Source organism: Ascidiella aspersa, chromosome 4 (assembly GCF_963924565.1).
Source record: "Ascidiella aspersa chromosome 4, kaAscAspe10.2, whole genome shotgun sequence".
Classification (NCBI taxonomy): Eukaryota; Metazoa; Chordata; class Ascidiacea; order Phlebobranchia; family Ascidiidae; genus Ascidiella; species Ascidiella aspersa.
This window is the reverse complement of record NC_139450.1, coordinates 32,353,758-32,497,936: the sequence shown is the minus strand read 5'-3', so window position 1 is coordinate 32,497,936 and position 144,179 is coordinate 32,353,758. Positions and strand designations below refer to the sequence as shown.

The window sequence follows — 144,179 nt, the reverse complement described above, 5'->3', positions numbered from 1 at the left end:
TTTCGCAATGACCTCAGTGTTCAGCAGGTCGACTTGCTGCCATATCTGTTCTTCATCGAAACCTTCTGTGAGAAGAGTTGACAGCGGGTCATTGTCTGTTTTTCGGTTGAGGAGTTTCGAAAGTTTGTAAATGTCGGCAACAATGTCGATAAATTGCGCAGAAACCGAGCTGTCCCCAGTTAAAAATGTAGAAGGATTTTCACACAACTTCGCAAATTTCGCAGGATTGTTTAACAATTCAGCCATATCTCTCTTTAGTTGGTGATTAAATAATACTAAGCATCTTTAATATAAAAATGGGTTCCTAATTGGTGTATCGCTAGAAAACAAGACAAAATTATATTTATAGGTAGTATATGGAATTTGGCAGTGGTCCCACCAGAATTTCATTCAGGGGTTTATATTGCTAATATTATTTGGGTTAGGGGTTATCGTTTGGGTTTTGTTAGGTAAAGTATTATTATTATTATATTTATTCTCTCATAATTATTTCTGCGCTTATTCACTTATGTACATGAAAATTAATAAAAAAAAAAACTTTCTTTAAATGCCGCTTACCACAACGCATATTGTTGGAGTTAGGGTGCGGGTTAGCGTTTGGTTGAGGGTGAGTCAAGGTATTATTAATAATAAACATAATATTACTTGACCCACCCTCACCCAAACGCTAACCAACCCGCACCCTAACCCAAACAATATGCGTTGTGGTATTATTTTGTTTTTTGCATAACTTTTCACGTACATAAGTAAAAGAGCGCCTAAATTAGCTACATACACACTTAAATTCTCGAAAAAGGTTTAGTGTTAGATTCCTACGACCCAACCACAACACATTATTTTGGTAAGGGTGGGGTATGCAATATTAATAAATAATAAACATAATAATATACCACCCTCACCCAAACGCTAACTCGCACCCTAACCAAAATAGGTGGCAGGGTTTTAGATATTGTGCATTGATTTAATAACCGTGGTAGGATTCTAGACGAGCGCCGGTTTATTGTATTATTGTATGTTTACAACTTAATGCACATTGCACTAACGATGCCAAGTCATATAATTTGGTTGGACAAATACCTTTATTGTTGAATAAAAGTTTACGTAAATTTCTTCAAACAAGTATATTTTTCATTAAAATAGTATTTTTCTACAAAATACCGTTAACATATTATTTGTAAAATGGTGATCGCCAGAATACTTTATTATTATATTACCGTCAAACGTTTATGATTTAAATTTATTCACGCATGTTATTTAATAGAATACTAACGTGATCCATAGAATACTATAAATTGTTTGGTGGACGGATTTTTTATTACTTTAGTAAACCCGCGATTTACTAATACAAACAGCTAGTCAAATGAAATAGTATGTTGGCACTTTTGGACTACACATTGACCCAAAAGTGATGGTTCAAATATAAAGAAATACTTTTTGAAATACAACGAGAGGATCTTTTTACGAAAAAAATGGTCCGGGTTTATATCTGCATTTTATCTTTAAAATATTAGAACATTAGATAAATTTATACTAAATGGAGAAAAAAAGTATGTGGGCGTCTGTTAGACAACTAGGTAGGATTATAAGCGCAAAATGAAAATGCTATTTAACCTGTGTTAAGATTTAAGAATGACTATAGCTTCTTAAATCTCACAACAATGTAGTTTTATATCTATGGTGATGAGTTTCGTATTCGCAATCAGACCAGAGAGCTATGCTTGGCATTAACCATACAGATAAAAGTCTCTCTTTATACGGTCAATATTTTTCCCCAATCTAACTTCCAAAAGTGATGTTATCGATTTTTGAGAATATGCTTCTGAACAAAAAGTCGACAAGCGATTTACGTCATTGGCGCTAATATGCACAAAAAAGACCAACATGAAAGACCTCACACGACGGGAAATCGTTGTGAAAAGATGTGCCATCAATTCAAGGGCGTTTTACTCTGAGGGCAAATGACAACGCTTTGTTACCTATCTTGTCTGCGATCAGAGATTGGCTGGAAAAGGAAAATTTCTAGGCGAGTCACATGGCAAAGTGATTAAATTATGTATTGAGGTTTTGCGGGTAAAAAGCATAATGTGGTGTACATTATATGCTCAACTAATAATTTCTATCTATAATTGTATGGTAGTTTAAGTGCATGGATAGGCCTACGTGACCAAACGGCAAAATCACTATATGTTTTAGAATATTTGCTTTGCCAATTTTATCCATGTAATTTTTGTTTTTTTTATATTTATGTTTACCACTCCTAGTGGTTAAAGTAGGTTGGAACGGATTTTGGGTACAATATCTTCTGCATGTACGTTGTATCAGTAAGAAATGTCCTTTTATAACCACAATATATTCGGGCACGTCTTAAAACGACAACCTCGATAACTCAATAAACAATATATTTTTTTGTTCGGATATTTTATATCATCCTTCTTTTAGGCCAGTCACGCCGCTGGTAACTTAAACAAAATTAAAAATTCGGTCTTCACAAAAACTAATAAACAAAATATCTATACCAACTCTTTTCGCGGTTTGCATGTATTATTTGCAGTCATTGGAAATGTTCGGTATTACATCATGTATTCAGGGGAAAAGTTAATTTTCTTACACGATAGCATGTAAATTTTTAGATATGACGTCACAGAGTTACGTCATAGCACAGCGTCTAAAATAAATAACCTTAGGAGTCCGGAGGTTATCTTTTGACGGTGTGCACAAATATAAGCCGAAATCGTACATTCAAGGAGTTGCCGGGATAGTTTGGTGAGAATAGAAATTTTTTTGAATATCTGTACACTGTTTTCCTGGTAAGCCTTTCCGAAAAATTTTCGTCTTATTTTAAGAAAAAGGCTGGATTAACCATTAAGCAAAATAAGCACATGTTTAGGGCACCATGGGAAGGGGAAACCACAAAAATTTTCAAAGCCGGATTTTTGATGGTATTTAATAAAATATTTCGAGTGGATACTATGTATTAGCCTATCATGGAGTATACAAGGCGAAGTGCATGTTATGTGAGATAACAACTGCATGTATTACCCTGACCGCCCTATATCCAAATAAAAGCTTTACAAAAGGGTTGCACGAATAAATTTTTAAAAAGGGTTGCACGAAATAAAGACCTATTTATCTCGCGAAACTCCAAAGCCTTGAAAATAAATCAGTAAAAACCGGGATTCCGTAGTGAACATCCATAAAGCCTACGACCCGTTAAAGGTTTGCCAACATACAAGAAGGCAGGATATGCATATACCTACACACACGCGTTGAGCACAACAACAGGGGCGTAGGCGGAAAATAAGGGGTGCAACAAGCTAGCTGCGCAAACATGTTGGTAGCAGGGCACAAAGCCAATCTACCGTCATTCATTCCGGCGAACTTGACAGCTGAAACTTGTCTATTTGCCCGCAGAAGCTGGGCACTTCAGGTCTATTTGCAGTTGCTAGCCATACAAAGATGGCAATCTTTTGGTCGCTGCGGCTGACAAAAGCCACTGTCGGCCACAAGACGATTTGTAATCGAGAAAAATTAGCGAAGCAAATAACACGAAGCGGATATATAGCGGCGTTTTGGTGAGGCGCAACCACCGATTTAATTTCCAACGCTTTCGGTTTTAACGCAAAGTTTAGTGGTATTTCGCACGGTAAGATTGACATGGCGTTTCATCACTTTGCAATGAAGTCTTTGCTTGCTGGTAAGCTAGATTATTATTTATTACAAAAACTAAGAGACAAAAATAGTATATTTGTTATTGCAACATATATAAGCGAAGACAAAATCAACAATATTAAAACAGACAAGAAATTAGCAAAAAACAAGGTTGGCCATCAATAGAAAATCAAATTTAAATTTTCACAAAATCAATCTACTTTTTTTGCAAGGTTATATAGTTGAATTGTAATTCGCAAAATCTTGGTCAGCTGAGATAGGATAGAAATTGCAAGAAAAAATTGTCATTATTTTTTGTAAAAGATTTAGTTCGGAAATATTGGGTCGGACCATTTCGAATTCGAAGGTCGCAACTTTTAGCTTCGAAATCAAAAAATCCCAGTATGCGCAGTATTGAGGTTTTAAGCGCACGCAAAAGAATTGCCCCTAGAAACCATTTGTTCGAACTCATGTTCTCAGGAATTTTTTGACTCGCATGCAAAAGAAAGTACATGTTATAAATAATTGTTTACCTTTTGGTTTAATTAATTGTCTTTTTACTTCAAATAAGGTTACTTTATTTGGTGTTTCAAATATTTTGTACAGTTTATAGAAGACGATAAGCAAATTTAAATTTATTTTGTGTATCGTGGTCGACCAATTGAAACTATGTTTAATTTTTTCAATAGAAAATGATTATTTTAAATGAATGTAGAATTATTCGAAACGTCCAAATCATGCAAAGTAGGTTACCTATTTCTGTATGGGGTTTGAGTAACAATTACAGCCATTATATAATAGATACTCGGGATCACAAAATGCTTATTACTTTTGTATGGGCTTTAATATTCATTCTACGTCTAACTACAATTTCCAACAGTCCAACCATTAAATCCCAAGTCTTTTTGTTTTCAGTTTTTGTCGTTACGGAAATCCTGGTTGGGGCTCAGGAAGTGACCACAGCTTCAACAAATGGTTAGCATTAATTTATAAAGCATACTCAAATATTCAGGCATAACGTTTCCATTAAGCTAAGTATGAGTAACTTGACAGCAAATTAAACACTCATATAAACAGAAAGCACATATAAACGAAAATTGAAACAAAAACGTCTCGTCTTTGCATGACTCGTACACTTAAAAAGAAAAACATTTAAATTAACCCGAACAATGTTTAAGAAGAAAACAATGTTGTTTAGTAACTTGTTTTACATTAAGTCTAATGGCTATAAAGACAATGTAACACGTTTTCTGTTTGTGTGCTGCTAATACTTACCCACCCCTTTTGCAGTCACGTACTCCACACAATGTTACTTCTGCCAGCATACACCGGAGAACGCCTCTGCGGCTTGCGTGGACCGCACTGATGCTCTAGTGACGGTTTGCGAATCTCAACATTGTCTCAGCGTAAACTCCTACACACAAGGTAGAGTATTCGGGGCCTTTGCAGGCATTTTTATTCCGACGACTAGGACCACTTCAGGAATTATGCTGTACACATTCTTGCAGTGTTGTAAACAGGTCATTTTGAAATGACTTAAGTCCCATTCAAGTCTTTTGTATAAAAAACAAGTCAAGTAATAATAATCAGAGCAAGTCAAACTTCGTTTGCATTTTTTAAAATTTAGTTGTACGTTTTGCGCATACCCCTAAATTTAAGTTTTTGCTTCGCGTGGACCCACGTTGGGCAAAAAAAGTTTCATGACGTCATAAATTTGATTTTACAATACAAATATACTTCAGAAATCTGCTGATTTCAGGCCGAAAATGTGAAGGTGAAATGACGTCTAAATACATTCAGTGCAGAACCGTTTACATTTTTAAATAAACCATTTTCTTAAAAAATGTACTAGCCTAATTAAATATAGACTAATATTTCAATTAGACCTTCCGCGACCCCTTAAAACTAGTTCACGGACCCCTAAGGGGTCCATGGACCCCAGTTTAAGAACTCCTGTTCTAACGTAATAACATGTTCCTTAGGCTAACTTAATTTATAACGTCAGAACATGATTGTATTTGAGATCTTCTTTTTTAAACGGTCTGCCAGAAGTTTTTATCTTTCTCATGCGGCCAATTGCTGATTAATTGCCCCCTGGTTTTGAGATTTCCATCGGAACGATAAATAAATTTATCCCAAACGAACTCAACTGTTCGATATATAGCTTGTTATGAATTCGTAAAAACAACCACACATTGCATATACATTGTTTGGATTTTCGATTAGTTCAAGCAGTATATTTGGGTTCAAAACATAAATGGCCCATTATATTAAAATACCATTTATAAAATTGTTCTTCCGGCGAATATTGTTTATTAATAAATGTACTGACGTTTGGATAACCTACACAGAAAATCTTCATCAGGGAAGTTACTAAAAGAACAATTTTGTAAGTAATACAAAAATAAAGTAGGCAATCCTCATAATTGAAATAACATTTGCCGCATCAGCATGTTAATGTTATAATCGCAGAGTTTAGATAAATACCTGTAAAAATTACTTCATGTTATTTATTGTAAAAGGCTGTTTGATTGTATATGGTTTACTTCCTACATAGACGGAAGTTTGCTGCAATCTCTCTTGGAATGTGGATTTCCCTTTCTCTGCAATGGAACGAAAGATGGCGAAATGATGACGCAAGAAGTTGAAGGGGGATTATTAGTATTGGTAAGCACTTCTTCAGTTGTGTAGTGACTTGAGTCATTGACTTGATTTAAGTGTATTTGCCATTGACTTGACTTGTCTTTTGGACAAATGACTTGACTTGGACTTAAGTCATTTTGTCAAATAACATGGGAGTAAATTAAGTGTTTTTCATTAAAATTTATTTTAAGTTTTGCACATTAAACACTTTTAGTGCTGTGCATTGCGTTTGTGTTATTTTAATAGTTTAATAGTTTACATTTAAGTCAATGACATGATATAAAAAAATTGATGCCGCCCAGCCACGGGTCGTATGTTGTTCATGCTGAATGTAGTCAGTCGTCTTAATATACATAATTCCTTCAGAACTACAGCTGCTGTTCGACCGACTACTGTAACTGCCCAGACTGTCCACGACCAACACCTCCGCCTACATTTCAACCTATACTGGGCAACGACACTTACACAGGTAGCACAGGCATTATAATAATGTAAAGATATCCTATACTTAAATGAGCAGAATGGTTAAAATTGGTATGAAGGTAGTGGTAATGTTCTTCAGGGCATTATGCCGAAATTTGCTATTTTGTTAGGAAGCCTAGTTAGCTTATAATTTAAATGTAATAATTTCCAGAAGTTCACATTTTAAAGTAGAAAACTCGTTGGATTGCAAATAATGAATGAAATAAATTTATTTGGCATCAGATCGGCACCAATACGACCCTAGTATAGGACGATTACCGATACTACCACTTGGTATCGGCACGAAACCGATATATTTGGACATCCCTATAGTATTATGATGAACACGATAAAGCAGGCTGAAACCTATGCAAAAAGCTAACCATGTTTCCTTTTTTGCCTGAAAAACACCAAAAAACATTTTCTCCTAAACCACGTTTTATGCGTTTTAAGACTAAGTAACAATTTAGATTCGGCATACAGAATACAAGAATATCCGAAAATATCAGATTGGAGCCGTGAGCCAAATTAATTTGTGCATCATTGTCAAGTTTTGCGATATAACGTCGATTTTTCTCGTCTGTTCAAAATAAATTTCTAAAAAACATTACGGGTACATTAAAAATGTAAGATAAATAGGGTTCGTGACGCAAAAGCAAAGTTCAACTTAATACTTGGAAAATCATAACCACTGGACTTAACAATATGTTCAATCTTGCTTATCTGTCCATACTAATGACGTGATTTGATATCGGATACAATCACGATAATTTTTGCCCATAATATCGGGCTGGGATAAAAGACCGTACGGACATTGCTAATACAAACTATTAATGTGTATTGTTTTAAGATACATCTGCTGCATCGACAACCACTGAAACAAGTACAACTAAAGTCGATTCTACAACAGCAGCTACAACTACAGTCAGTTCTACAGCAGCAACTACAGCTACAATCAATTCTACAGTAGCAACTACAAATGCAGCTAGTTCAACTTTAACAACTGCAAATATAGCCAGTTCTACAGCACCTATTACAACTACACTCAGTTCAACAACATTAAGGCCAAATCCGACTAGCTCTACAACATCAAGTTCAAATACAGCCCGTTCTACATCACCAAGTGCAACTACAACAAGTTCAAATACAGCCAGTTCAACATCATTAAGTGTAACTACAGCAAGTACAACTACAGCAATTTCTACTACATCAAATTCCAATACAGCCAGTTTAACAACAACCACACAGTCAACTACGAACGGCGTTCAGCGCATCCCTTGTCTTTCTCTGCTGCATTATATCATTATTTGTTTGCCGCCAATTTTGAAATCTATTTTGTAAATCCATTTTAAAAAAGTCGCATAGAAACTCAAAAAGGTAAAATGAACGTATACGATTGCAAACATATATACACAATTATTATTAATGTTTTTACCAGCTTCAGAAATGGCAAAAAAGTGTTTTGTTTTGTACAAACTTTCTGATTACTAGTTTTTACCATAAAATCACTCTATATATTATGCCCACTTGGCTGCACCCTGAATATGTTAGTTTCGTAATTTGCAATTTGATTAAATTGGCAATATATATGTTTTTTTTCCCCAGTGAAAAAAACTATTGCCGCAAATTATTGCTTTGTGCAAAACTGACGACTATTGTATTTCGTCACAAAGCCTTTTTGTGGCGTCACAATACGAACTTGCTTATAGTTATCTACCTTATGTTAAACTGTTTCTTTGCAACTTGTAATAAAATCTATTTTTGAAAGATGCTTCGCCTGATTTTTACAGTCTTGTTCTTATTATTTTTGTCAGGTAAGGATACTTGTGGAGTACTTCCAGCTAAAAAGACTTACAAGTGTGTTCTGGTGGTCAATTTAATTTCATTTAGTGCTGTTAAAAAATTTTCCTAAAATAAAACTGTAAATAATCTTTAAATTTGTACGTGACGCCAACGCAATAAAGCTGACAGATTTCATGACAATAAACTTAAGAACTAGAATGTTTTACCTATATTATATTAACAATAGTGTTTCATACCAATATAGTTCTTGGTTTTACAGCAAAAGGAATCATTATAACAGATAAATTAAACGCAACAACCCAAAGCTGCGTTGAAGGCTTGAAAATCCGCGACGGGTCTACAGAAGAAAACAAAGTACCCTTAAATTTTGCAACATTTCTTATTTTATGCGTTGAAGTACAGTACCCATGCGCTACTAACCAAAGACTAAACTACCAATGGGATGTATTTCAAAGTCAAAATGCTACATCTTTGGACAGAAAAGTGAATTTAGAATCACCAACGAGTCAAAATGTCCTGTTACTAAAAAGGCACGAATTGGTCGGTGGATCTTACGTAGCAAAACTCGTGGTAAAGGACACGGTTCAAGGTCATTCCGTTGGCCAATGGGAAAGCTCAGTTTCTTTAACTGTGGAAAGAAGGAAATTAGAAGTATCAATTCAAGGCGGTAGCTCAATTGAACTAGGCAAGTAAATCCTATATGTTAACTGTGAAAATACTATATGTTAACTCTGAAAATATATGTTAACTCTGAAATAACTATATTATTTTTATAGTTTTATTTATAACTATTTTTCAAACAAACATGTTTAGGGGCACATAGTATAAAATCCATAAACCCACTGCATTACAGTCCAATTCCGCTAAAATCTTAGGCAAAAATCAATGGAAATTGGAAGTGCTTAAAAATTTCTATATTAAAAAGATAACTGTTATTAAAAAAATTGCTCGTAAAACGAGATTAAATTGCTACAAGTTGTTTTTGTTATTTTTTAGCTGAAATATTGCCTAATTGGACCAATTTATCAAATTAATGTTTTTTTTTTTATATCAGTGATTTGACTTGGAGACTTGCTTTAATAATGACTTGACTTGACTTGGGCAACTGATGACTTGGACTGGGACTTGCCTTGTTATTTGTTTGAAATGACTTGACTTGGAATTAAATGATTTCACAAATGACCGAGACTTAATTCATTTTAAAATGACTTATTTTAGAACACTGGAATGCAGAAGCGGTCCATAAATAAAATTATAAACCAGGATAATGAAAAAATCTGCGTCAATTAAGCCATTTACTCAAAGGACTGCGTCATATTAGTTTCCACTTGTATGGAAGTAATAATTCTGTGTAATCATATGCTACATTTCAAATCAAATATAATAAGCGGGGAAACGAATGACTGTCTCAAGTCCTTTTTCCATAAAACGTGTTTAAATATGTTCAGGCGGAAAGAGTTTGAACAGGATTACTTTGGAGGTGATTTCGAACATTGATTTAACCGACAATATCCCCACTTTCCATTGGTTTTGCTCCACATCAAGGGAACAACTTCCAAATAGCAGTGACGAACGATATTTGCGGGAAAATGGTAAAAAGAGACCACTGTCTTTCTCAGCATTTCGACCGCATTGACGTCAATCTGGTTAAATGTAAATAAATATCTTTAAGATTCTTTCCGAAAATTTAATCTGCAAAATCTCGATTGACAATGAACATCTATTCGGTGTAACATCATTAAAATTCTTCCGTTAAATTTGCAAACCGTAAACCATAAGCCAAGGTATATCGTTATAAGTTTTACCATCCAGTTATTTCCAATCGAATCACTTTAAAGACAGATTTCATACAGCTAACGTTCAAAATATCTGTAGCCTAGTGTTAACCTTTTAAATGACATTTCACGTCTCTAACTTATGTAGCAAAACGCCTAGACTCTTTCCAAAATGTAACTTCTGCCAAATATATTTTTTTAGGATTATAATTTTTTTATTGAAAATAACATCTCTACAACTTAAGGTTTGACAAAATCCACTGTATGTCTTTTGAAGGTATGTTCTTTATTACAATACGTTTTGACGTAACTTGTGACGTTATATTTGACGGTTACTTCGTGACGTAATTTTAAAACTTTTTCTTGTCCCCCCCTAAAACGAAAACCCTGGATCCGCCTGAAGGAGCCAAGTCCGAAATAACAACCAAGTAAAAAAAATCCAAAAGCGTTATCATGTTTGCTGCTTAGGTTGAAATTAATTGCTGTTTGTTTTTGTCAGATGATTGCATCATCGGTAAAACGCAATTCATTGAAGGAAAATCTCGAGCGTTTTTTGATTTGGCGAAAGCAGTCGATTCGAGTCCATATTTTTTCCGTGTTTTCGTTACATCAGATGAATGGGATTCTGGCTTTGCGGATCAACAGGTTAACGTTTTGCCGAACAACGCATCTAAGATAAGCATAAGGTAAGACCATTGGACAAGTTAGGGATTTTAGAAGTGTAAATGATTTACAATAAAACATGCGCACACATATGTGTTCAACAACAGTGATCTTGCCCTTCTGAAGCTGCTTTTTGACCAACGATTACGGCTTACGTATATGTGATTCACATTATTCTGAAAATGAGGTGGTAATAAAAGTGTACTTTTACCTGGTTTATTTTTTTTAATTGCTATTAAAATCTCAACTAAGCGTTTATAAAATATTGTAAAAAACACAAAATGTTTGTATTTTGACGGAAAGCATGCCTTACGATAGTAAAATACCTTGCTGTACAGGGATGTAAAGGTATCTTAAATATTGTTCGTATTTGTAAATTTTATTTCATTTTATAAATGTAAAGATATGACGATACTAGAAAATGATTTATTGCTGTTTCGCTTAATCCCTAACCAGTTAAGGTGTATATTAAGAACAGAACAGGTGAAGTAACGCGCGGTTTTGTCGTTGTCAGATGTTGGCAAAACTGTGGGTCCAGAAAACCCCACGGGCGCCCCCTAGTGTTACAAGTTGAGTGCGAAGCTTGTGAGAATGTCGAGTGGTTTTGGAGCTTCAGAGGGGAGACACAAGTTCCTTTGATTTTCTGCCAGAACAAGGTTTATTGCAAGCTGGAAGGCACTCAGTTTGAGTATTTGTTCGAATTCAGAGAAGTCACCATTGAGGCAAAAGGTTGGAAACCAAAATTACACAAACTTGAATATGTGCCTTCAGTTAAAAGTGTTGAAAATGAATAAAGATTTATTCTAAACGTTCTTGTGTATGGGCTTTAATATTCTTACTATGCCTTCATTTTACGTAACTATTTTTGTATCTTTGCTGCCAGTTTAGAGATGAAAAATGGTCTTTAAAACATAAAGTCCGATTTTTTTTTTAAGTTGTGAAAACATATCTTTTTTAAAGGTCTTATTCAGTTAAAAGTGATAATTGACAGGTGGCAAAAAAATGGAATACGTCCCTCGATTTATATTTTATCGTGCCTTGGACTATTGTTGCAAAGACTGGCAATGGAATCGATTTATTTCAAAATGATTGTTTACCTAATTTTTTTGAAATTCCCTTTTATTTTCAGGTTACATCTCAGTAACTTAGGCGGTAAAATTATTCCAAATATTGAAAAGTTACTTTTGTTGATAATTTTATTGAAATCAAAATTCCTGAAAAAAAATTATAAAATACATTACAGTGGCTGTGGTAAACTTTTCATAATGTTATTTGCCCACATCAATAATTTGTTTTACAACACTGCATTTTTAGCGATTAGTAAAGGCGAAAGTATCGTCGCTTTTTATGACGTTGCATTCCACGAACCGCCGACCGGAAGTTGCGCAATCTCGCCTTCCACCGGAAGTGCTTATGTCACAGAGTTTGACGTCACGTGTATTGGAATCTCGCCAAGGGGACTGTCGCTAACTTACAAGTTCTACATGAAAGATACCACAGGTATAAAGCACCGCTTAAAAGTAACAAAATTAAATAAATTTTCAAATGGGAATACTAAAATCTAATATAGTTTTGTCCCTTAAATGAATCGCGTTGGGAATTCTTAATTTTAATTTAAGCATTTTTTTGGCATTTTTATTTTTCACATGAAAATGTATTGTAACAGGCCAATATAGCCAATAACGGTGACTTTAATGCTAAATGCAAAAGGCATATTTTGTGCAACTTGCTAAAAAAACTTACTTTTTAAAAAATTTAAAAACTATATTTTAGTTGAAATATACCTATATTTATGAACAAATTTTGTTTACCGGTGTCAGGCACCAACGATCACCACAACCCTGAATATCTGCTGCAATTTGGTTTTGAGAGAGCTCTTGCAAACTTGACGCTCCCTATTGGTGACGTAACAATACGTGTGGAGATCTGTGATGACGTGGCATCTTGCGTCATCCGTAAGCTCTCGATTCAAGTCAAGCGTGACGACGATATAGAAAAATGGTTTGTGATCCCTGCGTTCCGGACGTTTTGGGAAGCTGGTGACCTGAGTAAAATAATGCAAATGGCGATTTTAGTTTTGGAGAAGCCTAATCAGGATTGGGAAGTGGTAAGTAAAGGATATTTTCGGTAACTAAGTAAACATTTGAAATTGCGGAAAGACGATCATTCAATAAATAAGGTAGAAATCATTGAGTTAGTCTGGTTTTACATTAAAATTGAAAACTTTCGAGTTGGTGTTTAATAAGGGGGCGCTGGTCTAGAATCCTACCACAGCGCACATTATTTGGGTTAGGGTAGGTTAAGTAATACTACTAAATAATGAATACACTAATGCTTGACCAACCCACACACAAACGCTAACTCGCACCCTAACCCAAATAAGTGCGCTGATTTAATAATTGTGGTAGGATTGGTAGGACCAGCGTCAATAAAGGAAATGAAGTTTTATGTGCAGATGACTTATTCCAAGTTATCGGTACTGGTTCGATAGTAAAATGGCATTGGCGCCGCAGATTAATGTTATATTTACATTCTAAGGTAATATAGTTACCAAACGAAATATAGCAAGATGTATCGCAAAGCCCGAGTTTATATTGGGCAAACTAAACCCACATGAAACATATACAATAAACCAATCACCACGAGGAATTCAGGGCGTAAAAGCGCTCTGCACACCCAAGTTAGGCGCACCTGGCTAAACATTAGCAGGATAGTGTACCAGAATAAAAAGAACCACAGGGGTTTAGATGTTACATCAATGTAGTTTAGCGCGAATTATGAAAATATAGGATTCATAGCAAATGCGCTATTTGCAGGAAGAAATCATAACAAGTCTTGACCAACTACAGCCAACCACCTTGGAAACTTCTCTTCAGTTTCTTAACATTTACCAAAGCGTGACGAAACATGGAGGAAATTGGACTGACGTCATGTTGGTATGACGTAGCACTAAAAGTAGATTCGCGGTTAATGGTAAAAATTATTATTACTTAAATAAAAATCTATTATATATCTATATAACATTTTGCGTTTATAGCTTTGTATTTTGGTTTTTATTTAAAGTTGGATTTCATAGTGTGACACAGACCACTAGTGGTACGCCAGTATCTGTTTGGTTGAGTTTATCAAAAAATAAAGTAAATATAATTTTATATGTCGTGAGTTTTTGTCACTAAAATTTACGGCTGGCGACCAGAAAAGGGAACCACGTCTAAAATAAACCATTAAAATGTGAATATTCATATTAATTTATATGCTTGTAACCTCTATAAGTTTGTAAGTCGTAGAAGACTATTTACCGACAAATTTAGCAACACATATATTAGCTTAAAATACTGCTACATTTTTGCATTTTCTCTGTTTAACGAAGTAGTATCGAGAAACAGAATAAAGTCCTCGACAAGATACAATACATGGAGGGTCACATTGTATCAGGTAAGATGGTCAAGCTTCGAAACATCTCTTCTCTTGTTTTGGAATCTACGTTTCTAATGACGCAAGTTTTGAAAACAAGCGACGCTCAAACATCAGTAAGTTGTCTGTTTTTGTGCCAGTAAAGCAAATATAAATATTACCACATCCTTGTAATATAAAAACAAAAATGAAATTAAAGTCGCACCGTTAAAACAGTCTATTTAAAGCTGTCAAGCTTCGAAATTTGTCAACATAGTCACCGGACTTTAAAATAGGGCAAAAACGACAACCAAAAGTTTTTAAATAGGGCAAAAACGACAACCAAACCAAGACTAAATAACAACGTTTTAACTATTAATAGGAACATGATAGGTATAGTCTATCGATCTATTGTATGACATGCTTTTGTAAAATAAGCAACTTCGACTATTTACAAGACATTTTCTAAAAGATAAATTAAATTAACCTAATCGTGGAACATCCAATTTATTTTGGGTCAAATATATTTATGAGTTTTTTCTCACTTTTAACGCACAATATCAAAGAAAAAGCGAATATTTGTGCACTTCATAAAGTCATTTATTTATCACCCCTGAACATGCAATTCCCTTTAATCAGATCAGAGGCTCGCTCTTGATAGCTGCTCTCGTGCGACATCTAACGACCGAAGTACTGCCAGGAGAAGCACGAATTTTACTTCGTAATAAAGCGATCCAATCATTTGCGGCCAGAACAACACAAATAGGTGAGGCTCGCACCAGTAAAATTTGTTCTAGTCAAATGCTATACAAATAAGCGCATTTATTAACACAGGGTTTCGCATTATGATTTTTTGTTTGTAGGCAAAGAATTTTCGGTAAACGATGTCGTCGTCTCCAACATAAACCAACTATTTCCAGCGGACTGCTTAAATATGGAGGTTGGTAGTGCTATTCTTTAACTAGTAATATACACAAAGTGGTATATTTTCTAAATACAATATGTTGGTATTTTTAAAGCATAAAGAGTGGTATATTTTACATAATATGTTTGGTCCTACACTTGCGGCTTTGATGGTAAAAATCGGAGTGAATCGAAGTCTTAGCTTTGTAAAAAGTTTTTTTTTTTTTTAATAGGAATTTATATATATGACCTTATATACATATATTTGTTTTATATAAGATCTCTCTTCATTAAAATAAATCGGTTTCCGAAATTGCTAATTACCAAGACCTGATTTTAGTGATGTTTCACCAGCATTAATACACAACACAAAATAACAAATTAAGTTGAAAGCAATTAATAAGTATGTTTTAACATGTCTAAATAAGAACAAAACTGTTAGCTATTAAGCACAGAAATTTATTTTAAATCAATTAGATCATTACCATGGGCGGGACCCTTATGAACTTCAACACTTCAACCAGCAAAGTTGACGAAGTCCAGGTGATTTCACTGACCACAGGTTGCCGAAACCAACAGCGCATTCCACCAGAAACATCCAGCATTCTACCAGTTCGCTTTCCCATCACAAACAAATTCAACCAGCAAGTTTCAGTGCTCCGCCTTCACATCACCAGCAACTGTGACGTCACAAAGTGTCGCAGTGACGCAACAGGGAGTCTGATTGTGACGCGTGGTGTTGGGGCACAAAGTGCAAACGATTCGGTGCTAGCTTTTGACTTCCAGAACCCGAACAGTTTTGTGAGGAACCTGGAGTTCAACTTGACAGACTTGGACGACGATAATAGGGCAATTATACGGAAGCGATTTTTCCCGTTCGGTAATCACGACTTAACTAGAAAAAATATGATTACTGGAGGCTTACTCAGAGTTTTTCTGCAAAAGCTTACAAGGGTTTATTTTCATGTAACGTTTCTGAGCAATTTAATGCGAGCAAAGTAAGGTTAGAAAAGCGTAATAGCCTGCGGTGGGATTCGAATCGAACTCCCAAAAACTAAATTAATTTCGCAAGTCTTCAATAACTGACCCTAACCCAAAATGATGCTATAACGCCCCGAAGCAAAAAAACAGTTTATGCTCACCCGGGTTTGGGCTAATTTCCCAGCGCAGCGTTCAAGAAATATTAGGTCAACGCACATCATTTTGGTTTTGGTGCATGTTAGGTTTGGGTTTGGGTGGGTCAAGTATTATTATACTTAATCTCGTAGTTTGCAATTTCAATTTTAACGACTGGTTTCGTTACTGTATCTAATATAAGTGGCAGAATTATAGATCAGCGCCAAAATAAAATCATTTCTGTAAATTTTAAGAAATGATTTGATCTTTTATCTGTTTTTATAAACAGTCTTAAGATCTTTGGATACGAAAACAAGAATCTCTTTTACATTGTCTGCGGGAGGTTCCTTACTTTCTAAAGTGTTTTAGCTTATATATATCAACATTTCAGGTTCAAAGAAGTCATTGACGATCCCGCTTGATCTGCTCAGAGCTTCCAGAACTTTCCGTGTTTCTGCTAGAGTTGACTTGGGCTCTGTTTACTTTCGACGTCGCAGCGCCATAGAAATCAAACTCAGGGTTTACGAGCCGCGGTGTTACGCATGGAATGACGTCACAAACGATTGGGACACTTCCGGTTGCAAGGTGACGTCATATTGTAGCGCGAAATATTTAAAGAATGAAATATAAATTGGTATGTTTTTTTTTAGATTTTTTACTACTCTATTGCAATTAGTTTATAAACGTAATTTTAAAGAATCTTCATCATAAATGACTGCATTTTGTTTATACTTCTATGGTTATAGATTAAATTAGTATTTCTCAATATTTTCGTGACCAAACACTAAGCGTATATACAATAGCAAAGCTTTTATCTTCACTGAACTATTTGTAGGCTTAAACTGAACAACACACAAATTTAACAATAGCATAAAAAAATTCAAACTTGTATAATTTGAGCTATGTCTTCGTAATATTTCTGAATTGTCTTAAACTTAGGAGCAATCTTTCCAAGAAACAATCTCAAAACATCTTTGCAAAAAAAATATACTGCGGTCGGCCACCCAAACCTAATTAAAGGGCGACCAAATGTTAAGCCGCGACCCATGGGTTGAAAAACAATATAGATTAGGTAGTGTGGTTATCAATAATAAATCGGTGGCCAAAAGTTAAAATTAGTTTAAAGTAACTAAACTTGACTTACTTTGCTTTTGATGTTTTACTTTCAGATGAGCGAAGATCATACTTGTCAATGCCGAACCTTTCGGCCTTTACAACATTCGTCCAACGTTGGAAATGTGAACGGGATAGTTGCTTCAAAAGTAGATCACTACAAAATGGTTGCCGAAGAAAATCAGGTAGAAGAAACAAACAAAACGCAGTCACATTAAAAGGGCATTTGTCCAGTGGCCAATATGGGAATAAGGAACCATTTTTCAAGATTGATTCAGAAATCGTGAAGGCATTTATTTCTATTGATACGTTTTATTTAAGTGGAGACGTTTCTTTCTATTTGAGAATGTCTCGAAAAAATGTTGTCGTGATTTCATTTTAGATGTAACTTGCTAGGGGCAAGTTATCGGTGTCCAAATCATTTGAAAACAATGACTTAAAAGCACTTAGGCGAGTGATTGTCCTCGGTCATTACAACACTACTGTAGTCTTTAAGCTTCGAAAGATTCAGAGGCTATTTAGGAATATTCTATTGATCGGTAAGATAAAATAAGTGTTTCTTAAGATTTTTTAAAAACAAGTAGACAACTAATTGGATACACTATGCACGGATCTGTAATGTAGCTTGATAATAAATTTCAGAGCCAAAAAGGTCGAGTAGCTCGACATCATCTTGATAATTAAGACATTTCGATACGAGCTTGAATCATCTTCAGTTAACCGATCTGCTCGACCTTTTTGGCTTAAAAAAAAAATTTATTTCAAGCTATACAACTATTGTATTCGTACAGTTTCTAGAAAGCTGGTTGAACGAAGTGCTCGGCAACCCAATGTACGTTTGCGTGGTGGCCAGTGCATTGGTGGTTTATCTGATGCTCTTTGTTTGGCTGAGAAGTCGAAGTCAAACGGACATGAACGTTAGTACTTAATAAAAGGACAAGGTCGAGCTGAAACTAATGCCTTAAGCCAGGCCTGTGTCGGTAATTTTACTGGTCCATGTTCACCGCTACTGCTCTAATGGAAATATAATTTAATTAAATTTTGTCGGATGTTATTCAAAACTAAATTTGGTAAAATATTGAACTTAACCAAAAAAGTGCTCAATACAGTTTTTGTTAATCGTGTAAACAATTTTTTTTGCTTTGTGTAAACGATATTGACTTTAAACAATTTTGACCAAAGGTGTAAATTTTGATAAAATGTTGACCTTTTTTTTCAAGTCAAAACATAACCGCCCAAATCATAAAATACGCAATTAAGTTATTTAAACACACATTTATATTACCGATCGACCTTGTGAAGTATTTTTGCTTAATATTATCCAGATGTTCTTTGTCGAACCTGGTGACAATTCACCTTTCGACGATCACACTTATTACGTCACAATCTATACCGGGAGTCGAAGATACGCGGGAACGACCGCGTCGGTGGCGATGACCTTGATCGGAACCAAGGGCAAAAGTAGGATTCATCTGATACAGGTAAGTAAGTGTTTCTCAAGTATTGGAGTGTTTAACTCAGCCACTTGGCTCCAATAGGGGGGAATTTTTAAGTTTGGGGAGGTAATTTCTTCCGGGGAGGAATTGGGGAGGAAAAATAGATAAGAAAGAAGTTATTTAATCAGTTAAATATGATAAAAAGCTTATTTAACTGTAATGACTGGTATTATAAAGAGTCTATTAAGTCCATAATCTAAGTCTATTGTTTCTTCACAGGTACAGCCATTTAAGAAATATACACCAATGCACACATTTTTACATGGTTATGAAATAAATACCTACGTCATACGTTTAACAAAACTCAAGTTTCAGAGGATAAAGTCTAAGCTTTTAGCGCAGATGTGTATGTTGCAATTTTACATATTTTTGTTTAATTTGGTCGGCTCCTTTCCTGTAGGTTTGCTTTTCATTTTTTTGTGTCAGCATCGAAGTAATAAATGAAAAAAGGTAGAATAATTTGTGTTTTTTTCTGAGGAGGACCTAACAAGTGTTTGGGCTTGTAAGGAAGGAATATTTTTCAAAATACCTAATTATGCCTCAAACTTATTATTTTACAGAAAGGCACGGGTGAGAAGTATCTCGCTCGCGGAAGCGTCATTACTGTGCTGATTAAAACGCCAGGATCGCTGGGTGATCTCGTGGCCATTCGAGCGTGGCACGATTGCAATGGAGAGAGCCCAGAATGGTAAAAACAAAGAAAGTAGAATAAACTGACTCCTTTAACAGGCAAAACAAGCCATGCAAAATTGGGAATACTTTAAACAACCACATTTAAGTAGCACGTATTTACTATTAGGTATACTGTTAATTTTACTAAATTCTCTGGCAGCAAATCTACATACCGAATCCGTCAATTTAAAACGTAATTTAAAGTTAATTTTACAACCGTCATTGTATAATTTTTACATTTCTACTAAGTTATCGCTAATATAAAGAAACATCGGTTAAAATGGCGATATGTTTATTGAAATGTACAGAAGTGTCAGTGCAAGGTAAATATTTTTCGTGCTTGAGGACTTGAGGTAATTCTGAATTAAAAATCGGATTTTTAAGCGTTGAAAACACTAATATCTAAAAAGATTAGTAGAAAAGCGTTTTGTTGCGAGCAAAGAAATATTTCTGAGCAAAGTTTGTTTAAAAATTAAAGGTTTTGATTTGCCATAAATTAGTGGTTCCCAACCTTTCTTGGCTTGCAACACCCCACAGAAATTATAAATAGTTCGCAGCATCCTTGCTCGCATTTTCGCTGACTGGTTAACTGTAACGTTACGATAAACGACATTGCAACAGCACATTAACTGTGCAACAAGGTTGAAAAGCCTCCCTAATTTTTGGAACTTTTATCGTACACAAAAAATTGTATCAAGAAGCTCACCAGAGCAAACGTTGGAATCCTAAAGAATTAAAAATATATCTCTCGGCACCCTTGAGCGTTAAAAATGGAACCCTAGAGTGCCGCGGCACCCCGGTTAAGAACCACTGCCACAAATGAAAGTTAAAAAAAACTTAAAAACCTTGCAGGTATTTGCAGCGTATCGTTGTGCAAGAGGCAAGTACCGGAAAGTGCTTCTTCTTTTTCTGTTATTCCTGGTTGGATCGAGTTTGCGATCGAATCTTTGCAGTTGCGAGTGAAAAGCTTGTTCAATCCTACAGGTCGAGGTTCAGAGTAAAGTGCGAGAATTACCTCAGAGACAGGTTCGTTGTTACGTCACAAGTGCCATAGATTTGAAAGAAAACATAATGCGGTATTTGGATTGGTTTAATGATTTAAGTTCCAGGACTCCTATAGAGTAAAATAACAAATGCGAGATAAATCTCGCTAATAACCGAATCCGCGTAATGCTCCCAGAACATATATTTGGATTTTTAGAAGGCACACAATATAGAGCAAGTTGTTTCTAGAATATACACACACAATCTACAAACAAAAATTATCCACCGTTAATTTTATGCATGGCGTTGTATTTGCTTAACGAAGCAAAAGTGTTACATAATCAACAACAAATTTACTCACCTTTGCTTTTCCAGGCATCTGCTGTACTCTTTGTTCGGTATGCGACCCTGGGACGTTTTATACCTGACAAGACTTGAGAGGATATCGTGTTGTTGTGCTCACGTGTTCGCAATCATGCTGGCAAGTCTGCTCTTCCACGTGGAAAACACCAACAGAACGGGACTCACAGCACAACTTGCATACTACTCCTTCAAATGGAGCGATGTGGCCGTTGGTAAGAGATACTGCGGTTTTCACTGTATGTGATTAAAATTGTAATGATTTAATTGTGTTTTTGCAAATTTTCTCGGTCTTAGAGCGCCGTTAAACCACGCTTCTCTTTGTAAAGCTTTTTTCAAAATCTTGGTCATTAAGTTTGAGGTAACGGCACAACTTGCATGCTACTCCTTCAAATGGAGCGATGTGGCCGTTGGTAAGAGATACTGCGGTTTTCACTCTATGTGATTAATAATGTAATGATTTAATTGTGTTTTTGCAAATTTTCTCGGCTTTAGAGCGCCGTTAGATCACGCTTCTCTTTGTAAAGCCTTTTTCAAAATCTTGGTCATTAAGTTTGAGGTAAAGGCACAACTCGCATATTACCCCTTCAAATGGAGCGACGTGGCTATAGGTAATGCCAGGGGTTCCTAAACTGAAAAACACTGGATGCGGATCTGTTATTTAGATTGATTTGTGAGCAACAATTTAAAGCCAAATAGGTCACGAAAATCGACACTATCTTTAGGAAGAAATAGATATGGCGACTTCAATATCGGTTAAAAGATCTATACGGTAATAAAATCTTGGCCATTACATTTAAGGTAAATCATCGAAGCAATAATGTTGGATGAATCATTCCGATGAAACTTCTAACATTTAAATGCTGCTGTTTTTTTTAAGCCATAAATAATATTCGAGATGTTGCAGTTATCTGACCATAGTAAAAAACAAACAGTTTAATTTAAAGTTAGGAAATTGAATTGATGTGTAGAATAAATCTTTAAACTCTGCATTTTATTATTTCTGATGAAGCACAGTTGTGCGAAAAAAATGACCATTACAATACGACCTGCTTGTGATGGTTATACTTCCATGGTTGTGTTTTAGGATCAAATATATCACTGTATGTTATGTTTTAGGACTTCAAAGTGCCGCAATCTGTCTCCCGATCGTAATTTTCGTGGAAGCAATATTCCGCTTGTCACATTTCCATGGGGGCAAAGTGGACATCAGGGATTTTGACACATCATCGTATGAAGACGATGTAAGCGACTTTTGGTACGAATCCAGCGATGAAACGTCATCCAATGTGACAGAAAATGGCGGCCAAATCTCGAGTGATGATGACCATTCGTCGCAAGGCTCTGACACTGACACCACGGCTAGCGAATCTGAAGAGTTTAAAGCAACTGGGTCGGAGACGAAGTGTGAAACGGACACTAACAGTGTCGTGTTGGAATTCACGGCTGCTGAGACTGTGAACGATGTAAAAGTCTCTGAATCGACGAGTCAGTTGAATGACGAGAAAAAAGACGCTGCCTTTTTTCCATCGGCAAGGTAGTTGTGCTCGTTCTACGAGAAATAAATATGCATGTGATACCACGGCTGGAAAGCCACAGTAAGACAGCATTTTCTCCGGCTGCCATTAAACAGTTTCGGAGCCATTTAACACTTAGCCAATGGTTCCGTAGTGGTATTTTTTTAAGTGGCCTTAGATCAGGCTAAATTAAGTTACAATTGCCAAACTAAACTGTTTGGTAGTTTTCATCTTAAGCTCTTGACTTCAAAGCGCCGCAATCTGTCTCCCGATCGTAATTTTCGTGGAAGCAATATTCCGCTTGTCACATTCCCACGGGGGCAAAGTGGACATCAGGGATTTTGACACGTCATCGTATGACGACTATCTAAGCGACTTCTGGTACGATTCCAGCGATGAAACGTCATCCAATGTGACAGAGTTACAATTGCCAAACTGTACTGTTTGGTAGTTTTCATCTTAATCTCTTGAAATTCACCACAACGCCCCGCAAATACATTAAAAATGACTCTAGCCCGGCCTTCACATATCAATATCTCCGGGCCCCAGCTCCGGCTCCCCAGAACTAAGCGATAATAGTTCGATAGTATCACGTGTAAACACAGTATTTTTTGGTATTCCTTTAAAGTTTTCAATTTTTTGGATGATCGATATTTGAACATTGATATAATGGTTATGACATGGTTGGAGTTTACAAACACAATACTTTAACTTTTTTTACAAACATTGTAATTTATTTATATTATATGGATGTTTTTAATGTAAGCAGTCGATGTGTATTGTGGGCGCACATAAAACACAAACCTCCCAGCAGCAGTGACTGAAGTAGTTTGAGTTTGCATATTTATAACTCACAATTTTTAAAAGAAACGCAACAACTTCCATACCTTCTTTATTCCATACAGATCCTCTTCGTCAATGTATATTCTGCAGAAGAATAGCGGTGGTGCTATGAAGAAAGGCAATACACTTTTCCACATACTTCTTAGTCTGCTTGGATGGTGTCTTACCTCAGCACTTATCGTCACTTCTATCGTTTTTTGTATATTGCTTGGAATAAGAGAAGGGCCAGAAATGGGAACAGAATGGTTGGTTTGCTGAAATGATGTGCAATTGTACATCTCAACTCATTATAGGCAAATAAGCTTTTTTCTCAAACTCATTATACGCAAAGAATTGTCTCAACTCATAATACGCAAAAAATCATTTTTTTTAAGTTATTGATAAATTTTAGTTTATTGTATGTTGTTTAACGTAGGTGATAAATTTATAACGTCGGTTATGCTACATTATATTGGGATTTTTTAAGTGAAAAATATTAGAATGTTCAATATGGTACTGTCTCACTTTAAAAACGGAATAAGTCTTTTGTTTTTGAAAAGTTTGGTTTTAGTTTACGCTTACGTCGTTTAAGGTATAGTAGTAATTTTATAACGTCCATAACCTTTGGATTTTAGATGAAATGTGATAAACATGTTTAATATTGTTATAACGTGAACGAACCGTAGGTGATAATGAACAACTTAGCAGTGTTATTGTATATTTCATAAAACAGTTGGGTTTGTGGGGTTCTTAAGGGCATATACAAATAAATGTTTGGTAACGACGCTTCCAAAGAACTTTTTTCATTATTTCAGGTTTGTCTCTGTGATATCTGGCATCTTGGAGCAGTTATTTTTTCTGGAAACAGCGAAAGCTGTCATCCTTGCATTTGCAGCGGCTCTTTACGACGGGAAGTCACAGTTGTCAGATTGGTTGGCGCCCTGTGGATTTTATTCAGGTTACGAACATCAATCAGTGTTTTCGTCAGGTCGACTTAATTGTAGATTAGTTTTTCAGCAAAAAAAAAACAAACTAAAATTGACACCGTTTTTAAAGTAAATAGAAACAGATAAGAGTAAGACCAAGTGCATTCACAGCTTTGCAGAATGAGATGAAATTGTTTACTTGTTTGTAACATTTATACCCGAGCGCATTAGTTTCTTCACAAGATAACATCAGCTTTTTTCACAAACTAAAATCAGCTATTTTTCACAAACTAACATCAGCTATTTATTTCCACAAACTAACATCAGCTATATACATACTTCGAGTATAGATTCAATAGCAGAGTCCACTCCTGTGTATAATCACCCCATTAAGGAACAAATGAGGCAAAATAGAATGCGTAAGACAGACCAGTCTTATCTCCCACCTACTGAAGAGCTCATACATAAGGGAGAACTTGTAAGACAAAAGGAAAGAAAGGTTAAAAGAAGAATTAAGGTAGTTTTAGGACTGAAATAAGTTTATATAAATAAACAGATATTGAGAACTATGTATGGTGCGCGGAGGTGAAAAAACGGCTTAAAGTGCTATATTTCTAAAACAAACTTATCTAAGTAATTTTTGGCCGTTGTAAATTTTTACTAGCAAGTTTGTTATTTTACATTGTGTTTTTTAAAAGTGTGTTTGTTTGGTTTAAATTGGCAGAGTTAAAATGTCCAAAAATTCTGGAACCGGCCCACTGGCCGTAGGTTGCCAACCCCTAAATAAAAAGTTAAGCGTTTACAGAAATATATAGGCTAGGCCTGTCTTTGCAATAAAAGGACGACAATAATTCCGAATGAGAAGCTGTTTTGGGTGAAATATTTAGTTAGGACAACACGGAAGTGCGTGAACAACACGAGAACAAAATTCATTTTTTTGTGATTTCAGAAACTGTCAGTTCACATAATCTACCTTATCCTACTGCTTGTGGCATCTTTTGGTCAACGGGGCACAAGATTGTATCACTTTGGTCACACTCTGGACATTATGTTTAGAGATGGCTTGAATCAGGTAAGCATAAGGACTTTCGGCGGCAGGCATTGGCATCTTTGGCAACTTTTTCCATTAAGGTTGCACTGTTAAAATAATAATTATGTATGAACATAGACTTGGTATATTTTTTAACAACAGAATCTTGTCCTTGAACATAACACATAATACTAACAAAAAGATAAAAGTTTGAAAATTGTATAAACTTATTGTCGTACGAACATACAAAAAAACTTTCGCACATCGGTGTTTACAAACTTTTGCACATCGGTGGTTCATTAGGTCAATGTAGGAATAAAATACGAACGTATAGAAAGCACGAGAGCAAAGTAGTAGTAATACACAAAAGTAGAAATCAATTTGAACGTTTCGAATAACTCTTCACTCATTTTTCAACAACAATAAGCCACCTATACAGAACAACTTTTCACAGAGATAGTAAGATTCGTTCATAGCATGGACTGGACTTTTGTCTTTATGTTGTGATTCAAGGTAGCAATACAGCGCCCCTTAATGGTTGGAGACTGTAGTGAGAGAATAAAGTCCATACAAAAGTAGCTAGCATTTAGGAAGTTTCAAATAAATCTTAAGATAGTGGCTGGAGGTTGTAGTAAGACGTAGAATGAATATCAAAGCCCATACAAAAGTAGGTATCATTGGAAACGTTTCAACAACTCTTTATTCATTTTTCAACATACAATATAAGCCACTGACTAATCTTTCTTAACACGCCACCTTTATCACCCAGAATGTTAGATTTGTACTTAGGAGCGTGGACTTTTGTCGTTATGTTTTTTTGTGTACCTCTCACTAACATGTATTTGTTCGGTCAGATTTCGTCACGCGATGACGTGTACACTTGGACGATGACGACATTAGCTGAAACAATGACGCGCGAACACAAGGAGTTCTTCACCGACGAACAAATCGTGTTTATTGGATGGCCTCGGCTGAGACAGAAAAGAGTGGTTGGAGGTAAATTAGAAAGAGCCACAATAGACCTCAAATTGGCGTATTGTTATTACTTTCAGGGCTGAATTGTCAGCAAACATCTTTCGACTTACATACTGTGTATTAACACTTTTAAAAACAGATTTGTATTTCACCTTAAAGGGAAATTTCAGAAAGGATTTACGATGCAATAACTTTTTTGACCTATTGATGTTGAAAAGTAATATGTTAGCAAAACAAAGAAAGGGATTTTTTTTTTCTAAATTTACTCCAGCCATTTAAATAATGTGCTTTAGTCTAAAATAACAAACTCAAAACTTAGAATAAAATACTCGTTCAGCAAAGCGTAACAAAAAATAGTTTATCTTGCCTAACATTTATTCTATCTATGTAAATGAAGAATAGGTAGACAAATTGAAGTAGCAAACGTTTCAATTAAAGCCCTTGTCATTTTCAGCATGACCAAATTCCTATCAACATAAACTTAAAATGATTAATGTTCAGCAAAGCGTACAAATAAATAATAAGGCCCCAAACGCTATACCAACTTCTGCGTAGGATTTGTATTGACTCTAACCTCTAAAGAGTCTCCAGTCTAGCCATTTTACCACAACGGTTTTGCGGTTGGAATTTAGGTCTCCCCTGTCCACACGCGTCCACCCTCAAGCAAGTGAACATGGACTTTTGGAGAGAATGCACGATTGCGTACACAAACAACGCACAGGATATAGGCGAATACCAACCTGGCTGGTCGACCGTGGGACTGCAAAGCTCGTTTGACGACGTCGCTACAAGGTATTTTCAATGTTTTCTCGGGCGTTTCGTACATGTGAAACACACAAAAACCTTGATCTATTTTTTATTGGTGGACAAACATTTGTAAACTGCGGCATTAAAACTCTTAACCGCTTTGATTACACATAAGCATTGCTCCTAAAATGATAAGATTATTATGAGTTTCAAGCTCGAACCTCACCGCCAAGCCTGGCCTTGACTACACTACAATCCTTAGTTGGTCGACTGATTTCGATAATAACCATTCCCATAATTACAAGGCCAAAAACCAATGTCTTTTCAATCAAAATAATAACAACCTTTATGTGTAATATGGCTTACATCCTCATTGTGCAATCATCAAATTTTTGTTAACGAAAGACCAGTTGCACCAAACCTATCGTACTTATTTGTTTTATGTCGAAGTGCTTGGAACTATACAAGTGTTGCAACTGCCTGGTTCAACGAATTTATCGGTGAATACGCGACTTACAACGCAGGTGGTTACTACTTCACGCTACCCAAACAAAAAGCGGACATAACCAAGCAAACAGAAGCACTGAAGCACAACAACTGGGTGGACAAGTACACCAGGTAAGTCATGTTGCTCGTGTTATTCGTTAAACACCGGCTAACCAAAGTTCTTTCGAAGAACTGATTGCAGAAAGATCGCAGTCGTGGCCTATTTATAAATTAAGAGTAAAATGATCTTTTGGACTGAAGTCATCTTTAAATGCAATTTCTAAGTTAACTTGAGGCACAGTTCTTCTAATTTAATTAACACTACCGTTTTAGTCAATTATACAACTTATATCAAGTCCCGTTATTCGCGCCTTGTTTTCCTTTTTCGCCTCGTTCTGCCATCTTGGTTTTTCGTCTTTTGACTGACTGTATATATATTTATACCTTTCTGTAAAGTTACAAGTTTATTGCACTGAAAAAGATTACCCGTATACTCGTATAGGTAATCGAAACGTCGGCACTGAATACATATTTGTCAGAAGAACCCCTTATATAATTTATATCAGGTCAATGTTTTAATAGACTCCATGATATCAATAATGCAATTTGTTCCTAAATAGAGAAAATACCGGCGTACGAAAATTGTCCGGTAATATTGGATCGAAATGAATTTCCCGAAAAATGTTTGTGAAAACGACAAAGCTATGTCCCATTTAAATTATTTGGTTTTGATTCATTTATTTTATTTATATAATGTATTTTGTCAATTTTAGTACACTATGCACGAACCTGTATTGTAGCTCGATAATAAATTTGAAAAACAAAAAGGTCGAGTAGATCGACACCAACTTGCTTAACCCTTTAACTGCTGAATTCTTTTTCGCTAAATCTCAAGTTTTGATCGGGTGCTGCTTTATGACTTTTCCTGCAAAATTCTTAGAAGATAGCCAATAAGTTTCTCTGGCTTGTTCCTCTTGAGTTTTTCTGCAAGTTACGTGAAAAAATTTTTTTGATGACGCCATCACAAAAACGATGACGTCACTTTGAAATGTATTTTTATGAAAAAAAAACAACTTTTGAACATAAATTTTCAAAATTCTTAAGACGTTACAAAACGAGCTTGTATCATCATCAGTTAATATGAGACGTAAATTAATTATCATAGCACATTTAAAATATTGGATTTTGTTTTTTTATTTTACTTACATAGTGTATTTTGATGACATTTTTATAATGTATGTGTAGGCTTGTAATGATGGAGGCTGTTGTGTACAACGCAGTGTATCGAAACTACGCAGTGGTGAACATCGCTATTGAGGTAAACAACATTGGGAGGGTTTACAAGAGGATAAACCTATCATTGATGAGAAGTCATCACATACAGTAAGCGTAAGGAGTAAACAAAACTGTAGCAAGGCTAATAAACTACCAACAGGCTTATACAACTTGTGTTATCTCCGTTCATTGGCTTAAAACAGGGGTCGGCAACCTACGGCCCGCGGGCCGGATCCCGCCGCTTCTTTGACAAATTAGACACGAGTCTATTTCACATACTTTTTGACTATTTTAACTACGTAATTGCAAAAAATTATGTTTCTTCTACGTTTGGTTTGCGCCGTAGAAGGCTGCCAAGTGCGTCGCGCAAAAACGGAAAACAAATTAAAAAACATTGGACATATATTTTTTTACATTTTTTTTTATTTTCGGCAATGTAATAAAACTTGCGAAAAATTAAAATAAATACTGGTATAGCCCCCCCAAAAAATCGCGCTCGCTTTCCTCGCCTGGTGCGCCTTGACTTCAAACGGTTAACAAACACTAAGCTAGGATTAACTTTAAATGTTATCGCGTTTCCTAAAATTATTTCTAATACACTTTTACTGGTAGTATGGATGACGAAAATGTGAACTCGAATTTTAAACCAAACAAACCTTTTTTTCGCGCTTTGCGTCAACACTTTACTGCCTCTGTAAAAGTAATTAACACGTTTTAAGTGCAAAAAATATCCAACCCCGCCTGATTTACAGTTGTTCTAACATTTTAATAACACAATTCTTAGTTAACATTTTGTGCGGCCCACAAAGACCTTCTAAGTTTGGTTGTGGCCCGCGACTAGAAAAAGGTTGCCGACCACTGGCTTAAAAGTTAAAACTTTGTTCTTTATAAAATTATAGAATATTTTTGTGAGGAGTACTTTAGCAATAAACGGTCATCTCTCTATTTTATGCCTAAATGTGAGAAATAAACTAGTCACAAAAAACTTTTTTATCACCTCATGGGCTTGATTTTTAATAAGGCTCAAAATTTTCCTTTTTCTTGTTTAAAATTTTTGTTTGGAGCACTATAGCAAAGAAAGGCCATTCTTTCTAGTTTACCCTATTGAAATTAAACATTGATTGAAGGAATAAGACGGAACTCCGCGAGCAATAATGAAAATAATTTACATAAATTGTACGAAAGTTCTTTTAAGATAGCTTAAGTTTGAATTTTGATGTAAAAAAGCCTTGGTTAAGACGTTTCGATACGAGCTTGTACCATCTTCAGTTAAATACATTAACCTTAAAAAAATAAATCTTAGAAAAGATGATGCCGATCTACCCGACCTTTTTGACTTTTTTAAGATATTTGCCAGATGTCATGAGGATTTGAAACACTCCTGTCGGACTTATCGACCGTGAGCAAAGTATTTTTTTCGCATTTAGATCCACAGCCGACGTTATTGTGAACATATCGCTCTATCTAATCCTCGCGATGGTTTTCTACAACCTGACCGAGATATCGAACAAAATCGTTGAGGAACGACACGAGTTCTTTCACAGCGTGTGGAACATCATACACGTCACCACGTTGATGACGTCAGTAGCGGCTGTGGCGATGTATCTTACCAGGTAGCTTACAACATAGCGTTATATATTTCCACATAATCAAGTGTAGTATATGTTAATCAAAAAAAAACAGCTCCTCTGAGAATTGTAATTCTTTACGAACGTTTTGTCAACCTATGTAAGCCGCCTTCGTCAGGGTGAATGGCACTTAACGCTGCTCGTGCAATATATATTAGCGATAACGTTTAGCTTCTTCAGCAAGTGCTTGTAGCATGGCGAGATTTTCACATCTGTTTTAAGTTCACGTTGTAACCCTTCTTGTGAAAGTGTAGCTCATGGATACGCAGATTTTCAACCGGGATAGGTAAATGCTTGGATTTAAACTTAATAAGAGCCCTAAAGTGAACCATCAATAGCATATTGATTTGGCTTTCCATATTATTCATGTCTTCGTCTCCGTGTTTGTGGGCCATGCCCCCCAAAAAATATAAATGCAAATTTTCTTAGCCCATTTTAATAAAAGTGTCATAGCCCCAAGGCGCCTTTCGTTTCATCGTATCCTCGAAAATAAAGTTTGCAACTTAAACGATATGAAGGCGTTTTGCTATATGCTCGAACCTAAAACATCGTTGTAGATTTTGTATTGAAGATCAAACTAAACAAACGATGTATTGTTTATAAGGTTCCTTTTTATGACGTCACGTATAGATAGAACTTTATGACGTCACATTTTGACGAAACTTTGTGACGTCACATTTGACGAAACTTTGTGACGTAATATCTCAAACAAAATTTCTAGATCCGCGATTGTAAGGGCGCTACAATCTATTTATTATTTCCGAGGGGTGCCACAAGCCATAAAAGGTTGGAAAACCTGGTGTAACTGTAAACATACAATCAAAACTGTAAGAAAAGGTAGCTTGAATTCACCTACTCACTTTGTAACGCAGAGCATCATACACAGACCACGCCTTGCAAGCCTACTTCCAATCTCACCCACACCGAACATTTGAACTCTTCCACGCGGCTGCGAAGTTCGATTACATCACAAGATGTCTCCTCTCCGGCTGCGTGTTCTTCACAATGCTCTACACAGTTAAGGTCAATTTATTTCAAGTTGCTTATACAGGGATTGTTAACAAAATAAACAAACAAAAATTGTCGTAACGTGCTCTACAACGTAAAGGTGAATTTAAATTTGTAGCTTTTACAAACATAGTTGTTTTCACTAGGCTCCACACCAAGTAATATCGGTTTTTACACAATTTAAAATTTCGCTTACAATTTAAAATGGTTTACCTCACTTACTAACAAAAATTAACCGACTCTTCAGGGCCAATTATTGGCAAAATGAACTTAGCTCTTACATAAGATTCTAAACTCTAGGTCACACGCAACTTTCAACTTCAATTCTATTTTTTAGATCCTCGAAGGCCACACGCAGTTCGTGCTGATGCACCACACCTTGCGACGAACTGCACTGGAAGTGTTCGGCCACTCGGCATACATGCTCTTTCTCTACTGCGCCTTTTGCCACGTCGGTAAGCTTTAACATTACTGCTTATAGTCTGATACTTTGTATTTAACTCCAATACCTTTAAGTCAGTGTTTCTCAACCTTTTTTCTCGGCGACCCAAATATTAAGCGTAAGTATAACAGTGAATCTTTGGCGACCCAATTATTTTAACTGAACTTTTCTAACCAGCGAAATCATAAGAAAAATAGCAAATATTAGGTTAAAAAAAAATAATAAAAAGCGTCTTTCGTTTCATCGCATCCTCGAAAATAAATTTTGTAACTAAAACTATATGACGTCACGTTTAGATAGAACTTTATGACGTCACATTTTTTTAAAATAATCAGCGAAATGTCTTCGTATCGCTTCCGCAATTTCTTCACGTCTTAGAGAAATCTACTGATCTTATTAAATCTTATTGAATCTAACATCATAAAACTACTCTTATTTAATTTAAACCGTATAAAACTACAGCAGTTGGTGATCCAACCAAACTAAACGGCGACCATGTTTTTGGTCGCGTTCGGTGGTTTAACAAACGCTGCTATAAACGATATTTAAGGGAACACGCAGGGTTACCTATCCGATGCCCAATAACGCAATTATTATCGCCAATGAGCAAAATCGATAGAAATTGTACTGCATATATAATTACTCTATACATCTAAGTGTTTTTAAGTGGAGTAAAAAAATAATTTGTCAGTTTTGAGGAGTCAAAATAGCATTGTGAACTAACACTTAAATACCTAGTATGTTAATCTGCGTGTTGCCTGGAATACCTATTTTTATCAAACAGGAATATTTAATTGTTGTTCACTATTTCAGGAGTCATTCTGTTCTCAGACACTGTGGATTTCAGCACGAACGTTCGGACGATGCAGTCTGTAAGTAACACAATTACGAACCAATCGCATTCCACCCAACAGTAAGAGCCCTAAGGCAACCATTAACAGCATACTAAAATATCGAATTGACTGCATGTTGTGTATGTCTTTATTTTCCCCAACTTTAAAATCACCAAAGTTGGGCTAATTGACCTAACGCGGTGCTGCATTAATTTGAGCCATTAAAAAAATCCTATTGTATTGTCATCGTATGGATTTATCTTCATGTTGCTACATTTTAAAGCACCAACATTGATCTAGTGTCCAACCTGTGTAGTTTTGATCTATCGTTTCCATTTGGCCGAATAGGCTACGGCCTTTTAGTTGACCCTTGGGAGAATTTGGCAATTCATGAGAAACACTAACCAAATTAACTCAATTGAGTCGCAAGTTTTACAGTTCCCATGTGATTCTACCTAAGGTAGAGTATCAATAGAATAATAGTACTATATAGTACCGTCAATGTGTAAAAATTCCCTGAGTGCGATTTTAGCAAACTCTAATTTAGGTTAATACATTTTAAATGGTGGTTCAAAATTGTATATCTTAATTTTGTTCTAATCAAAGGCATATTAAATCAAGTTTTGTTTACTTTCTAAATCAGTGTTTCTCAACCTTTAATGGCTTACGGCACTCCTCAGAAATAATAATAAGATTGCGGCAACCCTACTGGTATTTTTGCAAGGTGGTTTACCGTTTAATGTCACTATCAATGTAAATAGAAAAGCGCAATGAACTCCAAGCATAGGAAATTAATCAAATGACTTATTGCACTCTAATCGTACACAAAGTTGTTTCAAGTGGCTTACCGATAGAGCAACAGTAAGATTTTCAAAGATTTTTAAATAAGTCTAGGCACCACTGACTATTCAAAAAGGGTTCCGCGGTATCCCGGTCGGACAACTGATCTAAATTTTAAAAATCTAAAGCATCATATTTTACAGCATTGTTTTTATTGTACAGTAAGATATAGGCCTACACGTAAGTCTTAGACAAACTCCCCGATTTAATCGATCAATAAGGATTTCTCATGCAAAAGCCAGGCTTGAAAAACAACTAGCCTTGCTTGCATGAATATCCCTAATTAATCGACTGATTCGGTTAGTCTGTTGAAGACTTACGGTGACTATGATAATGTAAGCCGTAATTGTTGGTCAAACAACAACTTCAGAAGGGCTGGATAACAGCTGTTGTACACCTATGTGTGTGCATCTTTTATTGACGGTAGGATATATTAATTTAAATTTAACCAAAAAATGTCTTCGGCATCTATTACATCAAAATATTCCCATCAACACTTTTTTCCAGGTTTTAGGATTCTCAATGGAGGCATTTACATCTTCTGATTTACTGAATCAATATCCGAGTCAGGGTGGATTCTATTTGCTCGCTTTTTTCACGATTTTCACGAAGGTTTTTGTGAATTTCTACGCCACGATACTGGAAAACTGTTATCGTGAAAGCAAGCTCATGCTGAAAGACAGAATCACGACTGAAAACGTAATTTCGTTCGGTAGAAAACAAATTAGGTGAGAAATTTGTTAATCCCATTTTTTTTAAGAATAAAAAATACTTAAGATGTAGAATGAATTAGTATCCATACAGTAGCAGGTAGCATATTTTGAACGTTTGGAAATTTTTCATTATTTGTCAACATCTGCCTTTGATATTCATTCTACGTCAAACTATTTATGTCGTAGGCTACAGCCAGGGCTAAAAACGTTTGGTAGAAACCTATACTGTCAGAGACACATGAAAATTAAGCGGAACATTGGCATTTGTAATTTGAAACTTATGCGTATGAAAAGCATATTGTCAAACTCTACAAGCAATACGTTTACTTTTTTTTTTAAATAAACCTACACAGCCGAACTCTAGCATATACCTATTTAAGCATAGTGCTAAGGCAACTTTATATCAAAAAGTCAGAGCGGTATCATTTCTGTCAATTAGCAATAGGTTTTCAATCTCACAGTCGGGTGATTTTTAAACGTCATTCATCGATTCCAATTTGCCAACAAATAAGTGATTTCCATAAAATCGATACCTTTAGCCCAAATGGAACGGTAAAAAATGAAATAATTGCCACTTGCGCATTTACCCAACAGTGTACTATTATCTGGGAGTTGGGCGCGAGAAACACAAACCGAACATTAAAAAAAACTTAAATGTTCCTAAAGATGTTACAAAGCCGCTTTATAGTTTAGAGTATATATGTGATACCATCAAGTGGTTTGGCAACTTAAAACTTGAATTGATGTTTTCAAAGTAAAACAAAGACTCCGAAATTCATCAATAAATAAATGTATAAAACGATAAAAAGGTGACACAAAATCATTAAAAAGAACGAATAGTTTATACGCCGCTATATAACGATGTTTCAAGTTGCTTTTAATTTTTTTAACTGATAAGGAGCCACAAAGAGAACATATTTAGGGGTTCACTAATATTAAAACAGTTTTTAAACTTTCGGTTATATTTTTCAGGTCGCTGTTCACCATCAAAGACCAACGTCTCGAAAAAATGAAGACAGAGCAGCCGGAAAAATACGCCAAACTGCTAAAAACCGGGCCCTACATACGCAAATAGACAGCGTCGCTAAAACTCAGCATATTTGTGTATTTTAGGGACAATATAACCCCTTTTCGAAACGAAAGGGGTTTTAGGACGACAAAAGCGAATTAAAATCGATTCCACGTCTTTTGGTCGACATATGGCTTGTTTAATGTTACTGTATGTCCTTGCGGTAAACCTAAAGCTGTTTGAAGATTGTAAATAAGCTTTTAAGCATTATTTCAAGCCTCTGAAAACGGTGCGCTTAAAATGTTTGGTATGACACCTTAGATTTCAGTTTAGCATTTATTTTGCTGCAGTAATAATAAAACAGGACAATTTTCATCCTTTGTAGCTTGTTTGGCTGCGGTAAAAATGAGGTCATTTTTAGCTATCAATGCGTTTTGACAACTAGCAGTAGGCCCTACTTGTGAAAATCACCCATATGTAAGTTATAAAGGCTCCTGTAAAAGTACCCTAAAAAAGCGTTTAGTTAAAAAAGTGCGTTAAAAGAAAATGGTGTTTTACTCTTCTAACATCCACGACACTTAACGAATTAAACATACGAGAGGCCTGGGTCTAATTATCCAAAAATCGATGCCGAAGATATCTAGTCAATTGTAGTTAGGTTAGGCTATAAACTTGGCACTACAGCCAAGATGTGCGCCTGTTTACCAAGCACAAGATGAGCTCTACTGCAGACTTGCCTACTCCCAATGGACTGATATCTCAATGTTGAAGTGGTTTGTAAGGCGATAGCAGTGCTTTAATTTCTTTAGTTAGTTAGGTGCTAGATATTTTTTGGAGCGTCGTACAAATATTACTTTTAAAAGTAACGTGTAGGGTCAGATGTGTGTTTTTTTGAAGAAACATATATTACGCCTAAGCAGCATTATGAGTTCCTGTAACAGTGAAATGCATATTCAATAAGTAATTCATTGCGTATCAGGGTAGAAAGTAGAATTTCCTTTCCGGCCGCATAAAAATTTCCAGATGACGTCACAAAATCTAACCCGGACGTCTACAACAAGTAACCTAAGTAAACCCGAGGTTATCGTTCGATGCACCCTTTTATAGAATTACACACCGTTTTGTTTTTACAATTTGATGTAGAATGTGATTTAATCATATATAAAAGTAGGTAACATAGTAACGGTTGAACGTGCATTATAGACGTTATTATATAATGATAAATACGTTAGCATTAGCTTATAGTCAGCAGTATAGTTAATACTGTTTAAACATTATACGAACGCTTTGGAGGCAAAAATCATATTGGGTAATTTGAGGTAGGCTCTTACGGAGGGTTTTATATGCTTTATTTATAGCATTTGAAGAAAAAACATTCAGACCGGAGTTAGTCTGGTGACGGTTTTGATACGAAATCAAAGTCGTTAATCTTGTGAGATATTATAAGAAAACTAATTCCAAATAAAATAATTTTGTCGTTTAATAATGTAAAGTTTGCAAAGCTACTTGTGAAGACAAATTAAGTTTTTAAAGAAAAAATTAAAACTTTTTTAACCTATTTTGGTGCAACCTGAAAAGTGAAAAAATGGTATTACAATATGGTGCAAAAAGCAACTAGGCTGCTGCTTTTAAAAGGGCTATACAAACTGTCGTAAAACAGACTTTTATGCGAAGGAGTGCTCTATAGCTTAATTTCGCGATACAATAAGAGCCTGAATAATGCATTGTGTAGAAAAACTGACACCATTGCATAAATATTTTAGCACCGCGGCTGCAACAAAATTGACCTCAGACATCAGATATAAAAAACGGAACTGAAGGCAGCCAGATCTAATGGACCATCGCTTCTACAGAACATTAAGCCAAATAACAGCAGTTGTGAAACGCTATTTTGTTCTGTGCAGTCTTAGGTTGCTGTTTAGTTCAACAGAGGTTTAATTGGAATATGCATTTTCACCTTAGCGCAAAGAGTCCAGCTTATGTAAAATATATTGCTTAGTGTTGTTTTTGGCGTCAACAGCTTAAAATACTGTTGGTTAGTTCATCAAAGGTTTAATTTAAATGTATGCATTTTAAGCTGAGGGCTAAGGATTCAGCATGTTACAGATATATATGTATTGCTCAGTACAGCTAATTATACTGTAGCCTCATTTTACGTTTCGTATTGTAGCAATTGGTCTTAAAACAAAGCCTTGAATTCTCTAGTCCATTCTGGGTTGGCAAAATAATTTAACGTCACATAAGTAATCAGCATTTGGTGATAGGTTGCTTGCTTACTGAAATATATACAAGGTGATGTTCATATCAAGAACTGAACACTTCAACCAGCATTCGCGATTGTTATTAAACGCTAAGATAGACTTGTGGGGATATAATAGCATTGGAGGGAATCGATCTTAAAATAACAGTAAAAGTCAACAAATCACATCTAAATACATAGATTTGGCCACTAAGGCATTGTCCAGTCACACTGTATACTGATCGATAAGATAGCCCAGCGTATATGAATAACAGAAGACAGTAGCTAGAGCTAGAATGTGCGTTAGTTGCCTTACTGCAAAGCCGCGCTTATGTGGCGGCGGAAGCGGCATAGTAAGCTCAATTGCCACAAGAGGATACACAGTACACCTACGTAATAAAGCGACGCGGCTCGCCTATACGCTACTCATGACAGCTAAGGCGTAACGAGAACCAAAACAAGAGATTAAGATTCAGGGAAATCTCGTTGAAGCCTGGCGTTCATTTTGCAAAAAATTGACATTAGCACACTTGACAGAAATTTCCAATGGTGCCGGAGTGTTTATTGAAGTAATTCGAGGAAGTCAGACTACTCAGAGTAAGACCTCAATAGTGGCCCGGTTGAAATAAGTTTTTTCTTTTTTTTTTCTCAGGTGTTACTTTAAACCTCTCTATAAATGTTTGTAGGTTTGACAACTATTTACAAAACAAAAAGCATGTCAATTAATCATACTTTGACTCCTAATTAGTAAGAATACTAAAACTTAATTATTCAATTTTATAAAACATGTAACACATTTGACACATATGGGAGCCAAAGTAGTAAGTGCTTAGGGCTTCTAAAAGCCATGATCGGGCCCTGAGTTTGTACAATGTACAGTAGCTTAGAGAATCGGCTAAAAGCAAAACCTCCCAAGTTAGCAATTACTGCGTGTTCCACGTCTGCAAACATAGTATTTCAAACGATAACACGTGCGTTAGATCAAGTTTCAAAATACAGGCGTCGTAGCAGAAAACTTCACCATCCTATACCGACATTACATTGTGCTCATAATTTAATCCTTTGTTGCGATTGATTGACAAACACAATAGGCCGATTCTAGAATAATGCCATTGTTTTGTTCCGCCATGTGAGTTGCTGCGAATATAGTGTAGGCTAAGTACTATATGTCACCTAAAGTTTAGATTTAGTTATTTTAACGCTTTTGTTAATATTAGGCAGTCGATTTGCCGACAGATACTGTTGTTGTTTTATTCCAGTAATTCTAGTTTTTTCAAGTTAGCGTTTGTGTGTATTTTAGATTGTACAGAAATTGCTAGTTAGTTTAGGTAGAACATATGCCAGGCTGGGAGTATGGCTGCATTCCAAATGCGAAGCCAAAGCAAAGCATTTTTAACGAGAATTTACCTTTATTTAGTAAAACTTTTTACATTTTAAAAAATTATTTAGGTTAGGTTAGAAGTCAGTAAATTTTTACATTTAAAGGATATGGAAGGTTAGCTAAAGACAGGTTAATGTTTAAGGTTAGTAATAAAAAGATAATGATCACTTGACACCGAGATAACCTGGTCTAACGCAAATTTAAGCATCTTGGACTATATTTGGTTCAAAAAAGCTATACAAGTAAGTAGTAATGCACTTTGAATAGTGATGTTGACAATAAAGCTGTAGCTGGACAAAACTTTATCCTGATTTTCAGCGTTTTTATTAGCAAATCAACGCACATTATTTAGGTTAGGGTGCAAGTTATCGTTTGGGTTGGGGTGGGTCAAATAAACTATTTAACAATATAAGTTGTGACGTCATGCTTAATCAACTTAAAGGTTTGGTAGAATTAGAGATAGCTCAACTATGTAACCGGACTTCTAGAAGGTAATCTTTGCTGTCTTCGTTCGTTATAGCAGCTTGTGCATTTGAATATCACATTTTTACTTTGCGAAAGCCTTAATCTCATGAATAGTTTTTGTTTTGTAAGGGCTTGAGTTAACACACGTTTTCTGCAAGAAACTGCACGTTTTAATGTGATAGCTGAGGGATTAAAACGGAGCCAATGTCCGCCAGCGAAATGGATTCGGAGACTTTGTTGCGTGGTATACAAAAGACACAAGCCTACATTGACGACCAGACCTTCATGGACCGCAGCAGGTTAGTTATACACATATAATATTTTAATGAAAAAATAAACTTAAACACGGAGTGTCGGAGTGAGAACTTTTGAGTGTCGGAGTGAGAACTTTAACAATGTTATATGGCATAATTACAGAATCTTTGTAGGCTTGTAAACTCCTTTACAAGTTTTGACTTGTAAGGTCTAACTGAGTCATTACTAGGGCGAATATTTTTTGACCAACAAAATAGGAAATTTTGACCTGTTAGAAATACATTGATTTAAATAACCTAGGCGTCGTTAATTACGTGTTTTTTATACCGTAAATTGCTCTAATAAAGATACAATACGGTTAAAATGACTTAAACTCATATCAAAACTATTTTTTTTTTATAAAATGAAAGATAAATTTCAAAATAACCGAACGAACAATTTCAAAAAGCTGACTTTAGTTTTTTTTTTAATTTTGTAAGCGATTTATGTGCAATTTTATTCGATTTTAACTTACAAAAATATTGACAACTTTTGACCTAACGTGTAAATTTTGACAAAAAATATTCGCTCTAGTCGTTACCGTTACCGATATAGAGAAAGTGTATTTTTATAGTTTTTTTTATAGACTCAGTGAGAATCCAATGTATCCCTTAATACAGCAGGATGGCTAGCAACCTAGCATGAATTAATACACAATTTTAGGCAAATAATAACGCCACACATAGCTATATCACTTCATTTATTGTGACCCGTTCAAGCAAGTCATGCAATTATTGAAAGAATGGAGTTGGTCCAAGGGTTAACAAAATTATAGTTTGTTTTGTAACAAAAAGTGAAAACGACCAAATATTCATCAGTTCCATCTACTAAACATGCATTTTTTCCGGAAGAAAACCTGTATTTTAATGTCGTTTTAACTAATTCGACAATGTTGGACCATTTAATTTATAAACCTAATTATATTTAGTCTTAATAGGTTAAGCCTACAGCTACAAGGCAAATTAAAATCTGTTTATCAGTTATTAGCCCGTCAGTTAAACTATTAGATAACATATTGCTTGTTTTAACTACGGCTCCAGCCTAAAACTTTAACAAAATAAACAAACTATAGAGTGCCCTTACGATTACTTCTCCATGACGTTACTTTGTGACGTCGATTTGACGGAACTTGGTGACGTCATGAAAAAATGTTATGCCCCCAAAACAAACAAAAAACAGTATCCGTGTCTTGTGCCTGGTCTATACTGTAATATAGATTCTTGCAAATTTTACACTTAATATTATTTTGCTAGGCGGTGATCAAATAATTATATTTAATAAAATAAATTGATATTTTTGCAATCAATACTTCTGCAAAGTTCACACCTGATTTACATATATTTTGGCGCTGTGATCAATAAACGCCGCAGTTTAGTCAAAGCTTGCCGCACGGACAACCGCATTTCACGGGTCTCAAGCATAATGCAAGCCAGCCACGGAAAAATCGATTCGCGCATTTTAAAGAAAACGCCACAAAATTGTTAAAAAAGGCGCTCGGACCCGCTAGAGCAGGGATGGGAATATACTTAGTGCTGTAGGTCGCATTGGTTTTCGCGTGTTAAGTCACACATGTAGCAATGTTGAATGAATGGCAGATTTTTAAGGGTTTGTTTGACGTTAATATAACTGTAAAAAGTTTTGAGATGTGCGATACTGGACATTTTATTCCTATACCGATACCATTTTATCGGACTATATGTATCGTGAACCGATCCGAACCAAATGACGTCATTACTTTGCTCAAACAAGCAAAGCAGGTCAAATTGAAATCGTTCAATGAAATCATTTAGGCTATTTGGCGAAAATCTTTCACGGGTCTCTCACAAATTGTTGCAAACCAGTCAGGAAAAATCAATTCGCGCATTTTATGCGAAACGCCACGATATTGTCAAAAAGGCGTACTGGGACCCGACTTGGATGGGGGTGGGAACATGCTAAGTGCTTCGCGTCACATTAATTTCCAGGTGTCAGGTCACAATGTAGCAATATTGAATGTATGGCAAGTTTTTAAGAAGGTTTAACGTTATTATTACGGTAAAAAAATAGCAATGTCCGAAACGGGACACTTGGTTTCGATACTGATGCAGATATTTTAGACCTGATCCGAACCAAATGACGTCTTAGTTACCCAAAAAAATTTTTGTTACCCAAAAAAGTTAGTTACCCAAAAAAATTTTCACGGGTCTCTCACGTAAATGTATAAGCCAACCAGGGGGAAATCAATTCGCGCATTTCAGCGAAAACGCCACGTAATAGTTGAGAACACGCTAGAACAGGGTGGGATATGCTTAGTGTTTCGGGTGGCACCGATGTGACGCTTGTCAGGTCATATATGTAGCAATTGTTGGATGCCTGACAATTCTATAATTAGCTCAACGTTATTGTAATGATGAATAACGCAGCTTTACTTGTAAACACGTCATTTTGAAAATGACGCAATTCCGATAGAAGTCATTTTGAATTGGCGTATGTCTTTTACACAAAGTATAGCAAGTTAATTTCCAAACCGAATTACTGGCGTAGCAAGTTAGTCTGAGTTAAGTCGTTACCTCAAGTCATTAGAATAGGGTAAATAATAAGTAATAACATTTTGTTTCTAATAAAAGAATCTGTCTGAATTTGAACAGTGAAAACCAAACTAGTCTGGTTGCACTTTAAGTAATTAAAATCGAACTCCTAAAAAATCCAAGTACAAAACTTACAAGGGAAAATCAGTGTTAGATGTTAATAGATGTTAAGATATTTTGTGTTTGTATTTTCTGTTCGCGTGCTTCTTGCTTATATTTTGTTATGTTTTAAATACGGATGATGCTTTTACAGGTGTGGGATATATAATGTTAGGCCCTATACGATAAATATTTCTACATTGATTAAATCAGTAATATTGCATACAAACAACCGATAAATCTGAAGTCATCTCAATAGGAAATATTTTTACGTGGATTTATATTACTTCTGATGCTGTGTTGTGTACTTGCACAAAATTTTAATGCTGGCCACATTAAACAGGCAAGGGGGTCGTAAGTTGCCCACCCCTGTTTTAGCGCTTGCCTTGCAATCGTATAATTCCATTAAGTCAGTGCTTCAACCTATGGGTCGCGACCAAAAATTGGGTCGCTGTTTGATTTGGTTTGGTCGCCGACCGCAGTAGCTCACATGTTTCTACTAATTAAGATTGGTGCTGAGAAAGAAATTTGGAAAATTAAGGAAGGAATACAAATAATGTCTTATAATAATTTTGAAAATTCGAAATTCTTCATGCTAATGCCTATTATTTGTTGCTTACAAGAAAAAACAATTGGGCCGCCAAAGCTTAGTTGTCATACTTACCCTTACTATTTGGGTCGCCGCGAAAAAAGGTTGAGAAGCACTGCATTAAGTCATCAAAGACAGTGCAAATCGACGCCAGGGCAAGTTGCACGATAGGCGAAAGTGTATTTCGTGATCAACTACATCAGTTATAACTTCTATGGCAAACACTTCAGTCTTAATTTCATTGCAAATCTAACCATTCCTTTTCGTTAGGTAAAAGGAAAAGCAGTTCTTCGTCGACATTAGGTATCGAAGATTCAATTTTAACGCCTGTCACGTTAAATAGGCAAGGGGTGGTAGGTTGCCCACCCCCGCTTTAGCATTTGCCTAGCAATCCTATAGTTCCATTTAGTCATTAAAGATTTATGAACAGATGAATTCTTAGGGCGCGGAAAGAGGCCGTTTGTCGTCTACCTTCAACCCCCCTCCCCCACACGAATCTGATTGCCGGAATCTTTCGAGATTGCATACAGACGGGGACAGTGGCTATAGGGTGGTGTATTGCGAACCCTGTGTCTCTTATAAGAATGGTAATGTTAAATGTTTGTTGGCTAATTTTGTGATATGTTATATCAAAGCCTATGCTATTCAGATTCTAAAAATCACCTATCAGTCGATCCAATCAAAAAGCATTAATTTCAATGCTTTGTTTAGACTGAGAGACCAAATCTGCCGTTAGCTAAAGTAGCGTTTTTGTTAAAATCCGAATTATATTAAAACTAGAACAGAACTTGGGCATACTTTAAGCAATTCACAAATAAGATTAGAATTAGCCGCATTTTTAATTCATTGAATAAGAAAAGTAGAAGTATCTATAGTTGTCAAAGTCTGGCTATTGGGTTGTGTATTGCGAACCTTGTGTATATTCGAGCAAGGATTTCTTTATTTGTGGAGACAGTTTATTGCAGAGGCTTAAGTTGTGTGTCGTTTGAGTTTTCAAGGGCAACGCACATTAAACCCGTTTCGTAATGCCATAGATAGATGTAGCAATGAATATGTGATAATTTGAACCGTTGCAAGATAAGTGTCGGCCTTAATTCCAAATCAGTAACCGCAGAATACTCTTGCAAAAGTAGAAAATCAGGTCAGACACTATATTTGAAGATCTTATTCCTGAATTGCAAGCTTTGCTATAATATTCTGCTGTTACGACAAATGGAATACGATTTTCATCAAAGATCAAATAAATAAATTAACTTTCGTAAACGAATTTGTTAAAGGTTCCTATTGCAAGGTACGGCGCAAGTCCAACAAACTTTACCAATTAGGCGTCCTAAGAAAATAATAATTGGGAATCACAGATTCACAGGTTTAAACAAAATCGAACACGTAAATTAGTGATTTTTATTTTGTTATTTTGGAGCATAATGGTTTGAGGTTGTAGTAAGAGGTAGTAAGCGAATGAAATATCTAAAATAATTTATGTTGAAAATGGATTCAGAGATATTCGAAAAACGATTTGTTAGTTGTAAACTTTTTCACAGCGGAAATATTCTTAAGGGCATCCTGTCGCCATATCAAAGCCAGTAATTTTATACGATCTTATATTTCGCCTACAATGGCACCATTAGTCTCTTATACAAATAGGACTTGTGGAAAATATTTCCTTATATCTATAAAATGACAGTGTCTGATATTATCCCAGAAAATTGTGAAGAATACTTGCTTTCATATGAGGTCATAGGTGTCAGTTGCTGTGTGGGTGTGGCGATATCGGTTTAAAAACATTTGGTTTGACTCTCAAAAAGGCTGTGGCTGGGCTTGGTTTGGGGAAACCCGCTGATAGCCACTTTAGTCAGGTTTAGACTAGTAACAGGTTGATTTCTGGTATTTTAGTTTTGGAACTAGTGAAATGAAGACGTGTTTTGTTCATGCAGTTTGAATTGATCGAAACCTAGCATAGTAATCGTACTATTTCGATCATACTGGTAAATAGCGTTCCATGAGGTACTTAATATACAAAAATTGTTCACCGGAATTCTCGAAATGTTAGGGTGTTTTGTATAATGTTTAATTTGTCAGAAAATTCACGCAAACAAGTTGTATTTTGCCATTTACTAAAAAGCGCCGCAAATTAAACAAATCAAGCTATTGGGGCTTTGATCATAACGTGATCAACTGGCCGTGAATCAATGCTTTGGCGAGAAATGAAGCGAATTCGAAGTTTACCTTTTTAATGGAAATATCCTGAGTGCTTCAAAATGTACGGACTTTTGTAGTGCATTAAATCAGCCATGTTAAATTTCTCCAAAAAGCCTTTATTATTTCGACAACCCTTGAAGTAAAATATATTTTATTTAAATAAAAAAGCGTCCGACCTGCCTTTTGAATTTCTAAAACGTTTATATGCGAGATTTAGTAGTTCACAAACCGGATAGTCCATCTCATTAGAGAATTTTAATTAATTTTTACCAAAAATATTACCAATAGTTAGAGCAAATAAAATTTTGTGGCAGAATATTTGTTATCGTCTTTGTCAAACGTTTACACAAATACACAATTATACATACACGAGAAGTTTGAAACCTTAAAAGCTGTTATTTTTATAAATTAAAATTATCTTATGAAAATATCGCTTTTTTGAATCTCTATAAATCTCTTATACTTTAGATTTCCCGAGTATATATTCAACGATGAACGATTAACTGCCAAGTTCTTAAGAACAGGCGATCAAGATCTAAGGGTCGCGAGTTCAAATCTTGATCAAGCAAATGACATGTCGTTGATCAAACAATGAATTATTGATTTTTCCCGGGCCACAGTTTAACACAAGGGACGTTTATTGTCTTTCAGTCAGAGTCAAACGAGCTGCGCGAGTTCTGTATTATTAGCATTATAAATCACAAAGGTTTAGATTTTAATGCGTTTCATGCGATTCGTCCGAATTAGTTTTTATTGCGCATTTCGTTTTCCTGCAACTGGTTTGCCGCGGTCAGATAATAACTCGCGTTTTCTTTTATTAAATTGTAATGGTTGTACTAAAAAGAATAGAAACAAATTATAGAATGAATTTTTTTTCTTTGCGAAAATAACTTTAGACAAAATATACATTATGAAGCATTATTTTTATATTATTTTTTTAGTTTAGTTACCTCTTTACCAGCTATGTACGATTTTATCAAATCGTAACCGATAGCCGCTGTTGGAGGTAACTAAACTAAAAAAACATTATACGCCTGAATTATACCATTTTTTTGTTATTTGTTTATTTCTAATGACGTCATTTCGTATAGACCGGATAGCGTGACTTATGTTAACATTAAGTATTTGATATCCCTAGTTAAATAATTTGACTAACCCATAATAAACGCAAGTTGGAAAAAATTAGTAAATTGAGAATGTGAAGTCGTATTCTAGTAAAACGTGATTTGAGAACTTTGGCCATGCTTGCCAATTATTATTTTGTTTGTTACCTTAAATAATCCCTTATTCTCGTTATTGTAAAAACTTTAAATTTTTACCAAATCTCACAAAGGTTTGCAAGAGTTCCTACAAAAAAAGGAACTAGAAAAATAAAATACTATTTTAAACCTTTAAATTTTCACCAAATCTGGAAAGGTTTCCCAAGTTCGTACAAAATCAAGGCACTAAAAAAGAAAATACCGCCCACGCGTTTGCTATGGTCTTTTGGGAGAATACTTGGGAGTTATCACAGTACGCTAGTCAGAAACTGGGAGGCAGAAAATTGAGTGACCTTTCGAATTTTAAGCTATTTAAGCGAGCGTCCTTTTAGAAGGCTGCTTTAATACTTTGTAGTTTGTGAAGAGGTTTTGTTAATGCTGACAAATAGAATGATTTGTTTTTATGGCAATTTTAGAAGTCTGTTTCTGTTAGTCGCTAGGGGAAAAAGGCATTTTTTGGTAGCAGCTATGTCACAATTTTTTGGACCGTTAGACATTAGCTATTTTCCAAAGTCGCGTTTTTGTAGCATAGATAACACGTTGTCTTTTTAAAGCAGAAAGTACTCTTTCTTGATTACTTGTTTTTTTATTAAGGAGAAAAAATGTAAGGAGTGGTTTGCACATTAATTGACATTTTTGGTGTAAAAATTGTAACGTAATTTCTTCTGGAAAAAGTGACAATAAAGCTGAAGAAAATACATCGAAAGCAGTTCGTTCTCAAAATCTTGAAAATAAATAAATAAATATTCGAAATTGTTCAAAATGATTCTTACGTTTTACTACAAACTCCAACCACCATGCTCGAAACCACGTCTCTTTTACAGTTTTATTTTTGAAGGAGATTGTATTCAAAAACCGCACATTGCGTTGACTTTATGCGCCGAGCCATTTATACACGTGCTTTTAAATTCACGATTCCAATAACAACTGATAGAGTTTGTTGTCGCCGTACGGCTAAAATTGGTGTACGTGACTTGCAAAGCTGCGTTTAACAGTCGATGACAGTAGAAAGATTTACAGCTTGAAGCATGGGCGTGCAAATCTATGCCACCTTAAACAAGCTTAGGAGGTATACAAGGCTCAATGTTGTTGGGAGTTAAGCACGCCCAAACGACCATGCTTCATTGGTGGCGATTTACTGACTTTTGTTGGTTTTCTTTATTTGAACCAGTTTCGATGAAACTACCTAAAAAAATGTTGATTTAGCCTGAAACGCGAGAAGAGCGATTTAGATTATGAGGCGAACGTGATCTTGTTGCTCGAACTTGGATATCTTTGTGTTGAGAGACCCAAGAATATCATAACGTGCAGTTTTGTTTGTTTTTTTGTGTCGAAGCAGCTAATCAGTTAATGGAAATCAGGAGGCACTGTTTTAGGACAAATTATATTAAAACCTTGACAAGCTTTCGCACAACCGTGCCTCATCAGGTCGAAGTATTATTATTTTAATTAACACAAGTTGTCGTTAAAGAGTGCCAACTGCTTTTAGATTTAGAATTAGACAAATATGTACACCTACCTACAAGGGTGTTAAGTTTATGTATTGGCTTTATTTTTTTTCATTCACTCACATGCTTTTTAAATTAGGCATATTTTGCTTAGAGTTAATTAGGGCTGAACAATTTAAAGATATATATTTGTGTAATATGGTCAGTTTGCGTTACTTTAAATCAGAGCTGCGGAGTCGGAGTCGGAGTCGGACTCGGGACTCGGGTCTCGGGACTCGAGTAAGACCACGTAAAACTACCCGAGTCCCGAGTCCGACTCCGCAGCCTTGGTTTAAATATACAAAAGATTTTAAAACTGTTTAGGCGGCAAAATGTAAGTTGCAAAAGTGTAATAGCAAATGGTGAAGTATTTTTAAACCATGTAATGCGGATGGATCAATTATGGCACCAATATGAGTCACTCTAAGTTTGTTGAGTAAATGGGTAAAATACAGCCTGTAGAGTCAGAGCTGGACTCGCGACTCGACAAAATCATACATTTGGCCGGAGTCGGACTCGGGTTGTTTTTAACCGACTCCGCAGCCATGCTTTAAATGCAGCCCCGTTTTACCAAAGCTGTGTACAAAAGCACCTAAACGAGGGGGAGAAAGTTTTCGGATACCAAAATAGCGGTGGGGCGAAAAACGCTTATGTTTGAAAAAGGGATTTTTTCGCTTTATTAGGCAAATTAAACTGCCCAGACTTTTTGCTGTGTTCTTAATAACAACAAACCCTGAAAAAATGCGACCAATAGTCTGATAATCGGATGTAATGATGTAATGTTTTGCGTAATCATTTTGTGTTGATGTTAATATTAGGTCAAAATAGAAAATATCTCTGTTTCTTGTTATAAGCAGACTTTAATCAAGGGTTTATCAAAAGCTTCAAAGAATTAAAAGTTTTGCTAATTTAGTTTTATATGTGGTCACCGCTTAAATTATTTCTATCATTACTTTTTGGTAGTATTTGATATTTAACAAAAAATGTAAATGCATGTTGAAAATAAATAAATAGTTGTTCTAAACGTACAACAAAGCCAACTATAGGCTTTAATATTCTACGTCTAAATGTAAATAGGCTTTTATTCCCAGTGATGCAGTTACCCTTAACGATATATTTTTTTATAAAAGTTGCAAGCGGTTGCAAGTTTACATTACCAGGTAACGTCCTTTTAGTTATGATTTCTTCAACGTGGATAAGTTTGTAGAAATGCGATTTTAAAAGCTTATAAAGCATACTCCTTTTGCCGCAGCTTGATATATTGATGCGGTAAACGTGTGTTTTACATGGTTAACAGCTGGCCAGGCTAAAAGCCTTCAGCGAGAAATCACCATGTTAAGTAAATGCGTAGGCTACTTTTACGAAAATCCGGTGGCCGGTAAACAATGTCCACCGCTCATAAAAGCTTTTTGTTAATGTCTCATATTTTGTTCGCTTACAGAAAGCTCAGTAGAGAGAATTTAGTGTCCAAGGCTTCGCAGTTAAACATGCGCTTAGTATTTAGGTCATCACTAAAAAGGTTGAGTAAACTATACGCAGTATAGCATACTGCGTTTTGTGGTTGTTAAATGGAGATATTATTGTTTTTCTGCAGCAAACGACTGAATGATTATCGTATTTCAGTTAGCTCTCTCAAATACTTCCGGTGTACTATTGAAATGACGTTTTCGTTGGTAGGTATGAATTCAAAAGGGTCAGATTGCAGCTAAGTTCATGTGTATTAAGTTTCAGTTCAGTTGGTAAGCTCAGCGTTAACATAATATATATCCTACGCAGATATGCTCCTACGTAATACGTTTCATTTAACGATAAAACTCAAATCGTCAGTTCCTACAAGCTACAAGTAATGTTTATTGTGGCAGTGGTTATATAATAATCAAGGTCAGCGCTGTAATTTAGATTTTGTTGCACTATCCCTGTCTCAAACCTCTCTAGGATTTGATTGACGGCTAGCAAACACAAGTGTAAATTCATCTAAAAAAATTAAAAAAGGGAGAAGATCATTTTGAGCTAGACAACTACAATGCCATCTTGAAAGGCCGTTAATTTTCATTCCTATAATTCATTGTTGTACCTTTTTTGGTTCAAATTCGGTCTGTGGCCTTTTAAGCCCACAACGCTTTTTCGAAAGCTAAATCACCCATCAATGGCTTTATTATTGTTATTGTACCCAACAAAGCCCCCACTAGAATTGAACGCCTGTAATTCAACCCCGGACAATGGTAAATTACACCCAGCTCCAATGTTATTGGCTACCTTAGGCCGTCGAATGGCAATCATGGATTAGGTTTCGAGGCACGATAATAGAATATTTTGTCTGAAACAGAATTCAAGCCATCTTTCTTAGATGTAGTACTTGTAGGACAGGTGTAATTCTGATCCAAGGGCAACTATATAAACGACTAGTTGTTTACTATTTGTGTAGCATAGCAACTTAGCACATTACAAAAGGCAAGGGCAATTACTTGAACGTGGCAGACGACTATTAAACTGCGTGGTACATAAGGTTGTTACATAACAGAATAAAACCCCTGTTTATTACAGTGACATAGACGCAATGTAAACATTTATAACAGACAATATCGATGTACAGACGAACTGTATTCTTGGAAATATGAGTAATTCTGTCTCGATCGATAAAGGAAATATTTCTTCCTATGTATTCTCAGTGTATCGCACCCTTATCGCGGAACATAAATACGTTGTGTCTACAGCGATAAAAGGCCAGCATATGGCCATTATTTGGTTGTTGCAGATACGATAGAGCGATAATACAAATGCGAAAAAGCCAGACTATTCTGTTTTTGACGTCGCCTTACATTGCTTCCTTATTGTTTAGTATTAAAGAGTGATTTTATCTTTAATCAGCTCGAATTTTGCTTTCGGAATAGATACAACTGCTTATCTGTTTTCACGAAAACAACTGAGATAACGTAAAATAATTAAAAACAGCTAATTTGAGCAACGATTTAGTTGACCCATGAGGTAGGCTATTTGTGGGACCTCTATAGTCATAACGCAAATATTGCTTTATATCGCGTGGATGCTAACTTGACTTCAGGATTGACTGTAAGTTAGTATTATGAAACAGGTTTGAGTTATCGATTGTTGCAATATGTGATTTCAGTCATTTTCAATAACCTGGGTTTTCCTTTATTCTGAACCTGACTGTAACAATGTACAGCTAAGTACTTCCACGTTTTTACTTGTTGATGGATAGCATGTTTACTGTGTTGAAAAAGCAATGGTAATCAAGCATTTTAAAATAGAGCGAAATATTACAGCGGTTGTGTTAGATCGCCAGCCTTAAAAAAATTGCAGCATTAAAAAACTTGGGTTGCTGTAAAAGAAAGATTCGACACGGAAAGCGTTTGCTAGTTCGGTTCACCTAATGCAGTGTATCTCAACCCACGGGCCGCGACCCAAAATTGTACCGCCGTTTAATTTGGTTGGGTCGCCGACTATATATATAGCAGTTAACAGGTTAGTTTTACTGCGATGGGCCCAGAGCATGATTTGCTATTGCAGCGGTTCTTAACCAGTGGGCCATGGCTCACTGGTGGGCCATAGGAACATTTGAGGTGGGCCACAGACCAATTTTAAAAAGCTAGATTTAGTTTCATATGCGTCACTATATTTAATTTTCAAGGAATAATGGCTTGGGGAGGAATTAAAAGGGAATGTAAATTTATTGTTCAGCCGCAAGTATCTCACTAATGCACGGTTGAATGAATAATCTGTTTTAAAATATGTTCTGCTGTGTTTTGTCCTAAACCTATTTTACAGTTTTTTCTTTCATTTGTTGGGCCACAGAATTTTTTTGCAACGTAAATAGGCCACGAAAGAAAAAAGGTTGAGAACCACTGGGCTAAAGCAATGCGATGAAATGGCCCATATTAATTAAATTTAAATATATTTAAGCTACTCGTTTTGTGTTTGAGTTACTCATTAAAACTTCGATGAATATAATTTTGTCGCCAAAGGTTCGCTGTTTAACTAATTTTTAGTTTTCCGGTCTCCGCGAATGAAGGTATAGGAACGCTAAGCTAATGCGAAAACCTCTTATTCTGTTTGTGTGCTTTTGCAAAAAAGGTTTGATGTGGGCGCCGCGGAAATGATTCATAGTCTGTTATTTTGCCCGAGGGCTGCCTAACTGCCAATCATGCTTTAATAACTACTTTCGGTGTCGAAAATCTGAAGAAATATTTCAGTGCAGATTGGAAAGCAAAAAGCCTGAGTATATATTGACAATATGCAGCATTAAAACATGCAGAAGTTTACTTTTTTGAAGAATTGATTCATTTTCGTCGTTTTCTTGCATCAAAATTGGCAAAATACGGCGTTCATATCGATTTTGCAGAAAACATTGCCATAAGCCATAAAACCGTTAAAAAAACTCTTTCTTTAATGCAACTGTCATTTTGGAAATAAAAAAAATGGTGTAATACTTTGTCAAGGGGAAACATTAAAAAGCTGCAGTATAATAAACGCACAACGCTTTGAAATTTAAACGAATACGTATTACATTTAAAAGAAATAAGTCGCGTGTATTTGGCGACTATAGGAGAATCAAAAGTTGCATGAGACTGCGTAAAGTCAGCTTACCCGACCAGTGTTACAATATGCCACAATACCGTTGAGACAGTGCGAACGCCCATCTGTTAAGTCATAGAGATACGAGTTTGTTGATGTAATGCTTTTATCTGATATGATCATAGGTGGGCGAAACACAGACGTTTTTCGAGCCTATATGTCTAATTTTACTAGTGTTTCATTGTTAAACGTTTTACTTTTGTATCTTTCGTTCAAATTAGATCTATTGCTACTTTAATCTAATTTTTTAGGCCCATTTTCCCAGATTTTTTCCTATTTTAGTTCAAATTTTAACATTTTATGTTGTATGAGCAAAAACATGCAGCAAAGGTACTGGCTATTTTTCAGCATTTTAAACATATCTATAGTCCTATAAAAACAAGGTAAACCAACAGATTTCTTTAATAGTAGCGAAAGCAATTGATTTAAATTGGGCCTTATACTTGCAAACAAGCATGCAAACCGTTTAGCTAATGCGACTGCACACGCTAGCACAGTTTCAGGTGTTGTTGATGTAATGCCTTTATATGATATAAAGCATATACGACACAGTTGGATGGAACATGCCCGTTTTTCAAGGCCACCACATATCTTGTGGCCCTTTTTATCTACTTTTCGTTGCAAATTTTACATTTGTGTTGTACGAGGATAAAAATGCTTAAATTTCCAGACTAAAAAATAGAGGATAAAAATGCTGGCAAATTTCCAGACTTTTTTGTGACCATGTAGACTGGTTGAGAGTGGAGGTTTTTGCACAAAAGAGTAAAACTAACGAAAATATCCAAAAATAAAGCAAAAAGATGGACTAAACAGCGTCTTGTGGTTTCAAATACCCAATTTCGCTTTTAGTTCGATTTTTTTTCCAAAACTGAATTTAGCCAAACCAATTAGACATAACAAGCAGTTTCTTTCACCATAGCCAGACAAACTGGCCAGACACGGGTCTTGTGACTTTGCGGTGATATGTATCGTCGTTCCCTTACGAAACTTCGCCGCGTTTCGAGGTACAAGGATCATTTTCGAGCTGGCGGTCTTTGAACGGCTATTTTTAGACAATCTAAGGCAATCTGGCCGCAAATGTCTCCTAATATTTGACGGAGAAAGTAGCGGTGTGTGTCATGTGAGACGAAAACCAAGCACAGTTTAAGGTTGAGCACAATGGCTGGGCGTTGTAGTTAGATGTGGGTATATTAAAATCATACGGAAGTAGGTAGCATTCTGCGAACGTTTTGTATACTTTCTAAGACAATGGCTGCAGGTTGTAGTTAGACGTAAAATGAATATAATAGACCATTAAGAAGTAGGTAGCATATTGTGAACGTTTCGAAAAAATCTTTAAATAATGGTTTAAGATTGTATAGTTAGATGTGGAATGAATGTCAAAGCCTATAAAGAAGTAGTTCGCTTTTAAAACATTTCTTAGAACTCTTTATTCATTTTTCCAACATGGTCCAAACAATTTCCCAAACATGATGAAATAGCTGAAGAGTTATGGGAAACGTTGAAAATGTTACTTCTTTTATATGGGCTTTTATATTCCTACTAGAGTTTAAACGGATCCGCGATACTCGACCAGACAATCCAGTCACATTTGGCACTTTACGAGTCTGCGCGTTGTGTAAATGGGAAAATAGAGTCGTCTTGGTTAAGTGAGAACTTGTCTGTACAACATTCAGGTGCTTTTACAGCTCGAATTTCCAACTTGAACCCAAAGTACCATTCGTCCACTTTTAGTTTTTCAATTTGGATTTTTGTTAAGCTTTGTATTAGGTTTATGTGAAAAAACGCACCACGTGGTAGTGAAACGGTAATTGCAAAATTACGAATTTTTGACTTTTTTAATCTGCTCGATTAACGCTGATATAGTTTGGGTAGCGGTAAAATACAGGTGATTTTGCAGCTCGAATGTCAAACTTGAATTCAAGGACCATTCGCTTTAACTTCACACTCTTTAGTTGCTGACTTTTTCGTGGAAAACACAGTCACGGATTTTGCTCTTTGTTTGGTTAATTACAAGGTTGAATTGTCACAACCGCTTGTCGTTGTTTCAAACGCTCACGATTTTGTCAAAATATGTTGTCGCCTTGACTTTGCCCCCTTTTAGCTCGTTTTGTGCGCTGATATAAACGTTAATGTAAATTTTAGCCCATTTTTGTACGCTGGTATGGCAGTTTTGTACGCTGGCATGGTAAATTTCGCTTGTTTTTGTACTTTGATATGGTAGTTTTGTACGCTGGTAGGTTAAATAGATCAGTGTTTCTCAATCTGTACGTCGCGATCCAAATAGGGCCCTTTGGTTGGTTGGGTCGTTGACTGCAAAACGTCAAATAGTTAGATTTATTGAGAGCTATATTGTCACAAAATTATAGAAAACTGATGGTGGAATATGAAGACTTGGTTCAAATGAATTAATTTCGAACTTATTCATGTTATCTTACGTTTTATTCATTTATAAAACATTCAGTAAAGAGAAATAAGTCGCTTGAGATCCGCTGTTATCTTTACGCATTGTATTTGGGTTGTCGCGAAAAATGGTTGAGAACACTTCTACAAATGGTTGTTTCTAATCGTAAATAAGCTTATAGTAAAAAAAACATGGCAAGACCAGATATAGCTTTTTCAGAAGAAACATCAGTGCGTATTGTGTGAGAGGCAGTTAAAAACAAACGTTAGTTTTACTGTAATGTTTTTGCGTGGAATATACTGGTTTTTAATGGTGAACCTATTGAAATAGGATACAAACTCGGCAATGCATTAAAACATCGACGTTTATACGCGCTTAGACAGAACAGGCTGTCTCTGGTCACGGTACGAAATCAAGTTCGACTTTGCCCCAAGTCTGCTGGTTTGACGTGGACAGGTCACGCACTGTACAAGCGAATAATCTTTACATATGGAGAGTTGAATTTACAGCAAATTTGTCTGCAAGCCAATTGTAAACCAATTATAATTGGGTTGTTTGAAGGAATTGTGCTTTTTATTGATATAGGTAATTTGAACAAATAGTGCCATACTGTAATCTGTTAGTATAGGAATGTCCAACACATCTTTTCTCGATAACAACCCGACTTTATAAAAGCATCGGGCATCGGCTCCGATCAAATAGTATAGGATATCTTAATGTACCCAGATTCCATCTAGCTAAACAATGAAGTACAGAAGCTAAAGCTAAAATAAAAGATAAATCCACTGTCTTATTAAAGATGGTATATTAAGTGTATACGACAAACATTTCCATGCTTATCAACCAATTTTTAAACTTTCTGCAGCGTAAGTTTGCGAAATGTGCTATGGTATAAGTGCTAAGGTTACAACTACCACAAGTAACTACGTGAATCACGGGATGTAACCCCTTTAAGCCTGGTCTTAAGCCCTTCAAATGGCCGTTCGGAAAAGCAGAAAAATTTCCGAGGCTGAGGAACATATAAAATCGAGTTTTAGCGATCAGAATCAAAACGGCCCGATTCCACAGACAATGGACAGTCTGAAACCTGATAAAATTGCTCTTTCACCAAACGGCTCTAGCGCTACACTGTCAGCCCCGAAAAGGTAAATACGTTCAATGAATGTACGGTTGCTGTCATAATACATATTAGTCAAAAGAACCCCTTTATGTCGGAAGAATCCCTTTATAATTGGTAAATACGCTCATAGGTTAGGTTTTTTGTACTTATGGGCTATTTTATTTAAGTATGTGCTTTTTGCATTGAACTGCACTTATATTTTGATTATGAACCTTTACTTTTATAATAGAGGGTCTACCGTGTTGGGACAATATTTATTGGTTTTAAGCTATATTTCAATATTTACCGAAAATGTATAAACTCTTCAAAGGGGAATTTTCATATTTATTTCGTAAACACTCTTGTGGCTTGTTGTTCTGTTTATGTAGCTACAAATAATTTTGTCACATATAATTTTATCATTATGGACACTCCAAAGCCCGATAAAATTTTTTTTTTCTCCCAAGGGCTCCACCTATACTGTCAGCCCACAATAGGTAAAGACCTTGCTGTGGCGGGTTTTTGCCCCAAATGTGCTTCCAACTGTTTTGGGATTATGACTATAAAATCTACAGAACCAAAATCAAGAAATGCACCAATTTATTCTGAACTAACTCTGTTCTAGCAGGTGTAACTGTATAATATTTACACAGACGCCGATTTTTTATTTTTTTTTAGGCAGGTATTTTGCCGAATTTCGTCATGGAAATTAATGTTAAATAGTTGTTTGCCTGACCGTGAGAGTTCAACATCATGTGCATCAAACGAAACATAGAGTGGTTTAGAAAAACTTATCACCATTTATCGGTGGCACCCTATGCACCCCAAACGGGGCGTTTGCACAAATATGCATAAAATCGTTATAAACTCTTTGCGCAAATGGCTTAACTGGGAAGGCGTTTCAGAATGACTAGTTTACAATATCGCAATTTTCGAAGTCTTAAAAGTAAAATGTTTTTTTTTCAGGATGCAGATGAAGCTATTTGTGAACGAGAGCACCTTCATGGAACGACTTCGCTACTACTTCGTCAAGAATCAAACCATAAGTAAGTGCCTTGCATTTTCGTTAAGTTGGAAATACACCTGCGTATATAGTGCAACAAAAGGCATCGCGGAACGGTGAGAATCACAGTTGTTGAACACATATGTGTGTGTATTTTTTTAAGTATAGCTTAGTACCTTATTTGGATTTTTCGCCAGTCATAAGTTTGTAAACCTGCAAACCCAGGATTGGTTTGTTGAAAATTTTTTACCAGAAATAAACTGCAAAATAAGACCAGGCCAAAATACATGTGACGCCCCAAGGTTCGAACTCATAACCTTATAGGTTTTATTTTTATACAACAGTGTGTTCTGAATTGGAAAAAAAGGCAAAGTTGAACCAACAACTGTACGAAAAATTGTTATTAATTTGCGATAGGCCAAATAAATAAAAACGTCTTGGCTGAGATTTGAACGTAAAACCATATGAAGATCGTTTTGCAAACACTGAGTAAAATGTAGATTTCATTATGACGCTACTACATAGATTTCATTTGGTGCATCAATTTCAATATTTGCATGGGGTTCGAACCCCTGACTTCTATAATGTTTTTTTAGTAAATAGACCAATACATAAAAAGAAAAAGAAACTGGTAAAAAAAACTGATAAAAGAAAAAAAACACAAAGTCAAGACAGGGATTCGAACCACCAATCCTCAGACTTACGCAAAACGCCGTTCGTTTAATGTGTTCGATTTTTGCGCGCCAATGTTTAATTAATGTTAGGCGGCGGTCGCGTTAATGAAAAAGGCAGACATAACGCTTCAAGTGAACGATCGAACAGATTTGACGGCTTTGCTTTGGTCCAGGTAATGGATTCGTTTAAGGTTGTGGCTTTTAATGGAATCCGGCTTTGGTCTGAAAAATCACTTTTCGTCGGCGGTTTTCGAAAAGTGGCGGCAGTCACCAGTAAAATATGGATCGGGATATTTTATCAGTATAGACAATAATGCAAAATATTTTACTTTGTATTATTTGACTTGCTATTGGGCTCCCATCGTAACATGTCAACTTTTTTTAATTAAATCCTCCTAATGTGTTGTTAAATGTAAATAGAATTTAGTTTTTCGTCAAATTTTAGCGTATAAAATGTTTTTGTACGAGCGTAAAAGTATTAGGTAGATTATAATGTTTTCTGGAAGGCGATTTAGATAGTAAGCTAATATCCACATTGGTGTTTTTCCTAAATGAAATGAAGGTAAGGATATAGGAATAGGGTTATGGTCTTACACGTTTTTCAGTTTGGGTAGATTGCAATTTGATATGTACCTTAAAGTTTGGTCTCAGATATAGTAAGATACTTCAATCAGTTGCTAAATATAATATTTACATAGAAACATTAAATACCATTATCAGTTTCCGTATCATTACTCGCACTATACATTTAAATCAGGAGATTAAATTTTAAATATGTGAACCAGCTTTACTCAAAACATTGAACTTACATTTGTTCCACGATCTTGTATTTTCACTCAGGTCTCCGCATTCGACTTTTCATCTTTATTCTGAAGCTTCTCACTGTTGTGTTGTACATTGTGCGAGCAGCTATCGATGACCCCTACAAAGAAACATCATGGTGAGATAAATACTTGTTTTTAAAGCCGGTTCCTTTGGCCATATATATATGGCTTTTACAAGTACTGTGCGTTATACTGTGTCTATTCCCTAGAGCAGTGGTTCTTAATCTTTTTTAAACCGATCCCGTAATGTTTTTTTGTTTTTTTCTGGCGTGTATTTGTTTTTTTGTTTTTTTTGGCGTGTATTATTTAGTGATGACGTTTTTTTGTTAAACTTGTGGTTTTCATAGCTGCTTTTTCCTTAGCCGTTTTTTTACTATCAGCCCAATTCTACTACTAGGCCGAAATGTCGGAAATTCACTGTGTGTGTACTTTTCTTGCTATTTTTGTACGCGAAGACATTTAATGCCACTTGGGACATAACCAAACAACTGACATATGACCTCTGGCCGAAGTATGACTTCTATAACAGCAGTATCGCTTTCCTTAAGGCCTTTATCTTAAGTTGCAAATTATCCTTTAAACTCGTACTATCGTGTTGCTAGTAAATTTGCGTAACAAAACACTCCCCGCCATATAATAGTATGATAATTAAAAAAAAATAACAGCAAAATTAAAGACATATTCCTCCTTTAAATTTCCTCCTTTAAAAAATAACATTTAGAGCGCTTTACAAAAGATTGTAAAAGTTGTCTTTCCCCTAATCAGGTTTTCTATTGACTATTAGTTGTTTATTATCTTTCAAGTCCGAGGTTCTTCACCAAGCAAAAAAATAAATTGACTTTTGTGAACGAATTTTTGGTGAAAATTAGTCATTATTCCTATTACTGGGTGCGTCCGAAAAACAACCGAATCCGGTCCATAGGTCCCGATTCCGATTCCGATTTTACAGCGAATATATCACCGGTTTAATGTGGATATTCAGCAATCTACTCATGGGGTGTCATTTAACTTACCCAGCCACAATACATGATTGAAAAATATTCCACATTTTAAAAGTCTACGTCCTTATCTGTTTTAAATTTGGCATTGCGCATGTGCACGTCGGACTCGGGAATTGGGTAGTTTATCAGAGTCATACGAAGTTTTACCCGAGTCCCCGAGTCCGACTACACAGCCCTGGTGACCAGTCCATCAAACCTTTTCAAATGTAATAAGAATATCTACTTTCCCATACAGAAGTAGGTATCATTTTGAACGTTTCGAATAACTCTTTATTCATTTTCAACATGTTTCAAATGTGTTGCAAGAGATAAAGGTTAAGAACCTCTGTCTTCAGGTAACATATTTACGTTGTAATATTAACGCTTCTGGTATTATTTTCACATCGCTAGTTGCGGCATGTGCACGCGCAACGTTACGAGCTTCCGTTCAACCGGTGTGAATCCATCGTGGCTGACGCAGTACAACTTCTCGTGGCAAACCATCTTCTGGGTCGATCGGATGACGCCCATCTGGCTCGTGCAGGTGAGCTCCGTATACGTATACGTACGTAACATGTCCGTATACGTAAATCGTACGTAAATTTATATGCGTTTCAATATAAAAGTGGTATCATGGCCAGATGTTTACTTAAAAACCGACAAAGACAGGAATACAAGTTGCTTTTAATCCGTATACGTACGTGACATGTCCGTATACGTGCGTAAAATTATATGCGTTTAGGTAAAAGTGAAAGCTACATGGCTTGATGTTTACTTAAATTGTTATATTTAGGCAACAATAGAAAAACTGACAAAAATACGCAGACAAGCTGCGTTGATCCGTATGTGACATGTCCGTAGACGTACGTGAAATTCTGTGATGCAAAGGCATCGTGGCTATATGCTTATTTCGATTCTTATTTTCGATTTCTTTTGTATTTTAACAACAATTTTCACAACTGCCACTATACTTATGTAACAATTTAAACATTGGAGATAGACTGTTGTATCGATTTTTATCAGCCGATATTTTTGAGGTGCACGAACTATTTAATTCAAGTCAAATCATTTGAAAACAGTGACTTAAATTTACTTAAGGCAAGCTATTGACCTAAGTAATTACAGCAGTAATATCCTTTGTATGCTCAATGCCAAAGGTAAGACGTTCAAGGCCAGGCTAAGCCATCTAATTTCGGAGAATTGGCATATACTTAAATTTCCCAACTATAGCCTCGATATTACATTTTCGTTCAGGCAGATGTCAGTGCGAAATAACGATTACGAAAGCAACTTAAAAATGGCAAGACCTCGGCCCTTTTGTTATGAAATATTAATGGCAACGGGCCTGAGTCTTATTTCACCACAATGGCACCTTTGTAATGTAAACACATCTTGTAGGCAGGCATGATATAAAATGGCCAGCCTTTTTCCCAAATTAGCCGGCACTCTGTTTTCTATACGGTTAAATAGGAAAAAAGCAGACTACCTCTGGATTTGGCCAAGTTATGAGGCCAAATATTAAAAAGATGATAAAAAATGGTAGTGACAAGTGTAATTAGGCTAAGAGTCCATGATTACTTTTGACACGCCCTGCCAAAATAGTTTTAAAACTTGCGATCGAAACATTCTTTCAAAATGACTTCTTGCTTTTTGGGCCTGTTATTGTTTGCTTTTCGTATCTTGGCAACTTTTACCTCGTCAGTCATTGATGATTACTTTAAATATAAATAATAACACTACTTTGAATAAAAATTAAATAATTATATTTAGACTATAGGGTTTCACAAACTGGGAGCCGCGAGTGAGTCCGTATATACTTTTTTGATCTAAATGTTAGTTTTTTTCTATTTGATATGCTAACGGCAAACTTAATGCAAAAGAAAACCCTCAAAATTCACATTACTTCAACAAGTGCGTGACAAAGCAGACAGCAAGAAATTTAATGTTTTAACCTGTTAAAACTAAAGAATCGCGGAAAGGTTTAATGACTTAAGAGGGGTCGCAGTGTGAAAAATTTTGGAAGCCCCGATTTGGAGCAAACATATACCTCAGGATTGGCCACACTTTTTGATGAATCAATGCTTTCAGCCAAGTTTTAAACATTAGTTTATAATTAGAGATTGAACGTAGTCAATCTAGAAATGCGTTTTGCAAACTGATCTTTTTAACCGGCCAAATGACGTGACAATTTGACACCGGTAAGATAATTCTCGTTACGCGTTTCAATATGGTTTCCGCATCAGGTGATAGGTTGTTAATTATTAATGGCCATTTCGCGCCGATGTACAAGTGCACCTTAAAACGTACGAGACATTTTTTGTTTACGTTTAAAAACAGCAACGGGATCTGAACAAATTTCATCGTAAACATACTTGCTGGTTGGTTAGGTAACCAGGAAAACAATCATTTGACTTTAACCTTTTGTCAACCGATTGTGTTTGGCTATAGCCTAACAAAAATAACAACATCAATGTCTATTTAAAATAGGTTCCTCTGGCATATATTTTTTTAACCAACGTAACATCAATGTCTAGAAAAATGTCTGCAGTACAAGTATAAAAAACCCTATTCAATGCAGATATATATCCGTAAAATTGACCGTCGCCGCTCTGCTAAAATGTGTTCATTTTTATAACCCTTAACAAATTACATCGTGAATTTAAATCCTATAGGACAGATATTTTATTTTGCGTCCTGTTGGTTATGTGTGTCAGTCTCTGACGAAGGCTTGCCGTATAGTAAGCCGAAACGTTGGTTGAAGAAATATACGCCAGACGAACCTATTTTAAATATACTATGCCTGGTAGCAACAACATATTTATCCATAGGACAGATATTCTAAACTTTGCGATTAATCGCAAGTATTTTATAAAGCAAAATGCCTGAAACAAGATTTTTAGCCAAAACTTGTTTTGGACCGCTAGTTACTAAACGTTTAAGCACCTAAGTTTTACAATTTTCAGCAGACCCATTTCCCTAAGGTTACCTAGATTTTTCTAAAATTGAAACAATATTCGAATATGTTTTACTTATCTTGATCACGCTTCATTTGGGAAAACGACTTAAATCGAAAAAATTGTGAGTAAATAATTAATTTTAAAATTCAAACTGATTAGGTATTTTTTCACCTGGTTTATCTCTAAGTCATACCAAACGTCTTTTGAGGCATTTCTATGACTTACTTTTAATCAGAAGTTCCACATTTAATTCCCAAGTAGACAACATGTTTTGTTGTCGTTTTTTCTACTTTAACAAAATGACTTTAAAACCACTTTCAACAAACCTTTACCTTATTCTATGCAGGTAATCCTTGCTTGTGTTAGTTGCGTCCACAAGATCATCAACACGATTGCGAATTACAAGGGAAACCTGGCTCAGCAACTTATAAGCGTCGACTGGTTCCTGGAGATCTGCTGCAGTTTGCCCTTCATTGCAACAGTAAGTGGCTGATTAGTTAACGGGGCCAGCAATTAGACCAAAGTCCTTGTACTATTACGACGCGTTTAGATGTTAATTAGGATTTAAAATCTATGCAGACGGGTTTAGGAGTTGTTTTGGTGAGTTTAGGGCTTATTCCGCAAGGTTTTGGTCTAATTACGTCAGGTTAGGGCAGAGGTTCTTAAACTTTTTTCACCGCGGACCCCTAAAATTTTGTTTTTCTTCGCGTGGACCACGGTAAGCAAGAATTTTTCAAAAATGACGTCATAAATTGATGTCACAGTACAAATAGACTTTAGAAATAAGTTTTCGGTCCACAAAATGTGAAAAAAATAGTTTAAATACATTCAGTGTAAAAGCGTTTTACTAATTTCTTTATTTAGAAAAAATTATTACTTCCTAAAATAAAATACACATTAATATTTCACTTTGGCCTTCACGGACCCCTTAAAACTAGTTCACGGAGCCCCAAGGGGTCCATGTACCCCGGTTTAAGAACCACTGGGTTAGGGTCTTAATTTGGTTTGAGTCTTATCATGTTAATTAGGATTTAAGACTTATTCAGGCGGGTGCACCGTAAGCAATCGCATGCCATTAGAATCTGTCGATCAATGATGGAAGGCTAGAAAAACAAATAACCTGTACTGAGGTTCGAACTCACAAATTTCGTCCATGCCTGATACATTTGCAATGAAGCTGATGTTGTGGTCGCTGGCTTGGAGATTTGAAGAAAATGTTTACGCCGATATTTTGTACACAGGTGTTCTGGCCTCCACTACAATGCTTGTTCGTTCCTGTGTTTCTCAACATCTGGCTTGCCAAAGCGGGATTGGAACGTATGATGGTAAGTGGGGATATTGAGGTGTTTTGAAGAATCTAGAACAGGGTGGTCCAAGGCTGACTGCATCGTTTGGTCGGGACATGAAATGTTTAAGATGGCGTCACAAAGTAACATCGAAAGACATATAAGCTCCAGAAACTTGCTGCTATCGTCGGACTTGTGCGTAGATAAATTCGAATGGTATGAGACTAGGTAAAATTGTGTGCGCGAAGCGCGAAAAAAAATTTAGAAGGAGAGTTCCATATACGACGCAATGTGGCTTCTCACAAACCGGTCAAACACATTAAAAAAATATATCCGAATTGGGTAAGAAGTAGGAAACTGGTTTAGTTCATGGTATAACCGGAAAAGTGTGATCATAACCAAACAATTTCAGTATTTGGGACCACCCTGATCTAGATAATGCAACTAACCAGGTTTAGATGCTGGTGTTCTCCTTGTTTCTTTCTTTTCTGCAGTCTGCCTTAACAGTATGTATAGTGCCTTCTCACCAATGCATGTTGTTATAACATTGCAAATTGCTATATTATATTTTTTTAATATGAATTCTATATAGATAAAATAATATTTAATCGTTAATATCATTTTAATCAGAATATCAAAGCCCATGCAAAAGTATAGGTATCATTTTTTTTTTCAATGAATAAACAAATATCCGAAACTTTCACAAAATGCTACCTTGTTCTGTACGGGCTCCGCTATTCTTACTACGTCTAACTACAACCTCCGACCATTGTGCTCCAAAGCTATACGCTATAGCTATACATTTAAATGTTGCTTGCAGAACGATCTTCATCGAGCTGCGCATAAGCAACAGAGCGCAATGTTCAATCAAGTTTGCGTTTTAGTGGCCACATTGCTGTGTCTTTTTATAACCTGGTGAGTAAATCCTAATTTTTTTAAAACGTGTATGTTTTTGCATAAATATTGTGGGGATGTAATAAAGCGTTATTGTTTGGACTTGTAGACCTTTCCGTAACTTGTTTTTTTTTAGGCATATGCGGTGTTTCTAGAATACGTTCCTTCAATGAAAAGAAAGCCACAAGGCAAAAGGGTTTAACTAAAACGGCATATTAACTTGAAAGAGCTCCTCTGAAAGTTGTTTCCATAAAAAACTAAAACAGATTTGTAAATAACGCAAAAAACAAACTCTGGCCTTATTTTTTTTTGTTTTTCCAAGCATATGCGATTATGCGTACATTAAAAGTAAATAAAATATTGAAGCAGAATCAATTGAAAAGATATTTATGTTGGGGAACAAGGATTTAAACTGATATTTGTCGAAATAATATTCAAACGTTGTTTTATGGCCCCAATTGGATACTAGAAGATTTGTGTAATGTATGGAAATCGATAAATTGGCCCAATTTGAATTTAGACTTCTGTAATAAAAAGCCAATAATTCGTTTAAATTCCCAAATGGTGTTTGGGGTAATTATTTTTTTTTTTCATAAAAAACGCAAAAAACGCTGACATAACATATTTGTTCCTTCCAAGCATATGCGGTGTCCAGCATTTGGAGCGAGCAGGCAGGCTTCACATGGATTTGTTCGACGCATTCTGGTTTGTTGTGGTAACGTTCAGTACTGTGGGATACGGTGACATCACACCGACCATCTGGCCGTCAAAACTACTCGTCATCATCATTATATTCGTCGCTCTCGGCATTATTCCAGGACAGGTTGGAATTGGATTGAGTTTTTATGAGTAAACGCTTGTTTTAAGGAGAGAACGTATTATAGGGTTACCATAAAGCCTTTGAATTTAAAGTGTGTTTGAATGTCGTGATTTGCGTATTAAAAACTCCTTCAATAACAACTATAAGGTCATTAAAACCTTATGTTTTCCGAAAAGTTTTGAGTGCTACACACTTCTAAACGGACTTTGATATTCATTCTACGTCTAACTACAACCTCCAGGCATTATGCTACAACATCTTTGAATACTCTGTAAATTTATCTTATTTGCAGCTAAAGCTATAGGTTTAGAAGGCGCCGTTGCGAAACAATCTTTCTTTCAACTATTGGTATTTTTTGATGTCATTTAGGGATTTTTTTCTGAACTAAGTGAAAAAAAAATTAAGTAAACATTAAATAAAGTAATTTTAGGTCTTTAATAATAAAAAGTCTGAATGTGTTAAAAATTTTTTCGTAGAATTGTGTGAGAAACTTATAAGAACACCTCGAAACAATAGCCGAATCATTTTGAAAAGTGAAAATCCGTGAAAGTTGATCTAATGTTGTCTAAAAGCCTCGAAAGCTGAGGGAGAGTTAAAAAAGCACTTTGGAACCACAAAGATTTGATTCTGAAATTAATTTCCCAATCTAAGCGTGTTGGTAACAAATTCCGCCTGGAAATTCCCTTTTTTTCGAAAGGCAGTCAAGTTTAACACGAAAATTTGCCCTTTAACTATGCAAACTAATTATCCGTTTTTCGTTTGGTACATCACTGCTTTCAGCCAATACGTGCCAACCTTGTGTAGGAACACAATTTTTCAACCGCTGTCGGGTTTAAACTTCACGTTGTTGTTTTGATAGCTTGAGGAGATCTCGTTTCTTTGGTCAGAACGACAGAAACAAGGAGGCGAATATAGCAGACAACGAGCTAAGACTGAGAAGCATGTTGTGGTGTGCGCAACCGGTGAGTGATGAACAACTGTACAAACTTTGCATTTAATTTTTTTGGTTTGCAGTTCTATGCAAATGTTCTCACTTCAATTTAGTTTTACGATCGGATTATATCGAGGATTTTTATAATTTTTGTTTTTATCTAATTATGCTTTTTTTAAGTTGGTCGATAAATTCCGCCACGTCAAGTCGTATCATCTTTTCCACAAACTTATGTTAAAAAAAGCTAAATTGAAGCATTTAGCAACAAAACCGCGAAAAACTCGTTTTTTCCGTGCTGTTTTTCTGTGGTTTGCATTGTGTTTCAACCGTGCTCCACTACACCGGTAACCTTTGACAAACTTACCAAGTCTGTCGATTAATGATGCAAGCAAGGAAGGTTAGAGAAACAACTGGCCTGTAGTGAGGTTTGAACTCGTGACCTCGACAAAACTACCAACTGAGCTACACAGGCCCAGAAAGGATAGAGTGTTCACTGCTTGTCGATAATTCTGTAATGTCACCGACTGCGTTGTTTTCCTTGTCTAATGCTACTTTGTTGAATTACATTCTGTTTGGACATCCTGATTTAATTTGCTCTGAATCTCTCATTTTATTTAACGCTGTACATGACTTTTTGTTAGCTTCTCGTAGATTTTGATGCAATTTCTTTCCAGTGTCCAGTATTAATTTATTACGTGTTGTTCCTTAAAATTGTTTGTTACTCGCTGTAATTGGTGTCGCGACAAAAGGTTTTCTTCAGTCGTAAGACTGCCACCTGATTGTCGTTAAATCAATAAAAAAAAAAAAAAAAAAAAAAAAAAGGATGAGTCGAGAAACAACCATACTGCCAATGCTTGCCACATTATGTTAGTACAAGCAACATATTGAAGGGGATTTACCCATATCATCATTTAATGAAAGATGCACACATGCGTCTACAACAACTCTGATCTAGCCTTTCTGACGTCGCTTACTTAAGTATATAAGACGTAGGAAGAATATCAAAGCCCATAAGAAAGTTGGTAGCATTTTATATGAAATAAAAGTCTCCAACAAATAAAGAATAATTCGAAATGTTCAAAATGCTTTCTACTTCAGTATGGGCTTCAATGTTCACCCTACGTCTTAATACAACCTCCAACCACTAATATCAATTTTTAACGGTTCTCTCCAGTTCTACGAATGGACGTGATCCTAGAGTTCCTGAACGAGTTCTACGCACACCCGAGCCTACAAAAGTACTACGTGGTTCTCCTTTCCCCCTGTGAGCTGGACGGGCCCCTTAAAAGCTTCCTACAGGTCCCAATTTGGGCGGAGAGGGTCATCTATATTCAGGGGTCGGTGCTACGCGAGAAAGACCTCACCAGAGTCAAGTAAGTGACCTTTTTTGAATATGGTTATTTTTATAAAGGTAATCAGGTCACTGTTTAAAGACAAGTTTTACTAAATCTCGACAGGCTTTTGAACAACCTGTGCTCTCAGGTCAAAGTAGAAATTTATTTGTCTTCATTAAGCTTTCTCTCAACCGTGCTTCATTAGGCCAAACTAGAAATGAAAGCTGAAAAACTGAATTCTCCCGCAAATAATCAAATGTAAAAGAGAGATTCATGTTTTCGTGTTAGATGATATTAAACTGTTTATAAAAAAAAGATAAAACAGAAAATAAATTCTTAAAATTTCCAGAAATATTTATTTTGCCTGTAAGGCATTGCCAGTTTTCAAGTAGAAAGTGACATTTACTGAAGATGATACAAGCTCTTTTTGAAACGTCTTAATCAAGATGATGTCGATCTACTCGACCTTTTTCGCTTCGCAATTATTTATCAAGTTCGACTTTAATCTGAAAGGTTGCTCTCGGGTAAAAACCTATTGATTACAACTTGATTTGATTAGAGCTGACGCAGCGGAGGCTTGCTTTATTCTCACCTCGCGACAAGAGCGCGACCGTGTGGCGGCCGACGAGAAAACGATCCTCCGCACGATGGCGGTAAAGGACTTCGCGCCCAGATGTCCACTCTACGTTCAGATTTTAAGATCGGAAAGCAGAATTCACGTTCAGTTCGCCGACAGAGTAAGTGTATTTATTTTTAGAAACGAATTTTTGTGCAAACTAATAATAAAATAATGAGGCTAATGAGTTTCCTAAATCTGTATTTAACGTCAAACGTTTAAAATGTGTAAAAAAAGCATGTGGATGTGGATGAACGTAAAGCTCTGCCTAATAATATTTTAAACCACTATTTTATCATTCTGTTTTCAAGAAATGTAAAATATGGTATACAATACAAGTGAAATTCAGTTTAACATTTCTTTTTTTATTTTTTCTATTGGGTTTTTAAACGGTGACTAATTCCTTTGAATTGAGGAAAAAGATGTTTGCTGGCCCATTAGGTGTACATTAAGTAAACGTTTTGAAAAACAAAATCGTTAATTTGTAACATAAAATGTGTTCATTTTGGGTTAATTTCGCGAAATAGTAGATTATTGATTTTAAAAAGATTTTCTTATAATTTCATCAATAGAAACTCCGTTTTCCCAATTTTTTTAACTAATATTCAGAGTTCTTTAGGGTATGTTTATAGCTAATGACCTTATTGTCCTTTCGAAAATAAAAACAAAGTTGGCTGAATTTAAAAAATGTAAATTTTTCTCCAGGTAATTTGCGACGACGAGTTAAAATACATTCTACTTGCAATGAACAGCTTCATCCCAGCAATTTCAACACTACTAACGTTACTTGCCCACACATCAAAAGGACAGTAAGTAAACTACGGTGTACTTTATGCCTGTTTCTGACCTTGTTTAGCTGTTTCAAATATTTAAGGGAGTAATTTTTACAGTGATAAGCGGCAGGTTTAATCTATTAATAATACAAAAATATTATAATCGTTTTTTAAACTACGAATTACTTTATGCCTGTGTTTTTGACATTTTTGGGAAAACTATTTTACAGTGTTATGTCGGTAGTAATATGAGCAAAAGTGCATTAGGTTTAGTGAATGAATAACACAAAATATGCTATAATCGTATATTTTTTTATTTTTCATTTTTCTAAATCTTGTGGTGTCTATTGCAGGTACTGATTTTTATGAACTTTTTTTAATAGGAAAATTTATTGATTAGTTTTTTTTCAGTGGTAACCATACATTGTTTTTGCGAACAACAAAACGTTGGCTTAAAACTCTACTGACATAAAATTAACACTAGTGCCCGTGCAGGGGTTGGTGTCATTGCTTAAACGTTTCAATAAAAGACATGACATTATATTGTCCTCATTATAACTAAACGCTTTCAGCAACAATGTTAAATTAATCTTAGACCCCGTACACATGTAAGTATCTTCAAATTTACCATAATTTCTATGCTTTTGTAGCATATTTTTCTATGTTATCTGGTATGAAGATACCAGGCTACGTAATAGTAAAGCTTGACTAACATTTATACTCACATTTACATCTCCCAATTAAGTTTTTCTTTCGGTCTTCCAAATGGGCTTTGTATTTCTCTTAGTCCAACTAAATTCCGTTTTATTTCTCCAGAGAGGGGAACAACCTGAAGCAAGAATGGAAGCGTGAGTTTGGTCGAAGCGCGGGAAACGAGATCTACAGCGTGGTGGCGCGAGAGAGCAAGTTTTTTGGCGCTTATCTTGGATTTAAGTTCAGTCACGCTTCGTTGCTCGCCCAATCAAAGTAAGCAGATGATCGCCAACTCGTAATTTCATCATTTGTAAATGCTTAAGTGCACTTAAGGCAAGTCAGTTCATTTAAAACACTGACTTAAGTCAATACTTATGTCAAGTTAACTCATTTCAGTTAGTAACTTAGTCTAATGCACTGATTTAAAAACTGTGCCTTAAGTGCATTAAGACAAGTCATCGAAGTCAAGTCAATTGAGTTACTTAAGTACCAACTGAGTTACTCAGTTATTTAAGTAAACTTAAGTTAAGTCAAATAATTTGAAACAGAGACTTAAGTGCACAAAAGTCAACTTATTTAAAAACATTGACTCAAGTCATTAAAGCACTCTTTTCACCTTTTTTCCACTCGCAGATATACTTAAACTTTTTAAAAACAATGACTTAAGTCTACATAAGTCAACTCAAGTTAAAAACAATGACTTAAGTGTGCATAAGTCAACTCAAGTTAAAAACAATGACTTAAGTGTACATAAGTCAACTCAAGTTAAAAACAATGACTTAAGTGTACATAAGTCAACTCTAAATTAGGTGTACTTGACACTTAAGTACTTAATTAGTATATATCAACACAACTCATTTGAAAACGCTAACTCTAAATATTAAATCACTCTTTTACCCTTTTTTATCCCACTCGTAGATGTGGAGCCACTTTATTCGCGGTCCAACGAGCAGGCGAGGTCCTTGTCAACCCAGGGAACGAGTTCTTCATTGCACCGGAGGACTTGCTCTTCTACATCTGCCTAACCGGTGAGGAGGACGCCATCATCGTGGATGATGAGGAGAGAGGAGCGGAGGGAGCAGCTGGAAGCAGGAGGGACACGCATCACAGCTCACAACTATCATGTAGGAAGAAGAGTTTAACAGATAATCGATTATTTGTAATTAGTGATTTCTATGTTTGAATAGATATAGCAATGGAAAAATAAAACAGTTGCACAGATCACAGCTTTCTGGTGAAAAGTACCATTTCCACCAAAAACAACGGAAGTTTTAACAGAAATAAAATGAGAACATTATTCAAACTAACAGCTTCTCTAACTGTTGTAAATTTACTCCGACGATTTCTGCGACAAAAAATATTTCGCCTTAACTCTAACCGTTGGAAATCAGGTTTTTTGTACTGTTAATTTTTCAACATAAGTTTGGTGATTATTAAATATTTTCTTCTGTCAAAACTAACCTAAAAATAAGCTAACCTAAAAGGATCTTTATTATTTTTAAACGATTTAAAATTTCTTTCTATTTCTTTCTATTTTTTTAAATTTATTTCTATTTACGTGCTAAAAGCGTTTAGGAGAATTTTTTGTTTTGTTTCGACGAATAATCGCCTTGTTTCAACTCATTTGAAGCATTTAATTGGATTTTTAAATGATTTCTGGTTTAACGCTTTCGTGCAAAAGCAATTGCTAAATCGCGGTTTACTTTTCAGCTGGAAGCTTCGGCGATGAGGATAAAACATCAGTGGACAGGACCGCAGTCGAGCGTGAAAACCTGTCAATCATTTCGGCGGAGAGCGAAGAAACGTCAACGACAATGCAAAGGTAGGAAACTGTGTGCCGGTATTTCTTCAATTTAGAGTTAACTCAAAAATGTTGCAGAGTATATACTTAACGAATTGTTTATTTCAGTATTATTTTATGATTGAAATGTATGATTGTTTTAAATTAGGATTTTTTGGGGCTTTAAATTGGCCAAATGTCCATGACTCCTTAAATAAATAAATAAATAAATACATTAAAACATAATACTTTATAAGTCACCTGGGGTACTATGTATGGTTTGTTTAACATTTCGATCTCAAACTAACCAAGAATGTAAAACGTCAGATGATAAGATATACGAGGTGTGTTGCACAAAAACCTAACTCAAGATTTATACACTTTCTTAAAAAACATTTTAACTTAAAATAAAACTTTTTAAATTCATCAAACTTGAGATGAACCTAAGGAGATTCATAAAGGTCGATTCATTCACAATAAAATTGACCTATTTGGGCGTTTGTCTGTAAAAAACACGTTATACAGTTCGATGGACTTCGCAGCTGACTCGATGTACCTAACGGTCTTTCGCTTCCCCTAAAAATCTACAAACCTAATTTTTTTTGCATATATATATATCTATCTTTGCAGGACGATTGTTGACTTTCCGCCGGTATCGCCTTACGTTGGTTACAACACACCTGTGATGTGTCATGTGCTCGAGGAAAAAGCAAAGCTGTGCTGTATGCGGCTGGACAGGGTAAGTAGGCAAAGTTAAGCAAATGACCTTATTTTTAAACAATTCTTAGACTCAACAAGACTATAGTATTTTTTAAAATATTTCTTAGGCGTTGTCTACCCTTAAACAGACTCAGTACCACACTGATTATAACTAAAATCTTACATTTGTTTTACAAAAAGAAAGGTGCTTTCGGTTCTAAAACGAACTCTACAATGTTTACAGTGTGTTGAAAACCTAACTCTAACAAAAGACGATGTCTAAAGCTTAAATAAAAATAAAAGCACGCCCGTTTAAAAGTACGAGCTAATTAGGCATTATGATGCTACTGGCCAATGTCTCGTAATTTTGAAATGTGGTTATTACCATTTTTATACGACTTGAGCCCAAGTTTAATGTTTTGAACTAAAAATATTGCTAAACAATGTTTACACTATCAGTGTTACGCGCATTTTGACAAGAAATCCAACTGTTATGATACGCATAGTAATACGCAACAAATAGTAACCTTTTAATGGGAAACTTTGTCAAATTTGATCACTTACAATAAAGTGCCTCGTTTGCGACTTGCTTTGTTGTCCAGAATACGATATTACTGGCTTCATTTGTGAACTTCTTTCCTCTTGACGTCCATATAGCATTTCGTGCAACCATGCAAACAACATATTAGGCTGTGACGTTAACATATTTCCTGGAACTACGAACATGTAGTTCTGCGTATAAACTCACGTTCATAAGAATACTATATGGAGACTCATAGCTTTTCCGTAACAAATACAATTCAACCCGCACACACGCTGGCACCCAACAACAAGGTTGCAACAACACTTGTAAATCTGTGTGTCGCAAAATTACTGCCGAGTGCAGTAACGGCGTCCAATCAAGGAGAAAACTCACTAGTCACTCTTGCGTCCAATTATCCCGGGGCATTTCTGACAAAGGATACAGAAAAGATTTAAAGGCATAACTTATACACGAGATTTACAGTAAAATTGGGCTATATACCTTCTATATAAACCAGTTACCTGAGCTTGATGCTGTCTCGTCATTATGTCCTTGTTGTTAAACTTTAAACAAGGTTTTGCCCATTAAGAATCGCAGACTTCACATTAAAGCGTTCTGCGCATTGCCACCACTCCATTTGTTAAAACTAAAAATAGAATTCTTAAGCTTTGCTGAAATTGTCGCTAACCCTATGAATTAAAATACCCAGGCTTCTAGCTTTGGGAACGGTAAACGTGACATTTCTGATTGATTTTTAGCCTTGTGAGCATTGTCGACACACATCAGCCCTCCAGTACAAATGGCCGCACCGACCAATCATCATTTCAGCCGAATTCTCAACACAAAGTCTATTCAATGCGCTGGTTCCGCTAAGGGCCCATCACAGGTAACTATATAACCTTTGGATTTTTATTGTATAAATCGTAAACTGTTGGTTTACACTTTTGTTTTTTTTGGTAAGTTTAGTTTAAATCAATTATTCTTTGGTAGTGCTTTATTGACTTAAATTTTAAAATGAGTGTGACTTTATACGCAAAATTGGGAATTTAACTTCGAAACTGGGTTTGAATTTGTTAATAATAAAAAAAAGATATTTCAACTTTATCAAGTGTAGAACTAAACTTGAAACTTTACAGTTTATGACATTAGAAATGAAACCGTAAAAAGTATCGAAGCATCTTTTCTACAAATAAACATATTTTTTCCGATTAAATTAAACTAATTTCGATACCCTGAAAATGGAACAAATTTGCCCCATATTAATTTAAAAAAACAGATTTAGTTTCTCAAACTTTTTTATATTGCGAACCCAATTTTTAGTTTTGATTCTTTTAAATCATGGCGATTTTTTTCCAAAATCGAAGTGGTTTGCAAGAACCAAAAACTTTTTTTTTCTTTTTTTTAATAAAGCACCTGCAAAATCACTCCTCTGAGCTATGAGTCTTTTTTAAAACGGCAAAAGACAGGTTATTAGCGGTATAATGAGATTGTTATCCTTTAACAAATATTGCATAAGGGAAAATTAGAAAGTTAATTAATGCAACTATAGTTGTCAAATTTAACAATACCCCTATTGCAGGCCAATTGATTCGATCCACCCAGTTGTTTTGCTGATGGAGCATTCGCCGGAAAACATGTTTCTCAACTCCATCCGCTGCTTTCCAATGGTTTATTACATGCTGGGAGATCTTGCAGGCAATGTGTGAGTATACATATGTGTGTTGCACAGTAGTACATCAAAACATGTCACCACTTAAGTGCAAGGCACACCCTTAACACACGCTTTTGCGCTTTTGCCAAATAACCTTTACAAATGTGCATTGATACCTTTACAAATGTACAACTTTTCTTTGGCTATCTTTTCTCAAAATCACGCTTAAGTCACCTCATGGCTGATTTTACATGGACGCTTTAAATTCACTTGGTTTTAGCCTTTTATTTTCGTGCCATTTTGTAAATTGTGCATAAAAGTTTTGTGCTTTTCATGCGTAAACGTGTTTTCATAAAAATTGTAACGTATTGTACATAAAAAGTTTGCAAAATATAATTCGCGCCCATTTACCTAACAAAGGAAAGCGTTGTAACCGGATTTATATATTTTTTTTAATTATTCTTCAATAAAAAACTAAACAAACTGAAAATCAAATAGCCTTCGTATAGGTTTGTCTGTTTTTCAAGAAAAACAAATTGAAATGCCGATTTCCCAAAACTGTTGGTAATCAACATTTTGACTGATATTTCATACATTCCAGATAAATTTCTATAATGTATATGCAACAGCATTTTTTTAACGACAATAGCAACTTTTCGCAAAAAAATGACGTGGGATTGAGATTAAAACCTGGACGTGCACCACCACAATAAAACGACGTTTTAACGTGTTTCGAAACATCAGAAATCAGAAACCTCTAGCAAAGATAGCAATTCAGGTCAGACACTATTAAAAGATATTAAAAGATATGTTTCGCCAGCAAAGGCATCGTCAGTTTATCTTAATTCGAGTGAATCTTTATTCTGGCGATATATATATATATATTTATTTTTTAAGATCTGTTTAATGTGTCTGACCTGAATTGCTAGCCTTGCTAGAGTATCCTGCTGTTACTGATCACGAATTAAGGTCGACATTTATCTTGCAAGGGTCAAGGTGATTTTCAATGTCACATATTCAGTGCAAAAATTGTCAAAGCGTTCTTGCAATTTTTCCGACTTTTAACTGGTGTGCAATATCCAGGGTGGGCGGGCATAGGCGTCGACACCGCAGCAAGCGTTGTTCGTGAGTAGAAGCACATTGAAGCATGCTAGTCCCAACCTATGTGCACTGTCCGTCACTTTGCCTGTCTTGTGCCTTCTGTACGTTGTTGGACACGTTTGAAATGTTAATGTCTTGGTCAGCAGAGCTGCGGAGTCAGTTAAAAAAACCCGAGTCCGACTCAGGCTAAAAAACTAAATAAACAAGTCGGACTACCGAGCTCAAAGGCTAAATGTGCGATTTCGTCGAGTCCCGAGTACGACTGTAACTCTACAACCTGTATTCCGCCAATTAACGTAACTAAAAACGGTGGCTATTCAGCAATCCACTCATAGGGGTGTCATATAATATATCCACTCACAATACATGGTTGGAAAATATTCCCCCTTACGCTATTCCGCCGTTATAATTCACAGTTGGCGGCCATATCAGTTTCAAAATATACGAAAAACGCAATATACGGCAAGCATATTGTTTTATTTGCAAAATGTTAGGACAAATAGCCTATTTTACAAAAAAATGCTTAATGAAGACACTTAATTTCTACCTAAGTCATAAGTCTAATAGACTTAAGTCAAGTCAAGTCGTTTGCCCAAAATACTTAAGTCAAGTCATTTTGCCAAAAACTCTTAAGTCAAGTCATTTTGCCAAAAACTCTTAAGTCAAGTCAAGTCATTTTTCCGAAAAGACTTAACTCAAGTCATTTGAAAAAAGTGACTTAAGTGCACTCAATTTAAATCATTGACTTAAGTCATTACAACACAGTGTTGTGTAAGTGTATGTTGTGTGTCTAAGCATGCTGCCAAACATTACAACACACCCGGGGCCCAATTGCCCACCCTGATTGACACTTCGATAAGTTGGACAGATCGTTTAATATCGCGCTGCTAACGATATTAAATATTACCAGATGCTTTTGTGTGTCGCTTTGATTACTGTTTTCTTCGTCGAATTTGTTGTCGTTTCGTGGTGCACCTTGCTAACATTTTTACTATGCGCGAGTCTATCAACTTGTAATAGACCCGAAATGTACGAGTTTGTATGATGCTTCCTTGAATGTCCAGCGACCGCTATCGATTTTTAAAACAAGCGAAAATTAACCTTTTTAAAGCACCGAACAGTTGTTTGAGTGTAAAAAATTGAAAATATTTTTCCTATGTGGTACGCTGTTAATTCGTGTTGGTATGATTGCGTTTATTATGATATTTCCAGTATACCACTCAATCTATAAGGGTGCCAAAATCTGTTTATATTTCCTGTAGCGTACTGAAAGCCAAAACCGTTGGAAACCAGTGGCCTAAATTGATGTTCAGCATAATAAATCTAATAAAAACCCAACGTCGATTTAGAAGTAGGTAGCATTTTGAACGTTTCGAATATATCTTTATTCACTTTTAAAATTATGACTGACTCTGCAGATGCAACCTATACTTTTAAATGGGCTTTGAAATTCTTACATCGGCTAACTACAAACTTCATCCATTATCTTAAGATTTATTCCAAAGGTTTAAAATGCTATCTATTTCTGTAAGGGCTTTGATAGTCATTTTACGTCTAACTGCAACCTCCAACAATTATGCTCCAAAATAGAAACTATTTTGTTGTTTGTATAGTAATCACCAAATGACGAATAAGAGCTACTCACTATATGTTCAATCTGACGAAATTGTATAGAGAGTTTTCAGCGATATTTGACGTTGGTGCTTTGTGTGCATTTCCAGACTGGACGCGATGCTACATGCGGGCGTCACAGAGGCCCATTCTGTCATCATAATCGACCGCGAGACGTCGATGTGCGCCGACGAGGAGTACATGGCAGATTCAAGGTCAGTGCCCGCCGAGTTGAAGGTCATTTTTTGTGTCAATTGGAGGTCGTTTGACTTGTTTTAAGACTGTCACAATTAAATAGAGTAAGAGTTTTTGTTTGACATATTTTATAGACTCAATCTTGAAGTTTAGCAAACTAAATGTGTATGGCAGATTCAAGGTCATTGCCGACCGTGTTCAAGGTCATTTTTTGTATCAATTGAAAGTCGTTTGCATTGTTTTGTATTGTCACAATTAAATAGGATCGATTTTCTGTTTGAGATGTTGTAAATACTTAATCTTTAACTATGGCAAACTAAGTGTTTATAAACGATTCAAGGTCAGTGCCGACCTTGTTCAAGGTCATTTTTTGTGTCAAAGTCGTTTGACTTGATTTCGGATTGGAAAAATGAATAAAGGACCGGTTTTTATTTGACATGTTTTAGAGACTTAACCTTGAAACTAAGTGCTTATAAAAGATGTCGACAAGTGATTAACAATAATATGACGTCAAATAAAATTATTCTGGAATATCAAAGTCATTTTATAAGATTAGGGGAAATTTTTGCGCCTTTTGTGGCATCATTTCAGGATGAACGCTTTTAAAATGCGGACTTTGCATAAATAAAATTTATTTCAAAAAATAATTAATCGAAGCGGAATGGTAGACCACAATAAATCAAAGCCAATAAAAAAGGAGGTAACATTCTTCAAACCTTCCTCAAAATCTTTAGATTCATTTTTAACTTTCGCATTTAAAAAAGGTGTTTAAAACTCTTTCGAAATGTTACTTATACTTTAATAACAACTTTGAAGGCCGTCGTTAGTGACATTAGTAAAGGGAAATCTCAAAATGATTTTAATGCTTACTCCAGTAATTCTGTTTTAATTTAACTCATTTTTATTTCTTTCGATTTACATTTTGCAGATCAGACACTATGTAAGTAAGTCGCTTCCCACGCTTTAAAACATTATTTCAAATTCTTGGTTTTCTCCATTCATTTCCTATTTTCTGCTTCTTTTTTTGTTCTTTCTGGAAAGTTGAATGAAAAGTGCAAATGTAAAGTTATTTATTTTGTGTTAAATTGCTTTAGCTTGCTTTATTTAACTGCCCTGGAATATCGTCACTGTCTTGGTGTGACTGTAACTTGGACTGGAAAATGACTTGCTATTTGTTGAAAACGACTTTGAATATGTAAATATTTTTTGAACTTTTAAAATATAATGTTGAAAGCCCTGTTAAAATTACAAACGAAAATTATATATAAATGGACGAAAACTTTAAAGACCAGTATGTTTAATATATTTTGGACTATTAACATGGAAAAAATACTTTTGAATGTTTTAATATTTCCAATTTAATTCTTGTAATGTCATTTTTCAATATCGGGTCACCTTCGGCATGGGAACAAAGTGACCAGTTTAGGAAACCACTTATACACAAATTAGGTTGTTAGCTCTAAACAATTAGGTAAATATGAGCAAAATGGCTCTACACGATGAGGTAGGCAGCGAGATACAAAATCTATTTTTTCTCCAAAGGCAACTAGTAGCGACCCAGACCCTCTACCGTTCATTCCCTAACATCTTGAGACATGTGAAAGCAGTGACTTTGGTGCACATAAGTCAAGTCATGGACTTAAGTCATTACAACACTGTTTTACCCTACTTAAAAAGGCAACAAATTGCAAACATAAAAAAACGAAACTGCAAATGCTCGTTTAGATAGCTCATTTTAATGTGTTTTTTTTCTCCAAAGGCAACTCGTAGCTACCCAGACCCTCTACCGCTTGTTCCCGAACATTCCAACCTGCTTGGAGCTCACTTACGCCTCCAACATGAGATTCATGCACTTTCAGCCTCCAGACTCCTGCGTTGACCAGCACGAGTTCAGGAAGGTGAGTGCTGCTACGCGTTGTCGCGCCAATCGAGCGCCATTTTGTGTCAACTTACTTAAATTAAAATTTGTTGAACTTCAGTTATTTTGATTGAGGAAATTAGAGGGATGTAAAACGTTTGTTTGAACATGTTTGTTCATCGCAACCTAAAGATTAATTTTGTAGATGACCGTATTTGTCTAATTCTAAATAGAGAAATCAGGTGGCACTGAATAAGACAAATTGTAATGAGTTCTCGACAAGCTTTCGCACAATCGTGCTTCATAAAAATCTACGTTGATCTGATAAAGCACGGTTGTGCAAAAGCTTGTCGAGAACTCAATTTGTCTTTATACAGTGCCACCTGAATTCTCTTTATGGATTAATTGTTTGACTAAATTTGGTTATTTATGTAAGAGATTTAGCCCTAATTCAGTTTGCATACCCTTCTCAATCAAGCCTAGTGAAGGTCCCTGAATCGTTAAAACATACATATTAAAAATGTGGTGCAGTCTCACGTTCATGTTTTACTAGTTTAAAATGTTCTTATTAAAATTTTAAGGGTGTGATTCATAAAATATACAACATTTTGTACCGCGTTTCTTCTTTTTTTCATTTTAGTGTTACTATTAAGAGAAAACGAAATAAAATATTTTATACAATTTGTATGGAACACTAACAGCTTTTGCGTTGATTTCATACGCATTTGCGAAGGCGGATATTGCATAAAACCAACGCTTTTTCTGTAATCATAGCCTTCTCGTTCTCTCAAGGCTAATTGAGTCCCTACGATGTGTGCAAAGTTTAAAATATGTTTTTCTGCCAGGAACAAGAATTGCCTTTTTGACATCAATTTTTGCCCTTCTTTACTTGCGGACGCAAGCGTAACACCTTTGCAAAAAAAAATTGTACTACTATTTTTTATAAACCTTAAGAAGTTCGGATGACCTTTGAAACGTGCCATTTTTCTGCCAGGAACGAGACAAGGAGAAATCGTGCAGTCTGCCTTACTTGTTCCGCGAGGCTTTTGCTTCGGGAAAGGTGTTCAGCTCTAGCATGCTGGACACACTGCTCTATCAGTCCTTCATCAAGGACTACATCCCCACACTACTACGGGTGCTGCTTGGACTTCAGTACTCGTCAGGGTCCGGACACCTTGCCACTGTAAGTGTTATTTGTACACCGAAAGCCACAAACATCCAATAAACGACACACACATACATATGCATTCAATAACTGTGATCTAGCCCTTCTGAAGTTTATTTTTGACCAACGATTACGGCTTACGTATCATTAGTACACGAAAAGCCATCGCAGACCCATTGAAGGGGATCTATACAGTACTATTCATCATTCAATGATTTACACACACATTTGTGTTCAACAACTGTTATCTAGCCCTTCTGAAGCTGATTTTTCACCAACGATTACGGCTTCCTTATATAGTACACTGAAAGCCATCGCAGACTCACCGAATCTGTAGATCAATGATGCAAGCAAGATATGGTACACTCCTTCCTGAGCCTGTGTAGCTCAGTTGGTAGAGCGCCAGTCCCGGTATGGCCGGAGGTCGTGAGTTCGAACCTCACCGCAGGCCAGTTGTTTTTCTAGCCTGCCTTGCTTGCATCATTGATCGACAGAGTGATTTCTGCGATGGCTTTCGGTGTAGTTTATAAGGAAGCCGTAATCATTGGTCAAAAAGCAGCTTCAGAAAGGCTAGATCACAGTTGTTGGCGTGTGCGTGTGCGTGTGTACATTTAATCATGTACACATATTAACTATTACATAAACCAAGATCAACCTTACCTCGCAACATGACGTCACATTTATTACGTTAACATGACGTCACGCGTTTTCTCCCCAGCATGACGTCACGAGCTCGGAGGCGGGTCGCAGCTACCACGAGGTGTTCCGCACCTTGTGCAAGCAGAAGGGCACCGTAGTGCTCGGGATCTACCGCTATGACGAGGTTGTGACGTCACCGCTGCACAAGAGTGACGTCATCACGATGGAGGAGGAACGGGAAGAGAGAGATCACTTCGACAGCTTCGATATCGGTGAGTATTGCTATATGTTTATATGGGTAACACCATGAACATCAAAACAGACGTGATGCTCTCGGCATGCTACAAACACTTGCTGAAGGACTAGAGGTAAATCCAACTACCAATTTCCCTTTTTCTGCAGCTTTTCTTTCCATTTTTTCTTTTACTTCGACAGTTTCGATATAGGTAAGGGAGGTGTCGTTGGGAAATTATAGATATCTTTGTAAATGGACGGTTTTGTCCTATTCTAAATAGGGTGATCAGGTGGCATTATGAAGACAAATTGTATTTAATTCTCAACAAGCTTTCGCACAACCGTGCTTCGTCAGGTCAAAGTAGAAATGAAAAATACACCTTACTCGCGGCCTTTTACTACATATGGCATATTTATTTGAGGCGTCACGATTCCATATTTTGCCATTTCTGCGCCCTATTTTTTAAAGAATTGGATATTTTAGTTTATATACGATTTAACATCAACAGGGAGCGTTTTCCCCGTGGCGATAGCACTAATAGCAAGTTGAACAGTAGAGTAATCAGGTGGCACTATATAAAGAAAAATTGTATTGATATGTAAATGTATATCTTTCAAAAGCAATAACACAAAAATACAGAAAAATTTCTGCGTGAAGATTATCTGATGAAATTCGGTTTAATGAGATTGATATAAAAAAATCGACTCGCGTTCAGTCGAATTTGCGTACTTGGGGACGGCCCATAATCCGTTATGTTCATAGGAAACCTGTGTGTGTTTTTAACGTGAAATCTCTTCCAAAACTATCTAAGCTTTTCTGTTATAGTGTAGCTATGTTGCAAGCTCCTTAATTGCTTAAAAATTTCCGAAGGGCGTTTAGCCATTTACGCCTACGGTGCTTTGTGTCGATGTTGTATTGCGTTTCCATCGGTTACTTTGTTTTGATGTAGAGCCCCATAGAGACGAGGAAGCCATGATGCAATACTCAAAGGTCAAAAGTCGAAGGTCGGTCACCTCACTTTCATATATGAAGCGAAGTCTCATTTCGAGGTAAGACCAGTGTCGTAAAAAGTCACTTAAGTTCTAGTCAAGTCATATGTAAAAAATAGCATAAGTCCAAGTCTAGTCCTTTTTGAATAAATTACAAGTCAAGTCCCAGTCAAGTCACAACTAGAGCAAGTCAACTTTCAAGTTAAGTCCTTGTCATAAAATAAAACTTACTACTATTAGAATTGGTAAACTTGTCGGATTATAAGCAATAACTCAACTAAAAATAACAAAAACGCAACATTTAGCAAGCTATTTTTTACAAATACACCTTACCTTGTAAATTAACCGCGGTTACATTTTAGCAATGTTGAAGGACCTCGTGGACCTTTTAAATCATTCAGTACTTGTTCTACTTTTAGGCTTAGAGCTTACATAACCAATACCCTCCCTAAACTACTTGTTTCAGAAAGAGCACGACTTCCAAGCGACGAAATATGAGGAAACTTCACGAGCGACATTGCCGCAAATCAGACCGGGAACAGTTCGATGAAATGATCCAGGTATTTGGCGAAGAGATCCTTGGAATTTGAAGACTTGTGTTAAACTGCATCGTACCGAATTTGGGTTTTTAGCACAGTGTCAATACGTTAGGTTTCTTATATAGTCGAAACTTACAAATACCCGGCTTTAAAAACGTTATGAATTTTGTTTAAATATACACTTTGGAAGCACTAATCGACAGACTAATCGCAAAGGTAATATTTTGTGAAATTTAAAATTTAAAAACATACACTCTAGAAACTCGCAACTCATGAAGTTTAGTGGAGTGGCCTTTAGCCCATCATGTCGTCTCTTGACAGGTGCTTTGTTATTTCCATCAATCCTTTTCTATTTTGTTGTTTTCTGGGAAAAAAATAGATTCCCAGCTTATTTGTAAATGAAGATCGCGTATCAGGCAAAAAACGTTGAAAAATTATTTTGTAAGGATTTTTCTGGTCGCCAAACCATATATATTAAGTACTTATATTAAAGTATAAGTTGTTCATTTAATGTCCTTTCTCAGCATAAATATCATTGGTTTCAAATTCCCTTAGCATACATTATTTTGTAAGTTTACCGCAAAGTTTTGAATATTTAAATCTAATTTGCTTTTGAAATTGCGTATTACCATTCAAAAAGAAACAATGTGTTTGTTTTGAAATCTTTAAGTGTAGTCTTTGAATTTATTTTTATGTAAAGCCTAAGAAAAGCATTGTAAAAATGACTTATTTATTATTTGTAATTGTGCTAACCGTGGCATTTATACTTTTTGTTTTCGAATTGTGTTCAAAAGATGTGAGTTAGGACTTTTTAAAGCTATAATTTTTTGGGGGGAAATGTCTTTAATTCATTTCATAAAATAAGGGGGAAACCCTTCAAGGCATTTCAATAAAATATTAAAGCCATAATAATTGATAAAATCGGTATTTCGCTGTTACAAACGTTTCGGCAATACCTCATGCCATTATCAGTGTGAAAATACAAGTGGAGATAAAAACGCTAAAACACGCACAAAAGAAAAAGGGACAAAAAATAACAGCAACAAAAAGGCGAGGTCATTAGGTATACCATTACTATGTGAAGACACAAAGGTGCCGAGGTGGTATCGATGTTAAGCTCTAGTTTGGAAGTTGATGGCTTCAAGGCATCTTGTGCAAACCAAATTAACCCACATCGTTTTTTTGTTTTAACCCCTGCTCGCCCCTTTACAGACCCGCATGAAGGAGCTTGGGCTGAACCCCCACGCGACCCCCTCTCGCGTTCGTGACGTCACAAAGAGCGACCGGTTCGGTTACATTCTGCTCAACCCGCAATCCGACACCAAACTTAAGGAGGGCGACGTTTTGTGAGTTTTGAGAATTTTTCTCGTGATATAACTTATTTTTTTATGGAAAACTTGCACAACAATTTTTGGGAAGCTCTTAAACGTGGAAAAATAGGAACAACTAGAACTTGCGTAATCCAGCTGGGAAATAAAAATCACATTGAAGTATTGGTAACCAATGGCGCCTTGGGCGTGCGAAGCGGAGATTTAATCGCCTTAAGACATGAAAAATAATACACTATGATGAAACGAAATAGCTATGCCGTTTCATAGTGGTCATGTAACTCATTAAAAAGTGCTGGAAAAACTAATGAGATCAAGGGTTAAAAAAATAAGGAAAGCATGTTTTGAGAATGTTGGCCAAGTATACAGCCGGGCTATAGAAATTGCTAATTTGGTTGAAGAAAAATTAAAACAAAATCCTTAAAAAAGCCATTAAACAGCTGTTGTCAAAAAAAAAATAGCTTTTAAACAAGCAATTGTGTAAGATGGCATATCTTTATATAGGACATATTGTGTACTAAAAATCGAATATCCAAACCATTTTGTGCAGATACGTCATTCACCCGGAAATCCCCCTTGCCACCAGTCGAACTGCCTCGTCCAATTCCACCAATCACGACGCGCTCAGCCAAGCGTCACGCTCACCGGAGCGTGGCGGCAAGGGTGACGTCATAATCGTTCGGGATCTACCCGAGCGTGACGAGGGAACGGATCAGGCTCCGGAAGTTTGAAAAAGTTTCCGAAGGATTTTGTTGCTTTGAAACAGTGGGTATTAACCTGGGCCTTTTGGGACTTTTGGATTTCGAAAAAGGTCGAGAAATACTGATTTCAATTTGCTTGACAAAAAACGATTCTTTACCTGAATTTTTACCAGGACTGCGGGGTCGGTTAAAATTAACCCTCTGCCAAATGACCGATTTCGTCGAGTCCGGCTTCGACTCTACATCCTGTAGTCCACCAGTTTACATAACTAAAATATTGTGGATATTCAGCAAACACTCATTGGGGTGTCGTATAATTCACCCAATCAAAATGCTTGGTTGGAAAATATTCCATCATCTGTTATTTCATCTTGAAATGAATACGTTCGGGTCTTACCGGAATTGATTCGAAATCTGGTACCGCTCATCCGCACGCCGGACTCGTTACACGGGTAGTTTTACACGAGTCCCGAGCACACAGCCCGTGGGTTTGGCATTTCTTAGAATCCTTCATGAAGGTCAGTCGTTCTCAAACTATTTTGGCAGCATATCAGTGGCTTTTACTGCCGTACGCCCCTGTTTTAAATGAAAAGAAAAAATGCTCATTTCTTATAAATGATTGTTGCACTATCACCTTGACCCAGGCAAGGTAAATGTCGACCTTAATTCCTGATCAGTAACAGCAAAATACTCTAGCAAAGCTAGCGATTCAGGTTAGACACAATAAACAGATCTTGAAAGATATATTTCGCCAATCAAGGCATCGTCAGTATATCTTAATTCGAATTTCATTCATTCTAAATTGCTAGCTTTGCTAGAGTATTTTCCTGTTCTTATAAATGACTCGAACTTTTGAATGACGGACTTTTTAGAAAGCAAAGTCTTAAGACATAAAAATTACCATTGAAAAAATGGGGTATGATTTAAAAAAGGACGTATGTTAAATTATTCGATCTGCAGATCACAACAGTCTTTATTGATTTTCTTTATGAACACCCCTGAGTTCCTACATTTTAATTTCTTGCCGAATAATAAAATATTCACGCTATTCTCTAGGATCGAAGCGTTATAGACAGGTTTTCTTAAACTTTTTTTACCGCGGACCCCTAAAATTTTCTTTCATCTCGCGTGGACCACTGTAGGCAAAAAAATTCAAAAATGACGTCATAAATTGACGTCATAGTACAAATAGACTTCATAGATTTGCTGATTTTGGTCCAAAATTGTGAAAGTGAAATGGAGTCTAAATACATTCAGTGCAAAACCGTTTTATTTTTAATTAAATTGATTTTTTTAATAAATTGATTACTTCTTAAATAAACACTAATATTTCAACTAGACCTTCATGAACCCCCTAAAACTAGTTCACGGACCCCCAAGGGGACCATGGACCCCAGTTTAAGAACCCCTAGTTATTGAGTTAGCTCGCACTTTGCTGATTTGTAGGCTTAGCGACGCTTGTAGTCAAACTGCACGTATTGCTTTTCTTAGTCAGCATATTGCGAACCTTTAGTATGTCTTACTCGTGAAATGTCGCACAGCGCACACTGTGCAGTTTTACACTGTCGTTTTACCTTGGATTGAGCCTACTTAAATAAACTAAACGCATGTCTTGCTTAATAAACTATGGCTAGTGCAATTATTAGTTGTTATATCGCAAAAGGCTTTCAACAAAGTAAAAATTGTACTTGTCCTAAATTTTAAAGTCCTAATTTTTTAAAGCTGTATCTTGGGATGCACGATGCTTGACCTTTTGTTCCGATACCGATACCCGATATGCTGGACAAACTATCGACACCCGATCCGATACCAAATGACGTCATTACTATGATCAAACAAGTAAAATGAAATCGAAATGTTTTTATCCAGATTATTTGCACAAAAATTGATTTCTCATTAAAAGTTCAGTTCCATCTAGTTCAGCGGTTCTCAACCAGTGGACCATGGCTCACTGGTGGGCTATAAGAACATTTTAGGTGGGCCATGGCTAACTGGTGGGCCATAAGAACATTTTAGGTGGGCCATGGCTCACTGGTGGGCCATAAGAACATTTTAGGTGGGCCATGGCTCACTGGTGGGCCATAAGAACATTTGAGGTTGGCCGGGGCTCACTGGTGGGCCATAAGAACATTTGAGGTGGGTCATGGCTCACTGGTGGGCCATAAGAACATTTTAGGTGGGCCATGGCTCACTGGTGGGCCATAAGAACATTTGAGGTTGGCCGGGGCTCACTGGTGGGCCATAAGAACATTTGAGGTGGGCCATGGCTCACTGGTGGGCCATAAGAACATTTTAGGTGGGCCATGGCTCACTGGTGGGCCATAAGAACATTTGAGGTTGGCCGGGGCTCACTGGTGGGCCATAAGAACATTTTAGGTGGGCCATGGCTCACTGGTGGGCCATAAGAACATTTTAGGTGGGCCATGGCTCACTGGTGGGCCATAAGAACATTTGAGGTTGGCCGGGGCTCACTGGTGGGCCATAAGAACATTTGAGGTGGGCCATGGCTCACTGGTGGGCCATAAGAACATTTTAGGTGGGCCATGGCTCACTGGTGGGCCATAAGAACATTTGAGGTTGGCCGGGGCTCACTGGTGGGCCATAAGAACATTTGAGGTGGGCCATGGCTCACTGGTGGGCCATAAGAACATTTTAGGTGGGCCATGGCTCACTGGTGGGCCATAAGAACATTTTAGGTGGGCCATGGCTCACTGGTGGGCCATAAGAACATTTTAGGTGGGTCATGGCTCACTGGTGGGCCATAAGAACATTTTAGGTGGGCCATGGCTCACTGGTGGGCCATAAGAACATTTTAGGTGGGTCATGGCTCACTGGTGGGCCATAAGAACATTTTAGGTGGGCCGGGGCTCACTGGTGGGCCATAAGAACATTTTAGGTGGGTCATGGCTCACTGGTGGGCCATAAGAACATTTTAGGTGGGCCATGGCTCACTGGTGGGCCATAAGAACATTTTAGGTGGGCCGGGGCTCACTGGTGGGCCATAAGAACATTTTAGGTGGGTCATGGCTCACTGGTGGGCCATAAGAACATTTTAGGTGGGCCATGGCTCACTGGTGGGCCATAAGAACATTTTAGGTGGGCCATGGCTCACTGGTGGGCCATAAGAACATTTTAGGTGGGCCGGGGCTCACTGGTGGGCCATAAGAACATTTTAGGTGGGCCGGGGCTCACTGGTGGGCTATAAGAACATTTTAGGTGGGCCGGGGCTCACTGGTGGGCTATAAGAACATTTGAGGTGGGCCGGGGCTCACTGGTGGGCTATAAGAACATTTGAGGTGGGCCGGGGCTCACTGGTGGGCTATAAGAACATTTGAGGTGGGCCGGGGCTCACTGGTGGGCTATAAGAACATTTGAGGTGGGCCGGGGCTCACTGGTGGGCTATAAGAACATTTGAGGTGGGCCGGGGCTCACTGGTGGGCTATAAGAACATTTTAGGTGGGCCGGGGCTCACTGGTGGGCTATAAGAACATTTTAGGTGGGCCGGGGCTCACTGGTGGGCTATAAGAACATTTGAGGTGGGCCGGGGCTCACTGGTGGGCTATAAGAACATTTTAGGTGGGCCATGGCTCACTGGTGGGCCATAAGAACATTTTAGGTGGGCCACAGACCAATTTAAAAAAGCTGGATTTATTGAAGAATTTAGTTTAATCTCGGTCACTATACTTAATTTTATTGGCTTGGAGAGAAATTGAGAAGGAATGTAAATGAAACGGAAATTTATTGTTCAGAAGCAAGTACCTCACTAATACACGGTTGAATAAATAACCCGTTTTGACATATGCTCCGCTATGTTTTGTTATAAACATTTTGTGTAGTTTGTTCTTTCATAAAAATGTATTGGGCCATAGAACTATTGTGCAACGAAAATGGGCCACGAAAGAAAAAAGGTTGAGAACCACTGATCTAGTTAATAACCTACCACTTTTTGACAAACTACTTTTTGAGGTTGAATGGCTTTGTTGAATCGCAAATATCATATTGATCTGGTATCGGATCGGCACCGATACTACCCTAGTATCGGTCGATAACCGATACTTCTAAAACTTGACATCGGGTATCGGCTCCGATGTTATCGTATATCCCTAATCTTGTCCCAGTTTTAGAGACTAATCACCCTCCAAGTGTATAAGTCAACTTTTCCTGAATACAAAACTCAATATCGTTTAAATCGTAATATCTTTTTTAACTGTTTTTTATTTTATGTCGGTTGCTAATTCCTAATTTTCGCTGTGCTTTTGTGAACGTTTTGCTGATCAAAATTTACCTAAAGTTACCGGTTAAACCGAACGATTTTGTTTCGTGTACTAATTTTTGAAATGCCCATAGAATTGTGACAAGTTCCTTTTACAAATTAAATTTGCTATGCTCTATCCTGCTTCATTCTGCTAAAAAGACGAAGATAGATTGAACCCAGTAAAAATCTTAAAGGCACTTTTCATATGATTTTTACCTGAACTAAAAATGACGAATTGGAGCTAAACAACCAAATTTGTGTGTTTTTTCTAATATTACACTGTCCATACAAATCACCACTGTCTAGCAAAATTTAACCGAAATTCTGAAAAGATATATACCAACCAATTACAACATATTTCAGACTCTTAATCCGGCTAAAATCCAATAGAAATATATGACTTTAAAACGCAGTCGCCACATTTCCTACATTTATTGCCTATAATTTTGCTATAAACAACTTTTTAAACTGGTGTGTTGTTTTAATTTTCCCACGGCGTCGCACAAAGATTTCGTTTCGTATCTAAACTCTATCGCGATAATAAAATGCCTAAATATTATTATCCCAAATTAATAAACAAATAAAAATTAGTAAATTCCTACAGCTGGGTGCGACGCAAATCCAATAACTTTCCCAAAGGCGACGCAAGAATACATTTGAGAGCTACAAATCGAAGTTATAGAACACCCTTTTCACCTTGAAATGACCAGTGTGCATAATGCGTTTAGCGTGACTGAGTACTACCAGCCACTGCCGTAGCCTGGTCTGTTTTTGTGGCTAAGCAAATAGTAGCGAAGTATTAGCATCGTTGTAGTTGTGTTTTTGATTTGCCGGTGAAATATTGATTTCATTTGTTTGCGCTTCGCTTCAAAGTTCCACTCGCCGTTTCCTTCGCTCATTCTCACACAAAGTGCTTTTATTTTTATACTCCTCCCCAATGAGAAATAAATTAGCTGTTGCACCAATCGTTGTCGTCGATTTCCGGGTGAATGACGTATCTGCACAAAATGGTTTGGATAGTGGTTTAAATATTCGATTATATTAGCTGTTGCACCAATCGTTTGTCGTTGTCAATACATGAACGTTTCGTGCAACCGCATCTTAATTAGGAATATTCGATAATATCACATCGAGCCGATACCGGATGCCAAGTGGTAGCATCGGTACTGGCCCGATGTGGAATTATTGTATGCATTTTAGCAGTGTTGTAATGATTTAAGTCATTGACTTAGCTTAAGTCAATGAAGTCATTTGACGAAAAGGACCTGACTGAAGTAATTTGGACAAATGACTTCACTTGGACTGGAGTCATTCTGTCAAATATCTTGGGATTACGTTAATTGTTTTTCATTAAAATTTATCTCGTTTTGCACGTTAAACAACTAACTTGCCATATATTCTGTGAAGCTTATTGGTAGAACATACCGCTTTAGTGACTCTGTAGGTCCGTTTTGAACGGCAGAGGTCATTCCGCTGTGTCGCATCAATCGCCTTCTTCATATGTCTCCTTATATGGTCTGTGTCTACTCTGTTCTCGTCAGAGACCGACCGTCTCTCGCTGAGGGCCAGACATACCTTTCTCTGGTCTCCCTTGCTTTCCCTCTAGTCTACCTTCTGTGATGAAATATACAATTCAAGCTAGCAGAACTTCATAGACGGCTATCAACAGATATGATATGCCCTACACTGCGCTGTAAAACAACCTTGAATTGCAAGCGGTACTTTTTACAAGTTGTGAAACGTCAGCGCAGAAAGGTGAATCTGAGATGTATATCACATTCGCCGGAAATAGACGGAAAAGGATAAAAAGTTGCCTTTGAAGGACAAAATGCCGCAAAAGCGTTTGTGAAGCGCTTGGAGTGTATACACAGCGAAATAAGAAGCAAGGTTAACTGGGCAAAATAATAACACAAGGACACAAAAGTAAAACGAATAATTAATATTGTGACTCCTGAAAAAGCAGGAAAATGATACACGTAGCACTTTAATTTGTTGGTACTAAAATAAATTATACAGTATAAGATGGTTACAGTTTGTTGATTAACTGTTAAGACGTTAAGAATTTAATCACTCAAAACCAAAGCAAATAGAAGTTGAAAACTCTGCGAAAGTTTTACCTTCGTTTTCTTATTTTTCCATATTAAAATCCGAAACGTTGGAGCTTTGTAGAGGACAACAAATCGCCTGTTTGGCAGAGTAAGCAATATCTTTGTTTCAGTTGTTTGGTGAAATTTAATTTTCAAGCTTAGTGTCAGCTATAGGCATTTAGAAATGTTCACGGCGTTGACGTACCCCGTCAACATAGACGTAAAACAATAGGCAACACAAAAGTTAGGCAGCATAATATTTAGCAAACGTAAGAGTTCGGTATTGTCAAGCTAACCTCAACATTACTTAGTTTAATCACGGTCGGGCGTTACATATCTACAAAAATCAGATTCTTTGAAAAGAGTTAGATTAAGCAGGTTAATATCGGAAAGCCAAAATGTCAGGGTAAAAGTCCTAACGTTTTTCTAATATCTATTTCTCAACTGTTCGTAATCAAAATGCCCGAATAAAAAGTGCACCCCGTTTGTCATAAAGAAATACGTTAGACAAAAAAATAAAAAATTTTTTTCCACAAAAAAATAATATCTTAAGAGCATAAACCATTGTTAAAAAAACTTCGAAACACCAATCTAATAAATCCACGGTCAGCATAACTTCCTCATATATCGAACTTGGTTTCCTTAAGAAATGCAAAGCATCTGAGAAAATGGGTCTTCGTAAATACTAACTTGAACACGACAATTTTGTACAAGAAACAATTTTACACCCCTATGTTCAGACCTCGGTATACTATTTCCAGGCCAAGTGACCACCAAAACACACTAAATTTTAAAATTACATTATAAAAAAAATTTGTAAATGTTTAAAAAATCATTTTAATTCAATTTACATGAAATTCTTTACAATATTTTTATATTCTAAACTTGGCTTGTAGTTTCACAGCCAACGTCCCAAGAGAAACGAAACCCTGTAATACTATATGCAAATAAAGGCGTAAAACAAAATTAAGCAACAAGTAAATTAACATTTTTACAAGAAACAAGAACTTTAGGCCAATTCCACTCTATTAGTTTTATGAATGGCAGTTATATTTCTATTCCTAACATATAGGAAAAGTGATAATTTTGTCTGTAGGAAGTTGAGATGACAAAAGTGTCAAAAACTAAAGACAACAGACAAAATTGTTTTTAGAAAAATATTTTGTGTCAAAAAGTTCAAGTAAAAAAATGACTCCGCCAATACAGACATAAGGAAGGACTGTACAAGCAATTGAGCATCACTTGACGATCACCGAAACATTCTCATGATCATAACTTGGATTGCTGTTGCTTCTCATGTCGGTTCTCCCGGTTTTCGACTTGTTCGCGGTACTAGATGCGCTTGTTGATTTTGAGGGGGTGTCTGCCCCCCCACAGCAGCAACAGAGGAGGCGTCGAACCGGTGGCCACCACAAACGTCTGACGTCACCCTGACGTAAGCAAGTGAGCGCGAAAACGCAGAAGCCCTGAAAGAGAAAAGGCGAAAAATATGATGATTGTTGTGTTTTTTAAATAGTACATTTTCAACTTCTTGAGGCACTTTGTTACAATTTGTTTGAAGTACACCGAAAGCCATCGCAGACTCACCGAATCTATCGATCAATGATGCAAGCAAAGCAGGCTAGGAAAACAACCAGCCTGCAGTGAGGTTCGAACTCATGACCTCCGGTCAAGCTGGGAAAGCTTAACTTTACGTTTTGCTTTGCATTGCGTTTCTACGCATATTGGACTGTGTTTAACCAATGCATTACACAAAAAAAGACTAGCAAGCTTCACATCGCAGATAATCCCCGCAGCTCCTAGACCAGGGCTTCTCCACCGTGGCCCTCGGCCCCCCTGGAGGCCACGGAGATTTCATTGGGGGGGCACGAGCATAAGTCTGTAGCAATGTCGTGGTATTGCAAAGCCGTGTCACTATTTTCAATTATTTCGGTTAAACTCAAACTTGTAGTGTTAAACCTTCTTTGACCTATTGTAACGCATTTTTTCTTACAAGTTACAGAACAGTCGACCTTAAGCTTGCAATTACTACTTTCACATGTTTACTATTGAAAATAAATACGTTTTTACAGAAAACTTAAACAAGGTTTTGCGTTATCAAATGTCGAAAATTCGCAAATCTGCACTGCTCGGTGGTGATGTTAAATACGCCATTCCGACCCTCAAAACTTCCAAATCACCGCGATAAAAACATTCTCGAAGAAAGAATGATGCTGCCACAAATTCTAGCTATTTTTTTTTTAAATCGAGGGGGCCACGATGCATAAAAGGTTGATAACCGCTGTCCTAGACCTTCTGAAAATTATATTAGTGTGTGTGAAACACTTGAAGCAAAACGACGATGGTGAACATAATCCAATGTTGTACTGTTACTTTTTGCATAGTCTTGCACAAACCAACAGTACAACATTGAAATCTTTAAAGTCTCCACAAAACCTTACATTTTAAGAGCTGATGAATGTATGCGTTTTACCTGAAGCGAAGCGACGATGGTGAATAACAACCGTACTCAGTTATACATCATGCCAAAAGGAACAAGAAAATTTTTAAATCTTTAAAGTGTCGTCTGTTCAGGTTGCATCGCTCGGGTCTCATAATATCGGACGCTACTACTTACTTGAAATTTCTAAAATATTTAGCATCTCCGCAAAGTCTAAACCTCCTGAAATCTCATGTATGTTATTGTAATACCTGGAGTGAAGCAACGATGGTGAACCACATCCCTACTCAGTACAACGCCATGCCAAAAGTAACATGAAAAGTTTAAATACTTAAAGTCTTAACAGAGCCTACACCTTCTAAAAGCTCATGTATGTATGCGTTATACCTGTAGAGAAGCGACGATGGTGAACAACCAGCTCATAGCAACCAGATACTGGACGTTGTCGGACACCATCATGAAGAAACCAAAGAACCAGACTAAACCAAGAGTGCTTGCGATTGAGAGGGCGATGACGAGGTTGTGACGGTGCGAGGGATTTTTTGAGCTTGAAGAAAGCTAAAATTGAAATTTTCAGATAAAGCAAAAATCATAGTAAACGAAAAAAAATTCTTTTTCCCCATAAACACACCTTCCTGTATCAAACTCAATTTTGATTTTTAACTTTAGAATAAATACTATATTTCAAGGGCAGTCCGTTACTTTGCTTTCTTGTTCCGATACCGATATCTGTTTTTTCATGAAAAATGACGGCCCTGTGCGATACCGAATGACGTCATTACTATGATCCATTAGCAACATTTATTGTTGTCAAATTTGATGAAGCCAGAAATTTACCTAAATAGTTTTACCTAAACGTCAGAAGCTTAGTTACGTTTAATTATTTTTCAACAATTTTCTGAAAATTCACCTTACAAGGTAAACATAAGTTTATGTTTATAGCAACCTGTGGCTCAAATTGCGAGGGCTCCGGTACAACTCTAGTATCGCTCAAGTAACGATGTTAACCCTTGGCATCGGGTAGAAGCTTCAGTCTATTAGTGGGCTTTTGTTTTAACGTGTTCACAGATTGCTGCATTGTTGGTTAAAATAGTCAGATCTTTTTATCAAGTGTAACTTTTACAAGCCACCTTTATTGAATTCATCGTTGGTTTTGAGCTTTTCGAAGAAGCAAAGTTTTCCCACGAACTATTAAAATAGAGCCTACTTCTTCTACTGCAGCAGAGAATATCTGTTATTACTTAGATCAGGGGTTCTTAAACTTCTTTTCAACACTGACCACCTAAAATGACTTTTGGTTCGCGTTGATCAGGGTCGGCATTGAATTGTAACACATTAGGTAAAAAATTGACGTCAAGTAAGACAAGTATAAGATTTTAGGCACACTATACAAAAGTTATCAAATCAAATTCATCTCAACTCGCGTTTTTCGTCTTGCAAGTGAGACAAGTGTAAGATTTCAGGCCAATTATACGGTAGATGGAAGTAAAACTTTTATCGTAACTCACGTTCTTTCTCTTGCAAGTGAGACTGACGATGACGAGCAGGAACATGACGAGGTTGAAGAGGAGCAGAATTGCGACAGGGAGGAGGAATCCGATGTAGAAGGAGTAGCCCTTGATCCAGCACATGTTGGAAGCAAGCATCGTGTGGGACAAACTCGCTTCAAGCGCTGGAAAGCATGAAAATATACGCAATGTATTGGAGGTTTAACGGAAGTTGGTTCACTTAAATGTTTAAATAAAAGGCTAAGTATATAGAGAGACGGGAAACAAGGATACAGAGATATGTTAGAACAGTTTTTTTTTAAACTGGGATCGATGGACCCCTTTCGGGTCCGTAAATTAGTTTTAGGGGGTCCATGAAGGCCTAATTGAAATATTAGTGTGAATTAAATTTGACTTTCACATTTTTAGACCGAAATCAACAGATTTATGAAGTTCATTTTTATTGTGACGTCAATTTATGACGTCATTTTTTGAAAATGTTTGCCTATCGTGGTCCACGCGACGTCAAAAATGTTAAGGGGTCCACGGTACAAAAAGTTTAAGAACCCCTGGGTTAGACGCAAGCATCGTGTCAAAGAGAATCGCAAAGAGGCTCTATAATAACGAAGTTAAAACTGTTTTGCGGTTACAGGAAAATTCATTTAAATGATAGACCTGAGTTTAAAAAAGTCAGTGTATTAAGCGGGCAATTAATATAGAGAGATATGTTGGACGCAAGCATCGTGTGAGACAGGCTTGTGCATTAGCTGTAGAAACAAATAAACTTTATCTTGAAAACGGCAACATGTATTCGGACAAACTGTTCGTTTGTTGAATTTACCTTGTCCACAGACCGGCGAAGTATCAGGTGCAACTTCGTAAACTTTGTTCACAACAATGTTGATGATCACAACGATTGCAGGGAATCCAAATGAAAAAAGGTAAGCCTTCAGCATGTAGTTGTCCCAAACGGCGTCAAAGATCTTGAAAGAACAAAAAAAGTTTGTAATAATAGGAATGTTTTGCGGTTTAAACTGTAGATTGAAATATCCTCCGACAACCAAGAGATCCAACGGGTCCTGGAGTAGTGGATTTTATTGGTATGCAGCACTATACGTCCTTGAAAGACTGACAGACCAGACAATCGGTGTTTTTCGGACTTCAGTGAAACTTTTTAGCGTAGTTCTGAGTTTTTTTTTTTAAATTAAAATAGGCCAAAATATTTTACTCATGTGGCAATAAATACTTTTTATTGTTTAAATATAATGCAATAATAAAGGTTTAACTTCCAGAAGCAACGAGTCTCTCCAAATTGTTTAACTATAAAATGCTAAAACATTGAACCAAGAAAAATACACCTAAACTATCAAAACCAGTCGACTTGATGTTACAAACTATTGTAGAATGACCGAGTGCTCAAAAACACTTCTATTCAAAATGGTGCTTTGTAACTATTGAACCACAAAGTTTATTGAGTAGAAATTTGGAACTCATTTCTTTACCAAGACAAGCTTCGCACCTTGACAATGGACTTATATTTATATAAATTGTCTGACCTAAATTACTAGCTTTGCTGAAGTATTCTGCTATCAATAGTTTTTTCTATTTAACAATCTACCTCTTGCCTCTCACCTTAACTATAGACTGGTATAGCAGGTGTCCATAAACTGCCATCCAGCACCAGTTTGAGAGCAGGAAGAAATGGAGAAGTAGAGCCGAGGCCAGGCACCTTTCTTCGTGCTGACGTTGATCGATGCCGGCCACAAAGAGGAGGTAGACGATCACGAGGTTCACACAAACGTTGATGAGAACCTGCATGGGACGACGCGAGCGGATGTCTCTGAAGAAATACAATGTAAAAGACTGTTAGAAAGTGCGTATCTACAATGGGACTTAATATAGAAAAACTATAATGCAAAGACTATAACTGACAAAATATAATGTAAAAGACTGTCAAAAAGTACGTATTTACAATGCAACTCAATATATCGAAAGTTAGATGCAATACTTTATTATTAGCAGCAAGAAGAAGTAATAAACCATGAGACTCCTAAAAAGTGTGTATCTACAGTGGGATAAATTGAACTTAAATACAATAAGTGGTTAGCAGTAAGACACTGAAGAAATAATACCCCATGAGACTGTTACAAAAGGTAGATCTCAGGCAATTTACAATATAATTGAAACTATTTGTATTTAAACATTAGCGAGAATATTGCGAAACTTTCTTAATTCAAACTTAGATACAAAAAAACTCTTGGGAAATTGATAACCGTTAAAATCATAGTGCCATTATTAAATCAAATTTACTTAATCGAAGTTGATGTTTATATTACAACAAGTTGTCATAACTTACTTGGAGCTAAGCATGAGAATAACGGTGATAGCAAGGGCAGCGACGGACAATCCACAACCAACGTAAGTCATAAGTTGCAAGGGAACATTGGCTGCAACATCGTAAATGTTCTGCAGAGCAAGTAGACCGTTTTTTAAAAGTTAATAACTGCGAAATTTGTCACCAACAATTAACTTAATAACACAATTTCCTCGTTTAATGGAAATTCTGAACAAATGAACCCAAACAGTTAATACGGTACGTTCATGGCCGTATAATCTACCTTAGGTTGCAAATGTTGGGAGCATTTCCGATAATGTCATATTTATCAGCGATTGCTCAAATATAAATCTATTCAAGTAAATGCATAAGAATCAACTCATGTAAATAGTGTTAATTGATGTCCAAAATAAATGAAGAGAAATTCGAAACGTTAAAACGTTACTTATTTCTACATGAATTTTATCCTAAAAAAAATAAAATCTCCAATAACTAAAATCTCTAAACATTATGCTAAAAATTCGTTATGAAGAGTGAAATTTAATAATTCTCGATCCAACTAAAACTTTCCCTATTTTTAATGTTTAATTTACGACTTACCACTAGAATTGCGAAGTTCGTCAAATGGTCGCATTGGCAGGTGGCGGGATTCGAACCCAGGACCAAACAACATCCCTGGGTTGACCAATCGTTGGTTGTGAAGTTCCAGAATACACACGACTGGTTGACGTACTGAGCCTGAAATACAACAACACAAACCATAGAAATTGTCAGTAAGATACGTAATTGTTATATCACATTCCTTGTACAATCTGCAAGCATGTAAAGAACATAACAATGTACTGACCTTGAAATAGAACATAATTATTTAAATCCCATGTAAATAATATTGACTCCGTGTAAAGGGCATGTACAAATTACGAAACAATTTTTACTTGTTTAATTCATGGATGTTTGCAATTGAACGACACCATGTAATTTACTTTAACTCAGGGGTTCTTAAACTGGGGTCCATGGAACCCCTTGGGGGTACGAAAGATAGTTTTAGGGGGTCTATAAATGCCTAACTGAAATATTAGTGTATATTTCAGAAGTAATCAATTTTTCAAAAAAAACAGTCTTTGAAAGGTTAACGAAATTAGTCGGCAAGGCTTAGAAACTCACCTTTGTGAGATTCAAACTCACAACCTTGACAATACGCTCTTATAGCTGAGTTATTGATATGATTGAGGTTATTGTAGTAAAAATATCAAAGCCCTATACCTATTTCTGTATGGGCTTTCATATTATTAGTACTTCTTACTACAACCTCCAACAATTATGCTAACTACAGCCTTTAACCATTATGGTTATTTTTAATAGCAATACAAAATACACGCACATTACCAACTAGATCATATTTATGAAAACAACGTTTATCAGCAACCCGCAGATTGGAATCGGCAACACATCACCGAGGGCTATAACTAAGTTAACAGACACATTATGTTGAGATATATTTTAATTTTTCATTATAATAGGTTACCAATAGAGGTAATGTAACAATATAACTAGCAACCTGCAAAGTGGAATCGTTTTGCATCTTCCCACCGGTTGAATCGACAGTGTTGTGCGTTATATTAACCTTGTCGTTAAGGTTCATGATGGATGCTGGGGTCGTTTCATTTCCAACGTTGCCAGATACAACCTGGCGAAAAAATGCTCAACATAAGAAATAGTGAAAATGGTTGAAAAGTTTTCGTTACTTTTTATTTTTCATTTTATGTTACACTTGAATTAGAAGATTTGTCTGAAGGAAACATAGGCCTATTGGTACACGACCACAGTCTAGATAAGTTTCAGAAAAAAGATTTTTAACAATGAAGTATTTTAACTTGCCTTTGTATGGTTCATGGTCGGCCTGTTCTGGCGGTTAATGTAAGATCTTTAGTCAAATCTATAAATTTATCTTTGACGGTGGTCGGAATGGGACTTGAATTCGAAATAAAAACTAATAATGTAGACTTCGTTTGTTATTTTTCGTTTTGTCGAGTGCGATCAGATTTAGACCGAAAGTATTTTTAAATGTTATTACATGTACTTATTGAAAAAGGCTTGTGATTACTTAAGTCAATGACTTGACATTAGGGCACTTTTTTTTCAAAAGAATTGACTTGACTTGAACTTCAAATAAGGTTCTTTAGGTGAATAAATTTTGATAATAATAAATTGCAAAGCCAAAAAGGTCGAGTAGATCGACAAGACGTTTCGATACGAGCTTGTATCATCTTCAGTTAATGTGACTGAGAAGCACCTTTTTGGCTTTGCAATTTATTATTAAGCTACATTACCGATCCGTGCATAGTATACCAAAATTTTGATAAAATTTGATTATTTGCTGCTATATTAAACATAATAAATATTACTGGCTATTAGTTTCGTTTTTTGGTGTTTGCTATGTAAGATATGCCAATGCTGGGGACGTGCCTTGCTATTTGTTTAAGATGACTTGACTTAAGATTTAAATTAATTTGCAAACGGCTTGACTGGGCTGAAGTCAAATTGAAATGACTAATTTAAATCGCAAAGACGTACCCATTTAGCCTCCTGATTAGATGGGAATAAAGTGCTGCTTCTGTGCAAGAGAAAAACAGCTCTCACTGGCGTGTCAGTTGCTAAGCCAACCTGCCTCCGTTTGCGCATCGCTGCAGTAAATTCAAGGTTAAAGGTTAACGACAATGAAAGGTTTTTTAGCTGTTTTAAATGCTATAAGTACTGTCTTAAAAGTGTAAATGATGCTGTGTGATTGAAATACCTAATTATATATTAAAGCGGTTAATATTGTGTGAACGTTTATTATCTTAATTATTTTCAATACGATATATAGGAAACGCTTAATCTATATGATTTTGATTCTTTAGTTTAGGTCTCAAAACAAACTGATACAATTATGTTCTAAGTTAATTGTATCACAGAAATACTACGATGATCAATTTATTTTTGTATGTAACCTTGCTGGCGTTAAACCTACTTATCCTCAGGTGAACAGTAGAGACAAACCTTTTATCAACTAAAACATACGATTTAATAATATCCAGTAAAAATTAACTTAAAGCAAAGACGTACTGCCATCGTTTGAATAGTTTAAAGATTGGAACCGGTTCTAATTTTTACCGTTGTAAAAGATATATGCTATGTGTAAAGACTGGCCCAATTAACTCGAAATGCTGCAAGATTCTTATTTCCTAGCGTCACACTGTATTCTGATTTTTTCACTGTTTTAACCATGTTCTTGAAAATCATTAGGAAAGGCTAAGCTTCGGCGTATTTACAAATCACAAAGCAAGCACAAATCAGTAAACAGTTTAGCAAATCATTCTCATTTACACCACCAAACAGAAGCCAGTTCTAAACCTGTTTTCAATCTTTCCGCCTCCTGTAGCGCCTCCAGCGGAATGGTTATGGTTACTGGTTGAATGGGGGTTGTTTGGTTGTTGGGGTCTTGGTACACTGAAGGCTTGAACTGTGCGTCTTGGGTCAGGTTTTGCTGGAGTTTCACCTGAAATATAAGTAATGTGTTGTTGTCCTTAACAAATCAGCAATGCTTGTAAAATTTTCTAATTCAAATAGCTAAAATATTTTTCGATTAGAGATGAAGAAAGTATCGTTTTTTACTCGCCCATTTTTACTTGTTTTAAAAGACTTTATTTTTACTTTGAGGATTTTTAATCACGGTTGTGCGAAAGCTAGCCAATATTAAAATGTAGGTTGTGTCAAGAGTGTCATCCGATTTCCTGCTTTGATTCGGCAAACAAACCCAGGTTGATTTTTAATAATTGCTTACTTTGGCGCAGTGCTTTTCAACCCGTGGGAAAACATCGTGCGGATGAATGCGCGGTTGAAAATGGTGCATTTTTATGTTTTATTATGTTTAATACAGTATAATCAAAGAAGCTGGTGCGCCCTTTATGCGTTACAGGTACAGTAAATATAGTCTCGTATAGAGTCAGTCTCGTATACATTGCAGCTTAAGTAATTCATTTTATATCGGTCAAGGCTTAGGTAGAATTTTAATACACAATTTTAATACACAAAGGTTTTAATACACAAACCCTTTCATTGGCATTTTACAAATAAACTAAAGGTTGCAAACTTACTGAGCTTGTTTGGTGCGGATTGAAATTTTAAAGGTTGAAAAGCATTGCTAGTTTGGCGCAACAGCTTACCAACATTACAATGCAGTTACCGCTCAAGAGTGCCACTGTTTTGCAAACTAAGGATAAAGATCAAAAGGCAAGATGTTATCATCTAGTGAAATTCCATTGGCAAGTTAATTTTCTTTGGTGATTTACGAAGAATAGTTGTAATTGTTGGGAAAGTATTACTGTTTATATTTTTTTAGGATCTTTATCCGTTTAAAACCATGGTGTTTCTTTTTAGATTGTTTTTGTTTATTTCATCAAAAAAAAATTTTTTTACCAAATATGATTCGGCCGATAATTTTTTTTCTCTTTTACTCTAGGTCATGTGGGCAAATACCATATTTTACTCGAGTAGTGTTTTCCCTTTAAAGTGGCTACTTCGTTTAACTTATCTTTTCGCGTTTGTTTTAATCAAGATTGTTCGAAACTAAAGCTAAAAAGCTTAAACAATAAGTGTTTAGTAAAAACTGTCACCAGCACCTCTGCCTCTACATTGGGTGAAGAAACCGTCAGCACATTTGACCCGCTCGTGAGGTTCACTCTGTACGCGAGCGAGGTCAATGACCTTACGAGGTCATTATTGGTCGCGTTGTCTGTCGCCGTCTGATTGGCTGACGACTGCTCGAGAAAGGTGGTCACGTGGTCGGCGATGTAAACGATGTATTTGTAAGCGAAGGGCGACACCTGGTGGGAAATAGGGAATATAATTTAAAATTAATAGATTTTATAAGTGGAAAATGACGTACATATGTGAAGCAGCTGGTCAAATAATAATGTGGAAATTGCTTGTTTTTATTTTAGATTATTAAACTTAGGATTAAATTAAGGTTTGGAAGGCTGATTGTTTTATTTTTTAAAATACTCTTGATAGCAACTATATGCCTTTTTAGCAGAAACTTGTATCATCATAATTATGCTTTTTTAGTAGTTATATAAATAGACATAAAATCAAAATGACAAAAACGATGCTAAAACTTTGGCTTATGATCAGTCTCTTGAGTTCTTACTTAATTTCCAGAAGATTTTTTAAAAAGCAACTAAGTGTAATGTATCTCGATAATGAATTGCAAAGTAAAAAAGGTCGAGTAGATTGACATCACCTTGACGTTTCGATACGAGCTTGTATTATCTTTAGTGAATGTGACAGAGAAGTAAATCAAAGCATTACTTATAAACGTGGGACGCAGTTGTTAGTATTCTGAGTTTCCAAAGTCGAAGCAGTAACATTTTCTTATAAAGCTACATTCATTATCAAGCTACAGTACAAACCGGTGCATAGCGTACCCAGCAACTAGTGTAATGTAACCAAATTGCCACATAATCGGATACAACATTCAAAGGTTATATTTACCGTAAAGTTGGTTGAATTGGAAACCGTGTTGATTAGGCTTGCAGTTGAGGTAACATCGTTGCTGCTTAAATTGGCCGAATTGGATGTGAGAATGTCAAGTTGTGACACAGTTTCCTCGAATGAAGTCTCGTTGAGATTATCAACCACGACCTTGAAATTTAACAACATTCAATAAGCTAAAAGAAATTTAAATTATGGAATAGAGTAACGTTGGAATTTTTACTCAATTTCAATAAGTCAATATTGGGGTCACGAAACTGCTGAGCTCCTCAATATTTGCTGGAGTATTTCTTGAACCAACAACCTAAACGCGAACTCAACATCGACACCACTTCGGCACCCTTATATGTATTTTTTATTAACAGATGTGCTAGCTCATCTATTTACTTAACCTTTTTGGCTTTAACAAATTATAATTTAAAAGTTTACTGCCACATAACATGCTATTGACTATAAGATAACTATGTCAAATAATATGGAACAAAAGAGAGTCACAAGAGTAGAAAACTGTTGCTAAAGGTCAGTAGACCCTAATTGTTGCCTTTGTAAATCATAAGCGGTCGAAAAAAGCAGCAAAAAACAAAAAAAATGGCTTTTCGTTTGATGTCGAAGTAGCTGTAAGTTATTTTAAAATGGATGTCAGACTTCTTAAAGCCAAGATTTGTGCCGAAACTATTTAAGTAGCAACAATATTGTTTGCAATCGCCATTCTAGTCTTCCAAAATCTGCATACTGTTTATTTCTTCTAAATTTACAGTAGCAACGGGTTCACTTACGTTGTTTGCTATCTCCCCGGAAGTTACATTTACACAAGGGACGAGCCGGACTGTAGAAGGATCGAAAAACACCGAAAACGTTTCGTTCCGTTGCTCCACAACACATTGTGCAGCAGCCAATGGCTGGCCTGTGGATAGACGGAGACGACATCATAGAGGAATCAAAAACGTAAATAAAAGCGAAAACTAGGTAATTTCAAACTAATACAGCATATACACAAATTTAGAAAAGTCCTAAAGCAGGTTAGTTAATTATGGGACTTATTGAAGTCTTTGCCTCGGTGAATTACCTAACGGTTGTCGAAATTGTTCATTTAGCTACTGCCTTATTTTGTCATAGATTCAGTCGTTTTTTGTTGGCTAGCCAGCCAGCCAACACATTTGAAATTACGCAATACGATTCATCAATATTACTTTAAATGTGTAATTAATACAATAATTATCATGCGTGACGCTACAGTCCGATATACCTGACATTTTAACGCGCTAGCTATACTGGTATTTTTTTTAAAGAGTGTCACCTCGGTTGTGACCCACTAACTCAGGGGTTCTTAAACTGGGGTCCATGGACCCCTTGGGGGTCCGTGAACTAATTTTAGGGGGTCCGTGAACTAATTTTAGGGTGTCCATGAAGCTTTAATTGAAACATTAGTGTTTATTTAAAACTAATCAGTTTATTTAAGAAATCAATTTAATTAAAAATAAAACGGTTTTGCACTGAATGTATTTAAACTCATTTCACTTTCAAAATTTTGGACCAAAATCAGCAAATTTATGAAGTCTATTTGTATTGTGACGTCATTTTTTAATTTGTTTTGCCTACAGTGGTCCACGCGAGATGAAAGAAAATTTTAGGGGTCCGCGGTAAAAAAAGTTTAAGAACCCCTGCACTAACTGATGTCACTGTAACACTTACCTGTAAATATGCAGCTTTGCAACGAGTAACCGGTTTGTAAAGGCGGGGTTTCGGTGAAGTTGTATGTTATTCCGTTTCTTATTAGAACCTCACAGGTTGCTGTAGAAAGTAAATACGCTTACCTTATTACATTTGAAAAAATATTACGAACGTATGCGTTATAATAAGGCAAAATATTTTTCTATTTGTTGCTTTAGTCAGATACCGCATCAAAGACTCTTTTAAAGCTATTTAATCAAAGTTACATATAATTTTTGTGCTTGTGTACTTCAACCCTTTCAGCCTTTGTTTATTACACAACAATGTATATTTTTACCCATCTGTCAAAAAGTGTTTGAAAACTTCCAATAAACTATTGTCGTTTGATAAGATACGGTTTATTGTTGTTATGCATTTATTTGAATAAAATATGAATATTTGTCAGTAATACGAGTAAAAACCCAAGTCATTTGTCAAAAGACTTCCGTCAAGTCACGTAATTTGGAAAACAGTGCCTTAATTCACGTAGATTTTTTCTTAATTTGTTTACTTACTCAACACCTTTCGTCAGCTTATAAAATAGTTAAAAAGTTTTGAAGATAAGCTTCTAACGCAAATCATGTTTCCCCTAGAAAACTGGGAATATTCCACATATCAAAAGTTCTTGACCACAGCAATATTTTCTATCACTTAATACTTGTCACACTTACGCGAGCAGTAATACTCTCCGTCCCCTGTAAATCCATCATTGCACCGACACGAGCCATCCAATCCTTTGGAGCTGCAAGTTGCATTTCCAGCACAAACCTTGGTGGTGCAGGGATCCGTAATGGCTGCGAAGATAAAAAAGATGAAATTTAAAAGAGGTACGACGGTTTAAGAAAAATATAACGGGGCACGTTGTAACCAGTAAAAAAACAAATATACTTTTCTGTCTTTAATTGAAGATGCTTAACACAAGTTTCACCATTTGGAAAGTTCATTTACCTGCGTATTTATCTTAAGCTAACCTGAGATCATCCTAAAAAATCTTTCTAAATGTTTTTAAGACTTGATGAAAGACACACACAAACATATGTGTTTAATAACATCTGTGATCTAGCCCCTCGGAATTTGCTTTATGACCAACGATTACGGCTTCCGTATCAATAGTACACCGAAAAGCCATCGCAGACTCGCCGAATCTGTCGATCTATGATGCAAGCAGAGCAAGCCAGAAAAACAACTGGCCTGCAGTGAGGTTCGAACTCACGACCTCCGGTCAAGCCGGGACCGTCGCTCTACCAACTGAGCTATGCAGGCTCAGAGAGGAGCGAGTCGAGAAACAACCATGCGCCAATACTTGCACATTTTGTTAGAACAAGCAACTTCACACTGGGGGATCATCAGTCCGTATCAATAAGACTTGTTTGACATTTTAACTCTTTTTAAGTAAAGTTTGATAACCGAACGAATATCATATTGTTTTTTATATTTTCTGGAATACTAGGCACCTGTTCCTGCCCTGAAGATAAAGTAGGGATTTAAAAGAGGCGATACAAATAGTAATGATAATGCCACAATCATCGTTCTACACGGGGGATCAAATAAGGATTGTCATGCAAGCAGGGCAAGGCTAGAAAAACAACTAGCCTGAGGTGAGGTTCGAACTCACGACCTCGGTCATACCGGGTCGTTCGCTCTACCAACTGAGCTATGCAGGCTCAGAAGGGAGTAAGTCGAGAAACAAACATGACACTATTAGCTGCATCCCTATTAGTGAAAACAACTTCATAATAAAGGGGATCCGTAATTCCAAGTCAAGTCTATGAAAAAGGTATTCACATACTGGCAAAAAGCAACTGTGATCTAGCCCTTCTGAAGTTGTTGTTTGATCAACGATTACGGCTTACATATCATAGTACACCGTAAGTCTTCAACAGACTAACCGAATAAACTAAAGATATTCTTTCAAGCCAGGCTAGAAAACAACTAACATGCGGTGAGGTTCGTCTGGTCATACAGGGACCGCAGCTCTAGCACCTGAGCTAAATAGCATTTCAGAAGGGCTGGACCACAATTGTTGTACACGTATGTGTGTGCATCTTCCATTGAATACCGTAGGGTTTACTCAACATACCGGGACCGTCGCTCTACCAACTAAGCTACATAGGCTAAGAGAGGAGCGAGTCGAGAAACAACCATAATGCTTGCTACATTCTGTTTGTTAGTACAACCAACTCCACATTTGGAAAATGTATTCACCTTTACATTGATAACCACTTTGCTGGTATCCAGCAGGACAGGAACAGGTGAATCCCCCATTCGTGTTTGTGCACGTTGAACCGGAACAGATACCCGTCACTGTTGCGCACTCATCCGTGTCCACGCAAGGACTTGTTGGTGGGAAACCAGAGAAGCCGGTCTTACACGTGCACGTGTACGTGTAGTTGGCGCCACCTGGCGACTGGGCGCAAAGCGCATTATCGCCGCATGGTGGCGGTATGGGTGCACAGACGTCTGTATAAACGTTGTTGGGTTTACTATTGGAGAACTAACGAAAAATCGACGATCAATTCATGTAGAAATACTGATATCCATCACACTTTGTCAAATATTTTGGTCTATTTTATTAAATTAAACATTACCGCTTTTAACTAAACTGTAAAAATTTAAAATTGTATTTTGGATGCAAATTTTAACGCCCACATTTTATGCACGTCTAACATTAAAAAAAAACAAAAAACGAAGCACTTTTACATGTATGTGTGCGTTCAGCTCCAGAAAACTTTAGACCAGTGGTTCTCAACCGGGTTGTCGCGGCAACCTGGGGTGCCATTTCCAATGCCCATGGGTGCCGAAAGATATTTGAGAATTTTTAAGACTTTGATTTTTGCCGAAAGAAATTCTTTTCAATGCTTGGTAGCAACAGCATATTTATTAGGGTTTACTCAACATACCGGGACCGTCGCTCTACCAACTAAGCTACATAGGCTAAGAGAGGAGCGAGTCGAGAAACAACCATTATGCTTGCTACATTCTGTTTGTTAGTACAATCAACTCCACATTTGGAAAATGTATTCACCTTTACATTGATAACCACTTTGCTGGTATCCAGCAGGACAGGAACAGGTGAATCCCCCATTCGTGTTTGTGCACGTTGAACCGGAACAAATGCCCGTCACTGTTGCGCATTCATCCGTGTCCACGCAAGGACTTGTTGGCGGGAAACCAGAGAAGCCGGTCTTACACGTGCACGTGTAGTTGGCGCCACCTGGCGACTGGGCGCAAAGCGCATTATCGCCGCATGGTGGCGGTATGGATGCACAGACGTCTGTATAAACGTTGTTGGGTTTACTATTGGAGAACTAACGAAAAATCGACGATCAATTCATGTGGAAATACTGATATCACACTTTGTCAAATATTTTGGTCTATTTTATTAAATTAAACATTACCGCTTTTAACTAAACTGTGAGAAATTGAGAATTGCATTTTGGATGCAAATTTTAACGCCCACATTTTATGCACGTCTAATATTAAAAAAAAATAACAAACGAAGCACTTTTACATGTATGTGTGCGTTCAGCTCCAGAAAACTTTAGACCAGTGGTTCTCAACCGGGTTGTCGCGGCAACCTGGGGTGCCATTTATAATGCCCATGGGTGCCGAAAGATATTTGAAAATTTTTAAGACTTTGATTTTTGCCGAAAGAAATTCTTTTCAATGCTTGGTAGCAACAGCATATTTATTAAATTTAGCTATAGTTTTTACCAGGCAGCCGACCAACCTGATACTTGTGTTCTGTTGCAGTTCATGGAGGTGTTGCTGCATCGAACACAAGTGACTCCATCCCCGGAATATCCAGTCTTGCAAGCACAACTGAAATGATTCAAATTGAAGCAAAATTTTAAACCAGTCATTTGATTAGTGCAATTGGTCTCTTAATACAGCTGAGTGCGTAACACTCGTTGTTAGTAGTGTTACTACTTTTTTATTCAAGATCGCATTTGTTTTTAAAAATTCAAGTGACTTGTATTGTTAGACTGATGATGACATGATGTATTGCCGAAACGTTTGCATCAGCGAATATTACATTTACATACGACCATACGTGTATAAACACTCTGATTTGACCTTTCTGAAGTTGTTTTTTTGTTCCACGATAACGCCTGACATATAGAGCATAATGGTTGGAGTTTTTAGTTAGACGTAGTAAGAATATCAAATCCCATACAGAAGTAGCATTTTTAATCGAAACATTCAAAATTATATCCATTTGTGAATGGACTTGGTTATCTTACTATAGGGCTTACGCAGTGTTGTAAGAGTCGGGACGTTTTTTTCAACCGACACGGCAGCCCTGTTTTAAACATTAATGCAGCATTTTGTATAATTTAAGTCGAAAACCAGAAATAGCATACGCGTAACTTCTTGGTTTAAATATATTAATGTTGATGGCGGGTTGGCCTGGTTAAAAACGGACATAATCAAATTGTTGGACTAAAAACTTGCTGTATGCAACTGAAACACACTAATACACAATGTGTATTCTGTGATCTGGCCCTTGCGAAGTCGTACTGTCTAACTATAGCAACACCTATATATAACATGTCTTAGGAAAGACTTACCAACTGGGTCTGTTGTGCATTCGCTTCCTTCTGAGCCTGCATAGCTCAGTTATTAGAGCGGTCCCAGCAGTTAGGACGACGGTCCCAGCAGTTAGGCCGAGGTTGTGAGTTCGAATCTCACCGAACACTAATTGTTTTTCTAACCTGCCCTCACTTGCACTACAATGCTAAAGGATTTCGGTAAACTTTTCAGAAGGCATCTTGTGTGATATTTAAGATTAACGTATAGACACAGAACCACCAGAATAAAAAATATTTGATTTTTTGAGACAAAGTAAACGTTGCTATATGATTCCTTTTCGTTGTTTTTTTACAACCCACGTGATATACAGTAATACGCATATAACAAATAAAGAGTTGAGTTGGTTAAAAAATACACTTGCTCAAATAAGGTGTTTTGAATAGACTAAATTACAGCACTGATTGAAAATAATAAAACCCTAACCCTAACACCGAAACCCCGGGAAATTCCAACGTCTATTCGTGCCACGCTAAAAGTCTTTTTAGTCCCCGCTAACTTGTTTTACTTGTGCTATATTATCGCGACACCCCGGCAAAGAATCCCTGTGTCTTTACAAGTTTAGTCAGGCGTCGTTTCCAGCTGAGCTCAAATGACTCCATCGAAATTGTCAAAGTCTGGCAAAAAGATATAAAACACCAATGTGTCCCTTGAGGAATGTGCTTACCTGAAACTTCCAGCAGTGTCGGTGCATGCGGCGTTCGAGTCACAATTTGAGGTCCCCAGGAGACATTCATTAACGTCATAACACGCAGAAATCAATGGAAAAACTGCAGAAAAAGAAAACACGTTTGGTCCGTAAATCAGGAGGGGGGGGGGAGATAAAAGTCAGTGAACTTGTGTAAAACGGGGTGGAATTGTCTCTACAACTTTATAAAAGCGCCGTACGTACTGGCATAAATTAGTAAGTAAAATCGGTCAACATTTTCTTTTATTTTTGTGTTGGAAGAATTACAAATCGTGTGAAATTATAATTGCCCTTTTCAAAATTTTAACAGTTATGCCCAGCAATCATTTTGTGAAATACATTGCAAGAATGACCTGAAAATTTGTATTTTTAGTCAACATTATTAATTTTTTTAAATCAAAGGGCTGATACCATATACTAAAAGATAGCATCTTGTAATTTAGTCAAATTTAGCCCTTTAAATTATTGATTTGCCTTTTTTGGTGATTATTACACAAAGGTTGAGAACCATTTGTTTAATCCAAGAGCCAACAAGTTGTTTAAAAACAAAGTTTGAGGTTTAAAATAGCCCACTGACACTTTGCACGTCATTTTGCTTAATCAAATACCGCTGTACAGTATACGCTTTGATAAATATCACTAAAAATGTTTTGAAGGCGAAAAAAGCAAAAACATCTTCTCACCCGTAACCAACGCCCACTGACTCGTTTGAAACGAAGGCGCATACCTACAAAGCAGTCAAGTTTGACTTGCGAATACTCAGCGATAAAAACTTAACTAATTTTTCCAAAAATTCTTATACCAAAATAAATTTATTTAATTGTTGTGAACAAAATGTTAATCGATTGCTGAAGTATTTGCGTAATCATAGACCGGAATCCCTCGTATTTTATTACCGCAATTGAGTTTAGATACGAAACGGTTTTATTGTGCGGAACCTTTGTGAAATCAAAACGACACACCAGGACATCGCCAACCTATGATTCACTTGATAAAGAGTTTCAAAGCCAAAAGTTCGAATAAACCGACATTATTCTAAAAGATCCGTTTAGGGTACGCACTAGTAAAATTATCAGTATCTAAAATCTATTCAAACCATATTTATAAAAGGTAGAACAAAATTGTTGCCATTCGGAGTTTTCTAATTAACACAGCTGGACCTGTTAAACATCTGAAGGTGTTAATTAATGCGCCCCGAACAATTAGAAACTCTTGAATGATAAGAATTACGTTCCACTTTAATTGTTTGTTACTCGCTATATATGGTATCTGTTTTTTTGTTTTTAAGGTGCTTAACAGATCAGTGCATTATGAGCTGGTTTACTTACACTGAAAACCGTCGGCGCAGTCGCATTGGTATGTGGGACCGTTTAGACTAACGATATCGGTGCAGTTGGCGTCTATTGGACACGGATTGGTTGAACATGTGGAAGAAGCTAAATAAATAACAAACAAAGGTTATGTTTTGGTATTTCTAATGCTACAAACAAGTCAGTTTCAAATAACTTATTTTCCAGTCTGGTAATTTGTGAAATAAATTTGTCCAAGTTAAGTCTTTGCAGCCAGGTCGAAGTAAAAATCATCAGTTGGTAAATCAAGTCCAAGTAAAAGTCAATATTAGAGCAAGTCAACTCCAAGTCAAGTCCTCCACATAAAAACAATACGTTAAACTATTAAAATCGGTGAACCTGTCCGATTATGAGCAGTAACTCAACTAAAAAATAATAAAAATGATCATTTAGCAAGCTAGTCGATTGATGTCACATATTGAGATATAACCCAATTTGTTAAATAAATGTTTACCAAAAAAGCACTTAATTTCCAATAAAGTCATTCGAAAAAAAATGACACAAGTCCAGTCAAGTCATTCTGCCAAGATAACTGGGAAAGGAAGGTCAATTTAGTTAAAAACAGTGACTTAAATGCACATAAGTTAAGCCTTTTATGTCATATGTTAAATAACGTGAGTCCAAGTCAGTTCTTTGGTAAAATTACGTGAGTCCAAGTCAGTTCTTTGGTAAAATAACTTGAGTCCAAGTCGGGTCTTTTTTACAACACAACAAATCAAGCCCCGGTCCAGGTTATTATTTATTTAACCTGACCAGCGTTTCCCAGAATAAACCAATTCTTAGATCAAGGTTTGTTCGTGCTCATAACAATACGACAGTGGTTCTCAACCGGGGTGCCGCGGCAATCTAGGGTGCCATTTTTAACGCTCAAGGGTGTCGAGAGATATATCGAATTCTTTAGTATTCCAATTTTTGCCCTATTTACTTGCGTACGATAAAAGTGCCAAAAATTAACACAGGTTGATGTGCAAAGCAAGGGTGCCGCGAACTATTTATAATTTCTGTAGGGTGCCGCAAGCCAAAAAAGATTCCCAAACAGTGCATTACGTCATAGATAGACTATATGTGCAGCAAAGCGAGATAAGCGGAGAGCAGCCAACCGTTACTTTTCGGCGTGCACAAAAGATAGCCTTGTTTAGACTGACCCAAAATGCCAGGTATGCGATTAAAATCAAGTGTTGTAATGACTTAAGTTAATGACTTGAATTAAATCCACTAAGTCATGGTTTTCAAATGTCTTGACTTACGTCCTTTAGACAAATGACTTGACTTGGACTGTGATTGTATCGACAAGCGACCAATATGCTGGTAACTATTACTTGGAATACCTGGTGTTGTGTAAATGGTGATGTTCGAAGCAATAGTAGTTGCATTGCTTTGTGCTGCAACACTCAACAGCACTAAGACTGAAAAAATAAACCGTAAATTGCTTCATTACGACTATAGTACGGGCTCAGCGTGCAACACACAGTTAAAACACTCATATGCACGGGAGAACTATTCAGCAACGTATCCACGATTTTCAAACTGTTGGGGCATAGTACTTTTCAGGCACGGTTTCACGAAATTACATTAAAATGTGAGTTAATGAAACGAGTTAGCTAGCTGTACCCCACTCAAACGATATCTTTGAGTAACACAAACTACACAATAAATCACAACATTTAATGCTTTGTGCTTCAAGCTGTAGTTTTCTATCACAACAGGAACTACTGACTTACCGATTGCTGTTATCCAGTAGTTAAAGTATAAACTTCGCATTTGCTTCCGTTTATCTAATTTGGTCGTTTTCATCGTTCGTCACTGAAGGTACATATATGACGCTTTCTGAATAAATGTTTTGCAATTATGGTTGATAAATGCTCTCAACAGTATTACCAATTAAATGAATTCTGTTAACAATACTATATAGTATATAGTATACCAAGGATGGCCCAACAATCAGATACTAAGAACAGCACTTGTTACTTGGTTAACCGCTAAGAGCCACATCTTACAGACATGGAACGAAATGAATGGCCTATAACACCATTTCTTACTCACTCCCACAAAGCTATCGCGCGGAGCGGGAAAATAATGCCTGTTTTTTGTTGAATAGATAAAATTTTAATTTAGAAGGAGACACATTAATTAAAAAAATACACATTTTTAAATATAATGTATACTTATATTACTTAGGCATATTTTGTGCGTTTATCTTGTTTCAAAAGCGTTGCTAAAAATACATTGGAAAAAAAAGGGTCCCCCTTTGCTCACCAAACTTTTTTTCCTAAAGGGCCAGATAGCTATTAAGCCTGGCCAATTTTTGTTATACTTTACTAACATGATTAGCGTTATACAAAAAAAAAATGCAATAACAACTGTAGTAAGCATTAATAAATTATCATACAGTCTAAATTTTATCAAAATTTAGTTTTAAATTGCTTTCAACAACATTTCTCCTGTGCTTTATTTTCATTAAGAAAATATGCCGCGGGCCGGATTAACTAACTTGGCGGACCGAATCTGGCCCACAGGCCATAATTTGGAAAGCCTTACCTTAAACTATGACCGAAGTTACTAGTCCTAACCGTTGGCCTACGTATGCACCAGAGCCCCTATATACGCCCATAGGCATGCCCTTCACTCATTTGAAAAAATACTGGTGTTGGTGTTTATTTAAGGGTTTATTGCACTTTCCGAGAAAGGAAGCAAACTTTGGGTAATAATTTTACCTCGGTTACGCCAAGTAGCGGATTAGGGAAAATAGGCATGGTTAACATTTCCTTAGTGTTCTCAACAAGCCATTTTCAAATGACTCAAGTAGAGATTAAATAAAACAAAGTAAAATAACTAAAATATAAAAGCTGATCAATAGTAATGACATCCAATGTGTACAACACCTGTACAGAAACAATAAGAACGGGTCGAGAGAAACGCGGCAACGCAAAATAACGGCACAAAAACGGCAAGGCAAAAATAAAAAATGGAGTAGAGGCGTAAGGAAACTATAAGAACTAGACAAATACTACCTAATTTGGGGCAGTACCATTTTATTAATATTAATTCTAGCTTTAATTTTGTTTAGCCATCTATCCTCACAAATGTCTAACATGTGGAACGGTGGTTGGGAAACAAACTGAAAAATATAACATCTAGAAATTAACGGTCTACAATCAAATATATCGGGTTGGGATATGGCATAGTGATGATGCAGTACGGTTGTGTTACTTAGACCATCGTGTCGAAATGCGTTCCATAACGAACGGTGGGTAGACCAACGGGTGGAAAACTTATTTTTGGTTTTCCCCACGCATTGTTCTTTACACAACGTGCATGTCGCAACGTATATACCGTAATTGCGGCGGGTAAGCGCTTCCTTAAGCGGTATAGCATGGCTGCGTGTGGCTATGTGTGACGTTGAGCTCAAAATTGCGATGTGTTTGCCGAAGTGGCCCAAATTGTATGTAACCATTTACCGCCATATCAAATAGAACACTATAGCAATGCTCTTCTACAGTAGGCCTAGTGTTTTCTAGTTTAAATACCTTTGTAAACAAATTCATAAATTCGTACAACTTACAAATAGTAATGAACATGTTGCTCTCGGTCAAACTTTTTTGGCCTCGATCATAAATAGCTTGAGGGGCACGACTTTATCTCGGTTTAAAATTGCTGAAAAAAATAAAAAAAGCATTCTGTTACAGTTGTGGCCAGGGTTTTTGAGCAGTCGTAAATGTTAAATGTTCCGGCTCCAGCCCTGGAGCTCTATTTTATCATAGTTTAGATCCAGCTCCAGCTCCAGCTCCAGCTCCGGCTCCGGCTCCGGCTCCGGCTCCGGCTCCGGCTCCGGCTCCGGCTCCGGCTCCGGCTCCGGCTCCGGCTCCGGCTCCGGCTCCGGCTCCGGCTCCATTAAGTCAACAACTGAGGTTTAAGAATTAACGCTTAATTTGCAAAATATCTAGCGTTTCAAAATAATCACAAACAAAACAGCACAATAAAAACAAAAACAAAAAAATAACACATTGGTAAGTTAGCAAAGGTGGCGCCAAAGAGGCAACAATTCTTAATTTTGAAGGGTTGCTGTGAAATTATGTGAATTCAGCCATTAATAGTAGCATAGTATCTTATGAAATACTTCGGAGCAGGAGCTATGTTTTAAACAACTGGCTCCAGATCCTGCTCCAGCTCCATTTGAATTTCAAGTAGAGCTCCGGCTCCGGTCAAAATGCACGGTTCCGGGGCTCCGGCTCCATGCTCCGGCTCCATGCTCCGGCTCCAAAGCCCTGATGGTGGCATGCGCTAATCCCGACCTAATCTGTATGTATATGCCTTAGCTTTGATATGGTATATACTTGGGTATACAGTATACCCGGTTGAAGAGCATTCTACTATAGTTATGTTTTTGCCTAATTCAATTTTCGAAACAAGTGCCAATAAGACTAATTATACGATCACAAATGCCAGCAATATATTTACAACTATAGTTTATCAACTTGTATTTCAGAAATCAAGCTCAACAACGCAATCCAATCGTCACAATCTCGCTGTAGCCATCTTGATCGCCAGCGCTCTTGGTTTGGTCTGGTTCTTTGGTTTCTTTATGATGGTGTCCGACAACGTCCAGTATCTGGTTGCTATGAGCTGGTTGTTCACCATCGTCGCTTCACTCCAGGTAGTACAAAAATATGCATGAGCTTTCAGAGGTTTAGGCCTTGTCGATAAGATTTAGAACTTTTCAAGTTACTTTTGATATGATCTGGTACTGAGCAGGGATTTTGCCTACCATTATTGCTTCGCTCATGGTATCACACACAAACATACACATACAGAAAGCACATGTTAGCTTATGGTATAAACAAATGCGTAGTACACTTGGCACATGTAAGCAGTTTTACAATCAAGTGTTTTAAAGAGTAGGCTGTAGTATAAAAACCTTGTTTAATTTCGAGTTATTATACGCAAAGCAAAAGACATTTATTTTACTGGTAAGGAATTCAGGAAAATGGGTCATTCGGCTGGAAACATTCAAATGTTTTTCCTAAATAATTAAGGCCAATCAAGTATTTGACTCAAAGAACTAAGTTCAAACAGAACAGAGTTGTGACTTAAGTTATTACAATGCTACTTAGAAGCATCGCTGCAGATATTAAGCATAACTTACAAAATAAGACAAATTGTACCAAAGCACCAAGTTAAAAATGTATGATTTAGCTTGGTATACGCAAATAAAAACACATCGTAAAAAATAGTTCGAAATTAACTCTGGAAGTTCTTAAGTCACTTTAGAACAAAACGTTGACTTAAGTTATTACAAACTACTTAGAAGCATTTCTGCAGATATTATGCATAACACAGAAACCAAACACATAGTACGAAAGGTCTAAGAAGTTGCAAAATAGCTTGGTATGCGCAATAGGAAAAAATAGTATCTCAAAATACACAATCATCATATTTTTCGTCTTCTCTTCCAGGGTTCCTGCGTCTTCGCGCTTACCTGTTTACGTCAGGGTGACGTCAGACGTTTGTGGTGGCCCCCCGTTCGTCGCCTCCTATGCTGCTGTTCAGGGGGGGGCAGACACCCCCTTGGCCACCGTTTCTAGCATCGCAAACAAGTCGGATAGCTCAAAGAAAACCAACAATTCTAGCTCCTTGCATGAAGAGAAATCTTAATTGGATTTACCTTTGCCGGTATGGTTGGATTTGCTTGATACTTTTCACACCTTTTAACTAAATTTTTATACAGTACAATAATAAACAATGCTAGCTTTTCGTAGGTTTTAATGTTAATTATTTCCAGTGTAGGCTACACTATTCAGTTATTACGTGTTGTCCCTGTAAAGTGTAAACCGTTTGCTACTCGTTGTATATATGGTGTCGTATTAACGGTAACAATATTATATCCATCTCTGCAAATTGCCTATTTGTCTAATTCTAAATATGTTAATCAGGTGGCACTACATCAGTGTTTCTTAACTAGGGGTGCTCGTGCCCCAAAGGGGTACAAGAACTGTTCCTAGGGGGTGCGGGGGTGCGGGGGTGCGGGGGTGCTGAATCAGATACAAAAAATGTAATACTGCAAATTTATTTTAAGCAATGCTAGAAGGGGGTGCGAGAATTGGCTAGTGATTTGAAAGGTGTTTAGCAAGGAAAAAAGTTAATAACCACTGCACTATATAAAGACCAATTGTATTGAATTCTCGACAAGCTTTCGCACAACCGTGCTTCACCTGTATGGTTAAAGAGAAACTCCCATTATTATATCCAGTTTAGCGTTTAAAAATTCGGCAAATGCTTGGTTATTTGGCCAAAATGTAATAAAGATAACTTGCTTGATAGCTTTTGGTGGACACTTGTAGTTAAATCAGTAGCAATCAATATGGCTTATAATAAAACACACCGAGAAAAGCCCTCAAAGAACTTCGCGTTTTAAGGTGAATTCGCAACGCCTGCGTCCTTTCTGTGGGGCTGTTTCTGTAAAACATACAGCGTTGTAAAACAACATTAAATTGCAGTGCTTTTTTTACAAGTTGTAAAACGCAAGAGCAAGAAATGAATTGCCTGGAAATCAACAGGAAAAAAGAAAAGAATACAACTGTTAAAGGATCAACTGTTTTTGTAACATTAGTTAAGGTAAACTACAAGACGAAGTTAGGGTTGGTTCGGATATCAATAATTTTTGGTATCCAGATATTTGTACTTTAACTTAACCGGTTAAACAGATAAATAAAAGTCTATTCTTTGACTGTCGATCTTTTGCAATTTACGGAATAAAGACGATTGGAAAATCACCCAACATTAGGCGATATAAGCAGCAAAGTTAAGTGAACGAAATCACAAAAGGACACAACGTAAATTTGGCGAAATGATCTATAACGAATTGTAATTCTTATGACTAGTGAAAGTGCAATAGCCAGACCGAACTCTAAATTCAACTTTAAACAATTGCCGAATTTATTCACTGTTTTAACTAATTTGAAGTAATCTGTATAACACAAGGTTTTATGACCCGTAACTGTAACGACATTACGAATTAAATTAGGCAAAAGTAAAATATTCGCGACGAGCTTCAATATAAATTGGAAACCTTAAAGCCAAGTTTATCGGAATTCTTTACTGTTGTCGAACTTTTGCCCGTTTGGCAGCGCAACCAAGAACTATGTTTTTAGTCAATTTGTTTGCAAAACTTTACAAGCTTATTCTCAGGAAGCATTTACAAATGTCCGAGGCGTTGAGACAGATAAACAACTATATTTGTGTTTTTTTTTTCTTCGTTCTACCCTTATCTTTGTTTATTAACTGAGTTTTGAAATGTTGCTTTTCTATTAGTTATAGTTCTATGTATCACTTAACCTCTAATATTTTGCTTTTATAGACCTACAATATGGCATATGGCATATATACTAACTTTATGGAATGTATGCCTTTGCCCGTCAACATAAAAATGAAGCAAGGCGTGAAGCAAAATATAGGCATCGTACTATTTAGCAAACGCAAGAGTTAATTTTATCTACACGTTACTAAGATTAGTGCCGGTTTGGGATTTACAAATGTACGAATCGTCCCTATAGAAAAATCAGATGCCATCGGAAAAAAGGCAAAATTCCAGATTAAGGTCAGTTCGCATCCAATTATTTATTTTTCACTGGCAGTTATCGCAATCGTGTCGTACATATAACTAAATTTGCCGTCAAGTGCTGCCTCGTTAAAAATGGATGTCCGATAATTTTGACATAAAAAAATGTTCATTAGGAGTAATTTCTATATAAGAAAATATCAACTGAAGAGTTTAGCCCTAAGTTTTAATGTCAATCAACCAAATTCACTTGGCGGTAACCGAAACCGCTTTATATCCAATATAGAACATAAAGCAACGCTAGGCATTAAACAAGACAATTTTGTAGAAGAAACCGTAACCTATGACCCCACATACTCAGATCTCAGTATGCTATTTCTAGGCTCTATTAGTTTTATGAATGGCAGTTATATTTCTATTCCTAACCTATAGGAAGTTGAGATTACAAAAGTGTCAAAAGCTAAAGACAACAGACAGAATTGTTTTTAGAAAAATTTTTGTGTCAAAAAGTTCCAGGAGACAAAAGTTCAAGTAAAAAAATGACTCCGCCAATACAGGCATAAAGAAGGACTGTACAAGCAATTGAGCATCACTTGACGATCACCGAAACATTCTCATGATCAGAGCATGGATTGCTGTTGCTTCTCATGTCGGTTCTCCCGGTGTTCGACTTGTTCGCGGTACTGGTTACGCTTGTTGATTTTGAGGGGGTGTCTGCCTCCCCACAGCAGCAACAGAGGAGGCGTCGAACCGGTGGCCACCACAAACGTCTGACGTCACCCTGACGTAAGCAAGTGAGCGCGAAAACGCAGAAGCCCTGAAAGAGAAAAGACGAAAAATATGATGATTGTTGTGTTTTTTAGATAATACCAAGCTAAATAGTACATTTTCAACTTCTTGCGGCACTTAGGTACAATTTGTTTCAAGATCATAAATATTAGAATAAGAAGAAGTAGTTGAGAAGAAAAGGACATAAAACGTTTGCTTTATCAGGCCAAAGTATAAATTCCATTTATACTTTAAACGGTATTTCTACTTTGATCTGATGAAGCGCGATGTGCAAAAGCTGGTCGAAAATTCAATACAATTTGTCCCATATAGTGCCACCTGATTCCTCTGTTAAAAGTAGATATACTTATAATTAAGCTATGAAAAACCGTACCACATCATGCCAAAAGGAACAAGAAAAATTTTAAATCTTCAAAGTGTCGACTGTTCAGGTTACATCGCTCGGGTCTCATAATATCGGACACTTTTACTTATTACCATACCACACCAAAAGTTTTGAAATTTTTAAATCTTTAAAGTCTCAAAAGAGCTTAAACCTCCTACAAGCTCATGTATGCTTGCGTTATACCTGTAGAGAAGCGACGATGGTGAACAACCAGCTCATAGCAACCAGATACTGGATGTTGTCGGACACCATCATGAAGAAACCAAAGAACCAGACTAAACCAAGAGTGCTTGCGATTGAGAGGGCGATGATGAGGTTGTGACGGTGCGAGGGATTTTTCGAGCTTGAAGAAAGCTAAAATTGAAGTTTTAAGATACAGCAAAAATTATAATAAACGAAAGAAATTTTTTCCCCATAAACACAACTTTCTGCATCAAATTCAATTTTGATTTTTGACTTTAGAATAAATACTATTTTCCAAGGGCTGTCCGATAATTTGTTTTCTTGTTCCGATAGCGATGTCTGTTTTTTTAGGAAAAATGTACGACGGCCCTGTGCGATACCAAATGACGTCATTACTTTGATCAACTAGCAACATGTATTGTTGTCAAATTTGATGAAGCCAGAAATTTACCTAAATAGTTTTACCTAAACGTCAGAAGCTTAGTTACGTTTAATTATTTTTCAACAATTTTCTGAAAATTCACCTTACAAGGTAAACATAAGTTTATGTTTATAGCAACCTGTGGCTCAAATTGCGAGGGGCTCCGGTACAACTCTAGTATCGTTCAAGTAACGATGTTAACCCTTGGCATCGGGTAGAAGCTTCAGTCTATTAGTGGGCTTTTGTTTTAACGTTTTCACCGATTTGCTGCATTGAACTATTAAAATATAGCCTACTTCTTCTACTTCAGCAGAGAATATCTGTTATTACTTAGATCAGGGATTCTTAAACTTCTTTTCAACACCGACCACCTAAAATGATTTTGGTTCGCGTTGATCAGGGTCGGCGTGGAATTGTTAAACATTAGGTAAAAAATTGACGTCATAAACAAGTAGGCAAACCTGCTGTTTTCAGTCCGACAAAAGTGAAACTAAAATTAAGTGTAAATGCATTCCCGCAGGAGGCCCCATAGAGTTTTTCCATTTAAAAATTTAATACTTGAGAATAATGCTCCAGAACTGTTTTTTCAATCACATTTTATCTTACGTTTTTCTCGTGAAAAGTAGAGTAGCATATGATTTAAGGCACATTCAACTCCTCGTTCAAGTGAGACAAGTGTAACATTTCAGGCCAACCACACGAATATTCGATGTAAAAAACTTTCAGCTCACGTTATTTTTCTTGCAAGTGAGGATGGTAAAACATTGCGGGCCAAATATACGAATCATATTATCGAATAACATTTTATCCCACCTCTCGTTTTACATTTTGAAACTGCAAATAACCTAGCTAATTGCAAGAACTCTAGATTTTAGGCACACTATACAAATGTTATCAAATCAAATTCATCTCACCCGTGTTTTTCGTCTTGCAAGTGAGACAAGTGTAAGATTTCAGGCCAACTAGACGGTAGATGGAAGTAAAACTTTTATCGTAACTCACGTTCTTTCTCTTGCAAGTGAGGCTGACGATGACGAGCAGGAACATGACGAGGTTGAAGAGGAGCAGAATTGCGACAGGGAGGAGGAATCCGATGTAGAAGGAGTAGCCCTTGATCCAGCACATGTTGGAAGCAAGCATCGTGTGGGACAAACTCGCTTCAAGAGCTGTAAAGCAGGTAAACATATACAATGTATTGGCGGTTTAACTTAACGGACAATTAATATACAGAGTAGGTTAAGCTCAAGCATCGTGTGAGACAAGCTCGGTGCTAAAACTGGAAAGCATGAAAGTATACGCAATGTCTTGGAAGTTAACGGAAGTTGGTTCACTTAAACGTTTAAAATAAAAGGCCAAGTATGTGGAGAGACGAGAAACAAGGATACAGACATAGGTTAGAACAGGGGTTCTTAAACTGGGATCAATGGAACCCTTTGGGGTCCGTAAAATAGTTTTAGGGGTCCATGAAGGCCTAATTGAAATATTAGTGTAAATTAAATTTGACTTTCACATTTTTAGACCGAAATCAACAGATTTATGAAGTTCATTTTAATTGTGACATTTAAGGACGTCATTTTTTTAAAATTTTTGCATATCGTGGTCCACGCGACGTCAAAAAATGTTTAGGGGTCCACGGTACAAACAGTTTAAGAACCCCTGGGTTAGACGCAAGCATCGTGTCAAAGAGGATCGTAAAGAGGCTCTATAATAACGAAGTTAAAACTGTTTTGCGGTTACAGGAAAATTCATTTAAATGATAGACCTGCGTTTAAAAAAAAGCCAGTGTATTAAGCGGGTAATTAATATAAAGATATATGTTGGACGCAAGCATCGTGTGAGACAGGCTTGGTGCATTAGCTGTAGAAACAAATAAACTTTATCTTGAAAACGGCAACATGTATTCGGACAAACTATTCGTTTGTTGAATTTACCTTGTCCACAGACCGGCGAAGTATCAGGCGCAACTTCGTAAACTTTGTTCACAACAATGTTGATGGTCACAACGATTGCAGGGAATCCAAATGAAAAGAGGTAAGCCTTCAGCATGTAGTTGTCCCAAACGGCGTCAAAGATCTTGAAAGAACAAAAAAAGTTTGTAACAATAGGAATGTTATGCGGTTTAAACTGTAGATTGAAATATCCTCCGACAACCAAGAGAACCAACGGGTCCTGGAGTAGTGGATTTTATTCGTATGCAACACTATACGTCCTTGAAAAAACGAGCAGACAACCGGTGTTTTGCGGAGTTGAAAAGTAACTTTTTAAAGAATAGTTTTGAGTTAATTAACTCGATTTTCCAATGTGGGACCAATTTCCCTTCACTCTGAAACGACAATAGGTTTGCTCTTGAGTATTTTATATTGAGAAAGACTAAAATCGTTTACTCAAGCGGCAAAAATTACTTATTATTTTTCAAATATTGTCCAATATTAAAGGTCTAAATTTCTAAAAGCAATGAGTCTCCCCTAATTGCTTAACTGTAAAATGCTGAAACATTGAACCAAGAAAAACACGCCTAAACTATCAAAATCAATCAATCAACTTGATAGTACCTAGATTTCCATTAGCTAACAAACTATTGTAGAATGACCGAGTGCTCAAAAACACTTCTACTAAAAATGGTGCTTCGTAACTATTGAACCACAAAGTTTATTTAGTAGAAATTTAGAACTCATTTCTTTACCAAGACAAGCTTCGCACCTTGACAATGGACTTATATTTATATAAATTGTCTGACCTAAATTACTAGCTTTGCTGAAGTATTCTTCTATCAATAGTTTTTTCTATTTAGCAATCCATCTTTTGCCTCTCACCTTAACTATAGACTTGTATAGCAGGTGTCCGTAAACTGCCATCCAGCACCAGTTTGAGAGCAGGAAGAAATGCAGAAGTAGAGCCGAGGCCAGGCACCTTTCTTCGTGCTGACGTTGATCGATGCCGGCCACAAATATGAGGTAGACGATCGAGAGGTTCACACAAACGTTGATGAGAACCTGCATGGGACGACGCGAGCGGATGTCTCTGAAGAAATACAATGTAAAAGGCTGTTAGAAAGTACGTATTTACAATTGGACTCAATATATTGAATTAAATGTAATGTCAAATCATTAGCAACATGATCGTGATGTAATTTAAAACCATGGGACTGTATTAGAAAATGCGTATCTGCAATTGGAATCAATATGTTGAAGTTATGAAATCCTAAGTAATTAACAGCAAGATACTGAATAAAGAGTAATAATCTATGAGACTGTAAGAAAGTGCGTTTTTACAATAGGACTCAATTTATTGAAATTTAAGCACTCCTTAATCTTTAGCAGCTAGATGATAAAACAACAACACATTAAAGTGACGGACTCTTAGAAATTGCACATCTACAGTTGGAATCAATATATTGAAGTTAGATGCAATCCCTAATCATTAGGAGCAAGATTCGGAGATAATTTCAAACCATCAGCACCTTAATTAATTTGTATATCACTAGTCCACCTGAAATTGGATACAATCCTTGATCATTAGCAGCATAATCCCGATGAAATAATAGTCTATAATTTAGCGAGCCAACTGTGAAACTTAAAAACTTTTGGGCAATTGATAACCGTTGAAATCTTTGTGCCATAATTAAATCAAATTGATTTAATTGACGTGGACGTTTATACATAACAACTAGTTTACTTGGAGCTGAGCATGAGAATAACGGTGATAGCAAGGGCAGCGACGGACAATCCACAACCAACGTAAGTCGTAAGTTGCAAGGGAACATCAGCTGCAACATCGTAAATGTTCTGCAGAGCAATTTTTCCGTTAATTAAAAGTTAAGATTTGCAAATTTGTAACAAAAAATCGACGGAAAACACAAGTTCCTTTTTTAATTGAAAGTCTGAGCAAATAAACACAATCAAATCACTATGCTTATGGCCGTATAATTTTATCTATACATTAGGACGTTGGGAGCAGTTTTGAGAATGTTGCATTTATCAGGGGTTACGTTTGTTCGAAAATAAATCTATTTAAGTAAATGCAAAATAATTATCTGACGTAAATATTGTTCATTGATGTTTAAAATAAGTAAAGAGAAATTCAGAACGTTAAAATCTTATTTATTTCTACATGTGCTTTGATCTTAAAAAAATCGAAATCTCCAAAATGAAAATCTCTAAACAGTACGCTAAAATTGGTTGTGAAATTTAATAATTTCTCAAGGCCTAAAACTTTCCGCATTTTCAATGCTTAAAGACTTACCACTAAAATTGCGAAGTTCGTCAAATGATCGCATTGGCAGGTGGCGGGATTCGAACCCGGGACCAAACAACATCCTTGGGTTGACCAGTCGTTGGTTGTGAAGTTCCAGAACACACACGACTGGTTGACGTACTGAGCCTGAAATAAAACAACACAAACCATAGAAATTGTCATTTTTGTACGAGACACGTAATTGTTATATTCTGAAAGGAACCACATGCCTTGTACAACCTGCAAATATTTAAAGAAAATAACAATGTAGATAACAATGTACTGACCCTTAAACAAAACGCAAGTAATAGAATATTATACCGAGAGCCATGGTCGTGAGTTCGAACCTCACCGCAGGCTAGTTGTTTTTCTAGTCTGCCCTGCTTGCATCATTGGTCGACAGATTCGGTGAAGAGTCTGCAATGGCTTTCGGTATACTATTGATATGTAAGCCGTAATCGTTGGTCAAAAAGCAGCATCAGAAGGGCTAGATTTCAGTTGTAAACACACATATGTGTGTGCATGTTTCATTGAGTAATAAAATAAAATTTTTATGTCAAATAATAATAACCCCGTGTAGAGTGCTTGTACAAATTGTCAAACAACTAGACCAGGGGTATTTAAACTTTTTGTAACCCGGAACCCGAATTTTTTTTGCTTCGCGTGGACCACGGTAGGCAATAAATTTTTATAGATGACGGCCTTAACTGACTTTAAAATAAAAATCAACTTTAGAAATCTGAAAGCTTAGGTCCTAAAACTGTGTAAGTGAAAGGGAGTCTAAACGCATTTAATGTAAAAACCGTTCTATTTTTAATTAAACTTTAAAAAAAAATTGATTTTTTTTTTCAATTAGGCCTTCACCCTCAAAAACTAGATCACGTACCCCCAAAGGTTTCATGTACCCCAGTTTAAGAACTCCTGAATTCATGGTTGTAACTGAACTACAGAACTAAAACGAGTAACTAAGTTAATAAAAAATTAAAACGGAAAACGTTTAGCACACAGGTTTTCTTCAGGAAGGCTGACGAAATCAGCAATGCTTAAAAACTTAACCTTCGTGAGTTTCGAACTCACAACCTGGGAAGTACACGGTAACGTTGAGGCTAATTCAGCGATACATAGGCCTACATTTTTCAGTCGATCATACTTATGAAAAAAAAATCAACAGCAAACTGCAGAGTGGAATCGTTTTGCCTTTGTTAAACAAGCCTGCGTAATCAGTTGAAAAGCAAACTTTAAGAAAATATTGTTTGACCTTATCACTGCTGTTTATACTGACACCACATCACCACGGGTTGTATCTCATTAGAAAAAACACATTTGGTTAAAATATATTACAATTTTATTTGAAATAGGTTACCAATAGAGGTAATGCAACAATATAACTAGCAACCTGCAAAGTGGAATCGTTTTGCATCTTCCCACCGGTCGAATTGACAGTGTTGTGCGTTATATTAACCTTGTCGTTAAGGTTCATGATGGATGCTGGGGTCGTTTCGTTTCCAACGTTGCCAGATACAACCTGGAGGAAAAATGCTCAACATAAGAAATAGTGAAAATGGTTGAAAAGTTTTCGAATATTTAGTAAAATATTTATTCAAACATAGCTTTTCTTTTTTCTTTCACTTGAATTAGAAGAGTTGTCTGAAGGAAACATTGGCCTATCGGTACTCGGCCACATGCCAGTCTAGCTAAGTTTCAGAAAAGAGATTTCAACATGAAGTATTTTAACTTGCCTTTGTATGGTTTATGGTTGGCCTGTTCTGGCGGTTAATGTAAGATCTTTAGTCAAATCTATCAATTTATCTTTGACGGTGGTCGGAATGGGACTTGAATTCGGAATAAAAACTAATAACGTAAAAAAAAACTAATGACTTCGTATTGTTATTTTTCGTTTTGTCGAGAGCGATCAGACTTAGACCGAAAGTATTTTTACATGTTATTACATGTACTTATTGAAAAAACTTGTGATTACTTAAGTCAATTACTTGACTTTAGGGCACTTTTTTTTCAAATGACTTGACTTGACTTGACTTGAACTTCAAATAAGGTGCTTTAGGTGAATAAATTTTGATAAAATTTGGTTGTTTACTGCTATATTAAACGTAATAAATATTACTGGCTATTTGATTCGTTTTTTGGTGTTTGCTATGTAAGATATGCCAATGCTGGGGACGTGCCTTGCTATTTGTTTAAGATGACTTGACTTAAGATTTAAATTAATTTGCAAACGGCTTGACTGGGCTGAAGTCAAATTGAAATGACTAATTTAAATCGCAAAGACGTACCCATTTAGCCTCCTGATTAGATGGGAACAAAGTGCTGCTTCTGTGCAAGAGAAAAACAGCTCTCACTGGCGTGTCACTTGCTAAGCCAACCTGCCTCCGTTTGCGCATCGCTGCAGTAAATTCAAGGTTAAAGCTTAACGACAATGAAAGGTTTTTTAGCTGTTTTAAATGCTATAAGTACTGTCTTAAAAGTGTAAATGATGCTGTGTGATTGAAATACCTAATTATATATTAAAGCGGTTAATCTTGTGTGAACGTTTATTATCTTCATTATTTTCAATACGATATATAGGAAACGCTTAATCTATATGATTTTGATTCTTTAGTTTAGGTCTCAAAACAAACTGATACAATTATGCTCTAAGTTAATTGTACCACAGAAATACTGCGATGATCAATTTATTTTTGTGTGTAACCTTGCTGGCGTTAAACCTTCTTATCTTCAGGTGAACAGTAGAGACAAACCTTTTATCAACTAAAACATACGATTGAATAACATCCAGTAAAAATTAACTTAAAGCAAAGACGTTCTGCCATCGTTTGAATAGTTTAAAGATTGGAACCGGTTCTAATTTTTACCGTTGTAAAAGATATATGCTATGTGTAAAGACTGGCCCAATTAACTCGAAATGCTGCAAGATTCTTATTTCCTAGCGTCACACTGTATTCTGATTTTTTCACTGTTTTAACCATGTTCTTGAAAATCATTAGGAAAGGCTAAGCTTCGGCGTATTTACAAATCACAAAGCAAGCACAAATCAGTAAACAGTTTAGCAAATCATTCTCATTTACACCACCAAACAGAAGCCAGTTCTAAACCTGTTTTCAATCTTTCCGCCTCCTGTAGCGCCTCCAGCGGAATGGTTATGGTTACTGGTTGAATGGGGGTTGTTTGGTTGTTGGGGTCTTGGTAAACTGAAGGCTTGAACTGTGCATCTTGGGTCAGGTTTTGCTGGAGTTTCACCTGAAATATAAGTAATGTGTTGTTGTCCTTAACAAACCAGCAATGCTTGTAAAATTTTTTAATTCAAATAACTAAAATATTTTTCAATTAGAGATGAAGAAAGTATCGTTTTTTACTCGCCCATTTTTACTTGTTTTAAAAGACTTTATTTTTACTTTGAGGATTTTTAATCACGGTTGTGCGAAAGCTAGCCAACATTAAAATGTAGGTTGTGTCAAGAGTGTCATCCGATTTCCTGCTTTGATTCGGCAAACAACCCAGGTTGATTTTTAATAATTGCTTACTTTGGCGCAGTGCTTTTCAACCCGTGGGAAAACATCGTGCGGATGAATGTGCGGATGAAAATGGTGCATTTTTATGTTTTATTATGTTTAATACAGTATAATCAAAGAAGCTGGTGCGCCCTTTATGCGTTACAGGTACAGTAAATATAGTCTCGTATAGAGTCTCGTATACATTGCAGCTTAAGTAATTTATTTTATATCGGCCAAGGCTTAGGTAGAATTTTAATACACAATTTAAAAAAAAAAGGTTGAAAAGCATTGCTAGTTTGGCGCAACAGCTTACCAACATTACAATGCAGTTACCGCTCAAGAGTGCCACTGTTTTGCAAACTAAGGATAAGGATCAAAAGGCAAGATGTTATCATCTAGTGAAATTCCATTGGCAAGTTAATTTTCTTTGGTGATTTACGAAGAATAGTTGTAATTGTTGGGAAAGTATTACTGTTTATATTTTTTTAGGATCTTTATCCGTTTAAAACCATGGTGTTTCTTTTTAGATTGTTTTTGTTTATTTCAGAAAAAAAACTAAATTTTTTACAAAATAAGATTCGGCCGATAATTTTTTTTTCTTTTACTCTAGGTCATGTGGGCAAATACCATATTTTACTTGAGTAGTGTTTTCCCTTTAAAGTGGCTACTTCGTTTAACTTATCTTTTCGCGTTTGCTTTAATCAATATTGTTCGAAACTAAAGCTAAAAAGCTTAAACAATAAGTGTTTAGTAAAAACTGTCACCAGCACCTCTGCCTCTACATTGGGTGAAGAAACCGTCAGCACATTTGACCCGCTCGTAAGGTTCACTCTGTACGCGAGCGAGGTCAATGACCTTACGAGGTCATTATTGGTCGCGTTGTCTGTCGCCGTCTGATTGGCTGACGGCTGCTCGAGAAAGGTGGTCACGTGGTCGGCGATGTAAACGATGTATTTGTAAGCGAAGGGCGACACCTGGTGGGAAATAGGGAATATAATTTAAAATTAATAGATTTTATAAGTGGAAAATGACGTACATATGTGAAGCAGCTGGTCAAATAATAATGTGGAAATTGCTTGTTTTTATTTTAGATTATTAAACTTAGGATTAAATTAAGGTTTGGAAGGCTGATTGTTTTATTTTTTAAAATACTCTTGATAGCAACTATATGCCTTTTTAGCAGAAACTTGTATCATCATAATTATGCTTTTTTAGTAGTTATATAAATAGACATAAAATCAAAATGACAAAAACGCTGCTGAAACTTTGGCTTATGATCAGTCTCTTGAGTTCTTACTTAATTTCCAGAAGATTTTTTAAAAAGCAACTAAGTGTAATGTATCTCGATAATGAATTGCAAAGTAAAAAAGGTCGAGTAGATCGACATCACCTTGACGTTTCGATATGACCTTGTATCATCTATAGTGAATGTGACAGAGAAGTAAACCAAAGCATTACTTATAAAAGTTGGGACGCAATTGTTAGTATTCGGAGTTTCCAAAGTCGAAGCAATAACCTTTTCTTATAAAGCTACATTCATTATCAAGCTACAGTACAAACCGGTGCATAGCGTACCCAGCAACTAGTGTAATGTAACCAAATTGCCACATAATCGGATGCAACATTCAAAGGTCATATTTACCGTAAAGTTGGTTGAATTGGAAACCGTGTTGATTAGGCTTGCAGTTGAGGTAACATCGTTGCTGCTTAAATTGGCCGAATTGGATGTGAGAATGTCAAGTTGTGACACAGTTTCCTCGAATGAAGTCTCGTTGAGATTATCAACCACGATCTTGAAATTTAACAACATTCAATCAGCTAAAAGAAATTTAAATTATGGAATAGAGTAACGTTGGAAGTTTTACTCAATTTCAATAAGTCAATATTGGGCTCACGAAACTGCTGAGCTCCTCAATATTTGCTGGAGTATTTCTTGAACCAACAACCTAAACGCGAACTCAACATCGCCACCACCTCGGCACCATGTATTTTTCTTTATCAGATGGGCGAGCTCATCTATTTAACCATTTTGGCTTTGACGAATTATAATTTAAAAGTTCACTGTTTTAATACACGTCATTGAAAATAACCATATCAAATAACATAAAACAAACGAGGAGAAGATAAATTGTTGTTAAAGGTGGGTGAACGCTAATTGTCGCCTTTGTAAATCCCAAGCGGTCGAAAAAAAGCAGCAAAAATAAAAAAGTCTTTTAGTTTGATGTAGTTATGGCTTGTGCAGTAAGTTATTTTAAAATGGACGCCATAGACTCAGGAAAGTTGAGATTTGCGCCAAAATCTTTCAAGGTATAGCAACAATATTGTTAACAAATCGCTCATCACGCGTTCAAAAATCTGTATACTGTTTATTTCTTCTATATTTACAGTAGCAACGGGTTTACTTACGTTGTTTGCTATCTCGCCAGCAGTAACATTTACACAAGGGACGAGTCGGAGTGTAGAAGCATCGAAAAACACCGAAAAAGTTTGGTTCCGTTGCTCAACAACACATTGGGCAGCAGCCAATGGCTGGCCTGTGGATAGACGGAGACGACATCATAGAGGAATCAAAAACGTAAATAAAAGCGAAAACTAGGTAATTTCAAACTAATACAGCATATACACAAATTTAGAAAAGTCCTGAAGCAGGTTAGTAAATTATGGGCCTTATTGAAGTCTTTGCCTCGGTGAATTATCTAACTTCTCCAAGGTGGGGCAGAGGTTGTCGAAATTATTCATTTAGTTACTGCCTTATTCTGTCATAGATTCAGTCGTTTTTTGTTGGACAGCCAGCCAGCCAACACATTTAAAATTACGCAATACGATTCATCAATATTACTTTAAATGTGTAATTAATACAATAATTATCATGCGTGACGCTACAGTCCGATATACCTGACATTTTAACGCGCTAGCCATTCTGGTATTTTTTAAAGAGTGTCACCTTGGTTGTGACCCACTAACGATGTCACTGTAACACTTACCTGTAAATATGCAGCTTTGCAACGAGTAACCGGTTTGTAAAGGCGGGGTTTTGGTGAAGTTGTATGTTATTCCGTTTCTTATTAGAACCTCACAGGTTGCTGTAGAAAGTAAATACGCTTACCTTATTACATTTAGAAATAAATTACGAACGGACGCGTTATAATAAGGCAAAATAACTTTCTATATGTTACTTTATGGCTAGACTTCGTAATAAGAACTATTTAACGCTCTTTAAACCAAGTTACATATTTTTTGTGTTTACTTAGTCAGTTTTTTTAAACATTTCAGGCTTCTTTATTGACCAAAAATGTATTTTGTTTTATTAATGTCGTTTGATGCAAAACGTGTATACAGTAGTGATGCATTTATTTGAAAAAAATTTATGAAAATTTGTCAGTAATACAAGTAGCAACCCAAGTCGCTTGTCCAAAGACTTCAGTCAAGTCGAGTTATTTTAAAAAAGTAACTCAAGTTATTACCACACTTTAAACAACGCTCTACAATATTACGCTTGTAATAGTTTTTGTGCATTTTATTGCTGTATTTTTTACATTTTTCTTTTGCACATTTTGCGTAGATTTCTTAATTTTGTTTACTACTCTGGAACCTTCTATTAGGTAACCCTATCACTTGTCACACTTACGCGAGCAGTAATACTGTCCATCCCCTGTAAATCCATCATTACACCGACACGAGCCATCCAAACCTTCGCGTTGACAAGTTGCATTTCCAGCACAAACCTTGCTGGTGCAAGGATCCGTAATGGCTGCGAAAATAAAAAAGAAGAAATTTGAAAGAGGTTAAAAAAATAGTAATAATAATGAAACAATTATCTTTGCACTTAAATTAATCAAGGATATTTAGGCAAGTAAGGTAAGTCTAGAAAGATCTAACCCAGCGTTTCTCAACCAGTGGGTCATAAGAACATTTGAGGTGGGCCACAGACTAATTAAAAAAAGTTAGATTTAGTTTCATTTGTGTCACTATATTTAATTTTACAGGAATAATGGCTTGTGGAGGAATTAAAAAGGAAAGTAAATTTATTGTTCAGCCGCAAGTATCTCACTAATGCACGGTTGAATAAATAATCTGTTTCGTTTTGTTCTAACTAAACCTATTTTACAGTTTTTTCTGTCATAAAACTATTTGGCCACATACTTTTTTTGCAACCTAAATGGGCCACGGAAGAAAAAAGGTTGAGAACCACTGAGCTAAGGTTTAAATAAGGCGATACAAATAGTAACTATAATGACACACTCATCGTTGTACACGAGAAATCAATAACGGATTGTCATGCAAGCATAAAGGCTAGAAAAAAAAAACATCCTGATGTGGTAAGACTCGAACTCACGACCTCGGTCATACCGGGACCGTCGCTCTACCCACTAAGCTACACAGGCTCAGAGAAGAGCGAGTCGAGAAACAACCATATCACCATTGCTTGTATCCTTTTAATACAAACAACTCCATATTGAAGGGGATCTACAGTACCAAGTTAATTAAATAAAAGAGGCATACACATACGTGTACAACAACTGTGATCTAGCCCTTCTGAAGTCGTTGTTTGATCAACACAACATAGGCTAGAAAACAACTAAAATGCGGTGAGGTTCGTCCGGTCATACAGGGACCGCAGCTCTACCAACTTAGCTACATAGCATTTCAGAAGGGCTAGATCACAATTGTTGTACACGTATGTGTGTGCATCTTCCATTGAATGCCGTAGGGTAGGGTTACTCAACATACCGGGACCGTCGCTCTACCAACTAAGCTAAACAGGCTAAGAGAGGAGCGAGTCGAGAAACAACCATAATGCTTGCTACATTCTGTTAGTTAGTACAAGAAACTCCAAATTTGGAAAATGTATTCACCTTTACATTGATAACCACTTTGCTGGTATCCAGCAGGACAGGAACAGGTGAATCCCCCATTCGTGTTTGTACACGTTGAACCGGAACAGATACCCGTCACTGTTGCGCACTCATCCGTGTCCACGCAAGGACTTGTTGGCGGGAAACCAGAGAAGCCGGTCTTACACGTGCACGTGTAGTTGGCGCCACCTGCCGACTGAGTGCAGAGCGCATTATCACCGCATGGTGGCGGTATGGGCGGGCAGACGTCTGTTATGAATGTTTTATGGTTTACTATTAAAAAACTAATGAAAAAACGACGGTTACCTCATGCAGAAATACTCATATCACACTTCGTCAAACTATTTTAGTATATTTAATAAAATTAAACCAACAACAACACTTGGAAATAAACTGCATACAACGCGAAAATTTCTTTTGGATTGCAAATTTAAACGCCCAAATTTTATGCATATATAAAATTAAATCCACATTGGTCTGGGTAGTCTTATAAAAATATCCGTCCAACATTTACACCTTTCAGGCCCAAGTCGACCAAAATCGCCTAGCAGTTCACTTTTCGCTGTCTGTACGTTCATCCCAAAATAAACTGTGGACCAACATAATGTAAAAGCCCCGTTTTTCTCATTCTCTCAGTGCCCAAAGAATACGCGGTTGTGCGAAAGCTTGTCAAGATTTTAGTGCAACTTGTCGTAAAACAATGCCTGATTATAAATAGACCAGAGGTCGGCAAACATTTTTGGCGCGGCCCCAAGTAGTCGTTTCAGAGCTTGAAGGCCCACTACAAAAAAATGGCGGATTCAGGATATTTGATTTTAGGATGAAATATGTAACTGCGCCTTTATGCCCGAAACTCTGCCATATCATAATGTAAAACATACTATAAAACGAAGAATATAAGCGCGAAGCGCCAAAATATTTTTAAATACATACAGTTGAAGTTGGCCAAAAATATAGTTTGACAGGCTCCAAGGATCACATTTGGCTCGTGGGCCTTTCCAAGCTGGGCCAATTTAAAATTTCTATGACACAAAACCTTTAAAATAAAGTGCAATGAATGCATGGCTATCACGCGGCCCACAACTACATTATAACACTAAGCTATTAGAAAGTAACTCGCGGCCCACTAAAAATGGCTCTGCGGCCCACATTTTGGCCGCGGCTTACAGCTTGCCGACCACTGAATTAGACAAATACGGCATTTTACAAAGATTAAAGCATTTAACAATCGGTGACGTTCATTCCAAAGTGCAGAGATCTTTTAGGAAACTTTAAATTGGCTATACTGAAAAAAGTTCTTTCGGTACTTCGGTACTTTTAGTAACTTTTTCAGTATATACTATGCCTGGTAGAAATAGTGTATTTATTAAATTTATCTCTAGTTTTAACCAGGCAAACGACCAACCTGATATTTGTGTGGTGTTACAGTTCATAGAGACGTTTTTGCATCGAACGCAAGTAACTCCATCCCCGGAATATCCAGTCTTGCAAGCACAACTGAAATGATTCAAATTTAACAAAATGGGAACCTTAACACAGTGTTTTAATGACTTAAGTCAATGACTTGACTTACGTGCACTTAAGTCACTATTTTTAAATGATTTTGGGAAGAATGACGTGACTTGACTCAGGTCTTTTCGACAAATGACTTGAATTGACTCAAGTATTTTAGTCTTATGACTTAAGTTGAAATAAAGTGGTTTTATTAAGCATCTTTTTTCTACAATTGAGCTATTTATCTAAATGTTTGCACATAAAACAGTTTTCTTGCTATATTTAGGTTATTTTGTACTTGAGTTATTGCTAACAATCGGACGAGTTTACCAGTTAATAGTTTAAAGTTTTATTTTTAAGACAAGGATTTGACTTGAAGTTGACTTTCTCTAATTATGACTTGACTGGGACTTGACTTGGGCAACCGATGACTTGACTGGGACTTGACTTGTTGTTTATTTAAAAAGACTTGACTGGGACTTAAGTCATTTCAAAATGACTTGTTTACAACACCGCCGTAACATCACTTAGACCCGCCATTTGGTTAGCGCTATTGGTCTGTCAATACAGCTGAGTACGAAATATTCGTTGGTAGTAGTATTACTATTTGTATTTGGTTTTTATACAAAATCGTATTTGTTTTTAATTGTGAATAATGTATACACATCGAAAAACAGCAAAAGTATACCTGTAACTTCCGTTGGTATTCGTGCAGTCGGCATTTGCATCACAAATGTTTGTTGTATTGTAGCATTCATTGATATCTGTACAGTAATATCCGTCTCCACTATATCCAGTGTTACAAGAGCACCTAAAACAAATCAACAGGAGCTCAGTAAAGTAAAGTTATATATTCCTATTTCTACATGTAAGACTTAGGCATACGCAGGTGGGAAAGTGAAATAGCTTTCTTACCGGTGCAAATGAAAAATGTAAAAAATGACCTCACAATGTTAAGCTGAAACACTTTAGATAAGTAAGGATCTCCAACGGACAATAAAATGTAAAAGAAAGATTCTTGTCTTCGTATCCAAACCGGTGCAAATGAAAAGTGTAAGAAATGGTGTCACAATGTTACGTCATAGAAGGACATCATAAAAGAGAGGTGAGATTATCGTTTTATATCGTGCGCAAATGTGCAATTGTTGTCATCGTATATGTTGTATTAACATGCCTCAAAATGCGTAATACTTGACAGTATAAATAGCCAGAAAATTATTAAATTGACCATAAAGAAATTAGAAGTTGCCGTTCCGGCTTATATATTTAATACTGCGTAGGAGTATCCTTCTGTGCGTAGCGGTAAAGCTATAGGTATGTCCTGCACTATTTTATTCCTATGCCTATATAGGATAAAAAAACGGCCGTCCAATTTGATACCAAGGCGCCTTTATAAATTAGAAACAGTTGTTGAATTTAAAAAGTGCAACGATAATAATGTTTGCAAGGTTACAAAGCCAAAATTTGATTGGCATTTAGTTTACATGAACGACAGGTGATGATTTTAGATCCGATCGAAACATACTGTTACAATTTTGGAGCATAATGGTTGCAGTAACATGTATTAAGAATATCAAAGCCTAGTATTTTGAACGTTTAGAATAACTTTTAAGACAATGGGTAAAGGTTGTAGTTAGAATTAGAAACATTATCAAAGCGTTTTTAGAAATAGGTAGCATTTTGAACGTTTCGAATAACTTTTAAGATAATGGTTACAGGTTGTAGTTATACGTAGAATGAATAACAATTAAACCCTATACGGGTATTATTGTAACTTTCCCTTTTCTCTCTTAATATTGGTATCAAATACAACTAAATAGCACAGCTAAGTATACCTGTAGCTGCCAATGGTGTTAGAGCACTGAGCATTAACGTCACAGCTGTCCAAGCCAGTCAAGCACTCTTTCACATCGTTGCAGGTGAATCCATCGCCGGAAAATCCAAAGTGGCATGAACAACTGAAAAGATCACCACAAAATTAAGTCCCAGTCCCAGCCCCAGTCCAAGAAAAGTCCCAGACCCAGCCCCAGTCCAAGAAAAGTCCCAGTCCCAGTCCCAGCAAGTCAAGGTTTAGTCCAAGTCAAGTTCCAGTCTAAGTGGTTTGCATAAAAAAGCTAAATAATTTAAACTAGTAAATCCGTTGGATATCGAGTGATAATTTGATCAGTAAACAACAAAACACGTAACATTTAGCGGGAAAACTGTTTTATTAACCGATGCCAATTGATGTAAGAAAGGAAGGCTATAAAAACAACTAGGCTGTGGTGAGGTTCGAACTCACAACCTCAGCCATACCAGAACCGTCGCTCTACCAACTGAGCTACACAGGCTCAGAGAAGAGCGAGTCAAGAAACAGCATTGGCGCCGAAGCTTGTTACATTCTGTTAGTACAAGAGGCACATATTAAATGGGGGTCTGCACTACCGCTTTATCATGTCACACCTATACGTACACACGACTTGCTCCTCTATGAGCCTGTGTACATATGTTTCATTTATCGAAATGGGTTTTCTATTCAACTAAGCCAGTAAGTCGAAATAGCCAATACATAGAATCCCGCAGCACTTTTGCAAAGGGCCAACTTACGCATAACTTCCGTTAAAGTTTGTGCAAGAAGCGTTGGCATCGCAACCGTCAGAGCCCAAGAGGCACTCGTTAATATCTTCGCAAATGAATCCGTCACCCGAATATCCAACGTTGCAAGCACAACTAAAACAATATCATCAAAGATTAATCAAATGCTCTAATGATCAACTCAAATAGCGGTACGTTTAGGTTAGTATGTGCAACGTTTAGGTTAATATGTTTTATGCCTTAAATTTCCTCTGAATACTGTTGAACTCCCTATAGTAGGCTACAGAGGTTCTCACACTGGTCTAGTGTGTCGTTTTAACCTTTTAATTGCGGAGCAATATAGATTATGCATTAAAACGCAAGAGCTGTAGTTTTTAAAATGCCTTAAGACATTATTATTTACTGACAGCTGACATGTGCCTTTGAAATCATTAATCAAAAACTGTACCAGGTGATTATAATTTAGCAACTATATTCTTCAATTGTGATTCACTTTTGCGACTGCCACCCATTATATACTTAAGATCCCTTCGGAAAGACTTTGCCAAAGTCAGAAATGCAACAGGCAACAGTGCCATTGTTTTTTGTCTTAGCTCCCTACTGAGCCTGTGTAGTGTGTTGCTCAGTTGGTAGAGCGATATGACTGAGGTAGTGAGTTGGAATCTCACCACAGGCTAGTTGCTTTTCTAGCCCGCCTTTGATGGCACTACAAAGCTGACGGGTTTTGGTAAATCTTGCAGAAGGCATCTTGTGTGATATTCAAGATGAACGTCGACACAAAAACACCAGAATAAAACTTATTTAATTTCCCGAGACACAGAAAACATATGCTACCTTTTTGTTGTTGTTTTTACATCCCACGTGTTATACAGAAATATATAAAAAAATATTGTGTTGGTTAAAAATTACACTTGCTCAAATAAGGTGTTCCGTATAGGCTAAAATAAAGTTCTGATTAAAAATAGAGAAATACATACTGAAACACCGAAACCCCCGGGAAATTTCAACATCTATTCTTCTCACGCCAAAGGTCTCCGTTATTTGGTTGTATTTGCGTAACATTATCGCGACCACCGGCAAAGAATTCCTGTATGTTTACAATTTTACTGCTGAAGCGTCCTTTCCATTTGCAACGAGGCGAGAGAAAACAACAAATTTCTGTCTATTAACTGCTTGGCAACCCTGCCGTTCAATTTGTCTCTCCAAGCGAATGTTGTGGCTAAGCATTGCGTGCGACGCTCAATTGTGAATACATATGTTTTGTAATAGGGACGTTCCCAGAGTTCGAAACTATTGGGCGCACTTTGGTGGACAGATTTCTGTTATTGAAGAGAAATCGTTTTAAAGTGAAAAGCGTCGGTTTCTTATTCTAGCCATTACCTACGATAGTTTTCACGAACTTTGTTTTTTTTTCACATTTTTAAAACACAATACACGGGTTTTCGTGTTATGTTTAAAAAAAAACAAAAAAAAAAGTTGTTTTAGTTGTAATCTAATTTAAAACAGGTACAAATTTTTTTACCTGGATGAGGAGTTTTCAACATTCACACAATCCCCTATCTCTTACCTTGCCCTAGCCCAGTGGTCCTTAACCTTTTTTTCTTGCGTGGCCCATTTTTGTTGCAGAAACGTTATGTGGCTCAATAATTTTTTATGAACGAAAACAACTAAAAATAGGTTTGAAACAAAACACAGCAGAACTTATTTCTAAACAGATTATTTATTTAACCGTGCATTAGTGAGATACTTGCTGCTGAACATTAAATTTATATACCATCTCAATACCTCCTCAAGCTCTAGCTTTTTAATTTGGTCTGTGGCCCACCGGATCACTGGTTAAGAACCGCTGCCCCAGATTCAATCCAATGAAACCATGACTTAAGGCAATATAAAAACTAGAAAGGCAACATAAGAACTAAAATGTGAGCATAAATGACTCAACCAAAAATGTCCAAAGTCTGAAAAAAAAACAATACAAAACAACAAATTTATTGGAACGTGCTTACCTGAAACTTCCATTTGTGTTAGAACACCAGGCGTTCGAGTCACAGTTAGAAGAACCTAATAGACATTCATCGACATCTTGACACGAGTCAATCACTGGTAAAACTGCAGAAATAAAAAAATGTGTGTGGGCCCAAAATCAGGGGGGGAAGGGGTTTGCGGGGATAAAAGTAAGTGAGCTTGTATGAAGTGGGTGGTATTGCCTTTACAATTTTTAAAAATGCCCTGCGTATTGGCATAAATTATTAAGTGAAATCGGCCAACATTTTTTCATTTATATTTTTTTTTACAACTACAAATCGTGTGAAACATCAATTTGCTCTTCCCAAAGACCTTATGCCCAGTAATCATTTAGTAAATAACAATACAAGAATGACCTAAAAATTTGCACTTTATTAAGAATTATATTTTTTAAATCAAAGGGCTGATACCACTAAAGCAAGTACAGTAGCAATTTTTTTCCCGCACTTCAATCGGCTTTTATTTGTCTGTTCGCGTCTCTTTGTCCATTTTATGGTATCTTTGATTGTCCAATGGCTGAGTTCGTATCATGGCACTCCGTAATCATAATTTTGTAAACTTGGCCAATGCATTTTTTCGCACCTAATACGTCCCATCTTTCAAAATAAATAAGATAAAAAACATCCCTATTCAAATCACTGTTTTTGCCAACTTAACTAGATGTTCAAAAATATATTATATTATGGCTTTCATGGAAATACAACCAAAAGTATTCGGCTTTTATGGCTTCCTCAGCTATAAAGGTTCCCGACCCCTGGTCTAATCTAAGGGGAAAAAGGTTGTTTTAAACAAAGTCTGAGGTTAGACAATGTTGACATCTTAAAACGGCGCTAGCTTAATCAAATAACTTATACGGTATGCGAAAGGCAAAAAAATGTTCTCACGGGTAACCAAAGCCCATTGACTCGTTTGGAACGAAAGCACAGATCGGCCTAGCAGTCACTTTCCCACAGACATCGTTTACTTCAGCGCTTTTCAAACTTGAAAGCTCGGGGCTTTCCAAACTTGAAAGTTTGTTGCATCGCGACGAACCCAGCGATAAGAATTTTATAAATTTCCCTAGAATTCTTATACCAAAGCAACTCCATTGTTGTGAAAAAAATCAACATCGATTGCTGAAACCAAAAGTATTTTTTAACGGTCCACGGTGAAAATAGTTCACAACCCCTGGAATAACAGCACACACAAGTATTTTTTTATCGCATTTGACTTTGCATAGAAAACGGGGTCCTTGTGCGAAACCTTTGTGAAATTAAGAAAATTAAGACATACCAGAAAAGGAAGATTCGCATGGAACGCTAAAAGTTTGACATTTGCGTAGCAAAGATCATAAAAACAAACCAGAGTCCGACTCCGGCCAAATGTGAGATTTCGCCGAGTCCCGAGTCCCGAGTCCATTCCGCCTTCAAAATCTACAGTGGCATTATCAGTATCAAAGGCGCATGCGCACCTCGGACTCGGGTAGTTTAACGTGGTCTTACTCGAGCCCCGAATCTCGAGTCCGACTCCAGAAAAACAAATTGACTCGGTTGAGAGTCCCGTGTCCGACTCTGCAGACCTGCTTTACATCGTTTCTTACTCATTGTAAATGGTGTCATTTCAAAAGGTTTTCTTCAGCATCAATAATAAAAAAAGCGCTTTTAGTAGGACGATGTCTGTTACACTTGTTTTCAAGCAACTTTACAGCTCAATGCATACCCATGGTTTACTTACACTGAAAACCCTTGGCGCAGTTGCATTGGTATGTGGAACCGTTTACACTGACGATATCCGTACAGTTGGCGTCAATTGGACAAGGGTTGGATAAACATGCGGAAGGACCTTGAACAAATAACAAATAAATGTTTAAGTGTTTCTAGTGTTGTAAACAAGTCATTTGCAAATGCTTATTTCCAAGTCTGGGAGTTTGTGAAATAAATTTTCCAAGTTAAGACTTTGGAGAAATTAGCCAGGTCAAAGTATAAGTCACCAGTTGCCCAAGGCAAGTCCCTATTAAAGTCAATATTGGAGTCAAGCCGAAGTCCTTCCTATAAAAGCCAAAACGTTAAACTAATGGAATCGGTAAACTCGTACGATTAAGCAATACCTCAACTAAAAAAAAATAAGAACGAACTTTTAGCAAATTTGATAAATAAATGTTCACCAAAAGCACTTAAGCTCCATCAAAGTCATTTGACTCAAATGACTCAATTCCAGTCAAGTCATTTTGCCGAAATTGCTGGCCAAAGATAAGTCAATTCATTTGATAACAATCACTTAAGTGCATTCAAATCAAGTCATTGACTAAAGTCATTACAACACTGTGTAATTCTCACCTTAAAAGCCCTAAACTGCCGTACCTTTATAACCACTCATATCCATGAATTAATAGACAACGTGACACCAAGATATTTTTTCTGGGGTATTTGTAACATATGGACTACTTGCATATATTAGCATACTGTGTGTGTGTGTGTGTCTAACAGTATGATAACCCGATGTTACCGACTTTCCTGGTTGGCAGTTTTAATTGCGTTAAATCATTGTGATACCAACTTGACACGATGAACCTATAGTCGCTGTTCTTTTGTAAAATTTTTAGGTCGGAGTGGTATTTCTTACAATGCAAAATACACTTGATATAAACGCAAGAATTGCTTATTGGGTAAATTCAGCGTTGCATTTTAAAAAGAATTACGGCATAAACTTATTGTCGTGTGACTTAATTAATGGCTTCACTTAGACTTGAGTTATTTCAAAACAACTTTTTTACAACACTGCGGCATCGCAAAAGCAAGACTACATAGCTGCAGCGAAGCGTGACAATAGGAGAGCAGTCAACCGTCACTTTTCGTCGTGCACAAAAGGTAACGATTTTTCGCCTCTGCGCATACGGGAACCACCAGTGCACCGAAACTGAAAATGGGTTGGAAATGACGACGCTGAGTTTCCCCTGATGTAATTATTATTTTTTAGACTGACCCGGAATGATTGGTATGCATTGAAAACCAATGCTGTAATGACTTGAGTTAATGACTCAATTTACGTTCTCTTTAAGACAATGTTTTTAAATGACTTGCGGTCTCTTTCTTTTGGACAAAATGGCTTAACTTGAGGTGATTGTGTCAACCACAGATTTAAATTAAGTGTTTTAATAAAAATTGTTTAATAAAATTGAGGTATTCATTGAAATTTTTGCACGAAAAACAATTTACTTGCTATATATCGTTTTTTATTATTTTTACGTGAATTACTGCTCGTAAACGAAACTAACGAGTTTATCATTTCCAATGGCGACGTGTTATTCAACATTATAGTGACATAACTTTAAGTTGAATTGCCTCCATAACGCCTTGACTGCAATTGACATGGACAACTGATGACTTGGGACTTATTTTTCAAATGACTTGACTGTTTAGTTGGAGTAAACAACACAAATATTCTAACGCTATCTTACCAAAAGGTGTTCGTTCTAGAAATGTGCTTCTGAAATTACAGCAGGTAATCAGAAGTCATTCCGTTTCTTTTAAACGGGTAAAAACGCAAAAAAACGTCTACTTATTAACACGCGAGCTTACATCAAGAAGCTGGTGCTATCGCTGTCGATCAGAGATCAAATTAATTTGTGTATTTTAGTCAAGATTTGAGACCCAACTCAGCAATTCTAGTTAAAAGCAATTTTTTTTAAGTTGTTTTTTTAAGCTAAAGCAATATTTGCGTAAAAACTGAACACATTGAATTTTCATAAATCTGGTTATTTTTTGTTTGCGATATAATTACGTCACTTGGATACAATTGCGTCAGTATATATATATATATATATATATAACGTGGGCCAAAAGGGCAGGGAAAAAACAAATTGCCCTTTCGCTTCCAGCTTATTTACTACCTAAAGGGTCCATAATATACCGGTAACTATTGCTTGGCATACCTAGTGTTGTGAAAATGGTGATGTTCGAAGCAATAGTAGTTGCATTGCTTTGTGCTGCAACACTCAACAGCACTAAGACTGAAAAAATAAACCGTTAATTGCTTCATTACGACTATAGTACGGGCTCAGCGTGCAACACACAGTTAAAACATTTATATGCACGGGAAAACTATTCAGCAACGTATCCACATAACTACTTTTCAAACATGGTTTCACTAAATTACATTAAAATGTGAGTTAATGAAACGCGTAAGCTAGCTGTACCTAGTCAAACTTGTAAACACAAATGCCCAAGTATATTATGAAAATGCATTTTGGTTGATTATGCGGAGAGTCCAAATTATTTTTTGGCTAATACAGTATTTAGGTAATAAACACAAGTATTCCGATTAATTAAAAATATATACAACTTTTAAACAGAAAGCTGGCAAATTAAATTTCAAACAGCATTCTCTGTTGATTTTAATCGCAATAATGTAAAAGATATCTTTGAGTAAAACAAACTACACAATAAATCACAACATTTAATGCTTTGTGCTTCAAGCTGTAGTTTTCTATCACAACAGGAACTACTGACTTACCGATTGCTGTTATCCAGTAGTTAAAGTATAAGCTCCGCATTTGCTTCCGTTTATCTAATTTGGTCTTTTTCATCGTTCGTCACTGAAGGTATACTATGACGTTCTCTGAATAAATGTTCTGCAGTTATGGTTGATAAATGCCCTCAACAGTATTACCAATTAAATAAATTCTGTTAACAGTACTATATACAATCGATATAATAATACAGAGCCGGCGTAGCGAACTAAAAATTTCCCCGTCGACAAAATAAATACAATTTCAATGAAAATATGGAGCCCCCAACATTTGATATACAGAGAAAAATGTTGATATTTTCAATGTAATGGCTTTCTTTTTACTTTTTTTCTTAAACTTAACCCAGTCAAATGTTCTTACTACGTTGTTTAAGATCCCTGAAAGGTCCCTCGGTGCTCACCAAACTTTTTCCTTTTGAG

The 144,179-nt window shown here is 36.4% G+C and overlaps 5 protein-coding genes and 3 non-coding genes across 8 annotated transcripts in view; 3 read left to right on the top strand and 5 right to left on the bottom strand.

The window, feature by feature from the left end:
* The window catches only part of LOC146157547 (U3 small nucleolar ribonucleoprotein MPP10-like), a 2,857-nt gene extending 2,544 nt beyond the window's left edge, over positions 1 to 313 (bottom strand). The window contains exon 1 of the mRNA XM_083387674.1: positions 1 to 313. This exon is cut by the window's left edge and continues 1,170 nt beyond it. Coding sequence (XP_083243800.1) covers positions 1 to 246 — 246 coding nt within the window. The 5' untranslated portion in view covers positions 247 to 313.
* A 3,341-nt stretch (positions 314 to 3,654) lies between these two features.
* On the top strand, positions 3,655 to 35,348 carry LOC146157546 (polycystin-1-like protein 2). The gene is made up of 37 exons (XM_083388248.1): positions 3,655 to 3,694; positions 4,564 to 4,623; positions 4,939 to 5,073; positions 6,206 to 6,315; positions 6,658 to 6,760; positions 7,604 to 7,677; positions 7,833 to 8,016; positions 10,005 to 10,148; positions 10,831 to 11,017; positions 11,509 to 11,723; positions 12,309 to 12,494; positions 12,815 to 13,101; positions 13,811 to 13,930; positions 15,768 to 16,170; positions 16,798 to 16,991; positions 17,576 to 17,704; positions 18,311 to 18,436; positions 18,845 to 19,000; positions 19,576 to 19,703; positions 20,540 to 20,713; positions 21,047 to 21,246; positions 22,151 to 22,568; positions 22,801 to 22,960; positions 23,063 to 23,143; positions 23,416 to 23,636; positions 24,186 to 24,302; positions 24,642 to 24,813; positions 25,246 to 25,368; positions 26,181 to 26,322; positions 26,934 to 27,093; positions 27,499 to 27,666; positions 28,780 to 28,917; positions 30,237 to 30,422; positions 31,310 to 31,460; positions 31,783 to 31,900; positions 32,701 to 32,800; positions 35,246 to 35,348. Exons 1-37 carry the CDS (start codon positions 3,655 to 3,657, stop codon positions 35,346 to 35,348), a joined length of 5,913 nt encoding a protein of 1,970 aa, XP_083244374.1.
* A 20,387-nt stretch (positions 35,349 to 55,735) lies between these two features.
* LOC146157544 (potassium channel subfamily T member 1-like) lies at positions 55,736 to 85,189 on the top strand. The gene is made up of 26 exons (XM_083388247.1): positions 55,736 to 56,003; positions 56,924 to 57,003; positions 58,475 to 58,574; positions 59,850 to 59,982; positions 62,742 to 62,876; positions 63,637 to 63,720; positions 64,502 to 64,596; positions 65,215 to 65,398; positions 66,255 to 66,357; positions 67,501 to 67,699; positions 68,220 to 68,397; positions 68,982 to 69,085; positions 69,866 to 70,015; positions 70,661 to 70,866; positions 71,453 to 71,564; positions 72,153 to 72,261; positions 73,512 to 73,630; positions 74,324 to 74,446; positions 77,218 to 77,322; positions 79,062 to 79,200; positions 80,155 to 80,343; positions 81,044 to 81,236; positions 82,149 to 82,248; positions 82,655 to 82,748; positions 83,940 to 84,073; positions 84,606 to 85,189. The coding sequence occupies exons 1-26, from the start codon at positions 55,834 to 55,836 to the stop codon at positions 84,784 to 84,786; spliced, it is 3,519 nt and encodes a 1,172-aa protein (XP_083244373.1). The 5' UTR covers positions 55,736 to 55,833; the 3' UTR covers positions 84,787 to 85,189.
* Positions 80,702 to 80,776, top strand: Trnat-ggu (transfer RNA threonine (anticodon GGU)). Its single transcript has one exon. It is a non-coding gene; the product is annotated as a tRNA-Thr (tRNA).
* A 5,991-nt stretch (positions 85,190 to 91,180) lies between the features above and the next one.
* On the bottom strand, positions 91,181 to 113,048 carry LOC146157542 (uncharacterized). Its single transcript, XM_083387087.1, has 22 exons — positions 112,951 to 113,048; positions 112,558 to 112,635; positions 111,209 to 111,316; positions 109,860 to 109,962; positions 108,333 to 108,424; positions 107,628 to 107,876; positions 106,808 to 107,062; positions 105,274 to 105,396; positions 104,585 to 104,683; positions 103,669 to 103,796; positions 102,893 to 103,042; positions 102,022 to 102,225; positions 100,754 to 100,898; positions 99,935 to 100,044; positions 98,919 to 99,047; positions 97,961 to 98,098; positions 97,382 to 97,491; positions 96,658 to 96,865; positions 95,867 to 96,008; positions 95,047 to 95,210; positions 93,926 to 94,096; positions 91,181 to 92,564 (listed from the first exon to the last, which is right to left on the bottom strand). The coding sequence occupies exons 1-22, from the start codon at positions 113,021 to 113,023 to the stop codon at positions 92,337 to 92,339; spliced, it is 3,207 nt and encodes a 1,068-aa protein (XP_083243213.1). The 5' UTR covers positions 113,024 to 113,048; the 3' UTR covers positions 91,181 to 92,336.
* Trnaa-ggc (transfer RNA alanine (anticodon GGC)) lies at positions 105,791 to 105,865 on the bottom strand. The gene has a single exon. It is a non-coding gene; the product is annotated as a tRNA-Ala (tRNA).
* Positions 113,049 to 117,815: 4,767 nt separating the features above from the next.
* Positions 117,816 to 137,975, bottom strand: LOC146157540 (uncharacterized). Its single transcript, XM_083388246.1, has 21 exons — positions 137,897 to 137,975; positions 137,241 to 137,364; positions 136,490 to 136,612; positions 135,343 to 135,465; positions 134,566 to 134,657; positions 133,161 to 133,409; positions 131,933 to 132,055; positions 131,289 to 131,387; positions 130,711 to 130,838; positions 129,947 to 130,096; positions 129,075 to 129,278; positions 127,906 to 128,050; positions 127,087 to 127,196; positions 126,192 to 126,320; positions 124,805 to 124,942; positions 124,238 to 124,347; positions 123,376 to 123,583; positions 122,494 to 122,635; positions 121,565 to 121,728; positions 120,142 to 120,312; positions 117,816 to 119,601 (listed from the first exon to the last, which is right to left on the bottom strand). The coding sequence occupies exons 1-21, from the start codon at positions 137,973 to 137,975 to the stop codon at positions 119,374 to 119,376; spliced, it is 3,039 nt and encodes a 1,012-aa protein (XP_083244372.1). The 3' UTR covers positions 117,816 to 119,373.
* Trnat-ggu (transfer RNA threonine (anticodon GGU)) lies at positions 136,911 to 136,984 on the bottom strand. Its single transcript has one exon. It is a non-coding gene; the product is annotated as a tRNA-Thr (tRNA).
* Positions 137,976 to 144,179: the final 6,204 nt, after the last annotated feature.

What these genes read in the sequence shown, in the direction of transcription:
- LOC146157546 (XM_083388248.1), top strand. Translation starts at nt 3,655, where the DNA reads ATGGCGTTTCATCACTTTGCAATGAAGTCTTTGCTTGCTG. An exon ending in GACCACAGCTTCAACAAATG is followed by an intron (nt 4,624 to 4,938) that starts GTTAGCATTAAT and finishes CCCCTTTTGCAG; the next exon opens with TCACGTACTCCACACAATGT. An exon ending in AAGTCACAGTTGTCAGATTG is followed by an intron (nt 24,303 to 24,641) that starts GTTGGCGCCCTG and finishes ACATACTTCGAG; the next exon opens with TATAGATTCAATAGCAGAGT.
- LOC146157544 (XM_083388247.1), top strand. Translation starts at nt 55,834, where the DNA reads ATGGCCGTTCGGAAAAGCAGAAAAATTTCCGAGGCTGAGGAACATATA. An exon ending in ACACTGTCAGCCCCGAAAAG is followed by an intron (nt 56,004 to 56,923) that starts GTAAATACGTTC and finishes TTTTTTTTTCAG; the next exon opens with GATGCAGATGAAGCTATTTG. An exon ending in AGTTCGATGAAATGATCCAG is followed by an intron (nt 82,749 to 83,939) that starts GTATTTGGCGAA and finishes GCCCCTTTACAG; the next exon opens with ACCCGCATGAAGGAGCTTGG.
- LOC146157542 (XM_083387087.1), bottom strand. Translation starts at nt 113,023, where the DNA reads ATGAAAACGACCAAATTAGATAAACGGAAGCAAATGCGAAGTTTATAC. An exon ending in GACACTGCTGGAAGTTTCAG is followed by an intron (nt 108,425 to 109,859) that starts GTAAGCACATTC and finishes GAATCATTTCAG; the next exon opens with TTGTGCTTGCAAGACTGGAT. An exon ending in AAGTGGTTATCAATGTAAAG is followed by an intron (nt 105,397 to 106,807) that starts GTGAATACATTT and finishes TTATCTTCGCAG; the next exon opens with CCATTACGGATCCCTGCACC.
- LOC146157540 (XM_083388246.1), bottom strand. Translation starts at nt 137,975, where the DNA reads ATGCCTTCTGCAAGATTTACCAAAACCCGTCAGCTTTGTAGTGCCATC. An exon ending in GCAAAGCTGCATATTTACAG is followed by an intron (nt 130,839 to 131,288) that starts GTAAGTGTTACA and finishes GTCTATCCACAG; the next exon opens with GCCAGCCATTGGCTGCTGCC. An exon ending in CTAATCAGGAGGCTAAATGG is followed by an intron (nt 126,321 to 127,086) that starts GTACGTCTTTGC and finishes TTTTTCCTCCAG; the next exon opens with GTTGTATCTGGCAACGTTGG.